This window comes from Agelaius tricolor, unplaced genomic scaffold (assembly GCF_023055355.1).
Source record: "Agelaius tricolor isolate 1412-34295 unplaced genomic scaffold, bAgeTri1.0.p SCAF_5, whole genome shotgun sequence".
NCBI lineage: Eukaryota > Metazoa > Chordata > Aves > Passeriformes > Icteridae > Agelaius > Agelaius tricolor.
The window spans coordinates 39908894-40053072 of record NW_027269265.1 but is presented as its reverse complement, the minus strand read 5'-3'; the positions used below and the strand labels follow the sequence as shown (position 1 = coordinate 40053072).

General features: G+C 36.3%; 1 protein-coding gene across 4 annotated transcripts; it reads right to left on the bottom strand.

Moving 5' to 3' along the window:
* Positions 1-41848: 41848 nt before the first annotated feature.
* FUT8 (fucosyltransferase 8) lies at positions 41849-142556 on the bottom strand. 4 transcript variants are annotated; one of them, XM_071427555.1, is made up of 13 exons: positions 142234-142556; positions 121095-121171; positions 100102-100196; positions 92342-92473; positions 90594-91014; positions 82135-82250; positions 81834-81999; positions 75355-75469; positions 69083-69320; positions 54307-54553; positions 52986-53162; positions 48972-49122; positions 41849-45214 (listed from the first exon to the last, which is right to left on the bottom strand). In XM_071427555.1, exons 5-13 carry the CDS (start codon positions 90794-90796, stop codon positions 44897-44899), a joined length of 1731 nt encoding a protein of 576 aa, XP_071283656.1. In that variant the 5' UTR covers positions 90797-91014; positions 92342-92473; positions 100102-100196; positions 121095-121171; positions 142234-142556; the 3' UTR covers positions 41849-44896. The 4 variants fall into 4 exon arrangements, with proteins under 4 accessions (XP_071283656.1, XP_071283654.1, XP_071283653.1 ...); XM_071427553.1 differs by having other exon boundaries at positions 81834-82002; positions 121091-121171; positions 142234-142553; XM_071427552.1 differs by having other exon boundaries at positions 81834-82002; positions 142234-142553.
* Positions 142557-144179: the final 1623 nt, after the last annotated feature.

Sequence of the window (144179 nt, the reverse complement as noted above, 5' to 3'; positions counted from 1 at the left end):
CTGCAGCATCACACAAGCCCAGCAGGACAAAGCGTTCTTGTGAAAAACTGATTTATTCTCTCATCTCTGACAATCTAAGATGGAAGGATTAAGTGATGATCCTCTGATCTTCCCTTTCCCTTGTCTCCATGCATACACTTTGCTCTTGCTAGCTTGCTGACCAGTCTTCAAATATATTGCTTGAATGGCCCCATTCCATTAGGGAGCTGACATCTCTCCCTTTAGAGTGTTATTAATATCAGTCCTTGAAAGCATTTAACCAATGACAATCTAACATTAGCTCACAATGGGATTTAAAGACATTACAGTTCATTAATTTATGGTTTAATGCTGCCTTCTTCCAATCTGTTGCCCTTTCTCATTACAAATGGCAAAAAAACCAAGCTATAAAGTCCACAGTATCCTGCATAAAATGCTGCATAAGGGCTTCATTTATTTGTTTACTGGTATGATTGAAACACACAAATCCTGTTCCTGTTTTAGAAGTCAATTGCAAAAGAATAACTGCTGGTTGTCTGGCAGATACTATTTTTGCTTCACTTTTCCTCTTCTGACCATTTTTCTTCCAGCACATATTATATTTTCCACTCCTATAAAATATGAGAATCATAACACATTCTAATCAAGCTGAATTCAATAAATAGAATAATATTGTTTAAAACTTTTGCTAGGATCTTCCTGGGAAAAAGGATAGATTAGTAGTTACAACTGATTTAAGACATGCAGACAGGATGATGTAGAGTTCTGTCATAACTTTAGTTCTCTGCAAAATTGGATCAATGTAATTGAGCTTTAATTGTTCAAAGAAAACATAAAGAACAAAAATATGTCAAAATATCTTTCTTGGGAATCAGAATAAAATATTCCATGTCTTCATTTCATGATCTGTACTTTGGAGATGCCTCCTGGCAAGCAGGAGAGCAGCTGTGCTGCCAAGGTCCTGGGAGCCTTGGTGGACACTGTTGAACAGCGTGTGCTGCCAGCAAGGAAAGCCAACAATTTCCTGGGCTGTGTCAGCAGCAGCAGCAGCACAGATCAAGGGAAGTGATGAACTGCCTCTGCTATGCACACGTTGGACCACAGCTACAGGGCTGTGTCCAGGTTTGCTCTGCCAGGAATGATGAGCGAGTTCAGCAGAGGGTCATCAGGATGGTTGGGGGCTGCTTGTCCCGGGAGGAGAAGCTGAGGAAGCTGTGCCTGTTCAGCTGGAGAAGCAGGGATTTCAGGAGACCCCTACAGCAGCAGCCTGTCTACACCCTTAGGAGGTGATGGGAAAGAGCCTGCCTCTTCACAGTGCTGCATGCTGGGGTGACAATGGGCACAAGCTGGAATAGAAGTTCAGAACAGATACAAGGAAAAACCTTTCTCCATGAGAGCAGTCAAACAGCCAAAGAGGCTGCCCAGAGAGGCTGTCTCGCCTCCATCCTCTGAGGTTTACAAGGCTCAGCTGAGTGTCCCAGTGCAACCCACAGCTGACCCTGACTGGAGAAGGAGGTGGAACTGGAGATCTCCTGTGCTTCTTTCCAGTCCAAATTGTCCTGTCATACTATAAACTTAACTGCCTTCTGCTCCCAAATCCTTTTATACACATTCTACTGATAAGACTTTGGGGAAGCAAGGCATGGCACTAAGACTAAATTTATCTGATAAAGCAGTAAGATACTACAGTGTTTCAAGATCAGAAAAAGGATGGATCTATCCTTGACTACAAAGTGTCCTTTTTCTCTTAATTTCTTCATTAAGTCTTGTGTATAATTGTTCTACTAAAGCTTTAGATAACAAAACTCACTTCTTTTTCCAATTCTGCAGTGTTTGAATTCTGGAGTTAATAACCTTGTATTATGAAAGTTAACAAGGAAAGCCAGTGATTATTTTATGATCTGACTGTAACCTCATGATATATGAGTATGTTAATATAAGCATTAGCAATGACAGTCATAGGATCAGAGACAGAACATGATCCCTGAATTAAGATGCTTACTTGAACATAGCCAAGAGTTTTTAGCCTGGTATTAAAGCATAAAAAAACCCTGATGAATCAACGTCACTTATATATATTTTTAAAACATATTTTGCATTTAAGTAAGCCCCTAATTGATATAAATCACTCCTGCCAAAACTAAATAAAGATAATATTTTGGCTGCAGGAATGAGTTTATTCAGCAAGATTTAGAAGTGAAAAAAATATGAGTCGTGACATGGAACATTTGTGTAACTCTGTCCCATTCATAAAGTGTCAACTCTGCTCAGTCCTCACGTTGCTCCACAAGGGATCAATGACATGCACTGCTTAATGGGAAGGGTTTTTTACCTAATAAAAATAAGCAGAATATGTGCGTGAGCAGCTTGGAGCAATCTCTTATGTCTTCCAGTACCTTAACAAGCATGGACTCTAACACAGCTTTCATTGCCCTTATTACTGTTTTTCTTGCTGTTTATTGTCTCCTCTTCTGATTGAAACACACAGGTGTAATGAATAATTTACGACATTACACATTTACTCTTACAGAAAATGCAGACCATCAACATGTCTACATCAGTGATAAAAATGGGTAATCAGATCCACTAAAAAGAGATAAGCAGAAAATGCTTACAGAGCTTCACCAAAATCATCAGCCATCCATCCTTCATAGCTCATCACAGACCACTAATGCTTTAAGAGCCAGAGATACTCAGATCCATCACTGTGGATGCTGTGACCAGGCCAATTTCCTTGGAAGTCTATGAATATATGTGAGACAGTAAAAGGGGAACTTTTAATATATTTATTTATTTAGTAAAGGCCTGTCTGTCCAGAAAAACCTGGGAAGACACTACAATTAGGGTGCTAAGTGTATCAGGCTGTCTTTGCTTGCCTCCTAACAGCTTTACAACATATGGATTTGTTTCTTCATGAATGACTCTGAAGGATATTTTCTATGAAAAAGAGATGGCTGCAGAAAAACAGGAATTAGAGAATTAGGTTTCTGTGCATATGCATCATCAGTATTTCTCAGTATTCATCTCCCATCAGACACTAGAAGACTAATGTGTTTTTTTATACAGAAGTATTTTTTTAACTTGAAACCAATTATGGATTAAACAGTAGATAGAAAAGTGGTCCAGTAAATTGATCATTTTTAATCAGATGCAGGCTAGAGAAGTATGGATTATTCAAGCTTAGTTGATGCTTCTATTGAAAATAAAATGCAAAGTTGGTTACATATCCAGAGTAGAAAAGGTTCACTGCTGAAAAAATAAAAGGTTTTTCCTTGCAGTATTGTTCAATAAATACTCAATCAATTTCTCCACATAAGAGTGAATCTAGAGTACTGGAAATAGGGAATTAAATCTTATTTTAAGTTGCTGACTCAGATCTGAGGAGTTTGGTACTGATTCAGCCATTGCTACCAATCTAATTTTGCACACATAATGCTACCACAAAAAAGAAGAATTACCTTTGTCATTAGTTTTTTAAAAAGTCAAAGAATTAATACTTTGTTTTGTTATAATAACTCCTTTTCAGAAAGAACTTAGTGTTGGCAAAGACAAGTATAATAAAGCTCATATTTTCTTTCAGAATTAGGTATCATGCAAGGAGAAATGCTAAAGAATACTCATGGGCTTGTTGAAGGTTATTTAAGGTGTCTGTAGCAGAGCAAGGAACAGCACTCACACATTCTGATTTCCCCACCCCGTGCTTTTCCTACTAGGTCATCCTGACGGAAATTTTGTTATCTCTGCTTCTGTGCAATCTGGAAAACATTCAATGCAGACATTCTCTGCTTCACAGAAAGGAGAAATTCTCTGCTTCACAGAGAAACAGACACTGGGATGCTCCAGTAAAAAAAGTCAACACAGTGCAGCCATCTGCCTCCATCCTCCCAGTGCTCCAAAAGCAGCAAGGACTACAATCCTTCTGCCACCTTCCCAGTTCAGAAGTTCAGACTGCCCCTGCTCTTCTTGCAGTGAAATTACTGACCATGGGTTCCCTACCATGGAAATGCCATACATTACATTAATGAATAATTAAATGAAAAAAAAATGTAGTTACTCATTTATTTAAATGACTAGTGAATTAAAAGTAAAATTTTATACATACATATATATATATATCTTTTCATCTGGGATTCCTACACAAGCCACATTGACTCAAATGCTCTTAGATGCATTAACAAATCTACATGCAAGATGCAACAGAGTTAAAGGTGATAATTATTTTCCAACCTTGGCCTCATGCTAATATCTTGCTATCAATACAGCATTGCATGATTTCTTCATCTCCCCTGAGAAGGAACATTAAGCTTGAAGTACCCAGTACCACTTTCAGGACTATTGCTCTTCTGAAGCATTTTTACAAGAGGAAATGTGAATAATCCAGGAAAACCAGGTACCATAGCAAAACCAGAACTTCATGGTCATGTGCAAATGAGAATCTTGAAGCAGATGCCTAGAAGAATACACACAAGAAAGTTAATTTTATATACAATGTTTACTGATTTTTATGCTGCATTTATGCATCTGGAGAAATGCATAATGTGATAGCAAAAATATTTACTACTATTAAAATTCTTCTTTAAAGGAAACTGCAAGATTTTAAGCACCTTTTGAGTCCCAAATAGAATATCTCAAAACTTTCTGCTAGAATGAATTACTAATCTGTAGAGCTCCCTAGACTTTTTGGTTTGAAATTAAGGTAAAGAAATTAGCATTTAGTTTCCCTTTCATGAGTTAGAATAACAATTATGAATCATCAGGTTCATTCAACTGTTATTATCAATGAGGATATCATTTTCATTACCATATAGGAAACATAACACTGCTTTCAAGAACAAATTACCAATATATAAGTATAAAATTAATTAAAATATGAGAGCATTAAAATTTTTTAAATATAAAAAAAAAATTTAATATTTCTAGAACTTTGGATGATGGTTTGCCTTTTTTTGTGATGTGGAAAGATTCTACCTATCAGACTGTCCCTTCTGATTGGTCATTTTTCCTCTAATGATTTTTGTATGAATTGTAAGTATGAAATTCCCATTCTATGTGCACGAACTCAGAGTGTTTTCTCAGCAGCATGGACATCAGGGGCTGCTGCAAAGGGCAGGGTGCACACAGAGGCAGAGCCACACAACAGGAGGGATGGGTGTGAAGGGGAAGCCACTCAAGACCAAAGAGGGGCATTGGGCTGTTACCTCCAGAGCTGTGGAAGTACAACCACCTCCTACCCCTGGGGCTTTACTGAGATCTCAGGACCTGAGCAACCTGAAATACCCATTGGCAACAGCAGCCCCTGTGCCCCCAGACACTTTGGAGGATGTGCAGGCAGCCTCAGAAGATTCAGGAATAGCCTAAAGAAGAGTATGTAGGCTCTTGCAGATGCTCACTAACATTTGAAAGTGCCTGATAGTGTGTTGTACTATTGATACAGCTTCTGAATGTGTAGTTCAAATTATTCACATTATGTATTTCACATAAATTGTCCTTTAAATGCATGTTACAAATAAATCAACAAACCACTTCCACTGGTTTAAATAATTTGAAATGACCTGTTCTCTCTATCAAACATATATACTGCCATGCCACTGCAACACTGTGTCCCTTCAAATCTCATTTTATCCTGAAGCAGATCTTTTACTAAATGTTTTCTTTCACTAGAATGTTTCTAATAATACCTTTTTTTATAATGTATGGAAAAAAAATCAGTGGGAAAGCTGAACCATGAACAGAAAACCTCATGACATAATGACTCGATTCAAAGGTAAATTAAAACAAAGACTTGATGACAATATTTTGGCATAAGTGTAATTCTTATCAACAAAACTCATCAAAGGGAGAAACATTTCAAAATTATTTCATGCACTAGTGTGCATTTGGCTTGAAATACCTCTTACTTTGCCTTCAGTGAATAAAATTTCAGTAACTTCGTTTGGCTACCGGTGGTTTTGTGCTTTGACTGAGGAGCACAAATTTAGTGTGATGGCTAAGAGGAGCTGGGTCTCCTCCACCCTCACTCATGCTCTCTCCCTCTTGCAAGCACTGATCACTCAATCCTTTGTTTGTAAAATAGTTATATTCTGAAGAGGAAATCTGAACTCTTTGATTTTTTTCCTAATGAGTTTAACTCCCTGAAGCAGCTCATTGTAGAATACTGAGAGACTCAGTAACGAGCTGAACAAGGCTGGTAGGAACTAATGAGGCTTGTAGGAACTAATCTAGTTCTATTTTCAATTCTTAATTCTCTTTACTTCTTAAAGTTTGGGAAACTTGCTCAGTCCATTCCTACCTCAAATGTAGCAGCTGAAACAATATTTTCCTCCCATCTACAAATATGGGCAGACTGCAGAAACTTGCTAAGTGATGATTTTGCTGAGGTTCAGATTAAACTTAATTGCAACTGTACGTATAAAAACTTTAGTGAATTGTCACAAAATGGATTAAAATGTGTTAGTATAATTAAAATGCTAAATTCCAAATTACAACAACTGGATTGGAATTTGGGAACATTTAAGAGAAAACGTATGACTTTTTCAATTAATGCTGCTTCCAATGGTAATTTCTAAATTAAACCTTTGACCCTGAGTTCTCATTTTGTTGCCCCTTCTTTCCATTTCAGATGGCAACATTATCCCATCCATGCATCTGACCCACTCTCTTTCCTAGTTCTACACTGGGCCATATTCCAAGTCTCTGTCCCTACCTGTGAGGTGCTCAGGGATCATGCTAACTTCACCAGAGAAAATCCAGCACCAGCAGCCCACACACACAAGAAGAGCTCACTTTATTGCTCCACTGCAGAAATGACAGGGGTTTTAGCAATCATCATAGGACAGTGCAATTACCACCCAAAGAATAGGAAACCTACTTATCACAGAACTACCATTTTCTGCTCAGACTGCCAGGCACAGATCTGCAGCCTTCTTTCCCCCAGGAAAATATATTGGAGGATGTACATTTAAAGAAACAAGCCAGATTTCCCCATGCATGCCCTGTGAGAACAGAAACAAATCACAGACATGATTTCTACCTCCCCCAGAAAGGATTAGAGAGAAGCATTTGTGCTGTTTCTCAGATTAACGTGAAGGAATATCAGCTCTGACTGGAGTGCTAACACCATGCATGGAGCAGAACAGGTTACCAACCCTGTGACTCTTAGCTCTGGCCAAGGAAACATGCAGGGAATGATTCACCATCCTTTCAGGAAGTCACTGTGCTGCAAAAAATTAAATTTCAACAGAATTAACTCAGTGTGTAAGTCTCATACTACCTGGACATATAGGGCTCAGTTTCACCCTCATTAATAGTTTTCCCTCCTTTGATTAAAGGGGTGTCTGGTGTTAGCTGCCCTTAAGCCACAATTAAAAATGATTTTACATTTAGTCGGTTATTTGATAACACAGAGAATTTTTCTCTGTTAAGGAACCCATTCATAAAAATCTAATACATAACAAAACCTGACCTAATTAGTCTTTATGGAAGGATACACCTTTAAATTCAACCTTTAATCAGAGGATATAAAATGTCTTACAAGAGTAGATGAGAATTATTATGCAGTATCAGAATTTGGAGTAGCTCAGGTGTGGGGTCTGTAATGATTTTTTCAGCATCATGTTTCAAGTGAGTGGAAAAGCAGAGATTAAATGAAGGTCTCCTGACACTCAGGATCTTTACATCAGCTATTGTATTAAACCACTTCTCTGTTCCCTGTCCATCAGAAACAAAGGCGACCCCCGTGGCAGGGAGAAATGATGCATCTGACTCCACGGATATCAGAAGGCTAATTAATTACTTTATTATACTATATAATTCTATATTATATTACACTGAATCTGCCTAGCACTCACCTGCACTCAACTGAACAGCACCTCGTGTCTGCCAGCCGACAGTCCCAACACACACACGTGGATTCCATTGGACAATGAATCAAAACACTCACACCAGAATCCAAACACCAATTCTCTTTCATAAACAATCTTCCACAATGCATTCCAATTGTGAACAACAAGAGGAGCAGCAATTGAATAAGAATTGTTTTTTCTTTCTCTGAGGTTCAGAGAATGTGAATCCCAGAAATATCCTTGGGAAACTGTGCCTTGCTTTTCTCTGTGAAGAGAAATGCAGCTACGCCTGTGTGGTCTGCAACTTGGAGCAGAAAAAGGAATAAGGCAGTCACCTTACTGGAGTTTGACAGCTTACCATGGCTCATCCAAAATACACTCTGTATTTACCCTTATCATCTGTATTCCCTCATATTCCCTCAATACAAGGGAATCTGATCCAGTTTAAGATTCCTTCAGTGCTGACTAAACCAAATCAAATTTACTTTATGATTGCCATGGGCTAAGAGCAAACTCATAAATAGTACTGAAATCTGGCAGTATGTATTAGCTTGGTAAACCACTTTCTTGGTAACTCAGCTACCTGATAAACCCTATCTTTTGATGAGGTATATCTCACTCTGCTCAAGACCTAAAAAGTCTTAACAAACTACTGACATCATTTATATTGAGTGATTACTGACTTATCTGTAAGTGGTCACTATTTTAATTAGTGATTTGATGTCTCTCCAAAATATAATATGCATTTATAATGTACATATTATAAGTATATAGTATACATAAAAATATGTCCTGTATCCATCATCACATCACAGAAATGGGCAGCCCCAGATTTTTCATACCCCTTCATCTTGCAGCCTTGCAGAGTGTAAAAATCAAGGAGGATATACAATAAAAATATTTGAATATTCAAAATATTTATGTAGCAGACAAGGCATGAAAGTAGATTTCCCCTCCTGCCTCTCTAATTCATTCAGTTTTGCCTTCTGGAACCTGTTTTATTTTCTGTACTAAAGAATATCAAGAGCTATTTTCTAACTGGTCCATTTCAATCTGCAATAGAAAATACCTATTACCCACAGAGTCAGAAGGTAAAGCACTCTCCAGGAAAAATCCTATTTCTTGAGCCACAGACTGGACAAGGAACTAGAGTACACATTACAGTGGCTAAAGCTGACAGACTGAACAGGATAAAGTTTATGACAGGATGAGTTGGACTATTTCAGCTACATGATACTCTCTATGAGCAAACACAAACACAAACAGATGCCACAAGAAAACACATTTCTGTTTGTGCAATAACAGCAGATGGAGGATTGTCATGGAGCCTGCAAGGTAGGGCATTCATTTAATATAGATTCATACTTGCTGATCATGCTCATGCTTACTTCATATCGCCTCACTCATCTGGTGTTTCTCTTATCCTAGTTTTTTCCTTGGAATCATAAGAGTGAATATTTTAATGTGCTAATCTTCTAGAGACAAGCACAGACAGAATAGTTTCCCATCACTTTAATTATTGGATAGCACACTGTCTGGAGTTCTCAACGGCCACAGTTTCTATTTATTGGAAAACCTTTAACTCTCTGTGAGGAGGATCATTATCTGATACTCTGCAAAGTGAAGTGTTTGATAAGAACATGATTAATCAGAGAGTATTCTGAGCAGCTCAGCTCTTGGTGACAGGCCCATAATCAAAGAGGCAATAAGAATGTGCACTAAAGCAATTTTGTGATTAACATATACATTATTCTGGCCACTGCTGTATGCAAAGCAAAGCATTGAGGACAAGTGGACAGAAAATGAACAAAATATCTTATTTCCATAATTTTTCAAATTAAACCTGAACTGAGCAGGAATAAAGCTGCAATAACCTTCTGCCTTCAGCCTATGAGAACAGTAAATGCAAAATCTAGTAAGTAACATTTCCTTTTCTTAATTCCAAAACTACTGGCACTTCTTATTTATTTTCCCATAGCCTAGAATATGCAGTCATGCAGTCAGATTTCAAAAGAAGCTTTATATTTAGCTGAGAGAAAAGCTGGGCCAGGCATGGCAAAAAGGCATTGATTTGTCTCAACCTGCCAAAAAGATTCTGCAAAGATCTTGCCAAATCACAACCCCCCCTCACCCCCATCTTCTGTGCTAGCCTGATAGTTTTTCTCTTAGCTGTTTTCTTTGTTCATTTTCATCAATTAATTAAGGTGGCATCTTGTCTTGCAGTCTTCTGGGCAGCCTAACCAAGAACATGACAGAGCAGTGATTCTATTCACTTGTTGGGGACAACTGAAAGACCTCCAGAAGGAAAATATTACTGAAGGAAAGAAGGAAAATAAGCTCACATCTGAATCCTTCCATATAAAAAGAAAGCAGGCAAAGGACCAAGACTCAAAGGTTTTAAATTGGTTTTTTTCATTGAATTCCTGTATTCCTTATCATATTTAAAATACTTGCTACAATATTGAAACAAAATTAAAAATATGTGATCACTAAGCTTATCAAAATAACCTGGAGATACAAAAGAGTTATTGCAAAGTTCAGCTGGGGTATTAATTTTTACACTGTCACAGTAAGTAAGAGATTTTAATCCTTCTGCACTGGCAGATAAACTACCTTAGGATCTAAGAATATGCACATAAGCAGCAAGCTGGGAAGTATTGTCCTGCAAGTTTGTACTTTGAGTAACATGACAGTAACTTTGCTCTGTGCCATGTTCTAAGAAGGGGAATTGTGGATATATGTGTTAGGGGTGCTTCCACTCCTGAATTAGTAGGTCTGTGCCTACAGGCAAAAGTGTCTCAAAAATTATTTGAGACAGATCCTCCATTGCTGCAATCTTGGTACCACCCTTCACACTGCAAGCAGTAGGTATAAAATATAACAGCACTTTTCAGCCACTTTGTCTTCATTTTGCACAGATGTAAATGATTGCAAAGGTGCAGAGTTATGGAGAATTTGGCACTTAATAAATATTAATTAGCAAAGAATTACACTGCCCCGTTGTGGTGCTAAGCATTATCATTCCTACTTAATAAATGGTGCTGCAGTCACAGAACAAGGTTAATTTACTAGTTCACAATAGCACCAGACAATGACAGAGCCAGGAATAGAACACAGGGGCCTCACAGCTATGTGTTAGTCCTGTGAGCCCCACAGCTGTACATTTTTTGTGATTGCCTTTCTTACTGTATCTGCTCCCCAAAACAGCTAAAATTTCATCATATTGCTGTCTCTTTACCTGGGAAAAATACGTGAAGATTCACTGCAGCAAAAAGCTGTCAATGTCACAACACAGCACAATCAGCCAGGGCTGGGCTCCCCTGGGACAAGAGGCATGACACCCAACAAGTTAAATGAGCAGCTCAGAGGGATTTTTTGTTGACAAAAGGTTAGTTTAAAAATAAGTAATATCATGTTAATTGTGGTATTTCCATTGACTGTGCAACATTAAAAGGCTTAAGAACACACCCTGTACTGTCCAGCGGTTGAGATATATTATAAACTCTAGACAAAATTCACAGGACTGAAAGTGTTGATCCTGCACCAAGAAACTTTGATATTTTGATGAATCTTGAATTTTTGTGACTTGCAATGCCAAGCAAACTCTTCTGTGCTCTGGCCAGAAATACTGAAGGTAAGGAAAACAAATAAAAGCAACTTCTCAGGAAAAAAAGTGTCAAGTACTCTCAGTATTTGACAATATCTGTCACATCAAGACAGAGATAAAAGGGAAACTGAAAATGAAAGGTTTAGGAGCAGAATAAAACTACACAACTATTCTTTAATCTCCTCCAAAGACCAAATAACATTCCTATTTTAGAGATGCCTTATGCCAATTTAAAAAATTTATTTTAGCAAACTGAAAATTACCTGACTAGAATTTCATCATCAGAAGTCTCTGTTAATTTGAAAAGCATAAGTACAGGACATTAGGGGTTTCAGATTTTGTTTGACAAAGTTTGTAGTCACACTTCCACATTACATGATAGCTGATGCAAAAACCTGAAAGTTCAGATGAAGAACACACAATCCACCAACAAACACAGGAGTTAGTCCAACACTTATGGAATTAGCAAGAAAACACTATTCTGAATGCAAATTATCAGTGAGGAGAACTGTTTTCTGACAACTGCTAAATGGGCAAAATTCAGTGGTTTGGGGACACCTCAAAGTATCCAGCTGTCCATACCTAGCATGAACTGCTAGGAAGCCACGAACAAAATGAGTAGCTGAAGCTTTCTCATCTCTAGAGGTGGTAATGCAAATATCAGCTTTGTGCTCTACAAGTACTTTCTCTATTCCTGTAGCAAACAGAAAAGGTAATTAAATTTAACACTATGCTGTAGTGAAACATTTAGGTGAAGGAAAAAAATCAAATATGAAACAACAGTATTTTATCTCCTACCAGCAGTTATCTAAAAGAAAAATCTGCCAGGATTTTGGACAAAATTATAGTGACAGATCTGAACATTCATTTGCATTACCAAACCACTACAATCTAAAATTAAAATATATTAAAACCAAACTGTTTCTATTGCTATATGATTGTTTCAGCTCCACTTAGATTTGAGTAACCAACTATCCTCAGTATGAAGAAAATCTGAAGAAAACTGAGGTGAAGCAGAACTGACATGGATTGAAAGCAGGCTGGGTGGCAGGGCCCATAGGGTGGTGATCAGTGGCATCAAGTTGAGTTTGAAACCAGTAACCAGTAGTGCACCAGTGGTCAATACTGGGGCAAAATAACTTGATATCTTCAAGCACCTTGACAGCATAGGGGGCAATGGGCACAAACAGGCGCAAGAAATTCTACCGGAACATATGAAACAGGTTTTTTCCTGTGAGACTGACTGTGCACTGGCACAGGTTACTCAGAGGCTGTGGAGTCACCATGTTCAGACACATTCAGAAGCCTCCTGTAATTGCCCCTCAGCAGCTGCTTCTAGGCAAATCTGCTTGAGTTGGGGGTTGGATCAGATGATTTCAGAGGTTGCTTCTGACATCACCATTCTGTGATTCTATGAAATATAAAAACTTAAGTCCCAATATTACTACTACTTCTACCAGAATTAGCATAGGCAATGAGTGAAAAGCTATCACTTGACTCCTTGAAGACATCAAGTAAGAATATGCAACAGAGGCTTAATTTTTCCAAAATCTGCATGTTTGTTCCGATATTTGAAAGGAATATAGTACACTGTAGAGGTGTTTCAAGTATTGGTGACTTGTAACAGTCTCTAACAGTGCTCCACTTCCTGGGGATAGCTGGGACTTGGCAGACAAACAAGAACCTGACTTTTGTACAAGGAGAACCCCCCTCTGTTCTACCTTCAGTTTGGAACAGCCCTTCTTTCCAGTCAGCCACGAAACTGGGGCATACTGAGCTTTAGTATTCTGTGCTGCATTCATCTCACACTGAATTTCTGTTGTCACAAAAGGCATACTGCAGCTTTGTCTGATACCACTGAAAAACCCTTCTCTTGACCTCAGCCTGCAATGAACAGGTAATACATTTATGAAAGTGACATCTGGAAATAATAAAAGTAGTCAGATTTGGGGGACCCTTGGCATGTTGTTTAAACTCCTCAGTTTTATCTGTCTAAACAAATAAGCAAACATACTACATTGAAGTATGGCTTTATTTATATGGGATTCCCAGACAAGTCATTAGAGGAAATATTTGGTTGTTGCATGACACTATGCAAAATCTAAATGTCAAGTGAAATATCAAAATTTCTTTGTTGATCACTTAGGCAGTTTTAGAACATGTTGAAAAAAAGCAAATAATCCCCAACATTGCTTTTACTTGTAAAATTCTTGTAATGAGTCAATAAACATTCATCTGAGAAGGAGTAGGGGACACATTAAGACTTCAACAAGACAGTTCTTTAAACAAGCAGAAACTGCAGTAGGAAAGATTAAGTTAAGATTGGGGGCGCAACCCACAGCACTCAAACAAAAACACACTTCCGCAGTTTTTGTCCCAGGCATTCAATGTTCTTTTCATTCAAGTGACTGGATACTGGATCTGCTATCCACCTTATTCAGCTCTCACCTCAAACAACCTCTGTGGTATATCTCCTGTGTCTCCATTTGCTTCTTGTATCCAACAGTGAAAAAATACAGCAATGTTATTCTGTGAAAGATCTTTCATGCAAAATGTATCTCAAACCAGCCCTCAAACTTAAATTAAATATTGTATTACAATATAGAAGAAAGATGTTATGCTGCCAATTTAATCTGAAAAGTGGTAAGAAAAACTGTATAAGGAACCTGCATGTTTACTGTGTCTCATTAGCTATACTAAAAGTGCTCAGTTTACCAATAAAAGTGCCCATTATTCCCTAACAATGCTGCTCTACTAAATGCCCTGAAAATTAGCTTGATCAATGCACTGGGTTGGTTCTTTACTCATCTTTCCAGCATTTCATTTTGCCAACTCCCTCTTAATATTCATTTTGAGAGCTTTTGGTCCTGGATTCAACCAAAGGTTAATGACACTTTAATGGAGACTGTGTGTTTCTCCAAGCTGATGACCGTCACTGACATTTTGACTCAGATTTTCTACTGCTCTGTATCTTTGTAATTAGTGCTCCTGCACAAATAAGATGCAACATTAAAAATAAAAATGGTTGTGTTTTAAACTCTGCAAGAAGAGTGCAAATGATCATATAGAGAAAAATATCTTAATATCAGAAAGCAGCATTATGTCTTGTATTGTAGAAGATAGTACATGAGTGCCAGGAATAAAATTTTGAGAGCAATACTTTCATGTGTAAAACCACATCAGCACACTCACAGAGTTGTAATACAGAAGAAGAGTCTGGGCTGCCACCTTTTCAAAATCTATAAACCCCCACTGTTGGTCTCAGGACTGCAGTCTGACAGCTTTTCCTGTGTAACTAATGCACAAAAAGCCTCTAGGATAATTATTCATTTGATGCCCCTCTTTCTCTTCCTTTACTAAAGATATTAAAACTCAAACATTGGCTGCAGACCATGTGGGGAAAAAAAAATAAATAAAAGACAGTCCTTGTCTCACCCAGAAGCAGAAAGAAGCAGATGGTGACCTCAGTATTAATGGCTCATAGCAGGCGAAATTCCCATTGGCACAGAGGGGTCCATGACATTGTAAAGAGCACATGGCACTTCACAAAGGCAGTACTGAGCAGCACAGCAGTGTCCTTCCCACCGTGCTCAGGGGAAATGCACCAGCATCAGCATTTCCCCAAAGCACATTTCCCCAAGGGAAATGCATCCAGACAGTGGTTTAGATATAAAACCCTTGTGTTTCCCAGTTCATGATCCCATTTCTCATTTGTTGCTTCAGTGTGTGAATGCAGAAACATGTCCTTTTCTTCCTGCAAATAACCAAACCTTAGAGCCTAAGCAACTGCTAGGCAGTGTGTTATGGCTCTGGCTGAATGATGCACTTTACATCAGCATTTGACCCAAAAGCAAACTGAGAACTGTGAATTCAACAGTACACTCTACCACTATGATCACATAGAGAAACATAGCAAACAACAGGAATAAATGCTACACAAACAATGTAGGTAACAATGCACTTTTGGAAATGTTGAGGAATACATTCAGTGCCAGTAGCAACATTGCTTCCCCTGAAAAATGGACTTGGCAATTCTACTTGCTGTTAATAAAAGTAGACAATTCTCAACAGAATATACATTTTTAATACTGAATTTCTAGTGACAGGGCCTCCTTACCTACCTACTCACATGTCAAGGAAAGGAACAATGATGCTGTCCTGCTTCTTCTTCACTCTTAAGTTCTGAATTACACATATTCAATATCAAAATATAATAAGCCTCTTCTCCTACCCCTTCTAAATGTTATAATATCACTAACACAATGTAAAATTGGTTATGTATTTCTGAATTTAACTGATGGCACTGGTGTTACACAAGTATTGTGACTAAACTTAGTGAGAGACCATAAAGGAAGAAAAGGGAATTTTATTTCAGTCAAAATTGATTTCACTCAGTCACTGTCCTTCTCACATGGTTTTAACTCATTCATTCTTTAACAAACATTCTTTCATATTCATATATTCACAAGCACTGAGTATCCTGGCCATGATGGACAAGGACAGTGGTTCTCAAAACCTCGTCATGTCTTCTAGGGCCTTCTTACACTGGAGATTATGGTCAAATGTTTGGATGTGCCTTAATACCTTTGACTTAAGGACTTTCAACATTAAGACTGATAATGACTGCAAAGCACTCTCTTTTCATATTATCCTACCCATCTCATGATTTACTTCCTATCTTTTAATCTCCTTATCTGAGTGTTTAATAACTGTAATTCCTTCTTCCTGCCACATTTTCTTTAGATGAGAATAGTCTAAGAATACTTAAAGATGGGGCAGAGACTTTTTTGAAAGGCCCTATGAAAGGACCCTTGCAGAGGGCAACAAATGCACACCAGCTAATTACACACTGCTACAGCTCAGGACTAGCACATGACTCGGAAGAAGTCAGGACTAGAAAGATCCTCCCACTGCACTTTCTGATTTGGCAGTAATTAGAAATGGCAGCCTTTATGCTGATGCAGTCCCCAAGCATTAGGGCCAGATGTACTGAACACTTGTAGCTCTGAGACCACCTGCCAGGGACAACGTAGAAGTATCATTTGCTGAACATGGCAAGGGCACCTGCTTGATAAGATGCACTTCCTGCATAACAAGTTCACTGTACCACGTTCCCTAAAGCATTAAATAACATCATGATCTTCAAATCTAGTATTAATTTTTCATGCAGATTGTCAAATTTGTGTGTGATCGTGCAAGTGTGTGAAAGCTATGAGTAAGTGTGAATAAAAACAGAGCTGAGCTGCAAGAACCGAAATGAACTGGGAATAAATCTGTCTTAGCCCTACATAACAATATAAATACTTTTCCAGACCCATATATGGTGAGAAGACTCGAGACGCCATTTCCTCTTGCAATCCGTGCACTCTAGCAGATTTTATGAAGCACAGGAAGAGCCCTGCTTGCCTACAATCTGTCACAGTCAACTGTTTTACTTAGGTCTCTTCCTACTTGCACCACAAAGAACTGCACATTTCAAACAAGCTGAGTCATCAAAAGCTCTACAGACCTAAGCACATATGCAGAAGAGTAGCTAAGAAAAATACAGAGGCCAGAAAAGAAAAATGTAGACATTTCTGTCAAAAACATTGAACCAGACAGTGTTGGTGCAGAAGGCAGCACTCAAATAGCAAAAGCTGCAAAGCAAAGGTTTCACCTGCAGGAAGTTATTGTCAACTCAATTATCACATCAAAACCAACAGAAAGCCACACCAAAGATCAGCTGATAGTGTCCTTTACAGACAGGAACTATAGAAATAGTGAATGCCCAGAAATTACTAATTTATAGAAAGGCAGCAATTGTGTGATCTGGATCTGCCTAGATCTCAGTCTATAGGAAGATAATGTAAGAAGGCAAAAGGCTTTCAAACTGAAGAAGGGATAAGTTATATGAAACAAGCTGAAATAACCCAGCTTTTAAGTTGCAAAAAATTCCAAGTGACCACATCTGACAGAACAAAAATAAAACAGTTTTCCAAACAAATCTCTCCTCTCCTCATTGTGACCTTGGAGAGAGATCCTTTCCCATAGGAATCACTTTGGAGAGCTGTGTGGCTTTCTGGACGGCACCAAACTCTTCCAGTCTCCTCTGATCCCAAGGAAGTTCACTTGCTTGTCTCTGGGTCCTGCTTGTGCTCCTCCGGGTGGTCTGTGTCACACTGAGCTGCAGCCTCCCAAGCTGCACTGACTGTCTTCCTGCCAGACCTGGAACCTTCTCCCAAAACAACACCCATCCCCTGCTGTCCTTTCCAATGCCTCTCCTTTTCCAGCTACTTCATGTAGGGACACAGCAAGGAACTGAGAACAAACACATCCCATCTGTCAAATTTGGGAATTTAATTTGTGTAGGCACTGACCTGAGACAAGCTCTGTAGGCAAGAACAGAACTGCGTGCAATCCCTCTGGCTGAGCTGAGAGGAACAGGCATAAATTTCCTTCCTCTAAGCCACTTCCTTCAAACCTTGCAGCAAAAACAACAACACATTTTCTTCAGATCTTCTATTCTACAATGGGGTGAATTATTTTTAGCACAAGTAAGTCCCATGGGCTTTGATGGAAGCAGTTGTGGCCAGATCTCCCCATCCCCTCTACTTAGGTGAAGTTATGCCACAATTGCACTAAATATATCAGTGCATTCCACAATGATCACATGATGGAGACTATGGTGGTTGATCCTGAGACAGGCAGACATCTACTGGTGCACTGAGAGGGCTCCTATGGCATGGCTTGACAACCAGTCTTCTCACACAGCCAAATCTGCACCCATCATCTGAACTGCAGCTTGTAGGATGGCTGTCTCATCACCCATCACCTGTGTGATGGGGCTGAGAGGAGCAGAGAGCAAGGTTGACTCTTGTCTTCTCAGGGGCCCCTGAGGAGGCTGGTGAGGAAGGCAGATGAATCGTTCTGGTGTGAGAAATCTGGTCTGCATCAGGGAAGCTTCTCACACTGCCCTGCAGGGAGAATGAATGTGCTCAAGTTCAGTTTTAATTCCCTGTATCTTATTCAGTTCCAACTGCTTCCCATCAAGTGATTAATTCAGTAGAAGTAGCAAAATGAGGGAAAAAAAAAAAGCCCAGCTGCACCAAATCACAGAAAATCCTGAAAAGAAAAAAAAATCCTCCAAATTCAGGAGTCAAAGTCGTAGCCCTGGGCAAAAAACCTGTTATGAGTATCCTGTGCCTAAGGATTGAATGATGCCAACTTTCCTGGAAAGTTTGGATAAGGAAGCCAGTTCTTTTTTGGAAAACTGTAGCTGGGATACACCTAAATACTTAAATCAGAAGACCAAACCTTTGGCACACTTCATTCTAGCCTGTGGGCCTACTTGAGTTTAACTTCTTTCAAATTCTAGTTGGCCAAATATTCAAATTCAATTCTATTCTATTCTCTATATCTAAGGTCGGATGAGTTTAAATCTTTGTAGACAGAATTCCCCCCTTTTGAATGGGGGCATACCGAGATTTCATAGCGTAGAACTGAAAAAAAGGGGAGCCAACTTCTATTATCTGTCTGATTTCTGCCTGGAACCTGTCTTTTGCAAACAATCTGGGTATCTTCACGTGAATCAAAGCTTTTTCAACAACTATGGGCATCTTCTCCTACTCTTTAAAAAAAAAGTTTGCAGTAGCAAAACAGCACAACTTTATTAACTATCTAAGAGCTCAGAAAATTAATAAGAGATACATCAGTTTTGATGGTGATATGTTATGTGTCAATTTTGTAAGTAACTGGAATTTTCTATAATAATCTTTCTGACTAAGCATCTGTGAATATGGAGCCACAATACTCTACAGCAAACCAAGTGCCTCCTCTTTAAAAAACACATAATTGCCATGTCAGGTGACAAATGTGGCAGCTATATTGATATTACAGCCAGAAGTGGTACAAATGCCCCTGCAGCCAAGACTGCTTTTCTCTTGTTACCCTTTATATTGATCAAGAACCCAAGGAAAGTCTAAGACACTGTACTTCTGGCAATGAAAAATTACGGACTCATTTAACAATTTCTTAAAACACCAGTGAATTTTCAGTACAAAAATCAGGCAGGTGGCTTGGCTATCCAGTTCTCATTAATCTGCCCTCTGGCACATGTCAGTGCTCTGAGAGAATTTTGTATTAATATGTTTCATATGCTTTATTAAAACCATTCAAGAAATATCAAATACATAAGTAATTTTTCACCGAAGGACATTCATGTGGCAGTCCCAAGATATGGGCTAATTTTTTTTTTTCTTGAATATTTTTAAAATAATATCTGGCTTCAATAATGAAAGAGAAATATTTTGTCATCACTGAGACTCAAGTTATTAGATCTGCTGGATCTTTAGAGGACACATACAACATAAACAACACATACAATCTTACTTATTCATTTAAATGAACCAACCCTTCTAAGTTATTATGCCTATGTTCATTCATCTGCAATTTCCAAACTATTAATGAACCAGAAACAGAGTTGAATTAGATACAAAAAGATAGCTCCCTTAATCTAAATTCTAAAGAATATAGTTAAGGTAATATTTTTTTATTTCCCTGCCACTTCTTTATTAAACAGTTATATCACTATCTCAAACCAGTAAAGTATCAGAGATAGAGGAGATAGGGAGAGGATTGTGTCCTCAGTACATCCATGTGGGTGTGCTTGCTATTTTTGTCCCAGATTTGGACTTTCACAAGTCTAATATAACAAGCTTTTTTTGGGTTTTTTTCCATATCCTTAATTGGGACCTGTTAGAAGAATTCTAATGATATTGTTTATAAATGTTCCACTCAAAGGAAGACTGGATCTTATAACTTCAAAGATTAATAAAGCCTCAGTATAAAATGTCACTGCTAATTTTCAAAATGAATTATATTTGATGTGGAGAAAGGAGAAATGTGAAGTCACAGAAAGTGTGCCAATTCAAGTGACTGCAGCACACACAAATGAAATGCCAGTTAAAAAGCCCTGAAAATTTTCAATGTTTCAGAAAGGTCATCTATTTTTTTTTCCACTAGTGCATGGGCAGTTTGCCTGACTTATGCAGTAGAGAAAAAGCAGGTTATATTTTACAGTGTGAGAACCATATGATGAAAGGAATAACCATTTAGCACATCTGCCAAGAAGAAAAGCCAGAAGGAAACATTTCCATGATCTATTTCATATACTTCTCTGCAATTATACTTTTTTTAACAGGTGTGCTGTAAGACAGAAACATTCTGTCAATTCACTGTAGATTAAAATCAATAAATCAAGCCCACCAGAAATTCTCTTCTGCTTGCTTTGTAGATTGTAAGGAACTATATAGATACATCTGAGTCTTTGCTGCCCCTCTCTCAAATATGTTTCGTTATTCTCCATAAATGAAAACTGTGAGTGTGTTTTGTGCTCACTCAACAGAAGCATGTCAGGGTAGACCAAGACTGTTAGAAAGTTTATTGTGCAGAACTCTGTAATTTTAACTTCACAACAGTTAAATGATACACTACATAGCCTACCCATCCTGATGGTCCTTCAGACCCTTGGCTGGAGATATCGTAGAAACCATCGCAATGGAACCCTCTTCTGCCTTTCCTCTCCATATCCTTTATGATTAAAACTTGGAAGCATTAGTTTCTAGACAATTTTATAGATCCCCCCAGTGGGCTGTGGGGAACACAAAATCAATGAACTATTATTATTATTATTTAATATATAATTTGAAAACTGAATCCAGTAAACATTTGTTTGTCCCACTTCCATTTCTCTATACAGTAAAAAGAAGTTCCAATAGGTATTTACTTCCCAGTTCCTATTTTCCCATTACTGGTACTAATCTCTCAATCCTATCCAGTCTTGTAAAGCAGACACTACTGGTTGATAGATCTAAGCAAGCAGCCCTTAAAAAAAACAGAACTGGAAGACTTCCAAAACCTGGAAGGGTTTGTTTGTCAAAGAGAGATTTGAACTAACATTCCATCAACCACACAGGAGAAATTTAGTTTGGAAGTAAAAAGAATTTAAAAAATCTTGCAGAAACAACAGTTATTCAGACAGTGCTCACTCTTGTAGCTTCACAAAGCACACACAATTTGACACAGATGGACCTACTCGAAGTTTGTCGTGCATTGTCTTGCTTTCTAGTGTTCAAATTCATTATCACCAACAGGTTTCTCCCCACCCACACCTCCAATTATGTCCAGCATGTCTGTCTCAGCTCCATCATGTTAGTTTTTCTCCTTGATACAGGGAATACTTTCCTTATCTGAACTTTCTTGAGAACCATGGCCAAGTGTTCTTTGATGTACAATCTGACAAGGTGCCCCAAAAACTCCATAGAGAAAGAGTTCTGAAAAATTTACACATTCACCTGCTTTCAGATGTGTCGAAAAAAATTCATGTACAAATCCTGTAATTAGTTGATTTGACATAAAAAGTTACATTTAGACTTTAGGTGTACATGTAACTTACAAATATTAATGTTCTCCTGCTCTCACATAGGGAGTACTAAAAGCCCCAGAAAATAACTCCTTTCAGTATGGCTCTGGGAAGCGTAGCCAGAAGATGTGCTTGATCTCTGATGGTCAACTGATGCTCTATTGGACATGTATTTATTATGCATCCCTGCGGACTACACAGAGATCTCAAAATTACAGGCATTGTAATTTTTGTAATTGTTGATGCAGGCATTGTTTGCAAACAAGGGGCTCTGCTGGACTTTGTTTATAAATGAGGTGCAGGTTGAGGCACACCGGTGTGTGAAGGGTGAGGGCTGCCTTACCTGCAGAGACCACGAGATGGTGGAGCTCAGGATCCTGAGAGAAGACTGGGAAGAAGTAAGACCACAGCCTTGGACTAAAAGGGAGTATACAGAAGGTGAAAACAGGCATAGGTAACCTGGCAGGCATAGAGAGACACTGGCCCAAGCATGCAGAGACAGTCAGAAAAACCAAAGTCCACTGCATGCTGAACCCAGTGAAATCTTTTACAAGTGTATAAGTGGCAATAAATGTAGCAAATAAGTTTGGGGTCCAAAACTGTTCAATGTTTCCACTAATGGTCTGGATGATGGGGTAGAGTGCACTCTCAGCAAATTTGCTGCTGGCACAAACTGGAAAAAGTGGCTGACAAGCCAGAGGATTGTGCTGCTATTCAGAGGGAAATGGCTGACAGGATTTGGATGGAGCCCAACAGAGGAAAGGGTCCAGTTCTGCACTGGAAGTGGAATAACCTCATGCACCAGTACAGGTTATGCAGCTGGAAAACAGCTTTGCAGAAAAGGATCTGACTTTCCTGGTGGACAGACAGTTAACATGAGACAGCAATGCCCCCTTGAAACTAAGAATGGCAGTATCTAGATCTAGATCTGCATTAGATCTAGTTTTTCCTACATTTTCAGATATATCTGTTATTTGCTTAACAAGAGCACAGCCCTGGTAGAATAACGTATTACTTACATTTTTAAGAAGAGAGGTAATAGAAAAAAAAGCAGTCAGAACAAAGAAAGGTAACCTGACATTACATAATTCTTCCTTTGTGTCATATCAAGGTTCTCTTTATTTTATTACATTGCACAATTTTTAACTTTTTAAACTGCATGACTCAGAAAAACATTTAAATTATGAACACTTCAAGGGAAAAGCTTTAGTAATAAAAACAGAATACCAGTGACTTTCAAAACAATTAACTTGAAAAGGTCAGAAATATTCTAGCACTACCCACTGTTGTAGGTATTTAACAGAGCCTTTGTCTGCAATCCAGGCTGTTGGAATCAACATTGCTACTTTCTGACCTTTCTTCAATTCACTCACTGAAAATTTCTAGGCTACTTCAGAAAAATACAATTTTGTAACAAGAACAGAGAAAATGCATCAGGTGTACGTAGGTAATGGCATTTATACTACTCCTGGTCTTTCTACACTTCAATAAATGTTCACCTTATGTTGTCTCAGATGGAAGAGAGTCAATTCATACATGGACAAAACAAACTGGCCTCTGTTTTGCAGTTACTACAGATGCTTCACATCATCCAAAATCTGAAAAGAAAGCTGTTGCAGTCTAAATAACATAGATGGAAGTGACCTTTGCTCAGGCTATTTATTATGTTATAAATGCAAAAATCGGGGGTTAAAAAGACAGATGATCATGATGATAATGCCCAATTTCAAAAATGGCACATTAAAAGGTGTCCAAGAAAAACTAAAATTAGAAGATTACCAAACCTTTCTTATCATATCACTCTGATACATGAAGAATTCCCATTCTTAAACTTAGGGGTGAAAAAGGGTCTGTCCACACAATTGAGAAAAAATGCTGGGACTGTCCTATACAGAGAAACTGAAAGAAAATCTGTATTTAATCATCATTTTAGCTCCCACTCAGACATAAGTTACCTAATCTTATGTATTACCTTTGATTACAAGATTCCTAGCATGGAAGAAGCAAAATATATTTCTTTTTACTTAGAGGTATTTATCTGGAAAGGTTTATCTTCATTTCACAACAGAAGCAACCTTGCAAGCTTTGCAAAATCTTTGACACTTTAAGTGGAATATGCATCAAAAAATCCCTATTAGTATCCCAAATAAAGCAGTTGAAAAGACATCCAAAAAAAGAACTTAAATGAAAACCTGGCTTCACCCAGAATATTCCTTTTGAATTAGTGAAGCTAGGTTTTCACCCATTCATACATCAGAAAATACAATATCTGCATACAACCATGCCCAGGAATATCTTGTTTGCTATAAGAGATAACAGGAAATTTTGTGTGCAGAATACAGGATCTTCATGTGTAAATTACAGGTTCTGCAGAATCTAACTAGGCTGCTTTCCTCTGACATTTATGGGTGTCTCTGATATCCTCAAGTGGAAGACACCAAGGAACACAGAGCAGAATTCTGCTACCACAGTGCACATATATTTGTTGATTATGTATGTATTGTGCAAAATATTGTTACAATATATGCTAATAAAAAAAAGAATTATTATATTTTAAACCAGTGAGGATGACCAACAAGTAGAATATTAAATGGCTTCTATTAAAAAAGTTCTTTCTTCAATTCCTATGTAAAATTTATTTCTTCCAGAGAAAGTAAATCTGGCCATTGCAACCATAACACCAGTACACTGCTGTTTAAATTACACTGACTCAATGCATTTGGACTATGAAAAAAGAAATTGTTTTAAACTGGGTTTAATTTAAAATATACACATCACTGCTGTATCACAAGCAGTTTATAAAACTGACATTGGGGATGCTACCTAACAGTTGTTTCTTTTTAAACAATCTCACATATTCAATTATTATATTCTCCAAGGCCAGAGCTCATGCCAAGCATTTTTACATAGAAATATAATCCATATCTTTGATTTAATTTAGAAAGTAAATATAGCCTGTTTAAAATTAGCAGGATTGATTTTCAGAGGGGTTTTTTTGTTGTTTATTTTGGTTGGTTGGTTTTGTTTGGGTTTGTTTTTTGACATGAACACTGTAAAAGGATTACTTTTCTGAAAAGAACAGACTTAGAAAATTTAATTACGTAACAGTGCTAGCTAGAATCAAGCACAATCAGAACCTATGGAACCTTTACAGCACATAAATACATTTTGAGCTACAAAGCTACTATAGTCCATGAGTTTATTCCTCTTGAACTTCAAATCACAGATCTGTGCAGCCCTAGTAATGCATATGCTTGTGTTCTGACTCAAATTTATAGATCATTTTCCCAGAGACTCTGAAAATGGACCTAGAGAATGACATACATATCCTACTTTCTTCATCTGACATCTATACACACAGCTTTACTCTATGTCACACTAATATCCAAGTAACAGGAATATTCCAGAATTTGTAAGTCAGTTGTAACAAATGACTTGATGATTCTCAGAGGCTGGCAAGTTAATCATCAACAGCCCTGTATTAATATCAGAGCATTAACAAACAAGAACAAATAAAACTCTGAAACAATTGGCCCTTGCTATTGTTGAGGATAAAAAAAAAATCTGATCTAAATTATATGCCTAAAATGCCACTTAAGGATCTCTGCAAATTCTTATGTCAGAGTTGGTTCAGTTGCACCTGACCAAGCTGTAGAGAGCAGAACAAACCCAGCTCAGGTAAGTGCAGCTGTGTGCAAGGCCTAATTGCATATCTCCTTGACTAACCAGACAACTTTCCTGCTTTAAATTACTAACTGCATCAGGAAGAGGGTTTCTTTCATCTATCTACTTGCAAATGTAATCATGTCAAGCCTTCTATACATTGCAGAATAAACACAGAAAACATACAGTCCCCAGAAATGGAGAAAAATCTGCATCATCGGCATTTCTGCAGCTCGTGATTTTGCTTCTCACCAAAGTGCATTCCAAATTATTACCCAATCAGTGTCAGCACAGTATGCATTTTTTCATAACTTGCTGTTATTTACATTATGCATTATGCATTATTAACAAAACTTAAAATACCCCCATATTTTTCCTCTCAAACATTGTCTATTTTTAGGGCTGTACTTCCTCCGAAGTTCACAATGGAGAGTGAAGGCTGAATAAGACAATGTTGTAATATATTTTTAGGTCATTGTCATAAATTTTTATCATTCACATTCTGAGCTGCATAACAGAAAGAATTTATGCATCAATTATTCAGCCTTCACAGCAACTGTGTCAAAATTAGAGGTAAATGTAAATTTGCCTTAATTAGTGCAGAGTATTACACCAAGCCTCTCCATATGTATGTTTTCTCTGCTTAGACTTCCTTGGGCGTTTCACCAGTGTCCTTCATTAACAGAGTGCCAAATATCATCCAGTTAGTAAATATGGGAATCCTATCTGGTTTTGCCCATTGCTTTCCCTGCATTTTCTATTCCATAGATGCTAATATGAACAGAATTGAAGACAAGAGTGCCAGACTCTAATCAGTAACAACACCTACGTTCTGAGAATTCCCCACCTTTAGCAGTCAGGGTTTCAGTCTTCTTTTTTTTGTAGCTGCGGGTTTACAGAAAAAATAATTGTCTTTTTTCATGTAAGGATCTCATTGAACACACTTTAGAATAAGAAGCATAAAATTATTACCATATATATAGCTGTGTTTACTTCTTTAAAAAATTTCAAAATACTGCACTTATTATTTACACTGACTAAATTTAAGATCCTGATTTTTTTAAATCTAATTACTTGCAGAAGTTTGTAATAATAGTTTATTATCACATCACAGCAGCAGCATGGACTTGCAGCCTTTATATTCAGTAACCTACAAAAACCTCTTTCTGAAATGCAAATTGAGTAAGAGAAGTAGTAATTTGTAACATTTTATAATTCAATGAGAATTTTGAAGTATTTACAAAAAACTGTCTCCTGCTGCAGGGCTTTGAGCCTGGAAAACTTTAAAGGTTGGTGAAAACAATAAGGTATTAAGTTTTGAGGAAAAAAACCTAACATACTACAAAAATCTAACATAATGGAAAATGCTAAGCAATTTAAAGAGATGGCTCCTTATCAGTGCTAATAATCCTAAGAATTATTCCACATTTCTTATTTTGTTTCTTTCATAACTAAATTGGTAGTTCACTGTTCATTTTTACTTTCTGCCTAATGAGGTCTATTCTTCCCTTGCAGCCAAAAAAATTGAAAGTCCTTTAGAGATCTTATAAAAATATGTACCTTTTCAACTTCTAGCATACATACACGTTTATGGTAGAGGTAAAAGAACTCAGGCTTTTCAATGCAGTGTAATAAATAAGCTTTTGGTCCTTATAACTGTCCAAAAATCTCTATTCTGAAACTGTTATTTTATACTTATTAAGTTTATTTGAGATTTCTTTGAATGAGCTACAATCTTTTAAAGCATTTATATATTTTAGCTGCATGTGCATACAGTTCCCAAAACCCTAACCCAAGCTTCTCGGTGTCCCTACAAGGGCAAAATAAACTTTTAAGAACTATACTCAGTGAGCTCTGAACAAACATGGATGTCACACAAAGCCTTCCCTTTTCCCTTCAGTAATCTCACAAAATGCCATTAAAACCAATTATTAATGTGTTGTTCCATTAGTTATCCATCAAAAATAGCAAGTGCTCTGACTCCTATTACAAGAAAACCAAGTACTCCAGAAAGTTTTAAAATTAAATTTCAAGTGGTAGTTTCAAGAAAATTCCTTAAACTCTGAAATGCATTCTAAAGAGCTCTGTGTTTCTTTTTACATGATTAGTTTAAGTTTTAGCTGAGAGCAGACAGGAAGAAGATAGTTAGTGCTGGAACATTTACTCTGACTCAAATAACGAGATGAGTGCGTATGTTAATACTGTTGAAAACGAAAAATTTGTGAAGTGGAAGGAAAGAAGCAGCTCCATGCGTCTAGGTAGACAGTAGCTTTAGATAATGATCCAAGAATTTAGCATTTCTGGCTCAGGGAAGCAAAAAAATATGCAACGAGGAATGTCAGAACTGTTTAAATCTCTTCTCTCAGATGCATTATGTTCAGAACACAAGGAAATTTAGGGCAATACCCCTGTGGTCAGGAGTATCAGTAAGCACAAAAAACACTGCACACCCCCAAGCATGTTCATCAGCTGCATCATTCAGCTAAACTCAGAAGCAACCTAATGTGGAAGTATCTCCAGTTAATGTGTGATCAAGCTACACAAATTGTAAAACCAATCTGGCTCCATACAATTTCTTTGGTTGGCTGATGCCTTTCCAAGACCACGGATACAGACCATAATTTTTACTACCGGACTACTTTTCAGGACTATACTGGGGACTGTGTTATGCAAGTCTTCATCAGTAACAATTTCTTCTAGGCTAGCTGCCATCAAAAAGAGCTTTAAAAGCAAGGTGGATCTCCTGAATGACCTTTTCTCTGAAACACAAGGGCTTACAACAAGCTGCTGTGCTTACAGAGCAGGAGAAGCCACCACTAACATTGTTCTCAACAAATGTGCTATGATGATTAAGCAACTCTTCCAGCCTATTTTTGAAAGACCTTTCAGATTGTTAAGGTCTTGCTTATACCTTCACAGGCGGGCCTCAGTGTGTGTCCTTTGTTAAGGAGGATACTCCTTTTGCTTTAAAATATCTGATAGGTTTCCTTCCTTCCAAGTCTTCCCCAGGATGAACAATCCCAGCTGATTCAGCATGGCAAATTTTTCAATCCCTTAATCTTCTTCATGGCCTTTCCTGGATTCATTCCAAGTCCACATTTTTCTTGTACTATTGAGCCTGGAACTGAGTACAGCATTTCAGATTTGCCCTCAACCTGTGCTGAGTAGAGGGGAATAATCACTTTTCCTGTGGGGAATAATTTCCTGATGCAGTCTAAGACAAATGCTAACATTGGTTGCTGATTCATTCATCTTATCATCCAGCAGAACCCCCAGGTCTTTTTTTTTGCCAAGCTCTTTTTCAGCCACTTGGTTTCCAGTGCTGCTCTAGAGCATGGGTTGTTTCTCCTCAGGTGCAGAACTTGGCACTTCCCTCTGTTGAACTCCACCAGATTCCTGGCAGCCCATTCTCTGGATTATCAGGGGGTAAAATTGAGGTGCACTCTGCCCCCATCATCCAAGTCTTCCATGAAGATGCTAAACAGTATTTGTTCTAGCAGTTCTGGGGTACACCACCAGTGACTGGACTCCAGCTGGACTTTGTGCTGCGGATGAAAAACCTTTGAGCCAGCAGCTCAGCTAATTTTCACTCCACCCCACTGTCCACTTCTCTCTAATCATAAATTACTTTGTAAGTTTGACTTGAGGATGCATTTCAGACTCTGTCAAAAGCTCAGATCAAGATAAACAACGTTCACAGCTCTCCTCTCATCAACTGAGCAAGAAAGTCCTTTTGTAATTGCATGCCAACTCCAAATCCCCTTCTGTCTTTAATATGTTTAGAAATTATCAGCCCCATGAATTCCCTTCCCTTGAAGCAAGGCTGGCCAGTTTGTAGCTCCCAAGATCCTCCAGGATAAGAATGACATTTGCCTTCTTCTAGCTCTTAAGAATGTCCCCCAAACACAATGACTGCCCAAGACCAATTAAGAGTGATCTCACAATGATATCAGCCAATTCCATCAGTGCTTGCTGTCAGGTCTGCTCATGGGCTTGTGAATGCCCAGTTTGTTTAAATCTTCCCCTAAACCAACTCTCTTTTACCATGGATAAGTCTTCCTTGCCCCAGACTTTCCCACTGGTCTGAGACCAGTGAGAGATCCCAGTCTCACTCAACATATTTCCATTTTAAATGCAAGGAGGTGTGGCTGTGTTGAACCTGTCAAAGATGACAGAAGATACCAGTACTCACAATAGATGCCTGAATTAACCTTGGATGGGGACTTTGCTAATGCTGCTTTCTGCCAGATCAACCTGAATGATGAATACAATGATCAGAAACTGCAACACAGCCCCAGTGAATCTCCTGGAACATATTCACTGCAATACCATTTGAGTGCATGAGACTAAGGGAGGAAAATTGATTAGCAGTTTCATTTCCTCTGGACTGAGGTTATGATCAGGAATTAAACCCTCAGTGTTTAACAGTGCAGAGAGAATTGTCATGCTCAAATTATGTTACCTCAGTGGGCTCCCCACTTATGCTATAGAAAGGAGTATCACTAAGAGAAGAATCTTGTCTTTTTCAGGAATGTAACATAGCAGTGCTTTGCAGAAGAGTTATATGACTTAAATAAAAATTAAATAAGTAATTAAAAACTTGGGGAAAATAAAGATCATGTCAGATCTCAGGAACCTGGCAAAGTGGAAAACAGATTTTGCCTAAGGGGAAAAAAAACCACACAAAATTATTCCTTCTATAGGTTTTCTGGTTTTCAGCAGAAATTTTTTCATGCCCTTGGAATAATTGTAACATTATTCAAATGGTGAGCATCCAAACAATTAGAAACAGGGATAATGAAGCATGCTGAAAAGTTTTGCTTTACAAGGATCCACCATCAAGGCATAACAGGTCATAAATGACAGGTAGCAAAAAAAAGAAAACTTTTTATCTATACTACCTTACCTTGGAAGAGTAACAGAAAAATTAAGTACAAACATAGAGAAAGATTCAATTCAATTTAAAATATAATGTTCATTAAATATCCTTGAGTTCTCCCTTAGAATTTATTTCCTAGAGAGACAGTTGTCACAAGTAAACAGACTTGAGAAACTCCATTTTTCAAAGAGCACATTGACTTCAGATCTCTTCACAGGACACAACACTACTGGTTAAGTTCATCTGCTAAGATGACATTTTTCATTCAAGGACAAACAAAGCAAACCATACCTCCCCCATGGCTATGATATGTTAATTAACCTATCATTTCTAGAATATAATAGCTTGTCAGAAGAAATTGTGAACTGACTTCAATAAGGTTCCCCATTCCAGATGATAAGTATCTTTAATCAGTATTTAAGCACTACTAGGTAGCCATATTTGGATGTTTCAAACTGCTTTTATTAGGCTTGATAGCCATAAGGAGTTTAAAATGAGCACCTTACATTAAACTTTGTCTTCAAGACATAGTCTCAAAAGAGCAACTAGAAAGTTCCTGCTGACCATCTTAACAGTAATTTTTTTCAAGTGCATCTACATGAGGACTTCAGTGTAGGTGTATTTAATCTAGAGTTACACTGAATCAGGAGATGTAATCAGGCAACGATGACTTTACTGTGGTTAGCTGCTGTTTCCCTCCCTGGTGTATTAAAACTATCTGAAGCATATCTGACTACAATCCACTGGAGTACTGGCAACAGACCACTGAGAAATGGATATACATGATGAACAGGACTTTTCCTACAGCTTCACCATCTTCCAGCAGTTATGGACTAAGGCACTATTACAGCAAAATTCAATTAATTTATAATTACACAGCAATAATGATTATGTTTTCTTTTTCTCTGAACATCTGTCAGAAAATGTTTTCATCCTCACTGAACATTAGTCAAACACCTGCTTCTCTGAGCTGTGATGCTGCAGGGAATCATTCTCCAACAGGGGTTTGATATGTGCTCAAAAGGGAATGAGTATCTTTGCCTTTAATTAACACAGAAAAATGTAATAATACCAAAATCCTCTAACACCTCTTGGAAGCTGAAACATAAACTTCTCTTTCAAACTGAGCTGAACCACTTGAAGACATTTCAAAATAAGTATCAACACCAATTATGAGGGGTTTTGTATCATTAATCTTCAGGGCTCAGAATTCCTCCTCCTCTTTGACACATTTCATTTCCTATAAAATCAGGACCCAAGCATATTAGAGTAGTTTAAGTGCTTGTGCTTTGACTTGGCACATGCAATTCAATCTATGTTTCCCATTCTCATTCCTCGTATATAAATTCTACCTTGTTTTTACAAGAAATTGTCAATTACATGGACTGAAAATAGATAAAATGTACATGACCACACTTAGAAAACAGTAATATTGTGTTTAACAAAATCTTATTAAATGATTACTGTTAATAAATGGTGACACAGTCTGAACTCAAACACGAGGTTCTTATGTTTCACATATTTTAAGGCTTGTATTACACACTGGTAGGCTAAAAGCTGAGTTAGTCCTGCCACTGGCCTAATCTAAATGATGTCAGGGCAGCTGCAAATAGAGATCACCACCTGGTGACATTTTCATGAGTAATGTTTAGGACCATTAGCATTTTTCAGAATATATGTGCTCAAATTAGGCACATTTCCCAGCCATTACAGCTTTATCAGTGCCAACTTCTGGAGGCCAACATGGCTCCTGAAAATAAAGAAATACAGAGGAAACCATAGTATGCATAAATGACAATGCAGTTGAATAAATGATAATGGAAAAGTAGTGAAACAACCATAATATGAGACATTGTTATAACTTTAGTAAAGAAATTAGCAAGCTGCAGCAGGTGGTCACAACCATACCTACAGGGAGAGTTCAGCTCCTGCTCCTTTATTCTCTTTCTGGAGTGAGACTTCTGAACACCAGGGTTTTACAGTAAGCCTCTCCATACACACAAAAAGCCAAGGCCCTCATTAAACAAACTGCTACATCTCAATTACCATTTCAGATACTATATTGTCTAAGTGCAGTCTCCATCAAGAAACAATTCTAGCATTACTTATGGACAGGCTATTGATATAACCATTTGGAAAACAAATTTCAGGGATTTCTTCTCTAACCACAAGAATACATGGAACAGTGCTGGATGTGAGGGTTTCATTGCACAACAAAGCAAACTGCTAGCTGAGTTATGTTTAGCACCTGTCTCCTAAACTTGCATGAAGATTAAACTAATTTTGGCCTGAAGCACTTAAATTCTGCAAGGGGTAACTGGGTTTTACTAAGTTGCATCTTTTAATTCTGCTGAGCCAGAGAAGGACTTTTGTAACTTTTCTCAGCTATACTACCACACTGCAATAATAGCAATGGATAGTGGGTGGCTGGTGCTGATGGAGACAAGGCTTTGCAGTAGTGCTAGAAACACTGCCATTATCCTGAGCTAAACTTTGTATCTAGTTGAAAATGTTGAGATCTCAGGTCTCCTTAGGGCCTCATGCTAGCATTATATAATTTAATGGCAAAGGAAAAGTCACACTGGTTTCAAGAAAATAATTAAGCAGGCTCCAGTTCTGGTAAGATCATAATATAAAACTATATGGATCTTGGAACCAAAAGAATTGGGGCTAGATGGTAAAAGCATTATTTATTCACACTGTTATCTACACATTTAGAGTGGTCACCATGATTTCTAAATACCTGGACAATAAGGAAAAAAAATCCTAACATGAGTGACTTAAATTTTCTCATAAAAGAACCCAGTCTGCCCTTCCAACATTCTCTCAAAATACAAAGTCTAAAAATAACACTGACAGAATGATATATACACACATTCTAGAACATGGATAAATAATCATTAATCTGTGATGGCTAAACCAGAAAACTGTCACTATGAATTTGGGAAAATTGTGTGGGGAAAAAGCATTGCTAATTATTTAATCTCTTAATAAGGCTGTAAGGGAAAGAACAAAGAACTGATCTGGGTTTCTTGCCCTAAACCCTCAGAAAGAGCTATTACAGACCAAGAGTGTAGTGGCTGATAACTAAAACATCCATGACACCTCATACCGACTAGCAGAATAAATATATAACTATCAAGAGAAGAGCAGATGCACAACTATCTCAATATTAAAACCCTAATTATTAAAAAATACATATCCATTAAGTATCTTATTTTTTCCTAAAGTCTTGCTATAATGTGCACTCCACTGGGGTTGGGCAGGCACCTAGATCAAGAAAACTGAGGCTCTTCAATTCCTAAGTACACTTCAGAACGACATAAAGGAAACACTCTATGCTTATTTCTTTTTCATTATGGAGTTCATGAGGTATAAAGAAATAGAAAGCAAGTGGAGAGCTGGGGAAACTCAAATACATTAGGGACAGCACACTACAAACATAACTCTGTTAAAGGCAATTAGCTTTTCTCTTTCTTGACCTGCTTATTCCTATTCAGTTGACATTTTATTCCAATCAATGAGTGCGGTAAGAAATCAGTCCTTTTCCAGAACTGATGGAAGGAATGACTAAATAAAAAACATACCCAGAAAAATAATTGTTAAACATATTTTGGAATAGGTCTCTAGAGAAATCTATGTTATTTTCTTGTACTGGCCAATGAGTTAAGCTGGTGAAAATTTTTGGACATGCTTGGATTACACTGAGCAGTCCTGTCCTTGATCATTCACAGCACTGCACTGCACTCATATCTAGTTTGAAATTTTCGGGTGCAAACTGTAAGACTTATAAGACTCTCAAAAGAGACAAAATATGAACAGCTTAATTCCAAACCAAGTCAAGATTACAGTCATTATGATACCTGAGCTGTGTACATTTATCAGTATTTTTAGGAGCTTTGGTTAGGATTCAATGAAGATTTTGTAATGATGAAACACAAACTATTTGCATGTGTCTAGGGCCTTCTGATACCAAAACTTTCAAAAGACTCTTCTAGCTACTGCAGTCTTAAAATATACATACATATCACAAAAAGACAAAGGCAACACATGCATGAAGAACACTACAAAGAAAAAAACTTAGAAATTTTAATGGAGTATAAGACAAGGGGTACTGCCTTTTAAGGGACAAAAGACTCTAATTGATGGCACAAGGTAAATCCTTGGAGTGATCCAAAACTTCCAAAGAAAACTATGACAAAAACTACACTCATTATCATCAGAAGCTGCAGTTAAACAAACAACTTTATTTCCATATCTATTTTTTTTGTAGATCTTTTTCCTGGTATTCAGATTAATCTTTACTTGAATGTAGCCTGTATAGATCAGAAATGCATACAAGAGCAATCTTCCTAGATGCTGTTGAAAAATGTTACAGCATGAAACAAATACTTTGTCATCAGTCAGAAAATCACTGTTTTCCCCACAAAGCTCTCAGATGATTTGAACTACCCTGTGGACTAAGCTTTTCTTGTCTATGAAGAAATTGCCAGAATAAAATGCTTCAGCTAAATTTCTGACATGTCTCAGTAGCAAAAGAATTTTAAGGAACGTTTCCATCAGCACACCTCCCTGGAATCCAAAATGCATCCTCAGGGAAACAAGTATTCCAACAGCCTCTGATAAAAGGCTTGTTGCCTTCCTTTGCAAACAGATACATCACTAAATGGTACTACCACTGAAAATAAGGATCACTCATCTAAGCAATTTTCAATTGTGATTCCTGGAAAAACATTTTCTCTAATTGCAAGCATGCTAGAGATACTTAACTTCACTATTGATATGATAATCTGATGATGCTCTCAGGCATTCATTCCAGAGCACTAACAATAATGTATACAGAAGGAAAAAGGATTCATGGAATTTGGAACACCCTTCTTTGCTTGTGTATATATTACTATATTGTCATACATAAACAGAAGCTTGATCTATGTGAGGAATTCTAAGAAAGGATTACATCAGCAACATAAAATTCCTCAGACTAGTAGTAATAGTAGAAATATATGGGTACAGTGCACTGTTCTGATATACACTTGGAAAACTGAATCCTCCCCAGACAGAATCTCAAAACTCCAGATCAGAGAGTTTTCACTGAAATCATTATGAGCATTTTTGTCCAATAACATGTTCTTAAGTGATTTGCAAGACTCAACTAGTCTTTGACTCTTGTTTCCAATAGTAAAATGTAGTTCACATTCTTGATTACTCAGTCACTGAATAATTGCCATCAAAAGCAAGTGGCAGACTTCAAACTAAAACTGCTGATCATAGATGCTGTCCTTTATAAAAACCATCCCAGTTGGAGTGGACAGTGATTTCACAAATCATTTGCTAGCCATACTGCTGTGCAGTAAACACTGATACACTCTGTACTTCCCATAACTTGAAAATGATTAATTAACATGACACATCAATGTATCGCCTTATGCATAAACAGCTGTTCCTACGCTTTCCAGATGGATATACTTACAGTTTTATCATTCATGTTATATGCCACTCACAAGTGGTGATCCAAAAACCTCAAGGTACAAAACTACTAAATACTCTAAGAGAACATCAAGGTAATCTTGTAGTAAGACCAAAAAAGTCTTGAGACTAAATTTCATAGAGCTGTCTGACAGGCAGCCTGCACACTAAAGAGTCTGTCCAGTTCCACAGATGCAAATTAATGCTGATTCCTTACAGATAAGCAGCAACTTACATGAGCTGTGAAACCAACAGGGGAAAACCAAATTATAATCTAGTGAATTTCCACTCTGGCACTCTCAGTACTCTTTCATGCAGTTCTACTCTTGGGAATTCAATAAGCTTTCTATTTTTCATTGTTTGTGCTAGGGCTAAATGATCTACTGTTTGTGGAAAACCTTTACTCCTCCTAGAAACCTTTTTGTCTATTGTTTTGGGATTAAGAAGTCTGAACAAAAAGGATTTTTTTTCCTTCTGAGAACCTAAATTTTAAACATGTGATATATATAGAATCTGATTAAAAAATATAATAATAATAATGATAATAATAATGATAATAATGATAATAATGATAATAATGATAATAATAATAATAATAATAATAATAATAATAATAATATCATATTCAGGCTTTTTGAGATATAAAGGCACAGAGTAGAAGACCACTCTGTGTATAAGCAGACACAGGGAGGCAATCAGTTGGAAACAAAAGAAGTTGGCAATAGCAGTAGAAAACTTGCTGGAGAAGTTATTGCATAAATGAAGAGAGTATTGGACATTGTTGTGCCTTATACTAGCAGCATGCTAAGAAAATTTATTTACAACTCCCTTTCAATCAGACAACACTATTTCCTTGTTTCTAAATTCTAAAATTAATTCAAGCTGGATAAAAGAGACTTAGACAAAACAGTGGCAATGTTGAGAGAAAAAATCATATCACATGGAATTAGCTCTATCTAGTTCTTTTGGACTCCATACATCTGCTGTCAGGAGGGGTTACCACTCTTTCTCAGACAGTAAAAAGAGACAGAAGTACTTTCAGAGACTTAAAGCTTACTTTCAGCACCAAATTTTTGGCAACAGCTAATAGTAGTAACTACTTGCTACAGGAGCAAAGTTAAAATCTACCTTGTGGATGTTTATGCCAGCAAGGCCAATCACAGCTACTTCAGAAATAAAATATCAGACTCTTATCAGTAAAGAATGATATTATTTTCTTTTTTTCCAACCACTGTGTGTGGCTTTACCAAAAGGAAACCTTTCAAGAGAAACTATCAAGAGGAAGTAGCATCAACAGTGCTCTGAGGAAACCCAGACTGTTTTACTAGGGAGGCAGTACAGCAGAGTTACCTGCATTAACATGATACATCTTATCAGAAAGGAGCAGGACATTCCTGTGTCCATCCAGCATGAAGTCACAAGAAAATAATGTCTGTTAAATCAATCCTCAAGGGGCAGCCCAGGAAGAAAAAACAACAAGACCTTCAGTTAATTACAAGACTGGCACATCTTTGTATCAAGCCAAACGTTACCTTGGTTGCATCCTGGTCTTCTCAAGGCTTCTTCAGATGCTTCAACAGATTTTATCCCTTCGTATAAGATACATAACTGTCTATGTGTGCAAGAATGAAATAGGGCATGAGCAAGCTCTAGGCATTTCACCAAAAGGTGAGAAAAGCCTGTTATTCCAATGGCTCATTCACTTATTCTACTCAATTTTAAAAGCACAGAAATTAAGAACATACATTCCTGCTTGCTGCCAAAATTATCATTGACTAATATATACCAGACCAATCAGCATGGAAATGAACCTGTTTCAATTCACAGTTAAGTAGATTTAGCATATACATGCTCACTTATTAACTTCCAAGAGGAGTGAGAGCACAAAAAGTACACAAGATAATTTCTTAAATCACTGCGCTGTTTTAGAACCATATATGTAAATATACTAGCAATGAAAAAGGTCATCAGCATGTAGGAGATATCTAAGATATATTCCTGAATCTGACTTCTAATACTTGGATTCCTTGAGGGTTGAGGGTTTTTTTTCATGCACACATAATGGCAAATAAGCAACATATATAAGTAAACAAAACAATAATGTTACATATATAAAAGCAAGCGCTACAAAATCCGATTGAATTTAGTATTACAGACATAAATGTTTAAGCCATTTTATGGCTACAATTATAATCCATATTACTGTACTGCCTGGGGATCCCACTGAATGAAGAATCCCACTGCGACAAAGAGGTGGAAATACAAAAAAGGGCAACTCCTGGATCATAAATCTTAATAGTCTAAACACTGGACAAAAGGAATGAGCAATACACTCAGAAATATACAAACAAGCTAATACGAATCAGTGTAATAAAAAGCGGTCATAGCACATCACCAGCCCTAAAGAAACACATTTTGAGCAGGGAGATACATTGAAACTATAACTTTTTAATATTAAAAAACCAAAATTCTATGGCTTATAAACAAAAGGAACAGTTAAGGGAACAAATCTACCAATCCTAAATTTATCACATAAAGATTCTCTAGCCCCTGTATAATCTCTACTGATGTACAGGTTAAAAAATGGCCAAGCCAGCCTACCAAGTTTTTTTCTGTCTTTGCTGAATAACTGAATCTTATTCATAAGCAACCATCATTTTAAGAAAAGCTAGCACACCATCTGAGGCAAGAATGAAACTGTCTAATTCCACAAGGCTGAACTTACTGTGTATATAAATTTTATTCTCAAGTGAAAACAAAATTTTATAGATGTTACAAACTGACCAGAGATTTAGAATTATAAACTCATCATCACAGGTCATTCTCCAGCAATAACCAGAAGTACTGAAGCAAACTACCTCCACCAACATAACACAGGCCCAATTCCTTCTTATTCACAAAGAAGTGAGTAGGATGTCCTGGTTTTTGGTCTCTTTCCATTCTTCCAGTTTGCTACTGCTTGGAAAGGTGTCAGCAAATATCCTTGGCTTCTTTAAGAGATGGATCTTCTGCAGACAGTCAAACTGGAGAGCAATCTATGCATTCAGTGGCTTCTCACAGCTGAGCTGCAATATCCTCACAGCTCTGCTTGCAGTGGACTACTTAACTGAGAACGGTGCAGCTGTATTATACAAACCTCCCCCATCGTGCCAGAGAGGAACACTAAACCTAAGTTAATAAAAAGGATTCCAAGGCTGAAGAGTAGCAAATTATTTGTATGGTCCTGTAAAAAGACTGCATCCACATTGTGTCTCTTGCAAATTAAGCTGCAGCCAAAAATAAATAGGGAATGCTATGAAAATACATCCTTCATCTGGTTAAGATACTTGTCATGGTATGAGTTGCAAACCTTATTATTAAAGACATTTCTATGCCTTGTAAGTCTCCTAAACACTTACCAGGCACAGCAGATTATAGTGTTTCGTCTTTGAATCCTTGACTATACTAATGAAGGACAACACAAAAACGCATTTCTAAAAAATAAAAACAAAAATGCAAATATGCCAGAAATACAATTTACATGTTATTATGAAATACCAAATACAGACTTGTCCCTTGGAATCCTGGTCAAGTAATGACCACCTGGTAGAGAAATCAAAATATGTGAAGCAGAAGGTTCATACAACCACAGCTGATCGAGATCAGATACAAGTAAGGGGTAGGGCTAACAGAAGAACAAAAAAAGTCAGAGTCTTCAGGAAACCTCAATCTATCTGCTTCTACTAAAATGGTGCAACTATAGTATGTCTTTAAGACAGTTAAGAGGTAATGGGATGAGGTCTGTTATATTTCTTGAAGAAAATGTAGCATATTTGGGACTTCATCTCACCATCCTCCAGAAAACGCTTCATAAATATACTAAACAAAATCTTGAGTCTGGATAAAGTGGAAAAATCATACAAAACTGAAAGTAAAACCATGTACATGTACTGCCAGCAGCTATAAAACACATAGAGTATAGTGCAGTGGAGATGGCTCCTTCCCTCAACAGCACCTCCCAAGGAGCCAGCCTGAGTGTGACATTAATCCCGAGCAATGGCAAAGACATTTTTGTGCAAACAACTGACATGCCTTTGCATTAATCCAAACTTGTCTGAATTGCAGTGGCAATAGGATTCTGCTGACAAGCTGAGTCAAAGGAAACAAGCCTAAAAAAATAAAGGGATTCCAGTGAATAGCAAATATCACCAGCAGTCTGTGCACAGTACTGAAAGGGCTAAAGACCAGCAAACATCAGTGGAAGGGATTCAGTAGTAATGCTGAAAGACCTAAACATTCCATAGTAATGCTGAAAGACCTCTGTCTCAAGTACCTGGATTTCTAAATAATCTTGTACACAGTGAATGCAACCAGTAATGCAAGCAAGCAGACAAGCAACTCTTCTCTGCAGACTTGGGAATCTTATACTAACCTCTTATTTGTATCATGCAATGCCACGTTTCATGCTTTTAAGAAATGAACAGGATACTATGAAGTCAAACACAACCAGTATGCATTTCATATTTATAAATTATTTTCTTTGCTTCAGTCTTGCTCCAGGTAAGCTTGCAGGTAGACAGGGAGAAGCTTGACAAAAGTCTGGAGACTATAATTACAATTCTAGGGGATGCCTTAGGGAAGTAGAATTTAAGTGAGCTTCAAATGTAATTTTAATTCCATACAATAAGAAAACCAAACAACCTGTTGAGCCCTTTGACAACCTGCTCCCACGCCACCAAAACAGGAATGAAACTGTAGTATAATAACAACCAATAATCAGAGTATGACCATGATGTTTATACACAACTCAGACTGGTATTAGGCAAAATCAAAAGGAGGGTTGCAAATTCTATGTATGATCTCACTAGCAGAGGTGCTTAACCCAGTACAGAAATGTTTATTTGTGGCTTTATAAGATGATGTAGCAACTCATATTAAAAGCACAATATCGTGTCTTATTACACTCTCTCTCCTTCCTATTTCCCAAACTAAGCAAATTATTCTTATCTGGGTTCCTCAGTCACATCAGAGATTACATTGTGAAGAAACTAATGATCTGGAAAAACCAAGTTCAATTCACTGTTATGAAAACGTTCTAAATGGTAGGTGCTATTCCACTGGCATGAAGAAAAATCTCCCTTCCTCAGTATCAAGAATTTATCATGAAAATTATCCACTTATTTTCTATTATGTCCCTAGCTCAGAAGACCCTTATTTTATAATTGCAAACCAAAGAAACATAAAACCCATTATGAAGGAAACATCTGCATTGAGAATATCTCTCTGTAAAAAAAGGTATCACCAGATCTCCTTTCAGAAAATTGGTAAAGGAGAAGAATCTGGTTTCCCTAAAGTTTTCTTAAAATTCAGCGATAGAAGGGTTAAACAAAAGACTTATCTGAAAGTAAACAAGGTAAACATTTAAAAATACGTAAAAACGTTGAAATAAAACATCATCCTTTTTGAACAAATCCATATTACTCAGCAGTTCACATGGGCAGGATATTGGCAGAGAAAGCCTGTAAATCTCACCCATCTAACCGTGGGCTGGCCTGAAAATCAGGAACTGAGGTCAGTGGTACAGCAATATCACAGAAGACCAGTTAACTGAATCACTCAAAATAAATTTCTTAGCTTCTAAGCAGCATGTAAAATATGAAGTTTCCAAAGACGACATTTACCTGGCAAGTAAGTATTTACCGAGAATGTGACAGTGATAACGTAAAATAGCGAAGAATGCCAGAGTGCTGCTCATATTGGGTTTTATGTATGCAACATGCATACACACACATGCACCAAAGTTTCTTAAAGACAAAAAATTAAATTAAACAGCAGTTGTTTAAGGGGGTATGAAGGCTTGTTGTTCCATGGGTATCAGAGAAGGTGGTTTGGTATGCGGCAAAAATTAAAGACTAGATTGCTGCAGGGCTACAAGGTAAACAGAAGAAACACAATGTATGCTTGCTTCCTCGCAAGCATTCTGGCTAGTAACTTAATGAGTTCATAGCCTTCAAAAGATTCAGCTTTCTCCCAGGTATTCAAAACAAAATTTTATTTCCTATTATTTCACTTTTCTGTGAGCTACAATAAAAATCTGGGGGGTCTCTTTTCCACATACCCATCGATCCTTCTGTATTACCTGGACCCCACTGTACAGCGAGAATAAAGTCTCCAATATTCATTTTGTTTAATATAAAACAAAATCAGTTTTAATGTACCAATGTCCCAGGATTCCAAAATATAACTAATTGGTAGTCTTAAAGGAAACAAATCTCTAGAAACATGCATCCAGCAAGCAGCGTATTGCTAGATTTCTTCCTCTGAGAAGTACAGCACTTTGAGCACTAGAGGATCATATGACCCTGGGGAATAAGATCATAGCATCTACATTAGTACATTTTTGAATTATTAACAGTAATGCTGTAATTTTGTACAACTTCATGATCATTTTCTCAAAGATGATGACCTAATAATTCATTAGGTACTTAGAATATGTAAGGAGGTATGTATACCTTGCCAATGTTTTGTCAGATACAGTCTGCTGAGAAATTGCCACATTATATAGGTACAGCTTCTACAACATCAGTGTTTTCAGTTCTCTCATTACCACACCTGCTTTTGCCTTTGGGCTGATCTTGGATATTCTGTTATTTATCTTATTTAATTGTATTTTTAACTGAGTTATCTAACTACAGGAAAACTTTAATGTTAATTTATTTATAAATACTATTTCTGAATCACACTCTAAGAAATGAGCTAGAAATGATGGGCTCTGAAGCTGTAAGTAAATAGCTTAAAAAATAAAACATTTTCAAAATCTATAAATCTATACCAATTAGCTAATGTAGTATTTGTGGAAAAACAATTAAACTAGTTTTTCAAAAAAAAAAAAAAAGCATTGACCTAATTGCTGAGGAAGAAATGTTCTAGAAATGGGTTTCTATTTTTTTCAAGTTGAAAAGGAAAGTAGCAGTAGCTTTATATGTACAACTCAAAAAAAGTAAAAAAAACCAATTATTTATCCTGCATTTGTACCTCTGAAATATGCATTTGCCTGAATAAGTGGAAAATTTAACAGTATCACTTAGACAGGAAACTTACATAAAGCTGTTTCCTTACCAGTTCCAAAATACAGAAACGCCAGTTGACTCTAGGCATCTTTTGTTGCAAAAATTCATCTTTAGCACTTTTGGCTGCTCTTACTAACTTTCCATTATCTTTCAATCAGTCTTTATATCTCATTTGGTATCTAAGCTCATTTTCACTGATATGTCTATTCAGCACTATGGTAAATGTGTATTTTTTTTCCCCCAGAGATTTCAACTTTGATTTTGTTGTTCTTTTTCAAGATGCAAAATAATTTTTCAGTTGAGGGACATATTACTGGAGGGGATCTACAGGATTGGTCCTGAAAGCAATGTCAGAAAGTACTACTTTGTAATTCCTTCACATACCAATCCAGTTCCATCTCAGCACTATTTCAATTGGAAGCCTGCTGCTGAACGGAACATTTCCAGAGATTTCCTTTTAGTTTTCAGCCTAAAATTTATTCATGGTCAAGTGCACCCATTCGCTATGTAAACACTGTCCTTGGTCTATTCATAAATATAATTAAGCATATTTTTGCTTTGCTAAGGTCAACTAGCCATGCTGTTTTAACCTTTACTCATATGGCATTTCCTCAGCCTTTAAACAGTAAACATTTTCTGCTCTCCAGTAATCCAAACTGGATTGCACTAGAAGCCATAAAATGCCATTAAATATTCTTTTTATTTGGAAACAATCTCTTGTCATCTTACATATTATGTGTATCTATATATACAACCATCAAATCTATGAATTTGTTGGTAAAATTATTTTATAAATTATCTCTTTTCTTAATGAGAGCTGACTGGCATGAGATTTCAAAATACTAAGAAGTACTAATAATCTTACGACATGCATAAAACTTCATCCTTGTATATTTTCTTGTAACCTACTATTTTTGGGTAAGCTGTTAGATTTTTTTTAAGTAGTCCAGACTGACAGGTTCTATAAATGGGATAACCTGAAGTATTTTACTTAAAAGTAATTATATTCAATGCCAAAATTCCAAGTGGCCATCCATAATACCCTAAACCCTGAATTATTTTCAGAAGACAAACAGAAAAGGTAAGAAAATAGTGTCAGAGGGTAAATGTAAGCAATTTAGCCACTGAAATATTCCTGCTGTTACTGACTGTCCACAAAGCTGAGCAGCGCTGTGCCCTACGCAACTGCTGTACTACACAAGTGTTTTAAAATTCAATGAAACTCCAGATACCTTTTCCTTCTTTTGTGTATTTTGTGTTGTTGGTTTTTTCAATCAAAGGCAATGTCCAGAAATTACCAGTACTAAAGAATCTGTTCATGGCATTGTTTACAAAAGCTCCTAAGAGACAGTGACTACTTGATTGTTGAATGTAACCTTTATTTTATTAATGATGAGAAGTAATCAATGGAATGCTAAAAAAAACCCCAAACTTGTAAAGAAATCTAGTCTGAAATCTGAATCTCTTGTTTGAAGCAAGTTCAGTGGTCACGGTAACACCAGATGAAAGTGGACTCTTGCCCATTGTGAAACAGGCATGGCTCTTCTAAAAAGGTCACAAACTTTTCAAATATAGGCACCATGTTTCAAATTTTGCACATACAAAATATGTTCATGTCACTCAAATTACACAATGTGGCAGTGTTATAAGTCTGAACATTATTGTCAATTAATGGCGGAGAAAAGAGCCCAAAGCTCACGTAAGACTAATGACCGGGACAACTCCTGAAAAGAGACAAGAAGTATAAAACAACAGTTTTCCTGCTGTACGTGGGTTTGTGTGTGCATGTGTGAGAGTGCATGTAACAAAAATGTTTAAGAGTAAGTTCAGACAATAGCCCATCCACTTGTTCTCAGCTTCTTGTCCAGTTTCATTGCAAAGGCTTTGATTTTAACCGCATGATAAAATGCAAATTCAAATCCCATAGAAACCGAAAGTTAGTGCGTTGTTGACTGGTTTGAACCAATCAAAACTGAGTTTTTTATAATAACTGCTGAATGTCTTCCTTTTAATCTACTTGTCAGCCTCTGGGTATGTAGGATACTTGACTGTCTCAATTTTCTCCTTAACTTTATAGGATGGGTACAGGCCTGTTCTTCCTAATTTTCTATTGATGCCTTTTGAATAACCATCCCAGTGGTTTCCAGCTACTCCAATTATATCTCCAGGTTCCATAGGAATTTCATCAGCAGTTCGTGGATGATGAGCATAAATAGCAATCTGGTTGTGAGCATTCTGTCCCCCAAAGTAGTAGATATCATCCAAAGAATGGAAATAGGCCGAAGCATCTGGATGCAATGTCTGCATAATTTCATAGGCAACTCGACAAACCTTAGAAATAAAAACAGAAGACATTAATATTGTGTGTGACTGAAATATATCACAGAAATCAACAACTAATGTATAGTAATATTTCCCAAGAATATCAGGGTCTGGAATGTCTGGGTTAAAAAAAAAAAACAACTAATCACCCAACCAACAAAAACAGCCCCCCAAAAATAAACAAGCGAAACCAAACCAAAAAAAAACTCCACAGAATCCCTGCATATTTGCTACTAAAAAGCACAAAATTTTGCAGAACCTTAATTAGGCCTCTGGTGATCAGATTTAGTAAGCAAACAAACAAATAAATAAATAAATAGATAGATAAATAATTAGTATCATCTACTCTTCAGTTTAAAATGAAAACATCTCTATGAACACTAGCAACTCTGCTTTTTAAAATTAATGATCTTTAGCCAATCAAATGTAAAAGCAATTTTTCTTTTTCTACTATAACCACTAAAAATCGCATTTTACTTCCCTTTGAACCTTTAGAATTTACATTTAAATTTATCCTGCAATAATGAAGCCTTGCATTTACTTTTCTAAAGGAAGTTCAAATTTTCACAACCAAACAGTTCCACAAGTCCAAGGCTTTAAAATGCTGTTTATATTAGAACAGTGATAGAATTGCTGGCAACTTAGAAAACAAATAAATGAAATTAATTCCATGAAGACAATTATTATGTCGGTGGGAAGATGCATTTTTACTTGTCATTGTACTCCATTTTATGAAGGGAATTTTCTTCAGATGGAACACATGTTCCCACATCAGAATTATATTGTATTTCTCAGAGTTCCCAGAAACACACAAGTATACCACTATATAAAAAAAGTTTTTCAACAGCTGGCTAGAAGGCTCTTCTCTGTCAGGTGTCTGACTTGGCTGCTGCGGGTTTTCTGGTTTCTGACCTCCATTACTGTATCCTTCTCTAATTCATGTAAGTTTGATAAAGGCTGATTAACAATACAGCAGATTTCTCCAATAAAAAGAAGCATTTCAGCTTTTTCATAATTTTCAGTCTATGTTAATATAGTAAAGCTTGATTTTACTTTTATTTTCTCCCTTTGAAGATACAGTGAATAGAACTTTGATCACTCATATGAGACATATTTGTACTTTCTTAGCTCCTTTGAGAGAGGCATTTTCTTTAAAAATGTAATAGATTTCCTTTTATCCCTCTGCATCTGAACTTTAAAAAAACTTTTCACAAGTACCTTTCAGAAGATCAGGCTGAAGTTAATTATTTCAAAGTACCTGTTACACACCACAATATAAAAACAAGTTTGATTACCCATATATTTGCAAAAGGCTATTTATTTTATAACTTCTGTGAGTGTATTTGTTTCATTCTCTGCATGTGTGTGTACCCCAGGAAGAGACATACATAATACACACTATAATGATTTTAAATCTTTTCAGTAGAAATGCTTTAAGCAAGTGTTTTGTGCATATCTGACACAAAACATTCAATGCCTTCACTCAGCAATTGTTTTCTTTGTAGCACCAAACCTGGGTGACTAAACTGTAAACTGTGAGGACAGCAGGCAAAACATCCACATGCAGAAATATAGCTGAAACCAGCCTCCCATTTTTCATTCCCAGATCCCATGTTCTGCAGCCTGTATACTTACCTGTACAATGAAAAAACAAAGACTAATAAATTCTGGAAGAAAATGAAGTTATATCAGTCAGAGGGAGCTATGACTTCATGAACACTAAATGAAGAATGAAGAGACAAAAAAAATCTTTGTTCTAATGTGTAATCTTAATTCTACTGTGTTATGATTTGTGTAACTCCCATGTGGTTTCCCTATAAAATTAAAATAATCTATTCAATTAATGTGACGTTGCTGAAATGTAGTGCCAAGGTAGGTTGTTTCCCTTGACTCTCCATTACATGATAGGACCAATTCTTTAACAACAGCATTTTAAAGAAATACCTATTCTTCAATTTCTACCAATGATCTTTTAGTTAATTAATTTTTGTTAATTAATTCCTAACTAATACAGGAGAATTCCTGATTCTATTCACATATAGCATAATTTTCTCTTAATACCTCTGTTAAGAAGTTTAGAGTCTTTTTGGAAAATTATAAAACAAAGTCAGCATAGAATTGATTAATGAGAAAGTCCAAAACCACAATAGAAATAAATAAGAATACATTTTTAACTTTATTTTTTCTTCACACTTATTGGACAAAAGATGGTCATTAACTGACTTATTTTGCTTACTTTCAATGCCAAAGTAAATATCAAATAGTTTATTTAATTGATGAAAGGACAGGGATAGCAATTCAAATGTTAGCGATAAGAGAATCAAATTTAAAACCCCTTAAAAGAAAACTTAATGAATAGTGGGAAAACCTTGCAACAGACCTTAGAAAAGCCCAATATATGAAGATTCTGTAGAGATCCACAATGTTGCATGCCCAGAAAAACTGTATTAAATTATTTTTGAGGAGTTTGAATTATTACAGCACAATAAATTGCCTAGAAGAAATTAATTACTGGACCAAATTCATAGTCCAGCTATTGACAGTAACACCCTAATATTGGATCTCCTATTCTTCAGTAGAATTTTCTACAACTCTAGAAAACCAAATATATTATCCAATAAACAAGTCTACTATCAAATGCATGGTGAAAGAGAATGAGAGCTGTGCTCAAAGGCTCCATGTACCTCAAAGGGGGTTTTGTCAGGTTCCCTCCAAAGTCTTGATCAACCTGTATCACCTTAAGTGTGTTCATGTATTTTAAACACATATTCTTTAACACTTAAAATTCAATTACAATATATTCTGGCCAAGCCATTTGCAGCTATATTTAAACTATGTTTACACCCAGAGTTTTATTTAAAGCAAACATTTATAACTTTTAACACAGCTATCTGAATGTAACAGTAGCAGAAACTGTTACAGATTTTTCACTAAGTCTTTATCCAAGACTACAAAATTCAAGACTACATAATTCTTCCTTCAGACCATGAACTGTCTCTACACCAATGCATGTGTGGCATTTAAGACATACAGCTGTAGGTTTTGTTTCTTTCTCTGTGATATGCATTCAGTGGATGTGCTTCAGCTAAATCAAACATTATTATTAAACTGGATGGCTCCTCACAGCTCTTCTTAGTGAGAATTTTTACTTTGGATTTTACTCAGGTCCTTGGTCTGAAACAGCCTGTATTAATAACCTTCTAAATATGCTATAAAATGTCATTCTCTCCTACAGCATGTGGTGAATGGTAAATAAAGCGTATGCACAAGCATGATTGAAGGATAAGAGGTTTTTCTATACTTTTTGTAGTTTTGCTGTCTTCTTGCTATAGCAATTGTATTAAAAATTGTGCCTGTCAAGGTCAATATATCACTGTATTGACCATATATTAATATGTGCTTGCTTCTATTTGTCATTACAGCGCAGCAGAAAATTTACATTTGAGGCTGTGGAAAACATTTAGTTTTTAAGTGAATTTTAACTTTTGAGTTAAAATTTAGCATCCACTTACATCTAACAGTACAATCATGTGTCATTCTGTCACCTAAGAGAATAACAACAACAGCAAGTAAAAAACATTCAATCTGATAGAAATCATGTCTTGCCATATGTGAATTAGGTGGATCAGCACATTAGCTACATTAGCTTGGTAACTTTTTGCTGTGCTTTTCATCTTAAAACAATTTTTTATAAAGAGAAGCATGAAGAAAACTAAGATTTAGAACTGGTACATATAATCAACACTGTGTCTGCATTGCACTTTACCTGGGATGAGAACGTACAGACCAGGAAGTCTGCCTGAGACAAGAAGTGAATATCCAGAATGACTCCTCTTAGGGAGTTTTCAGTGTATCGGTTATGGAGTCCAGCTGACCAGGATATGGAGTTATCACTGATAAATTCATAATTTGGATACCTGTGAAAAATACAATACACAGTTAATAGAATTGTTCTGTTTATTTTTTTTAAGAAGCATTACCTCTGCTGCAAGATAAGGTTGTTAATTCATCTTAGGTGAGTCTCTGCTTTACAGGAAATTAATTACAATTTTGCTGAACCCTCCAGAATGTCACTGCTGCCTCCAAGCATGCCCTCTCTTTATCAAGAAAAAATAATTAAATAAAAAGATCCTGTACATCTGTCAGATACATAACAAAGTAGAAGTGAAAGACACAGTAGGAAGTATATACCACATTCTGCAAATGATGCTGATTTTAGATGAAATATACTCAAGACCACTAAGTTTTCTCTACTGCCAAACAGGATATGGAATTCTGACTTTACTGGGCTACACTTACTACCATCTTATTAGATACTGATTGGGACACTGTGCAAAAAAAAACCACTCACCTGTGAAAGGGACATATCAAATAAATGCATGTAAACTAATGAAAAGAATAAAAAAGTCTTTCACAGTTCTTAAGGCCATGTGGAGAACAAATTTTGCAATTCACTGGTCATAAGGAAATAGATGTAAAATTCCACAGCAATACACTTTTCTTGACTTATTACAAAAAACATCAGTACTACTGTAAGTCAAAAAGTTTTTTTTTGAAATACGAAACCTTAGTTTATATCATATTAAAATAAAATATTTTCTCATGTAACAATGACTTAAAAATTTTTAAAAATCCTTTTTATTTTTTCCACTCTTATGGGAACAGGAAGACGAGAAATCAAAAGAAGGTGGGGAAGAGAGGGAGTTAAAAATCTTTCCTCCCTGCACTTTACAGCCTCAGAGAAGGGTACAAATCAAGCACAGTCATTGGACTGTCTCGAGTTTCCATTGGTTTCAGAAGCTGATCAACTCGTTGTGTAACTACAGCTTATCACTGCAGGTGCAAATCAAGGTGAGTCCCAGGCTCCTGTTCTCAACTGCTAGGCCTGTGGAGGTGTCCAGAACAGGCACTGAAAATTTTCTTCCCTCTGAAAGAATATTGTGAGTGTATGTGTAAGCAGATTGAGTAAGAAATAATGTGTTTTCTCAGGTCTTGCTCTAAAACAAGTTGGAAAATATATGAGCTGTTCATTAAGTTCTAGTACTTTGAAGCACTGCTGAATTCTGTATATCAGTCATACTATGACTTGGGGGGTGGGGAGGGTTAGCCAAACTGCACATAGTAGAAAGGGAGAAAAGATATTAACCTGCTATTGTGGAAGTAAATAAACAGTAAAAAAAGGAGAAAAAAGAAAATACAGATGATGTTTTACAGGAAAACATTCTGGAAGGAAGCATGCCATTTGTTGAATTTCTGTGCTCATGTACTAAAGAACAATACCTAAATAGGTTCATATACAAACCAGAAATATATTAAATATGGTCTATTTAAGAATTTATGTATATATAATCTGTATTATTTTGAATACCTTAAGGAGTGAAGATACTGTAAGAGTATTATGGACTAAAAATACATGTACTAGACATTCAAAAATTTGCATGTGAAAACGATTAAATCAGCCAAAGAAAAAGCAATTTACACCATCCCTAACACATCACTTATCCAAGATAAATACCATGACCTCTGCTTACCAGAAGCTGTCAAATGCTTTAATCCCCTGATCATTACAGTTGTTGAACTCTCAACCCTGCTACTCTCTACTAAAATTGTTCTACATGATCCTAATTCTGAAAATACATCACCTCTTTCCTTCTTTTGCAAATAGAACACAAACACTCTACAAACTGGTGGTAGTGACTGCACTATCTTTACTAATGTACTTGCAGTTGGTAGACATCTGTCTGCAAGGGAAGTTTCTGAAACTTAAGTCAAAACATTTCTGGTTTTATGACTATGATTAGTTTAAATACTTCTCTTGCTAGAAACAACATGCCTATTCATGTGAATGTTGGCTAAATTTTCTTTACTTAAATGCCAACGCTGTTTGACAGCCAGTCACTCTCTTGTAGAGAGATACAGTACCTAGGACTTACTGATATTATTGCACAAAATAATGAATGCAACATAAGCTACTGCAATGTGACAGCTGTTTCTATCAAAGCTTGGTAGTTCAATGTGACTAGAACATTTTTGTCAGAAGCGTAAACCAATTTATAGTTGATTTCACAAGAAGAGAAAGAAAAGCTTCTTTGCTGCCAAAACATGACCTTAACCTGCCTTCAGATGCTATTAAATGCCCAAACATCAAATTGCACCCTGCCTTCTGTGAAATCACACGAAGTTTCAAATGCCTTCTACTCAAGGCATCTGAAGCTGCAAGCAACAGTAGGGTGCAAGCAACGTAGGAAATTATGTTTTAGTGTAAGCTGTGACCTGAAAACCCAGCAGTAACACATAAAACATTCTTCAATACTTACAGATTCTATGCCTTTTATGAAAAAACCATAAAATTAATGCTATATGAATGAGCTGTATTATCCAAATTAAACAGTGATTTGAAATGGACTTGAGCTGTAATTCTTAATAAAATTCAGTATTGTTTTAATGAATAGGTTACAATTAGTTTTTGTTGCTATTTAAACCTTGAGATTATATGTTTACATAGGTAGAGCATCTCATTACTATTCACAAAGAATGCTAAGGTTTGAAAATTAAACAAAAATAAAGAAAAATGCATAACTAAGATTGTTACATCAATATTGAATTCTGTTATGTTACAAATAGTTCTTAAAGTTATTTAGGACAATATAATGAATTAAATATTATAACCTCAACTTCGTATTACCTGTCTTTTCATTGTTTAGATTAAATGCTATAATTGTTTCTACTATTATTCTTGCCTTTACACATACAAAAAAGGATTAGGTTGCCATCATCTGGAGTTGAGTATGTTCACTTAGTTTTCACAAAACACCATCATTTTAGACAGCAGCCTTTTATAAATATGAAAGAAACAGCACAGTTGAAATAGGTTTTCAATGCCGTAGAAAATTATTCTACTACAAAATAACATTTTCTGCTTGCCTTGCATATGCCAAAGAAAATCTATTATATAGTATGTTATCTTACATATTTTTCCAAGAATGTTACCAGGAACAGAACAGTTCAAAAATTTGCCACTACTGAGTTGCTTTGATTTTAGAAAGCATTAATCAATTAATTAGAAGTATTAATTTACAAGGAAATACAGGCCATCTAGGAGTAAATGAATGTTTACTGTGTATCCATGTTCTAGAGAGCTAGAAGAGGATAGAGGGACAAAAAAAAAAGGGGACAAATACCCTGCACTGTAAGAAGTTGAGAATCCCTATATTTAAGGACAAAATTATTCAACATGTAGATGCAAGTCTTCTATGTTATCACTACAGAAGTCCTTCTGAAAGAGGGAAGAGCTGCACCATTAGCTTTTCAACCCACTTAAAAAAATTCCTCTGGTAAATGCTCACATTTTTTGGACAGGTTTTATATACTTCTTGATATATTAACCAGGTTTTACAATATTTCTAATTAGTTTCTTTTTAATATGTATGTTCAGTAATAAATGCTGCTGTATGTTTATTATTTATATTTTCTATTGTTTATGTATATATTGTTTTTATTTAACTCCGTTCTACAGCATTGATTTGTTTTTACATAGTCACAGGTATCTTGTTCAACTCTTCCAGATTTTTAACATTAAGCTTTGAAAAGCATACTTGGGAGGAAAAAAACCCAAAAAAGCATATCTGAAAGAAAAATCAAAATCACTGGAAAATTAAATGCAGTCTTAACTGAATAGAGGACTAAAAAATATTATACTAAAACTTGTGGTGCACAATAGTCAGAAACTGTAAAGCTAACCAGAAGGAAGGAACTGTAATATAAACATAATTCATCTTACTTGGATTTTGCCTCTTGCAACAAGGAAGGGTCATCTGTAGCCAAATACACTCTTTTTTTATCCACGTGCATCCTGCGAGCAAGAAGCTCAAAGCGCTCTTCCACGTGCACCATGTACTCTTCAATGGGGTGAAACGCTGCCTCAGTCCCCACCTTGTCTGTCCTTCGGACATGGACACTGGAAAAAGGGAAAATCTAGGAATTACATTTATAAACACTATACATACTTCAGCAAATGAAATTTTAGATTGAATGAATACATTAAATAACGAGGGATTAAAAATCATCCATGTCCATCATGACACACTGACAACGTGAAGTCAGTCTGTTCTCAAAAGCAATATAATAATCTGACAAGGAAGGCAAAGGGTAACTGAAAGAAAGGAATGAAAGACATTGAATTATAGCATATAAAGTGGCATTCCTTTCGAGCACAAGGTTAAGTTATCTGCTGAAGATAGATAATGCCTGATCAATACACGTGAAAAGGAAAATAGGAGTATTTGCCTCGTATAATGCATAGTCTGAATTAAGGTAGTTACAAATGCATTTTTTTGACCTCCTTGAAATGTCTCCAGACACAGCAGCAGTGAGGTGCCCACTGGCTCAAGGTCAAAAGCCAGCTAACATTTGGATAACCTACTGTGTACTCCTAGATAAAGAAAGTTAAGGATTGAAGGAAATTCTGGCAAAGGAAGAAGACTCCAGCACAGCAGCAGCATTTTTCAGACTACATGATGGAAAAACCTTTCTCCCACAAGCTGCTTTTTACTGCTTTTCTTCCTTCTCCCCATATCTCCCCACGCAGGCCTTTCCAATTCATCATTATAGCTGGGAAACAACAACTGCAAAAACACCAGTAGGGAAGGGAATGGCACATAGCATGTTCATATGTAGTCAGTGATAAAATTAGTCGTGGCATGTAAATTATAGGCTTAGCCTTTTTTCTCTCAATGTAAAAGCTACAGGCACTGGAAAGAAGACATAGACAGTAAAGTGCCTGGAATACAAGCTGTAAGGCAGTTACACTAATGAAATTCTGTATTACCAGATGTGGAACGACATCTGTTAAAAAACCTTCTGTTGAGCTGCCTTTTACATATCTGTCCAACGGCAGGTAGACAAGTGTGCTGAAGAAGTACTTGTAATCAACTTGTATTATGCACCGTTAAAAAATAAGAGCTTCATCTAGAAATCACCTTCTCTACCCACAAAATACTTAGAGACTCTGATTATCATCATAAAACAATTTTTTCCTGAACAAGAATCACTACATACACATATTAAAGGACAGACAGTTAAAAAGAAAACTAAATACCCACCCGATCACTGGATGTTTGAAACCAAGTTTCCTTGTGGCTTCCTCTATTTCCTTTTCTAGCCAAGGCTGTGGACGAATCAAGTATTTCACAAACTGTGAGACCCACCACACTGCAGGATCCCCATGTACACGAATTAGTCTATCAGCCAAGTCTTCAGGGACAGCCAAGGGCAAATAGGGTGGCCGTGGGTGTAAGCTGTCAACAATGGGAAGTTCCACCACCTGAACATCCTTATCATTAGTCTCACCTGTTTTAAAATATATACTAGGATGAGTCAAGTACTTTACTTTATTCATAAGCTTTACCACTGGCAAATAATATCCCAAACATATCAATTCACCTGTATCTTCAATTTCAAAAGGACTACCTAAACCTTGCTCTACTTTTTCAAAAACAGCATGAACAAATCTAATAAAAATCATAATTTTAAACGAGATTTATATACAAGCCGGATCTAACAATGACCTCAAATAGAACAAAACTGAAAGTTCTTGAATTCTTAGCAGCTGGTAGTTAATAAAATATAAAATGTATTCCTGCTTATATATTGATACTTTCTTATATGCAACTATACCATTACTGTGTGCAAAGGCTTATCTGGTTATCTAAAATGTCTAAAATTCAGTTGCTTCTTTAAAAATTAAACATTTTAAGGCATAGGAAATAGTTAAAAAAATAAATACAGCTCTGCTGCTATTTTGACCCCCTTTTATTCAGTAAATATTTTTGTTCAGTGACTCCTCCCAGTAAATTTCAGATATCATTATAACCACTGAATTAGCTATTCTGTTGTTAGAAGAGGAGAAAGACAATTCCTGTCCTCAAGAACTTAAACTAAACTAGTAAATTAAATAGACCATGGAAAACACAAGCACTGTATAAGCATGTGATGTACCTACAGGTAAGAATTTGTTATGTTTAAAGTATTAACTACAGTAGAACATACAGATGGTTTAGATGGGATTTAAAAATTACACAAACACAACTGTCTACATAACTGGTAATTCAAAGCTACGTTCATATACTGAAAAAAATTATAATACATGGCAACATAAAAAAAAAAATTAAATTTTTAAAGCACTGAACATTTTAGCTAATATTTCTAGTATGCCCATTTCCTCCAAAATAATGTTTCCATTGTCTGTAGTATTTACTGGCAAAGATGGTTAGTTCTCCCTGTAGTGCTCACCAACCAGGAAAAAAAAAACTGCTTTAAATATAAGCAAGTCAAACTCATATAACTTTTGATGTTTGATGACCAAATAAATCTTAATGCTGAAAAAAATCAATTCAAGGAAGGAATAATGAGTTTAAGAACAATTAAAGATTCAAAAGGTTACAACACTTTTGCAAGACTAGTCAAAATTCTGCAGTAACTCTCTGAGATAGTTATTTAAATAAGGAATGTTTGTTATGCTCAGGTATATTTCCAATTCATTTTTACCACATTTGGAGATCTATCTTCTACGATGTCTCAATATGTAAGTATTTTACCACTGTATACCATCACTCTAAGGGATTCTTTAGAAGAATTTCCTATACTACAGGTATGGATGATTCTTTTTAATTCAAGAAGCCAGTTCATTTTTTTACCATCTATTAAATCACACTCACAGGAAAATATTTAATAAAAGTTCATAAATTCAGCAAAAATATTGAGCATTTAAAACTTCTTATAATATGATGGATAATACTTTTTTAGTATGTCTTCAGAAAGCTGCAATAAAGAAAAGGAGCATGAAGCCAGGGAAGTGCTAAATGGGGTGCAAATGTGAAGTATCAGGCAAAAGTCTAGACAATAAATGTTTAGCTTGGGAATGGTATGAAAGAGTGCTTGAGGTTCCATTACCTTTTTCCCCTCAGCTGAGAATGGGAGAAGAAACAGGATGGCAAATAAAACAATAGCAGTCTTAGCCAAGAGAAGAAAGAAAAGACTTCAATCTTAAGTTAGAGAAAGAAATTTGCTGCAAACCTTTTATGGGGAAAAAAGCAGGTAATGCAAATTTGCATATAAAAGGTAGATTTTTATTAAGTACAGCATCACTGACAAGCTTTAAAACTTTGTTCTGTGACTGAATAAATGTGTTGGTCTGTAAGCAGTCATTTGTAAAGTTTTGCTATTGATAAAGCTGATTGAGCAATCTGACCCACTATTTGACATTCCTACCCTGAAAAGCACTCAATACATTGTTCCATCCTATTTAAAGGATGAGCATGCTTCTAAAAATTTCCATAGGCTGTCTTAAGGTTTTGAAGAAAATTAGATTGGCCAGAAAGAACTAGGAAAACTCTCAGCATATATAGCAAACTATATTGAAGTATACCAAAATCACAAAATATCCAAAAAGATTGTGCAAAAGAATCAGATTTCAGCTTTCAACTCTACGTGATATGTTGTTTGAATAGTAATGAAGTTGTAAATGTATTTCATTAAGGAAAAACAATTTGATTGTTGTTGACACTACTAGGTTGAGTGTTGTCTTTAAAAAAATTTTACTCAAATCATAAATTTGGTCATGGCTATTTCAATTATGTTGTAGCATGTTAATTTCTTACATACAATCACCATCTGCTGATGTATATGTGTAGCTATGTGTACAATTCCAGAAAACCTTATGGCAACTCTCTAGGCTGTATTAGCTGTATCATCATATCTGAATGAAGGAAAAACTCAGTCTTCATTCACTTTTAAAAGTATGAGATAGTAGAAGCAGTGAAAGGAAAACTGACAGCAACTGTTTGTTTTTGCACTGAACAAAACCAGTGTAGAGTAACTTTAGTAACCCTGAAGGAGTAAACAGCCTTGCAACAGCCATACAGGCAAAAGACAGCATTCTTACCCTACTGATCACTTTTTTTTTTCAGTATTTGTGAAAAGATTCCTAATAGGCAATGAGCTTGTCCTATTTTCAACAGACATAGTTTAAAAAACCGTTATCCTTTTTTGGGCAGCAGGATATTGTTTCATTCTACTCAGAAATAAGCTGCAATCAAAATCAATGATTCAGGAGATAATCAAAACTCAGATTAACAGACAAGCAGATATATTAGAAAACTATAAGTCACATCACTGATTCATACGAATTTTCAACTGAAGATAATGAAACCAAGTTAAAAATACAGAATTAATTTTTAATCCACACTTCAGTTGTTAGCTACATTTTCTCTAATTTGTAAAATGTTTGAGTTTTTTCTACTTCACAGATGTATTTTGTTAAGTAACAGACAAGCCATAAAAGGTAATAATCCATACTAGTGTTTGCATATTTTTCTCATGTTGGAAATTTAAATCACAGCATCATCATGTCAATCAGGTCCAATTCCCTGCTCAGTAGTGGTAAAATTTTGATAGTAGATACAGAATCATAAAATTATTTAGGTAGTGAGATACCTCTAGAGTAGTTATACATAACTTACATGTCAGCAATACTTCAAGTAACTTCTGATGTGATTTATTTTACTTTTACAGTTGTCAAAATTTTTCACTATAATTCTATTTACAGCTTAACTTTCATATGACTCCAGGTGCTATTTTTCAGTTTGGAATAATCTAAATAATTGTCTTCCAGAGTTCTGCAACTTAATCCTGTTTTGGATTTTACTTCACTGAGCAACCAAAGATTGAGTGTTTTTGCAAGAGTCATAAAATACTGCAATATTGAAAACACACACTCTTACCATAACAACAAACTCAGGAGGAAGGTTCTGGACTGAAAATTATTTTAATTCAGATGACCGATGCCAGTTGTACCATCTAGTTCTTATTTATTAGCAGTTTTTGGATATGTTCATCACTAATACATCAGTAACACAGTTTCAATTTTCACAAAACACACTGAATACTTTTTAAGCACTGCAATGAGCTCTGTGTGTTATAAAAGCATAACTTTGCTTCATTGCAGTATCCCAATGTGCCTTAATCACTTTATACCCCTCAGGACTTATATAATTTTTGTGATTTGGCATAACCTTACCATCTGTCCACTTCTCAAACTTACTTTAATTTAAAGCCTATTTAAAAAAATTTGCTGTTTGTATCTTTCTTATCAACTTCTTTTGGAAGCCTGAAATATGTTGATTTGACTCAAAAAGATCTTTGGAATTTTGTCATTTTAGGTAAGCTTACTTTCTGCCATCTGAACATTGGCTCATACCTGCACTTGGATGGGCATTTTCATTGGGTGTTTATTAATTTCTTACCTGAAAGGAAGATGACATTTTACCACGCAATCACTACTATTAGTTAATGTTAACTGAAAACCTGTTTGATCATTCACTTTCCTGATATTTCAAAATTCATCAGCTAATTTTAATTTTTTCAAGAAGTCCTTAGAAGTATGCCAAAGAATGCCATGCTAAGGACATTCCTGTCTTGTAACTGAGAATTTCAATTTAATTTCAGTTTGTCTTGCTAGCAACACAACTGAATAAACTGATGTAAAAATGGAATAGCTTCCCTGCTTTTCTGTTTCTATAATATACTTAATTAAGCTGATATTAACTTGCATAGACTTATCACAGATCTACTTAACTAAGCTCTACAGCACAAAGACTGACTGCCAATTTGGAACCTTACCCAAGTGAACAACTCTAAATTCAACTGCAGGAGATGTCAGAGTGCTGGGAAAGCTGTTTGACTAGCACAGGGCACGGTGAGAGGACTGTGCTGAACTCTCTCAAGGCTCCTCAATGTCCTGCTGGTTCCTGTTATGTATTGCAAAAGACAGCAGGTTCAGGGCTTATGCTGATACTTCAGTGCTCTTCTTTTCAGACATAGTAAAAAATGAAAACTATGCAAAGTTATGTCATGTTATGCTCTTCATGAATACAAAGTTACCTCACAATAGCTTTATGCCATAGTTGAACTATAAAATGTAATCGCCATGTGTGACGGTGTTCACAGGGGTTTTCAGGTGAGGAAGAGACAAAAATGTTGACTCCATTTTCAGAAGGCTTGATTTCTTATTTTATGATATATATTACATTAAGACTATACTAAAAAGAATAGAAGGAAAAGTTTCATCTCAGAAGGCTAGCTAAGCTAAGAATAGAATGGAATGAATAATAAAGGTTTGTGTCTCAGACCGAGAGTCCAAGCTAGCTGGGCTGGGATTGGCCATTAATTATAAACATCCAAGATGGGCCAATCACAGATGCACCTGTTGCATTCCACAGCAGCAGATAACCATTGTTTACATTTTGTTCCTGAATCCTCTCAGCTTCTCAGGAAGAAAAAATCCCAAGAAAAGGATTTTCATAAAAAGATGTCTGCGACAGCCATGAGGTAAAAATCATATTTTTCTTTTAAATTAGTCAATGTAAAATACAACTCATATATCTAAATGTTTTTTTTTTCTCTAAGCTTTTGCTTTGTACAATTTTAATACAGAATTTTTGAACTTGGTTTTCTGAACTATTTCTCACTAGTGTTCCACTTACTAAGTTTTTAATCATCCTTTATGTAATCAAGCCATTTAAGGCAGACAGGTGTTGAATAAATTTGGTGCAATTCTGATTTAAAGAAACTGAATATAGTACTTTTTTTCCCAGGTTTCACATGCCATATGGATAGTGTTGTCCCATTTGTCATCCCAAGGGGCTGAATCTTGATACCTTCAGGAGTGAATAAACCCAAATGTTTTCAAACATGCCAACATGCCTTCTATTACTTTTCTCAATCCAGCACTCCCAAGGCTTTTTTCCTGCATTCTTTCCTCTCCTCTCCTGCACAACTCTTGCAACTACCCTCACTTGCTCTCACATCTCTTACCTCTCTGGGTACCGTTTGCGTGTTGAAAAGTGGCATCTGTGATCAGTCACTGCCTCTCACTTCCTCACAGGCCTGAATGTTGACTTCAGTTGCTCTTTACACACACACAATCTACCTATTTTGAGGACTTTTAACAAGACCTATTTATTTTAGTCAAATTTGGCCAAAATTCATCCAACATTCAGGACTTAAATGAAGTTAGGTTTAAGAAGAGCAGATAGAAAGGTAAAGCATGAGGATAAGACTTTTGCTCTCACAAGAAACTTGTCTAAAATAAATCTGTAAAGATATTATTTTATCATCTCCCTCCTGAAAAGTAGAACTTTAATGATAGTCTTTTCTGCTCCTGCAAAAACTGTAACTCCCAGAGCTACTGAACTACCAACATATCTTTGTAACACAAGTGACAGTATTGCAATAACGTTTATTTTCCCATGTTATTCCGGTTCTTTGATAATCCTACCCATAATCAAAACCACAGCACAAAGATTAACAGTGCTCTTACTGTCCTAACAAGTGATGAGATTCCAGTGAATGCTTTCCCTTTTGACCTGATGGAGGCCTCAACTGAGCACAACAATTTCTGCATTTGCAATAGCTCTCTCTTAAAAAACAAAAGCAGTGGGGCCTTTAGAGCCTCTTGTTCCCTCTCTAGCAGTTCGGGTGAGCTGCCTTATAAAGACCTATATTTCTGTTTCACTCTACTGAAAACTTCTCATCGCTTACCAGAAGCTTTATGTTGGCAACTGTCACATCACTTTGAGAGAGCATTAAAAAGTAAAGATTTTTCCCATCCTCAATTATTTAGATACCCAGCATGTCAGCTGGAAAGAAATCTGGAAACAGATTAAGAGATTGCACAAATGGACTTCACAGAGCAGTCAGAAGACCATCAAACTAGGTAGAAATCAAGAAGCTTACTAGCAATTTATTTTTCCTTTTATCTTTATATATTCAAACTGCTTTTGAACAATGCCCCATTTCATCTAAAGATCTGATATGAAAGGGGTACCTGCTAAAGAGGAGCTCCAATTCCCTGGCTGCCAGAAAATATCATGAAATGTATTTGCAAAGGCAAATACACTTCTATAAATGCAAAGGGGTTTTTCCATGTTACCCAAGTCTAGTAATTCAAGTAAACAGAATTGATGTTTTAAAAGTAAGATCATATTTACATTAGGATAGTTGAAATAACTCAGGAACACATAAAAAAGACCATTACAACTATATTGATGAAAAAACAGTATCGCGTTTGATTTCAAACAATTGCACTGAAGCTTATTCTCTATTTCAGTGTAATGTTAATTATTATATATTTGAAAATAGTTCCATATATTTGCTTTGAATATTAGGTTATCTTTTCTGGAATAGAAAATAGCTTATTTTTACAATAATCCTTCAACAGCTTCAGGGACTTATCTCTTGCCTGCATATGCTGACTGGACATACACTCAAGCCTGTAACAGGCATGCATAAGCATGTAAAAAACAAGACAACATTCAGATAGTATTTCATATTTCATGCCCTAGAAGCTTCCAACAGGTCATGACAATGGAGCTTAATATTTGTAGCTGCCTGTCCAGGCATCTAGTGGAGAAGCACTCCCAGTTTAGACAAGACATTTACTGTCTCTTTGAGATACTGGTTTATAACTCCTTATCTTGTATTGTTCTAATTTGAACACTTGGAGGACTCCTCTTTCAATGAATTAGTAGAAGTACCTCCATATGCAAGCCCAGATGGAACACAGCTCTCAAGGTATTTGTAGACAAAAGGACATTTTAGTTACCCATAAATAAAACAGGAGAGAATAAACCTTCCATGTTGTTTGAGATTCATAGCAGTGAAGCACACGTCACCTTAACAATGCATCTGAAAGAAACAAGGATGCATTCTACTTCCTATGGTGTACCAACACGAAAGGAGAAAATTAAGGGTGTAAGCCTGCAATAATGGAAAAGGAATTTTTTTGATCTTCAGTCATAGGGGAAAATGTAAGGGAAGCATTAAGAAAAAATCAAGAAAAATCACACAGAAATAGAGATGCTTGCTCCATAATTATTACAGTAACAAACTATTGTTAATTTTCACATTATAAGAAACTTAAAAGCACTAGTTTAGTTAAGGCTACTTGCAAACAAAAAACACCTGTTTTGTTCAGGTTTGTATTCAGGATTTATGTAATACCAGCTAAAGGGAAACATCTTCCAAAGATTTCTCTACAATTAGCACAATCACATTCATGGGCATGCAGTGCCAAAAATGTGGTACTAAAGTAAGTATTATTGTTTCATTTGAAATGCTAAATTAAATCAAATGTTAAAATTAATGTGGGTCTTCAAAAATGGCTAGATCAGTGCAATAAAAGGCAGCTTTTAAAATTTCTTATCTGTTCACAACACTAGAAATAAATCAGTTGGCTGAAGGCCCAAAGATTGAGAAATAAACATAATAAATGCAAGAAAGTATTTCTGCCTTAAAAGTCTTAGTTTAACTTTCAGTTGTTTCACATGGTGGAAAAACTTTATTCAGAGCCATTTGCCTATAAGCAGCTTTTCAATATGACATTCTAAATCTAGACAAGAGATATATCTTGAGAATTAGCTGACATTTTAAGGTTCTCTTTTAATTCATTACTCAAATGTAAAAAGACAAAAACCTTTTAGGACTTGGTGAAGTTACACTGAAACGAATGAAATGCCCAGCCTTGTGCTACTGTAAAGAACTAAGAGTAGCTGCATGAAGAGGAAAAATGGCCACCAAAATAACTGATATATTCCCAAGTACCAGAGCCATAACCCATAGCATTGGCAGTGCTCTGGGATGTCTCCCACCTGGAAAAGAAAGTAGTCATTTTCAAGACGTAGGAGGGGTTTGGATGACTTGAATTCAACTCCACACCTGCCAGCTCAGGTTACCCTTGTTTAAAGATTACTTTAAAATAGGTAATATTACTTAACTAGAACGTTGTAATGACCAGTGTAATACATTAAAAAGTTGTTCAAAACTTCAATGCAGGTTCTAATTCCCCAAAAACCTAACAATGCTTCAGTTTGGATTGAAATTTTTGCAGCCAAACAAAGAACTCAGATTCACATTTCAAACTTTGCAGTTCGTTTGAGACCTAACATACTTCGTTTACCTCATGCCATCTCTTCATATATTAAAAAAAAACTGGTATTTTTCATTTGAGTACAAAACACACTATTCTTCCCTACTGTGCATGCTGGAGTACAACTTTTCAAGTAAAAAATTTTTGAAAAAAACTTTTCAAAATAAAAATCAAATAAACTCTAATATTAAGCCAATTTGTAGATCTTTTGCTTATTAAACAATCCTTAGAAGGGTGACAATTAAGCAAAAACATTTTTTCCAGTTTGTAATGGACATTTTGTTTACCAATCTGTAATTTTTCGTCCATGATTTAATGCTCATGAGGAAAGTTTGCAATTAACCACTAACCTCCAGGTACTAGTTTGGCTACTACATTGTGGGGGGGCAACATCAACCTCTTAGGAAAAAGGGAAAGTCATGCTTCAAAGTGTAGTATTTCATGCAAACAGCATAAGATCTGTGATCAAATACATGATCGATTATTCCACTGAACAGAACAAAGCCAAGAGTCCTTTTCCCCACCTCCATGCACTCTTTGGACTTCTAAGTCTTCAGCTTCCCCTTATCAAGAAATGTAGGGAAAGAAGCCCCTGCTTTTTGGAAAGTAATTTTCTTCAGTCAGGGCACATTTAGGTTACCTTCCTTCATTTCAATGCAGTTAAAGAATTCTCATGGAACATGTTTCCTAATCTGTTTATAGTCCTGCCCATGCAAGGAACTATTATCAAACACTCAACTGCATTTTATGCAGACATCAAATCTCCACCTAAATTAGCAACAACAAAGACAACTCACTGTATACAAGCCCAATGTTTTTACTTCTTGAACATTTTTTGACAGATAGCATGATTATATATATCAACCTTTAAAGAAATACAGACATTCTTACTTCTGCTGTCAGAAAATTTACTGGACAATAGCTGTATTTAAATTAAATTATTTCCCATTTATCTCCCATCCTGTTGAAAGATGCCACTGACATGCAAAACAACTTCCAAGAACACCATTCTTTTACCAAGAATAGATTAGATCTGATGTAATTCCTCATATAATTAGATGAGAATCAGTGGTACGTTTAGGCCACGTAAATGGCTTAATTTATTATAGCGTGAAAGAACACACAGATGTATTTTATTACAACCTCCTTAAAATACAAAGTAATTTAGTTTAGTATGGCAGATTTGGGACTGCACAAGTGAACTTCATGACACAAGTTTTAAGACAATACTAAAAGTATCACTACAAAACAAACAAATTAAAAAAAACCCATACCCACTCCAAAACACAAAAAGGCAAATATTCTTCTGGTTGAAAATCCCCAAAAGAAATAAAGCTAGTTACAAGAAAAGACTTCATCTCCTGTAATTCCAATGTCAGATCATGCTTTTTTTTTTTTTGCTTTTCTGTTTCTGGACCCGTCGCCATAATAGGGGTCAACAGCAGCAGCGAGTCATTGTTAAAAGCAGACCTCATCTCTAATCAAAATAATCCAGCCACATCTTTGTCTAAAAGTAGAAATATTTCGCATATAGAAACACCTATAAAATGTGGCAGGACCAGCTTTTAAAACTTGCTTTATTTTAGAACTGGTTTTTAATCTCCAACTGTAAAGCAGATTTTTTTTGTCCTTGAATCACTGTAGGTCTTTCTCAGAATCCTTTCATATTTATCAATATTCATTTTGAAGGCCAGATAACAGAAGTAGACAGTGTCCTGCAGCCTGTCTTTGCTCTGCACAGTGAAAATAGCTTCTTGCTATTATTCCATAACCCTCCACTTGGACATGAACGAGGATCACACTTAGCTCTTTTAGGCTACTGCATTGCTGTGAAAACTCAAACCTACTTCATTAGAATTCCAAGGTCCTTTTAAAAGTTACCACTTCCTAAATATATTCTGTGTTTACTCAGACAAATGTCTTTACACAGAGTATCTTACAAGGCACCTTGAAGACAAAAAATCTACACAGCATCAGTAGTTTGATTTCAAGATTAACACAATTGAAAAAAGGGAAAATTCAGAGAGGTTGCTGTTCCACTCTGTTCTCTCAAATCACCATTCTCCAGCTTGCTTCATAGAAATGGAACTTGTTTGAATTAAAATGTAATTAATGAAAGCCACTGTATAAACACAATGTTAAGAATTAGAACTAGAAATTAATCCATTCTTTCAGCAAATGTTTATAAATAAGAGTGAGATGTGGGGGCAAAACATAATTCATACAATTGTGTGCAAGTTAAAGTGGGGTTTTTTAGGCCAATACTAAATATTCAGCTGATTTCCATTAAAAACTACTGTCCAGGAATATCTAGTTCATGGAGTGAAACTTCTTAATTTATTGCAATTAATTCTGTACAACTTTTTATGGTTTGATTTTGCAATTTTTATTTAGTCCTTTTGATTGCTGTTGCCAGATAGACTTTAATAAATTAAACATACATTTTGTGTACCCACAGTATCCTCATTCTTGAATTATACATATAAACATATTAGTTAATTTATATTTTAAGATTGTAGTTTAATTAATACTTAAAAGCTGGCACTACCAACAAATGAAGAGCTCTGCCATTTTCTCCCCTCTGGGTATCCCTTCCTCAAAAGCATTAATTCATCAAACCATAGTTAGAGGCAGCAAAATCAATATTCAAGGATAACTGCAGGAAACTTTGTTTCAGGTTTCCTTTTTCAAGTTATCTTTGATCTTTCTGGTTTTTAGGCCTTATGGGAAGGAGCACATACTGTTATTTAAAGCAAGTAGATGGCTTCTTTACCTCTACATCCCTTCATTCTCCAGCTTGACATGGAAATATGACTTCTAACAGTACATTAATCTGTCCTTCCTATTAATCCGTTTTCTTTTTCATTTATGATTTTTTGGTCTAGTTATTTTGTAGACCTCTTTCAATTTATTTTTGGGGAATGCCATCATAACATCATAAATCAGCAAGGAAAAAATGGTAAGAAGAGGCTCCGTTTTAGCACACAGCAATGATAATAACATTATGACCTGGCTAACTAATTAATTTAAAGAAAATCAATCAAAAATTTCATGATAAATATGTCTTCAGAAGTTCTCTACATTTTGGCTCTTATTACTAGTAAATCATTCACGCTTCTTATAAAAATTCCTCCTTAAATTATTTATAAACAGTTTGACCATAGCTTTCAAAGGAAAAACAAATTACAGGCAAGGTGCAATTACAAGCAAGATAACAATTTTAGAACTAAGACAACCATCTCTCAAGATTTTTTTCTCTAGAATGACAGTATGAGTGAAACAAAGGACAAGGAAAACTTATGCCACCGTGTTGCATTTACAGAAATCTGCAATAGAATTCTCAATCATTTAATATGTTTAAGCCAGAAAAGCTGAACTTGATTCCAGAATTACCACGTCAAACACAAAGAACAACTCCTCCAAGATGTGACATGGGCTGAGCTGACCCTTAATTCTTCAGCGATGAGAATACGTCTTACTAATCTTCTGCTATCGGGCAAATATCAGCTTGCTCGTTAAAAGTCACTCTACTTCCCAAATCCCAAAACCAAGCTTAGCTTTTATACCCAGTTAGGAGAGGACTGGACAAAGAAAATTCCAGAACTATATGCATTCTCAGCTTATATAAGCTTCTTAATTCTTGGAGAAGGTATTACATTCTAAATTGTTTCACTGAAGATAAAGCTCAGAAACTGCAAAACTTTGTGTTGCGAATAAAACTAAAAAATGTCAATCAGGAGGAATTAATAGATAAACAAATTTAAACAATTTTGTCATGAAGCACATTTTACTATATTATTATCTATTCAAGTCTACAAATTACATGAAAGCATATGTCTTAGAGGGTATATTTTTCTGACTTGTTGGCCTATTTCCATAATTTACATTGAACACTTGCTAAAATCATTCATTAGTATGAATATTTTTGAAAAATAATTTTAAAAAATTTAAAAATCCCTACACTACATAGGAGAAATGTTTTGTTTATGAAAAATGAGAATTTATAAGCGTCAATGCATTTTAATACATTTATTTTGAAATTATAGAAAATCCCACGCTGATTTCAGAATTTGTAGAGAAAAAAAATTAAACGCATGGTTTTGCAAACCAACTGCTCCTAACTAGAGTTAAGAATTTCAGACTTATTTGTCCCTGAAAAAACAGGGAATAAATAAACAGATAGACAAGTAAATAAAAATCTATATAGATTTAGGGAGACATAAAAAGCTCACAGAAATCTTCAGCAAGATACACTGTCTCTAAAATTAATTTAGCAGTAATAATGACTCCCACTGAAGCCAGGCTGAGGCTAGTAAAGAGATCCCTTGTCAGAATCATCCATCCTGACTGACCAAGCCACTGCACAACATCAGAATTTAACACAGTTTATAGCATGTGTGGCTGGCCAACACACCAACTACAGAAAGATTGTCTTTCATAACCCTCTAGCTCTAGAATACCAAAACTTAAATTAGTGGCATTCATTATTTAAAAAATAATTGATTGCATCAGGGTATTTCATGTGCTCAGCCTTCAAATTATTCATTCAGATCTAGAAACTAATTGAAAAGTAAAAAAAAAAAAAAAAAAAAAAAGGAAAGTACCCAAACTATAGGAACCTAAAATAAAGCATTATTTGTATTTTCATCAGCAAAAGCTTATATTGCAGGAAACCATCATCTATTTAAATATATTTTCATTAAAATATATGACCTTTTGAAGCCATGTGTGCATGAGTGAACTGTTTTCCAGCTTACTGGGCTCTGAAGTTGTTCACAAAACTGCCTGCATCTAAATTCTGGAGTCACATATAGGAGTCCACTGAGAACCATGTCCAGACTGTAGTCTCACTTACTAACTTATCCAAACACAAATAAAACTTAATCTGGAGTTCTCAATATCTGTTGTCCATTTATAGTTGTTTTTATAAAACATCCAACCATTCCTAAGAAACATATTTTGCAAAAAAAAAATCTCATTCACAAAAACTAACCAGAATTCTCAAAGCTAATTTTGTAGCATCTTGAAGCTCTGAAGAACAGATGCTATTTCAATGTGCAAATGCTGTTTCAATGAGTAAACACACAAGTTTACATGCAACCTGTAAACCGGATTTTGTAAATCTGATAAGGTTAATTTCAGACCTGTAAAATTTAAATAGTTACTTTAAGATTCCATATGCACTGGGTATGCAGTGTCCTAGTGAAAAGACTGAAGATGTTGATATGTTTTGACTACCAATCGCATGAAGAAATACGTAATTTAAAACAAACACTGTTTACTTGGACACAAACAAAGCTACCTGATCCTCCAAACATCAGTGTCCATCTACTAACTCTAGGCAAATTGTTCAGCATGATATAAGAAAGGAACGACTTGCTGATATACAAATAAAAATTCATATTTAACATTGCCATTGTTTTTATAGCACGAATTTTGGATCTGTTCAGCTTGCATTAGGAGTTATTTCAACTATTTGTTTATTTAGTTGGGGTGTGACTATTGGACACCATTTCTTTTATATTTCAATTGCTTAATATTGGAAACATTCCTTATTTCTTAAAAAGTTTATTAACAACACCCTCTATTTAATACTCTCCTCCCATGAAAATTAGAATATCTAGCAGAGAACACAGTAGCACCCTGGTGAAAAATTGTAATTTAAGTCTCAAATACTAAACTTCTGTATTATAAAGACTCTACCAATGCAGAGCTATCTTATGAAGGAATTTGTTTTTAAATACAGTGGGCAAATAAGATGCAGAAGGTGCTTACATACGCAGCAGCAGGCACAGTTATCATGCTCCACACAACACGAAGGAGACAACAGATTAATTCTATGGGAACGGAGGTGCACAGAAGCAGGAGAAGCGCCGTGGGTGGCCCAGCCTTACCTGACCAGTGGCCCGTGGTGGCACCCGCCCTGTCGGTGCAGGTCTCGCTGACGGGCCGGAACACGGTCTCCCAGCCGCCCGTGGCGTAGCGCCAGTTCTGCGACTCCAGGATCAGCGTGCGCTGCGTGCCATACGCGATCATGAAGCAATACACCACGTGGTGAAGCTGGCAGCCATAGCCACAGCCTTTGTTGATGTTACACACGAGTTTCTTAGCTTTGCTGCAATCCTTCGGGTTCTGTAAGGATGGGTGAAAAAGTGGAGCTGAAGAGAAGCTACACCAAAGGCTTGCATTTTTCTGAAAAACTGGCAAATGTCATAAATCACAGAAGCCGCCCTGCTATAACACATCTCTGACTGGAGACTAAGCTTGGATGGATGACTAAGCTTCAGCTCCATGAAAATTTTATGTGAATTCTTTACTGCGAGCATGAACAGTTATTGAACATACTTCACTATCCTAATATAAAATAGAATACATTCAAGATTTTAAATTACTTTCTCATTTGTAAATCTGTCAGAAAAAGTCAACATTTGGACTCCGAGTTCACATTTCATCAACATGATTCTCAGTGTTAGAATGCTTTTTCCTTTGGCGTTTTTTCAAGTTTGTTAGTTCTCTTTCAATAAGCATGCATGTCACCCAATAAAAGAAAATTTCCACCTGTCTACAACATACAGAATAAAAACAAATGGTACAGAATAAAACAAATGCTTATTAAGGGACTACTTCCCAGGCTAGCTGACCACATAGCAAATAGAGAATGTAAAACACATTCCCAAGCAGAATGATGAAGGACAGAATTTTAATCTGCATACACTTTCCATAAAATAACGTATTTCACTTCCACAAACCAAAAAAGCGTAAGATAGCAGGCAAATGCCTACATTATTTGAATGCTACGTTTAAAGGTACAAACTAATAAATATTTTCAGGCATGTGGAATTTTTAGGTATATGGACAACACAACATCATAATCAACAGAAGTTTTTCTTTACATAAAAGATAGTACTTCTTTTGTATTCATACTTGCATGGCTCTAGACATAGCTCTAAATTCCAGAAAGGTCTTCCACAAAATCTCAAGGATTAACATTTCATATAAGGTACGAGAATACTGATATTTGAGCATCAATATAAATTCTGTTTCTTTCACATCTAAACTTAAAATTTTCTGTAAATTAGCAACAGTCAAATCCAATCTTCAAAAAACAGTGATCCATGTCCGGAGAACTGAAATCCCTCCTTCAAGTGATCTAAAAGATAATCTGAATATTCTGAGTCCTAAAAAAATTTAAAATAAAAATTTGTGCATTCAGTTATGTAAAGGAGGGGATGACAATTCAGATAGGGAGGGGTGGAGGTACCAAAACAAATTCAAAACTCTAAAACATGTGCTATACCATCAGCATTTTATTTTTTTCTTTTTAAATACACCCAATTCAAAGCCTAAGTCGGTATGAAAACAATAAATAAAATAAAATTTTTGTTCAAGATTTTTATTCCTGAGACCAGGACTTTTGTCATCACAAATTTAATGGAAAACTTGAGACTAAATCCAACAGGTATCTTTTGAAATTATAACAAATGCATTTCCCACAGTCTTCCAGAAGAGAAAGAGGGCCTTTCTAGTATTCTGTAGAATTCCAAATAGAAAGAACTCCATGAAAAAATACCTTCTCATATCATGATTATCAGCAGTATTATATTTTTATTATTACTATTGTCATTAATATTATCATATTTTGCTTGGTTTCAGTTATTAAACTGTTCTTATCTCAATACACAATGGGGTTTTTTTGAGGGTGTTTTTTTTTTGTTTGTTTGGGTTTTTTTCCCCATTGATTCTCCTCCCTGTCCTACCAGGAAGGAGGAGGGAGTGTCTGGGGGGTATTTGTTACCAGCTTGGGTAAAGCTACAACATTATTCTTTTTGAAAGGAATAATGTCTGCGAATTTTTAGAAAATGACCTTAGATAAGCTTTCTACACTTGTCATTACCTCCAAATGCTTGTGTCCTCTAAAATGAAAGCATTTAATCAATGGCATATTTGAAATATTGTCAAGGTATGCCCTTCTGACTTTCTTTCATGTAAAGGCAAGCTTCATATAATAGCTTATGAACAATATTATGGAAATCAAGTAGTAATCACAAAATGGAATGTAATTTGACTGCTTATCAATGTTAACATAATGCACTTACTTGGGATTTATCATTGTTTGTAGCCTTAACTAAAAACTATATATATTAGTATCAGTTTGTGACTTAAGGAAGCTATTTAACTAATTTCTTTATGACTGTGCTGTTTTTTCGAATTGCTATATTCAAGTAGCAAAAAGACAAAGCACTATCTGAGCTTCAATTGTCTATTGAGAATTTTAAAAGAAAAGGAGAGTAGAGATACTTGGATATAGTGCAGTTTCAACTGGTTTCCAGAAAAAGGTGAAAATAATACCCGTTGATAAGGAAGAAAAGTTACATTTCAAGCATCAGAATAGTTTGGGTGTTCATAACCACAACTGCCAACCAAAGCAACCAGTATTGAGCTGATAAAGAATAACAATTTCAAAACCAATGAAGACTGACAAAAGATTTTTCCTCCTGCCACAAAGTCACAGAAAAGGATTATAAATCCCTGATTTGAGTGGGTAGTACATTCTGTTCTCAACCATAGTGACACTGCTGATCACACTCCTATCTCCAATTTAATGATCTATATAATCAAAAGAGGGATGAAAGGGACCTCCATGAATGTCAAGTCCTGTAAGGTAACAGCCATAAAACTGCAGTAAAAAGAAATACAAAAAAAAATCCAAACAAAAATTAAACAAACCCACATAAAATCCCAAACAAAAAACCTACACCTGACCAATTACACAAAACATACTTCAATATATAGAAGATTAGATCATCAAGCCATTCCAGAGTTTACACTTTTTATCTTCCTCAGAATAACTTCTATGAACAATGCAACTGAAAAAATTAACAAATTTTCAGAATAGCAAAATGGTTAGAATTACCTATATCTATGAAAAAGAATACCATCTAAAATAAAAGTAGATTTTTCAAATGGCAAGATGGATTTAATGGTCTTCCATCACAAAGAACATGGGCATATACCGTTGCTCTCACAAAATTCAGGGTTTCCACTGTACTCCTCTTCCAGGGCTCTTGGTTGGCCTATTCACAGAAAGCAGGCTCAGGTGGGAATAATGTCCCAAGTGCTGCCTCAATGCCTCACCATCCTCCAGTGCTTTCAAGTGTGTAGTCAGCCATCAAAACACATGACAAACTGGCAAAAGTAAACCCTGCTCCTTAACATACATTTTACTGTATGAGAAACCACTGTGTTGTTAATGAATTTACAGTTCAGAGAACTGAACACAGTTCAGAGAAATGTACTTAATCCAATGAATCACAACAGATTAGAGTGGAGTGGGAAAGCATTTTGCTACCATTTACTGGGTAACCTCATAAACACAGTAGGATGCTCATTAACAAAGTTGTTCTTTTTTTATATTTTCAACAGATGTTTTATTCTGATGCTACACAGTCTGCTGGAGAAGAGAGTCCCACTCAAAATCTTTGGAAAATCCCATTTTTTAGAGAAATGTCAAAAATTGGTGTTTCTCATCCTAGTTATCACAAATATAATTAATACCATCTTCTATTCCCCTTATTTTGTGATGTCATTTGTAATCCTTCCTTCTCATACCAGCTCCCCTCAAGAATTTGGAGGCAGAAAAATTCCACGCAAAGAAACAAAAAGTCCAAACAAACCACCAGAAGTTTCTTTCAGCTGCGGGAAGAAAACATTCTTCTCTCCCTAGTCAGAAATAGTAGGTATTTGATTTGAGAGCCAGAGATCTCAAACCTTCCTCTAATATAAATTCCTCTAGTTTGCACCTACCCTTCTGTGACACAGAAGTTTCAGCTTGAGTGAAACATCCCAGCATGCACATGGACTTTAACACACTGTGTTCCTCAATCCTAGAGAAAACCTCACACAGATATCAGCAGTAACCACACTTCCTTAGGTGGTTATTATACTAAAAACATACAATATACTTATGATTTGATTGATTACAGTTCTATGGGGTGCATCCCCTTGCATGTATGCAAAGTGCCCAAAACATTTTTTATTGCTTTTGTCATTTTAGTATGAGGACTTTTATTAAAAATATGAATCAGTAATTTTAATGTGAAGGAGAGGATTTAATACACTTTAAGACAGAAAAATCTAAGTGACGCATTGAACCACAAAAATACTGCAAAGTCCAGAAAGCTCAGAAAAAAGTCTTGTGACCAACTTTCTGCTCTTTGCATACATACAAAGCCCCAACTAAATAGTATAGCAGAATATGCCTTGAATATGGCAAACTATGACTAATAGAATTGATGTATTGTTGAGTACTTAGTAACCTTTCTCACCTGATTGCATTTTTAACCTTCAAAGCTGAACAAAAAGTTTTGGATTCTTTTTAAATCAGAGGCAAAAATATTCTGCTATTGTGAGACTGCATGCTGAATCACAAACTTCCTAAAATAAACAGAACAAAAATAGGCACAAAAGAGAAGGGACAGAAAACTTCTGCCTTCATAATTATTTATTCACTTGATTACAGCACCACAGGTGCTCTTATCTGACTTCTCTTGCACATTTTCTACACCTGTTTGATAAAAAACATCTCTGAAAATAAGGCCTTTTCCTTAAATATAAAGTCCTAGCTTTTAAAATGTTGATCCAACTATAGGAGACTAGTTACATGTAGCCTCATTAAATCAAATTTATGGTAATGTCATCCAAATGAAGTGGCAGTCATCACTACTCACAATCATTCAGCTAAATGACTTCCCAGGGAGATGTCCCAAAATAATGCAGCTGTCAATGTTCAACATGTACCAGAAAAAAGCTATGCAGTACTTTCATATTTAACTAAAAAACAATTACAGATATGGCCCATATAATTTTTTTTTTTTTGCATCGACTTGAGGAACAAGGGTTGTTAAATTTTTTCATTTTATTTTATTTTTAATACAGCTTTATTATTAATAAAGCTATATAAATGTGTGTAATTTCAAACCATTTGACTGCTTTACGTTGGTGCATATTTGTTAAACAAATAATTTTGTGCTCTTTTTGATGACTAGCACAGTTATATTACTAAACAGGACAACAAATGCAAAGCGAAAGACAAGGAAAAGGTAGAGAAAGGCTACATTTATCTGCATGAAAAGTAGTTATGGTATACTACTGCCAAATAGTGGTATCAAAATGAAAAAATAAGGAACAGTTCTCAGAGAGGAGTTGAAGAAGGACAATAAAAGTGATGACTCCTGCACAATTCAGAGATGTTTTTTTCCTCAGAAGGGTGTCTTTTTTTATTTAATAAGCAACAAATACATAGCTTGGTCGCAGAAGAGAAGGTTCTAACAGCTGAACTGTGAAATAATGAAAATCTGAGAAACAAATTCAGCTATTTACACAAGAGAAAAGATTGGGCATTAGGAGTGACCATACAAAACAGCTCCACACATGCCATAAAAAATAAACCAAGTACGAATAAAACAGACTAAATTAAATATCTTTTTGATCACTACATAAATAGCTGCGTGCATTCAGTCATGAAAAAAAGTCCCAACACCTTCAGATCACGTTTTATTTAGATTTTATTCACACACACACAAGCACATATATTAAGAAGTCCTTATCAACTCAAAAAAATGAGCATCTAGAGAAGTCTCAAACATCTGTTGAAACAATCTAGGACTAGACAATACACTATAGAAGCACTTCAATTTTGCTTCCCTATGTTTTTAAAAATGCACTGCTAGTTCAGAAGTTTTATACAAGGACTTTTAAATTTTTAAAACTATGCAAACAAATTAATGTGTTTTGATACTCTAAAGAATAAAATAAAAAAAAAATAAACCAGACAATTATTTTTTACAATAAAGTGAAGAATTCAAATAGGTAAGTACAGCCCAGTAAAACCCGTGGATCCAAAAAAAACACCCACAAAGAAATAAATAAACCAAAATAACCAACAACAAAAATACAAACCCCAATGATTTCCTTAGAATATTACCTGCCCTATACATATAAAATAATGTTTGAAACAAATGTAATAATTTATTTTCCACATAATTCGTTCACATACCAACATTCATTTTTAAACTGTGATGTAATTATACTACAAGGTTTTAGCTAAGCAGTACATTTGTAAGAAGAAAAAAATGTTTTCCTTGATTCAAAAGCTCTATACTCTTACCTGTAAATAAGTTATTCTTCTCTGTACCAAATCTGTTAGATCTTTGGCCTCTTTTTCTCGCCAATCTCCAGCTCCATCTGTTTGACTGAGGTAGTACAAGTCGGTCATTATTGACCTATAAACAACAGCAGAAAAGAATCTTAACATTAATAATTTGGAGCATTAAATGAAATCAAAGACAAATTAAAGAGGTATTTCAATTGCAGCTTCAAAATCAGTTTCTTCATGCCACCTCCTTCTGCACAATTCAAACAGCAGCCAAGACAGACTGACTGCATCCTTCATCTAACAAATGTTCCACACCGATCAGCAATTAAAAATTAGAAACTCTAAACACACTCATGGCCATGCAAGTCCATACTACAAAACATGAATTTTGAAGAATTATGAAATACTAAATTGAGATTATCTAATACATTAGAGATTCTCTTCTTAGGGCTATAACATTTCATTGGCCAAATAAGAGAATAAAGAACTCATCATCACAAAAATAAAAATTATATACAGCATTTGTTAAAATTTGCAGGTAAGTCAAAATTACTGATTTTGTCCAAACAGTACCACCCTGGGGGAAAAAAAAAATAATCTCTGTGGCTTTTGGGAAGAAATAGAAAACTAGAGACAAACTATTCAAAGTGTTTCTAGAAATATTAATGGTTATTCCAAAAGTAAAAGATGGCCCAACTCAGAAGCATTAATTTCAGAGCTGGTTTCATAGATTGAGAATATTTAATATTGCTAAACACTTCTCCATAACAATGATAAAGTTATAAGTTTGAACCACTTTTCTTATTACTTTCATCTGAACTTCAGATGCTGCTTTTATTGCCTGAAATTCTTGATAAACCAAAAGTTTGAGCACTAGAAAGAGAAGCAACAGAACAAAGGCAGAGAAATTTGGGAGGTGACCAAAAAACAGTGTGAAGGTAAGAAAAATACATTTCCTAACAACATTTGAAGTGGTCTTGTCAGGCTGTTGGCAGCACTTGTTAGCACTGGAAGCACAAATCCAATTAGCCAAGGCTACCCCGTGTCCATAATTGAGAGGCTGCATATCCCTACTAGGAAACTACTTCAATGACCCAATATTGAGGCAGTAAACATTGAGATAAAGCTAGAGCTGCCCTAATTTGATTTATCAGCAGAGTTATCAGACAAACTTTTCTTGCTAATTTAATAACTGGATTTATGGATCTGTAATTTTACTCTCAAACATTCATTCCTGTCTTTATCCTCATGCTTCTACACAAGGTAACAGAGACACTGACTATAGCATCTACTATTATTGTATTAAACATTTTACCCAAATTATTCAGCAGCCGTAATCCTCACCTTCTGTCAATCAACTGGAGGAACCTTATCTACATTGTAATCTGAAACTATATAAAGTCGATTTTCTTTTACAAGGTAATTGAGCTTGAAACACCCCATTGTGGCTTTGCATAAAAATGAATTTAAAGCATCACCAGGTAACTAGTTTTAAATCAGTAACTATTAAAGACACATAATGCAGTAGCATGCACACACAGTTCAAAGAGAATTAGAACAGAACTACAATGGATTAGCTCTAATACATTGCATTATATACAGATAACTGGACACATAAAGGGTTTGCTCTTAAGACAGTTTCCCTATTTACAGAAAAGACATAGGCTAGTAAGCATACTAGAAACGGAAACCAGTGCATTTTCTCAGGAGTTTAAATATGTTTTTCCTCCCAATCAGAAGGTAACCAAGTTGGGTGTTTAAAGAAAAAATACAAAGTCAAGGTTTCAAGGTTCAAACATTATTTTTATTTTAAATCCTCTTTCATTAAAAGCAGCCATGCAACCACATAGCCACATTTTAAACCTTTTTCAAATGCTCTTTCATTAGCCTTAAACAAGTCATTTCACTACCTGTGATGCAAGTAATCAGTGTACTCTCCCTATATTTTATAGAAATATATTTCCATTAAATATTGGAAAAATAACCGAAAATACAAAGTTTACCAATTAAAAAACAACAATAAAAATTCTGTCAGCTCTTAAGTAATTTTTCCTATTTCAACAGAAAAAAGTGTTGCCCAAACTTTATTTTTTTATATTACTGGCTATGGTGACCACGACAAAGAAAAGGCAGTAGCTTAGTTTTAATAATCAGCCTTATGGATGAATTATAATTACTTTGATAATTTTTGAGGTAAGAGAAATGGGTGAGAGTGTCCTTACACAGCCTCAGTGACTCACCACATTAAGTAAAGGCAGCTTTGCTCAGTAGAAACCATAAAAAGTATCAAATGATTTGCAGGAAATGTTACAAATTCATGAAAGAGTTTTCAGACAGTATCCATCATCTTCTTTAAAAAAATTATAAAACCCTGAAGTAAACCAGGAAGTGAAAAATTCACAGGTGTTATCACAGAGAAATGATTAGAAAGTAGTGCTATTTTAAGACACAGTCACAGAGTGCTTTTTTCTTTGATTGTTACTGCTCAGAAATGTGCATTTTCTAGCTACATCTGCTAGGGTTTTTTGAGTGTGACAGATCACCGTGATAACTTATTAATACAGACTTAGAAGAGACGCAAATACCAAAGAACCGGGTCATGCTCCGTGCCGAGAGTTAAAAGCACAGGGAGAGGTGATCCATGAGCCCAAGATAGCTCACTGCAGACAAAGGATGAGCCTGCACAGGGTTATTAGAGGCTACTGCAGGTGCTGAAATGGCAGCAAACCTCACACAGTGGCACTGCAGATATCTACTGCATCAAACTTGCTCTGGGCTACTAACCAACAATATCAACTTGGTGCTGTTGTTGCTTCATATCATAAAATAATTCTTGGAGCTGCACTTACAAGTATTTTTTTCCTGGAAAGCAGAATGGAGGAAAAAATCTGTCTGTGTTTCATCTGTATTTGACTGCCAAAATAAAGGGGGAAGGGTGGGCGTTTTTAGCAATCAGTCTAGACATTTATTCCAGTCATATGAAAAAAATTAAATCTCCTAAAATTTTACATCAACAAATAAAAACTCAAAGGAAAATATGTAACTCAAAGGAAATAATGTGAAAATTTCTCCGAATACTGTGCATCAAATGTTGGTCAGTTACCACAAAATCCCTGATGACAGCTACTCCCTGGGAGAAGGAATAAAACTAACTCAGGAACAGCCACCTTGCAAACAACATTTGTCAACACAGGAAACAACCATGACAACTAGAGGATTAATTTGCTCTGTTTTAATAACTCAATATCAAATAGTCTTTCCAATGTTTAGATGAATTTACTCTCAACAGCCCTCTTTCCTATAGCAACTATGAGAATACAATTATGTAATTCTCAAGGAAAATCTTGTGTTGGGCAACACTGTTTCTCAAACAGAATCAGTACTGAAATACTTGACAAATACTTAGGCGAGACCAGCACTGCCTTGGAGAAAATCCACACAGCTCCTAGGGCATAGCCAACAGTGATTAAAGCATCCAACAAGAAGCACTATCATGAGAGTAGTAAACAATTTGCTTAACATCACCAAAATTAACAAAGAACTCTAATACTTGTCCAGAACCAGAGAAACTAAAGCTTATGATCTCTTAAAAAGCAAGTCTTAATCTATGACCCAGAAGGCTTTCCTCACCAACAAAACAAAATAAGCATGAGCCTCTCTCCTTACATAGGTACCTCATCATTTGATACCCACCTCTTTGTTTTCCCACATAAGGACAGCATGAAAAACTCCTTTAAGAACTTATAATAAACACTAATCTTTCTAATCCAAACAGTAGATTATAATATATATTAAAATTTCTGAGATATCTTTATGTATATTTATGTGCATGTATATGTATAAAAGTAATACCAGCTGCACTTGCAGTGTTCCATTTATCTAAAATGTAACTTTTTTAAGACAGCACTGTAAACAAAAAAGCATTTGATGACAGGTTGAATTCCTTTAAAAAAATTCAAGAAGTGCACATGTACTTAAAAGACCAAACCAAACCAACAAACAAAACAGACAAGTAAAAAACAAAAGTGAAGAGAGAAAGGAGAGGATTTTATCGTAGAGTTTTAATCCAGAGTTCTATTCCAGGGTGGTAGACCTCTCAATCTGGTAACAGCTCCTAATAGAATCCCGACCGCATGGTCCCATCTCCTTTTAAGCCCCGGGGACAGGGGGAGGGGAAGGGACAGGTGAGGGCCAACCAGGTGTGAGGAGGGGAAGGCTCAAGGGATACAGACACTTGGACAGGCCAATGAGCCCAGACCTGAGGGGCATCTTTTGAACTTCTGCCAACCACACCACGACCCTGCTGGAATGTTAAGATTGATGGACAGCTCTTAGCAGGAGGGCAAAAGGGGGAGGGGAGAGATTGGCACACCTGGGGGGTTGGGATAGGTGAAACAGGAAATGGCATCACACTGCAACACAAAAGAACAAAAAAACCAAACAAACAAAACCCCAAAACAGACCAAAAAAAAAAAACCAAAGCGAAAACCCGTGCTTCTCAAAGTGAATGACAAACATCTGATTTGCTCATTCCGAACTTATGCTCTGTTCCTTACAGAGAAGCAAGCAGATGGACAGTGTGGAGGGAAGATGAGACTGCTCCTTCCCTGGGGAGGTACTGTGCATTGTAAGGGCAAAGAAGACCCCAGAGGCAGCAGTGCATCACATGCCAAAGGATGTGCACACAAAACAGGAATCTTCCTGCAATTCACACAAGACTGAAAGATTAAAGGGAAAGAAGGAGACAGCTCGACCACAAAGGTGCAGGAAAAAACTTCCTCAGGACTAAAGGCAACCAAATTGTGCATTCTGCAACACAAGATAATTCTACTGCTTGAAGGCAACACTGCAAATGCACCAGGAACACAGGCTGAATATGTAGAAACATTTTTTTATCTGTTTTTTTCTAATGCAATTCCTTTGAATTTCTACACTGCAAACAGATTATCTAGATTCAGTTTAATAAAGACTAGTTTATGGCTGTTTGATTTTAGCTTAAATTACTTAAGTCTTCTTTGAGGACCTCACCAGATAGGAAGATCTACACAGATCTATTACAAAGACTAAACAGCCTTCAGATTATTCTATATTTAATAACCACCCGGACAACTGAAAGAATACTTGTACTCAATACAAAAATTCTCAGAGGAAAAAAAAAAGATCAGTTGTGATTGCTTGCATGATATACAAACTTCTTTCAGTACCACAGTGAGATTCATCTCAACTTCCAGAGGTCTACAGGGCAGTTTTATAACTCCATGCGAAGGAGTTTATGCACCTCTCAAACGAGTTTCACCTCATCCTGAAGTACAGTGACATGTGAATTGTAAGGGTGTCAGAAATGGAGAAACTGGAAAATTAAGATTTAATGAATTAATAAGCATTGGTGTACAATGGAAAGGACTAAGGGAAAGAACTCATCCCGGAAGGCAGCAACATAAGAACCTTCTGGCACCAAGCACACACATCATTATTCAAAGTTTCACTGTGGTGACTGTCTCATCCTGGCTTTATAAACAGAGCAATAACATGCACATAAGTGATTCTGTTACCATGACAAATGTCAGAAAGTCTGGTATTAAGACTACTTGCTCCAGTTTTTAGCAGAGATAGTTTAAAAGGTACATAAGAATCCATGACCTAAAGTTCAAGAAGCCCAGATGGAAATAGTTCTGTGGAAAAAAAATATTTCTGAGAGGAGATAACTATTGAAACTGCCCAGGGAAGTGACACTTCTCTGCCAATTCACTGTTCAAGTGAAGACCTCAAGTCTTTTGGAAAATTCCACTTCAGCCAAGCACTACTTTTATTTCAGTCAAATATATAAAACTGCACTTGGCAGAGGACTAATTGGATGAAATTTAATCATGTCTTCTATATAAATAATAACTCTCAATAATTGAATAGTCCCTTCTCACTTTCAACTCAATCAATCTGTGACAAAATGGATTTTGGAATTGTGGAATATTAAATTACAAAATTTAATGGACTATACTATTTGCCCATATTAATAACCAAATTCACATTGTCTTTATGTTTTAAATAGTGTTTGCATTATTTCTAAGGAATTGAAAATTCTTATGATTTTTTCCCTTTACTATGTTACTATTTTCAAAGGCTCTTGCTTTATTACAGATGTTCATACATAGAGATCACAGCTTTTTTCAGGGCAATGATTTAAGGTAGTGTATTTAGTTAATTCAGCTATTTTTGTATAACTGTTTACTGATGAGACACAAACTGTCATTGCAATCCTGTTGGGAACAGTTATAATATGCTTAAAGACAGATGTCACTGAATTTTTAACAGTTCTTGGATTAATTTTGTTCAGCACAAACAAAACTCGTACAGAATATTTTAATAAAATACAAAAGGTACTCCAACAATAAGGAGGCCTGATGATTGACAACAATGAAAAATATAATTGTCACACATCTTTGAACAATATAATGACAGTTAAATTAAAGGTCAGAACCAACTAATGAAAGTACCTTTCCTGATGACCCAAATCAGACAGAAATTCATCAATGCGTGTTTGCAGTTCACTTCCTTCTAGATTTTTTAACTTCTTCAGTTCACTCTGGAGGAAAAACCAAAGTTCCTTAGCCCCATTTTCAATCCTCCTTCTCAGTATTTCATGGTCCTTTCCAAGGCCGCCTACTTTAAAAAAAAATGCATAAAAGCATCAGTAATTGTAGCTGAATTATTTGTTAAGAACCCAATACATCTGTGATATGAAATAGCAAAACATCAAAACTTGTTTTAGAATTAAAAGAAAAATTATCTACCAACCATCTCCTGTCCGCTTCTTATAGTTTTCTATCTGTTCTTTGGCCTTTAGAAGTTGCTCCTCTAAAGCATGTACCTTTCCTGCAGCTGGTCCCTGATCAATGGGACCATCTGGTATCCTAGGATACAGAAAATAAAGAAATTGCGTGATTTATAAATATACTTATTTGATAAATTATTTGCATTAACAATTCAGCTCTCCACTCATTTTTTATTTCATACTGTTTTACTGACAAACCTTCATCAGATTTCCTTAAAACCAGAAGAAATTAAACATATTAACATAAAGATTTTAGAAGTCCAATCCCATAGGAGAAAAACAGTGCACAACACAGCTGCAAGGTCCTGATCCTAAATTGTGTTGTTTACAAGACTTCCACTCACCAACAAGAACAATCCAAGGCTCTGCTTGTGAAAATAATATCTGTGGCAGTTTAACTGTTAACCTGACTGGCACACAACAAATCCATTCTGCTCTTGAGCCTGGCCATATCTTCTAGGAGAACCAGGGCTCCAGCACTTGATCTCCAGTTAAGTCTTCCTACACATCCACACAGGATGATTTCCATGTATTGCCTGGACTCAGAAAAAGATCCAACTATCTTAAATGTACCACTACCATGATTTTTTTATGACAACTCTAGTATTCTGAAGTGTAGATCACCTAAAAACCCATCAGCAATTGCAACATTCATTTGTTAAATTTCTGATATGTGAGCACAGGAGAAGTATGGAAACACATATCCTGAAATCTACGAGCCATAAATCAGCCCTGAGGCGCTTACTAAAGTTTGTTCATCATCTCAACTTGAATCCACATATTAATAAAGCAAAATTATTAACATTTAAAAATAGGATGCTAACTTCTTCTTGCCTCAAATTTAATGCAGGGAAATTAAAAACCCTTTTCATTTCAAGAGAAATTACCCTTCTGGTTAAAAATCATTCCACATTTTATAATGTAAGAGCTGACCCCAGAAAGAAAAAGATACGCAATGAGAAGTCTTTAGAACTGCAAAGAATACAGAATTCTTGCAAAATATGAAGATGATTCTTCTTTCATAAAGGAATATGAGCATAAAAAGAAACAGATATTCTCTCCACACACAAACACACAGAGTTTCACAGCACCGTACACAGGAAGAGTCCTTGACAGACAAAAGATGCCTCTGGCATAGAGAAAACAGTGGTTTGAGGGGGCACCTTCCCTGTAAAAAAGAAATTCAAGCATTCTAAATATCCTACTGAGATGTTATTTCTTTAATGTCTCTCAGGTCTGGATAACTAAATTCCAATAAAATTTCAGGGACTGATGAAAAGTTCATTTTCCCTGGAACAGGTGAAGAGAATACCTAATGTGAGCATCAGAAAAGTGCATCACATGAAGCACAGCATTCAAGCATGTTTTTTCAGAAGGGAGTCGGAGAGATGGAGGAAGAAGCAGCTACATAGCCTGACAGAAATTCAGTAAAAAACTCTGCAGTCTTAAAGCTTCCCACTAAAGCTATCCTATCCCTATCCTACTAGGGATAATTAAATTACTGAAAAAAAAATTTGTGTTCTAAAACTACCATGGTAAACAAAAAGGAATTATCATTAACTGCTTGTACATCTGCTTTTTCATGCAATGATGGAACAAGCATGTCAGAACTGTGCAAAATATCCTAATCTTAAGCATGTGCACTCCCTAAATATAATCTGTTTCAACAATCAATTTGTAAATTTGTTTCTACAACAAATGCATGGTGTTATATCCTACTGAGATCGAGTATTGGATTGCCATGTACAAGACGATACAAACAAGCCTTTAAAAAGTATATTGAAAAACATTTACATTCTTACACTAATTTAAAACCACCAGATGGAAATGTGTTTGTGATCTGCCAGCTTGGTACCACAATTTGAGTTGTGAAAGAACAACTAACCACAAAATTATGAGACAAAAATGGAACAGTTTATCCCGTACAAGTCACATACCCTAAAGGTAGAGTCTGTGAGGAACAATAGGGTGAAAGGATAGAAAATCATTACCATAAGAAGTCTTGAGACAGTGCACACATCCTCTTAGCATAAGGAAAGTCTGTAAAGTAGCAATTAGAGAATCCTACAGAAGGATGGTTGTGGATGATATGAAAGAAGCACAGTAATGTTGAGCATTTGATATAATTAAGATCTTAAAAAGAAAAGTACCATTTTGCCATTTAACATTCATCCTGCTTTGGCACACTGCAGTAAATTTTTTTATTATACTTAGACTGTTAGATAAAAGAGGTGGGAGGGGGGGATATTCTCTAAGCTAGTTGCTTAGACTTCCAAAAATCACATCTTTTAAGGATTAAATGAAGATAGCTTATTCTTTTTTCAGTTGTGTCTCTACATCTGTTACCTCATCAGACTGGGAATTGCTGTCTTCCTCACTTTCATCCAGTCTCAAAATTAGGGAAAAGATTCTTCTCTGCAACCAGCACAGCTTGGCAGTTATTACCCTCTACAAGTACTTCAGCTGAGCTGGATATAACATTTGAGGGAAAAGTGTTTGAATTAAATTCCTTGTCTAGTCTCATGGCATCCATGCAGGTAACTTCTAGTGCAGAATATCCTAGTAATTATGCATACTCATGAATAAGAATGCCTGTTGAAAAACAGGAATTCTTAAGGGAAAAAGAATTCTTACTGAAGTCCTGACAACTATTTTACTCCTTAAAATATGAGAAGTGAGTTTAAAGTTCATCTAAACTAGGACGATTCTAAGCAGTAATTAAAAAAAACACATCAGTAAGCATCTAGTACAGAGTATCCTTCACTTATTACTATGGTAAAACTGTCATTAAGTTATGAATCCAAAATAAATATCATTATAAGCCACTTAAATGGTCAATCAAGCTAATAAACAAAGCTTATTTCAATTCTCTATAGTTATAAGGTGTGATGTTTGCATGCTACTTCCTACCATCTGATAGCAAATATAAATTATCTTTCCCATAATCAATTAATCAAATAAAGATATTACTGGATAATTTTAAACATCAAAAAGATTATGTTGTAGAGATAAACTGTTTCTGCTTTGTCCTTTGCTAACAATCCAGATTTTAAAAAAATAATTCTGTGTACATAATCCATATGACTGAGGCCACTTTCTCATCACCTTCAGGTGCAATGACAAAACAATGGATCTCTAGTCTGGATCTCTGAAGGCAAAAAGAACCCCTTAAAAATTAATCATAGTGACATTCAATTTAGCCAGAAGAACTGCCATACTGTGTAAAATAATTGTAAAAATAGTTTTTAAAAATCCATAAATTATAAAAACCATTCTAACCTTTTCCTATTTCCAAGATATCTAAAAGGTTACACTAATTTATCAGCAAAAGGAAAAATGTAAGATTTCACTAGTTCATACTCAAATACTTTCTCATTCTTTCATTTATATCCAAGTTCTTTGTAAGGAACTAGGATTGTAACTACCTAAAGCCACATTATGATTGCCTTTTCCCCTCTCGCTTTTTTCTCTTCCCAAGAAGAAAATCATGTTCAATAATTAATGACCACTAGCACACACAAACAAAAAGAGCACAGGCTGTCACTTCATCCTCCTTAGATAAAACCTCCTCAGTAAATAAGACTGAAAGAAAGAGTCAATGTTATCTGCAAATAAAGAGCAACATCCCTTATCAATTTAGATCAGCATAGACCTGATCAGCACTGATTTATATCCACTGCACGCCTTGCTTCCCTTAACTCAGAATTGCACAAAAAAAAAGTAAAAAGAGCAGAGGTGGCCACCATTTAGTTCAATTACCATCATTCTTCCCACACTGTGCAATATCCTCAGCTTCAAACTTGAGATATTTTAAATACATGTAGTAGGAAACTGTACTTTAGTATTTAAATTTTTATCAACCCAAAACCATTCTTCTATCCCAGCCCGTTTAATGTTTTCTACAGGTTTAAAGGACCTAAAAAATTGCCCAGAGTAATTGACAGAACTACTTTAATACAGTTGTTTAGGATTAATTGATCGTGAGTTTGGATTCTCTACCAGCCTCAGCACCAGCTACATTAAAGCAACTCTAGTGCTCTTTCAAAATTAAATCGGATCTCTTCTTTCTGAAGCTACACTAAGAAATGTAAGAATAATATGTAAATATGTAGGTGTTTGGTTTTATGTGTTTGATGACATTTTGACCCTTTTCCACCTCTGTTCTGCTTTATAACACACACTCCTAATTCAGAGTAAGAAACAGGCTATCATATTTATTAAAATAATTTCAGGTTCTACAGAAGCAATATTTAAAAGAGTCTAGGAAGCAAATATAGTCCAAATGTGATATATTCATAACATGAACACAGTATGAATCCATTTAACAAGATTTTCTATTCCCCTGAGGAGAACTCCAAAATTACTGGTTCCTAAACTGCCAGGTTTATCTTCCATCAAAATACCCTAAAATATAAAAATTTGACTACCACCCAGTAATACATAAAGAAGCACATGAATATTATGAAGCATTCATGTATTGCAAAAATAAAGCAAGCCTAGGACAAGGATGAAGGCATACGCAGCTTCACAGTTTCCATCCAAGAAAATGGGACATTACTAAAGTTGTAATTTTAAGCTCTCCTATTCCTAAAAACCTTGTATCATCCATATGCAACAGGGACAGTCTTTGGAAGTCATATCATAATCCTAATAGAAAGCAAAACTTTTAGGTAAAACTACTGGTTTTAGGAAACAACATTATGTAATACTTTGATTTGATTATTACTCCCTCTCAAGTTTCCTTTAAACAACTACAAAAATTGTAGTAAAGATTTCCAGTTTTGCAGTCACACCTACTACATCTGTAATAAGTGTCCTTGAAAGGGCTCTTCCAGGTCTACTGGATACAGAATAGTGAAAAAACAACCTATAAAAAACTCAGATTTATTACTATTTTACACCAATGAAATCTAGAACGCTTCTAAAATCAACTCAGATCTGCTCACACAATATTGTTTATAATCACATACAGACTATGGTAACTCTCCAAACTCACCATGCCACAATATGCATGCACATAATTTTTAAAACTCAGACACTACAAAATACCTTTAATTCCATTTATCTTCTGCAACATTAACATACATCTGTGCTTCTTTCTAGCCCACAAGCAAGGTTTTTACAAAGCATCATATTGGCAAAAGAAAAAGTACAGTAACTTCTCACCTAAGGCTTTTTGAATACAACATAAAAACTATGTGGTACCTGATGCAATTTCAAGTAATCAGAATTGCACCACAAAAGTGTACTCAGTTCCTAAAGGAATATTTTTTATTTCAGGCCATTTACAAAAAGATGTGACTTTCCAACTTGCATTTTTGCAAAGGTACATCTTAGAAAATAAGTATTAAAAAATATGGTCACCAAAATTCCTTGCAAAAATATGAACTCCTCTTAACCAATATGGGTAATAAATAAGAAGTATTTTTAAAATCATAAATTCATAAGAACGTATTTTTTGAAATCAAACATACAAACAGTTGCAGCGGATAGGAACCAGAATAACCCAAACAAGTACCTACTCCTGCCCTAAAACTCTAATTCTATTCCTTACACATCTTGTGTGAAAAGAAGCAATCAGGAGAAAATTGCAAAATCAGATATTATTTAAGTATCACAGAGGAGAAAAGGATTAAGCATGATTTTATAAAGCCTTTTCACAGATATGATCTTTGTCAAGTTTTGAATGGTTGGCTGTGCATGCACATAAGGTGTGTTTCATAGGGTAGACTTTTGGTTTTCTTTTTTGTTGTCATCTTTGGGGATGAGGGGCTGCCACATAAATCAGCAGCAAAGGAAGATTCAAATCTCAGGGTGGAAAGATCACTTCTTGTCATTGCATGGTTGGCATTCATAAAGAGATGCAAACAAGCACAGTCCAGCTCCTGTTTTCAACCATCTGAGAAGATTTTTTTCAGGTGATAAGGAAGTCTGAGGAGTCTCAGGAACCCATTATAATGGGAAAGTCCAGGCAATTGAAATGTACTGAAATGCATTTTACCATTTTAATTAACAATTAAAGATGAAATATCAATTTTCTCTAACTTCGAAATGGAAATTAAAAAACAACTTACACTTTTACTAAACTACTGATTCTTGTAACCACACCTGCCTTCTGCCCCTTCCTGCCTGCCCTAAATAGCTATTATTAATAGCACAACTGTTCATTAGGATAATTTTCTAACATTTACAAAACTTCTTTGCCCACTAAGGTAAATTCTGTTAACTTGGAACTTTTTGCCAGGCAAACATTTTATCTAATAGTGCCAAAATACTTTCACTAGTATAGTTAACTAGTATTGTAAATCAGATGTTTATCCATTGTTCCAATTTTACAGGTAGGCACTCTCATTTTGTATAAACTCCTCCACAAGTAACTTTAGGTTCTGATTTGGAATATTCCTAATTTCAGGAATGATCTTAGCCCTGTTGCATACTATAATATATTCTCTGTTTTAACCACACAAAATTTTTTATGTGCTGTTTTGTTCTCTAGATACAAAATCTTAGTGGAAAAGGGCAGCAAAATCAAGCAAAATCAAGTTTTTACCTCATGCCTGTTATGAGCTCTATTGATGTAGAGAGTGTAGTCTTACCACTCAGATTTAACTGACACTATAAGTAATTAAAGTTTTCAGTACAACACAAAATATTCTAGCAAATAAATTATATTAAATCATATTCAAATCATAGTTCCAGTCTTTCTGTCTTTGATCAATAAAGCCTAAAATAAATTACGTCTTTACTTTAAGATGTAAACTGGAGCAAAAGTAATCTTTTCTGTCTAATTGGATTTTTGAAGTTAAGAGGTGTTTTCTTCCTATAATGTATGCTCACAGCAGCAGTGATCTCTTCCAGGACACAGACACTCAATCCATGGACTGCTGGTTAATGCCTTGTTTTAAACAGACACAGTACTACAAAACCATAAATGGGACAGTTTTAAAGCTAACAGCTACTTTCAACACAGCTTATTCTGTCTGGCAAACAAAGAAATGAAATACTGAAATTCTGTACCACATAATATTATAATACTTTAATAACACAGGTTGACCAGGATATTTCTAAAACCTATTTGTGATGTTTCTACGTAAACAGTACCAAGGATTTGGCACAGCAAAAATAATGGAAAGGCCCTATATTGTAATGCATCATTTCCCTCAAAGTCCAGTACTTCAGCAAACTCACATTACTTCCAGAAAAAAACTATGCCTGAAGGTCTTCCCATCTCAAGCTGGCTCACTCCTGGAGAGCACTGACAACTGAACCTGGACATGAGTCGCTGTTCTACTGGTATTTAAAGTCATTTAGGCTTTCTCATGCCAGAATTTCAGATCCTCCTGTGGTTATGATATAGAAACACTCTGAGGAAATGTCTCAGAAATATTGCTAAAGAACATATTTCCAAAAAAGCTGAACGGAGTCCAGTCAACACAGCTTTGCATCTAATTCCAGCATCCTGACACCATTAATGGAATCATAGAGAAGGAATGTGGAAATACTGTAGCATGTTTAAAGTAGGTATAAACTGAGGCTTTTCTTTTTATAAAGAATGGGAAATTATCAACAGCATAAGCTATCACTTAAACCTTGCCCGCCAAAAATGTAATATTTATCTGAATATAGATATTTCACTAAAGGTTAGTAAAATATTGAAAGGTATTTAGAAAAATCATGACTGCCTAAAATATAGTTTAGCCTCTACTTAGCATGTCCTGCCTCTACTGCCTCCTTCTTGAGCAGCAAACAGTACCCTGCCACCAGTAAAATCATTTACTGTCTTCTAGCCACTGTGTAATTTGAATGGGTTATATTTCAATGACTCTTATATTTTCAATATTTTCAATATTTCAGGGTAATTGTAAAAAAGGAGATGATCCTACTTTTTTACAAGTGTTTCTACAAGTTTAGCAGCAATGCAAGGAAGAAAACTTAGATAAAAGGATTTGTATAATGCAGCAATCTATTGCAGATCATCTTCAGCAAGTCAGCATTTATCTTCAACAAGCTGTACAAATGTTTTCAGCAATTTTAAAATGAGCTCTTCCAATTACTGCATGCAGAAGTATAAAGAACTAGATGTTCTAATTTGTATGAATGTCATAATAATTGCACTTATTTGAAGTTGGCATTGAGGGCTGAATCACCTACAGAACTCTGTTATTGTGACAGTAACACTTCCACACCATTAAATGACTCTTAAGTAATGATAACATTAGACCAGAACTAAATGTACCTTATTTATTTAGAAGTTTTGCAATATATTTTATCTACTTAGAGCACAGATTAAAACATTAATATATACTTTTAAACGTGAAATACAATCTTGCAAAAATTCCCACAAACAACCCTTACAATTCAAATTCTGCTATTTTGTATTTCAAACATTTTCTGAGCAGTTTTATTTACTTTGAGATCCTACCTGAGAGATTCTGCCATGCGCCTTAAGTCTTCATTTTGCTGCTTTAACCGTTCCAGCTTAGCGAGGATCTTGGACAGCTCCCGGCTGGAGTGATCTGGGTGCTCGCTATCTCGTACCAGGTGCCCTCCAATATAGAACAGCAAAGTTCCCCAAGCAAAGAGGATGAGCATAATCCAACGCCAGGAACCAGTCCATGGCCGCATTTTCAGAAGTTCAATTCACTCCAGAGCTGCTTCCACTCACAAAATAGCAAACATTTTCTTAGCTTGTACAAAGGTGGACAATTCCAGCTCCTCTGCTTCAACACATTGTACCAGAGAAAAACTATTTTCAGTGTTTGTCTTACTGCAACACCTTAAAGAAGATTCTTATAAGGCTGTACATAGAAAGCATTAATATTGCATCATTCTTCATTTATATTCTGCAGGAAAAAATGAAAATAAATCTGAAATTATAATTCTGATATGTAAAAATACGGTGGACTGCAATTGAGCTAAATGTATTTTCATTAACATTCATGAATGACAATTGACAATGCTAGTACTTTCTGTCACAGAGACAAAGAAAAAAGCTTTTAACTTTCCAGAGAACATTATGCTGAATTCACGAATGAAAGACTGTGCAATTAATCCTGGCTTTGAAACAGCCAGAAGAAATGCTGCTTTTTATAACAGAAATATTTACCATTTCACGTGTCATTTCAGACATTAAAATTGCTTAGAAGTCACTCTGGTAAACTTAAAATTTTCCTTTACTATCAACAAATAGATTTTATTTAATTACAAATACATCTTCATTTTTTTCACTTTTATTAACTGTCTTCTCTATTTTTATCATGACTGCCACTCTAACAAATGAGTTAGAGCCATTTTAACAGTATATTTTGTTATTTGCAAGTATTTAAAAATCAGGCATGACTTTAGAAACACTTCTCTGCTGTTTCAAAACTATCAAACATATTTTGACAAGTTGTTATTATTAAAACTATAAAAAAAGCAAAAAATGCTTCAAAGGTAATACCTTCTCTCACGAAAAAAAACCCCATGCCATTTAAAAGAATGAAAAATCACCTCAACTCATTTTCTACTTGGCAAAATATTCTACTAGGGAACAAATTTCTTCATCTATCTAGATCGAATTTTAACTGACAGCATGTCCAGAGTCTTCTTTAAGTACTTCTCCCCTTTCCTCCTCTTTCTCAGCAATGTAACATTCCTACCTTTTTTAAGGGCACATATATGCCATTCTGACTCAATTTTCAAAGTAACCCATTTTTTGAATTCTCAAATCTCTAAATCCACAGTATTTCCTCTGAGATACCATCCACATCTACCTTCTCCCAAGTTATTCTTTTCTGTTTGATCCTTCTTTCACCTTAACTTCTTTTTAATTTCATTTAGTTATTTTATTCTGTTCTCACTTATTTAAAGTCTAGAGCAAAATCTTCCTAAATTGCAATAACTTCCAAACTCATCCAGTTATGGAAATATGCCTGGAGCACACATTTCCAGATACAGTAACTCTAACCTTGAAAATGCTCAGTGTTTTCAACAGCACTGAAAACGCTGAAAAATTTCTCAAGTTATCTTGAGAAGAGGGGTAGTTTGTATATGTTTAAAAGAGGCAAAAAAACCATCCAGTAATGACTGGTAAGATGGGACAGAATTGTTTACAGAGCACTTTGCAAGCAAAATATTGACTTTTTTTCCAGTCTGGTTTTTATAAAATATAAGTTTAAGCAGACTCACAAATCAGATATCTTCTTTACCAGAGGCAGCATTGGTCTGTCTCAAACAACAGTGTTAGCAGATCAGACAATCAAAAATCCACAAAATTCATATAACAAGTCATCAGGAACAGACGGTATTCTTCCAACAGTTCTAAAGAAGTTAAAGAATGCAATAGTTTAATTATTAACAGAGGTGTGCAACCTCTTACTCATAATGACTTTGTAGCAAAGGAATGGAAAATTTAAAAACTAAACTGAATTATTTCCAAGGTCTACAGCATGGAGCCCTGTAATTACAGACCAGGAAAATAATATATTTGTGTCAGCCAAACTGGCAGAAATAATAAGATGAAATAAATCTGCAGACATAAGGATGAAAGTAATCGAAGTATAAAAGTACTAACATTACTTTTAGAAAGACAAATTGTGCCCCATAAATTTATTAAAGTTCCTTTGAAGATGTAAATAAACACACAGGCAAGACAGAACTACTTCTAATTGTTACATAATTTATTTGGTCAATGTGAATTTTCAAATGGCATTCAACAAGACTCCCAAATTGTTCCAAAAAACCTAAGCTGAATGGAAGAAGAAAGATCCTCATGTGAGTGCCCACCCTATTAGAAGAGAAGAAATGTACAGTAAGACCAGACAATCAGTTTAAGTGGAAAGATCAATCAGGAACCTCTCTGCACCCACAGCAGACTCCATACAGCTAGACATATTCATAAATGTTTGGAAAACAAGGTGAAACATGAGGTGAAAAAATCTGATAGCAATGATCTGGAGGTCATCAAGATGTTTAATGAGGAAAAAAAAAATGGGGAAAAAATCAGTTCATCAGTGATCAGTGTGCAGAGTTGTGTATAAATGACCTTTGAGGACGGTTATGAATGGGCTTTAGCTGTGATTGGTAATTCTATGAAATATCAGTTCAGCATTGGGCTAATTGCAACAAAGTCCTCACAAATTTTATCAGATTTCTCTCAATCTCTGAAGATTTCACTGTTCTTTTCATAAGTTAGGTCACAGTAGAGTTAAATATAAAGTACAGATGCTAAACTAGCTGAATGAATAGGAAATACATTCTGAAAAAAACATTAAAAAGCCTATATCTCAAATGTGGTGTATCTAATTATACATGAGTTCCAACAGCACCTAACTATCAACTTTGTACTGTAACATGGCTTTCACACAAATTCTTTTATTTCACACTGTTCTGGAAATGCAAAATGTCAACGTATTTGACATTCCAGGGAGGAGATATCCAGTATCCCTGGATGTGCCCTCTCTAGAAGAGTTCAAAGCCAGGCTGGATGGAACTTTGAGCAACCTGACCTAGTGGCATCCCTGCTCATGGCAGGGCAGTTGGAACTAGATGATCTTTAAGGTTCCTTCCAACCAAACCATTCTGTCATTCTGTGATTCATTATTTCAAAGTTCACACAAGATCTGTATATAAATCAAAACAAAGGAGGAATCATCACATTTTTAAAACTGTTCATTTTTTATAGCTTGTCTCAGGTTTCTGAGACATGCAGACGTATGCCACAGCTATCTGCCTGACAGAAAGTCAAGAGGTAATGTCAATATTTATACTTGTTTAATTTTCTACAGCTGTTTATGAGGTTTCATACTGTAAATTAAGTTCAAGACTGCCAAGACTAAAAGTACGAGCCTTGAGTTAGAAAAAAACCCCACAGCAGCAGCCCACAAATGCAGAAATTCAAACCTGTCATGGATCATAACATGGTTATCAACACCATCTGACACTGAACATCTAAATAAGAGTCCATCACACCTAAAAGGTGGGGCAGAGCAGTAGCAAAAAATGTATTTTATTAAGGAGGAGACAGAAAAATACCTAAACAGCAATTATCAGTGTTATAAATTTATGTTAGAATTATATAGTGAAGGTCCGTTATCTAAGCATATTATGTTCATTTTATTTTACCAGAAAAAGCCATGAATTTTAATTTAGTAGTTAGTTATCCCCTGAGATTTAGCATGATTTCTTGTTTTACATTTGATTAGAGTTACCCATAAACTTACATTTTCCAGGGCATAAATACATTACATAGTATATTGGTAATTAGTTAATTTTTTCCTTCTATTTTAGATTAGTTCTTGTTTCCTTTCTAGGGTATCCTGAGAACAGTCAACTACATTCTTACAATGTTACTCTCTAAAATAATGTAAAAAAAAAATATCTCTTTCAAAAGGCTTACCCTGGATATATGGAATGAAAAAGAATGTGTTCCTCTATTTTTCCCAGCAGCTCTAGAGCAATCTTTCAAGCTAATTTTCTTAACAAATTTCATCACTACACACAGTTAAGAGGGTTTTTCAACCTGATCCCTCAGGTAAATCATGTCCCATTTATAAGAGCCCAGCTAGCAACCACGGAAATCCCAGTCACAGGTGCTAGGCAAGGCAAAGCTCAGGACGAGCAGCAGCTTCCATCAGTACAGTAAATCAAAGCAGCTTTAACGCCAGTATCAGTGTGGGACTGCAGATGCCGCAGTGAACTTGGTAACCTTCAGTCATTCCTCAATGCATGCTTGTAAAGACACAACTTTTAGCTGCCATGAAATAAAGCAATTTGGTATGACATTAACAGTGCAAAGTCTTCCATATACAAATTTAAAAGGTCTCCTGGTTCCCTGAGAGAGAAGATGAAAAGACTACAGATATCTATAAAATTTTCTCAACATAATGAGAAATAAACAGCACAGTGATGTTGATTAAAATTAATGCTTTTTGGTTTTAAATGTAGAAGTTCTCTATCACTCCTTATAAATTGATTTGTTACTTCAGCTACTAAAGACATCAATCCAATATCAGGAAAAAGTTTTGTAGAATAAAAATGAAATAACATTAAAAGCAAATGCTGAGTTGAAAGCATCACGTACAGTAAGCTATTTTTCAGGTTTAATTTAATCTTGTAGGTTTATTATAAAAAGTCACTACAAAATTTGCAGCATTAGCTATGAAATAAAATAGGTCTGGTAAGTAGTGGCTACCATAAATCATTGGGAATACATAATGTTCAATGCATCAATTGAATGTAAAATAACATTGTGAGAAAGGAATTCAAGTCAAAATTTATTTATTGTAAGTGCATAGCACAGAAAATGTGGTTAGTGTCACAAACTTATTTAGACTCCATGAAGAAGAGACAGAATATTTACCTAAAATAAGGGTCTGCTTCAAGCCTTAATTGGGAAATCAAATTGTGCACATGTAAGCCACAGTTGATTGTAAGAATGTGAAAAAGTATTGTTGCCAAATTAACAGCAAAAATTTGGTTAAAAAACATTGCGACAATGGGATGCACTGAATGACTAAGTGAAAACAACTAAATGAAACACTAAAGAGACTTGATTTAAATGATAACTAAAAAAGTGACTGAAGCATAGCACCAATAAGCATAGCACCAATATCTTAATGAGAAATAATGTGTATCCATGTCAAAGTTATTTTGCCATAGCAAAAATATTTTGCTATAGCAAAAATGATTAATCAAAAAAAAAGAATAATCAAAAATAAAAAAATACTATCTTTCTTCATCTTGCTCCCACAAAGCCTTCAAGTTATTTTAAAGCTTTAAAAGGTACTTAAGAATTAAAAAATTTAATAGCTCAATACTATATAATTTCAAATTCTTCTATAGCTTAAATAAGGCTCTTTTTAATGCACTATTCCAAACATGCTTTCAATAGTAAATTCAGTGATGCAGTGTGTATTTTCTCCTTGTGCATTTCTGCTTCCTACAGAATTACAGTCCTAGAATAGCATTATGATTTTTCTTGGCAATGTACAGTTTCAAGTAATTTTAGATTAAATTCAAAGCAAACTAAGCAAGTCTACTTTTGGCTCAACCACCTACTGGCCTAGGAAAAAAGTGTACCTTATGTAAGCTGAAAGGGAGAAAATTACTCAAAAAGTAAAACACACACATCACTTTAGCTAACATATACGGGACTATATTTAAGGCATGTACATCATCTAAAATTGTACAATGTACAAAACATGAAATTCATTCCACTCTAGAGCCATCACAATGACTTACCATTAACTGTGAGACACTTAAAAAGCATGTTACAGCAGACTTACAACTTACACTGAATCCTCAGAACAATGTTAGTTTCTCTTAAAAGTAAACTTAAAAGATATTAAGATTTCATATTTTTAAGATTTCACTAACTAAAACTACCTTCTTATGAAAGTATTCTACTCTAAGTAATGTTAGCCTGTTGTACTCTCATAAAAATGAAAATTAAAACCAACTTTCTGATTCCAGTTCCTATTTAAGAATAATGTGATGGCACAGCCTCTGACAAAGGATTAGAGCCTAAGGATATAATCCTTTTAGGATATTAAAATAAAACTAAGGATCAAAGGACAAAAGTAACAAGTAAATCCTGCTGTAGTGTTTGATAAAAATAAGCAAACCTTACAAATATTAATCACAATGTATGCAATGCATTCTTTATGAAGACTTACACAGTAATTGAATCAAAATTCTGCATGTAACATAAGGCATTGCTGGTGTCTCATATGAACCAAATACTTGCTTTTCTCTCTTGGACCTGCCTCGTGTGATGCATCCCAAAACAGGATTTCTCTTTTCATGGCTGCTTTGCTCTGGCAGTCAGCAACCATTTTACAAGGACATAATACATTCAAACCTTTTTGCATCTCTCTCTCTTCAAAGTTATAAGCTCCTATTTTAGATAGAGAAATTGTTATTTTTCATCCTTTTTATGTTATTACACTTTATCCCATTCTACCACTGCAGTATACCACATAAAAAACGCTTGTACATTTTTCTGACCCCATCAGAACCCTCCTCTATTTTGTGACCTATATTTCACTATAAACTATTATATTTTTTGTGACATTGTCACTACTGAAAATATCCAAGATGAATAACACATATAATCAATTGCATTAACAGGGTTTCTCCTCCAGGTTGATACTCTTCCTTGCAGCACAAGTCCCTGTCACTTCATCCCTTCAGCTACTTCCTTTTCCAACAAATGATTCTATTTTCATCCACAATTTCTCTCACTCAATATAGAACTTTCTATGTGCCAAGAAATGCTGAAAGGGATACATACACATTATCTCCCCAATTGTGTTTCATTGCGAAATTGACCCCATTGAAACAGTAAGTAAAACCGAAATAATACAGATCAAAAAATATTTGATAACAATTGTATGCAGCATTTATCTAATTTCCCATTTATATCTACCTCTACTTTGTTAACCATCATTTCTTTGAAATTTTTCTCCATGCTTTGCACACTACTGTGATCAAGCCAGGACTGGTAATTATTTCTAATTCTAGCATTCATATATATCAATCCCAAGAGACCTTTTCCCATTTAGTCGCAAACATTTTTAGAATCGTGACTGGAAACAATTTGGAAAGCATTTCATTCATCTATAACTTTTTAATTACCTTTATTAACATACAAATTATATCTATTGTTTTCTTCAACCAGAGAACAGAAACCCATTGACAGAGCATGTATTAATGCTTGTGTTCTAGAAGTATCCAAAATGAAGTTCATTTAGTTTCCTTGTCAAGCTCACTGTTTAGTTATAATTTTCTCCCCATAAAAACTATCCACTTCCTCTTTTTCTGGAACAAGGATATAAAATTCATAGTATTCCATATACATTCTTAATTATTGTAGAAATTTACTTCTTTTTTCTTAACTTCTATTCACATACATCATAGGCCATTAGTAGACAGACTCGCTCACTATTTACTCATACATGCACAACTCTCTCTTTACTAGAGTTTCTCTCTGTAAAAGTCTAATTTTATATCTGTACAGATTGCCCTGAGCCATTTGCATAATATTCTCTTCATATAGTCCCTTACATTTGTACATGAATAAATACATCTATGCATCTGATATAATCTGCAGACTATTCTCAAATTAAACATTTGAGAAGAAAGAGATGGTACTGAGGGACTTCCTTAACCGTGTCAAAGCTGCAGGGCCGCTCATTTGGTTAGAAAACAAAATCTTAACCAATCAGAACAAGCTTTGGAGAAAGACACAATGTGATTTATCCTTCCTGAAATTTCACTGAAGAGGTTCTGTCACGGAATATAGAAGCTTGATGATTTTTCAGACTTACAGAGACTAAGAAGAAGCTAAATTAATAGGACCTGAGGAATTAAAACCTCAAGTCTAAAAGCAAGATTATCAACTTGAGATGAGTCATCTGAAAATTCATTTAGAAGCTTTAACACAATACATATTATAATACAGACAAAACATTCAAAGCAGGGGAATGTAGGGGAAGATTCTGGTATTATTTTGGAGCTTATAGTGTGTATTTGATGCAAAATGCTCAGATGAGCAGCACAGAAACTATTTTCAATTTAACAGGTATTTTATACCTGTTAACAGCTTTGCAAAAATTTGAAATGAAAACACCTTCAGAATGGAAGGCAAAGAAATAAATAGACAAATATTCAGAGCAACCAATTAGTAATCTTGTGACATTTATTCTTCTTTTAGGAAGTCAATATTTACTGATGCAACCAAAATAAATCAACAGGATGAGCACATGTAGAATACAAAGTAAGAGATCGTCAACAGTTCAAGAGTTGCTTCATTTGCAACCAGAGCAGCATTAATAAATTTCCTAAAAAGACGAAACAGAGATCACCACACCAAGGTGGCTACAGCTTTTTTCTAGTTCTTAAGGTAGTGTGTAGCAGAAAAACTGAAGCTGAGAGAATAATAAGTGCAATTTCCCTCACAAGTCTAAGCTCAATCAGAATCATGTAGGAAAGTAATTAAGGGATGCATGCAATTATTTCCTATAAGCCTCCTCCTCCTCCATCAGTGATCCCTAACTACTACAAATATCTGAGTTGTTATCAAGAATAATAATCTTTGAAGCACTGAAAAAGGCCTTGGTCTTAGGTCTTTCAACCCAAAATAATTTCCAATATTACTTTCTATTTTATTATATTCCTTTACCTTACCTTCTTGCTGTTCAAAATGGTACAAATTACTCTGGTAATTTCTGGATTTTTATCCTTTGCAAGTCTAAATATTCACCATTAAAAAAAAAAAACAGAAACAAAACCAAAACAAAATGAAGCCAAAACAAACAAAAAAAAGCCCACAAAACCAAAACCCACATACTTAGGAAGCTTCACATCAATAAATCAATCAGATGTTAATGGAAATTATTCCTCAAAAAAAAAAAAAAGGTAGCTATGATAAATACAAATGTTTGATGCAAATTTTTTGAAAAAGTAGAAAAGATTGATTCAAAATATCTAGAAAAATAAATCTGCAGGACAATTTCTAGTTATTCATTTCTCATGACCAAAAAACCAGTTCATTATTAAAAGTTCCCATGATAGCTTATTCTATACAACATGTCACATTGGATTAAATTCTTTGTATTTAGAACATCGAATGGTCACACTGGTGAAAATGCAGCAAAAAGTGTCAGTGAAGTCTCCATCCTGGGAGGCTAGGCAAAGACCCAGGCAATGAACTCCATTCAACCCTACCTTGATCACTGGAGTTGGGCTAGAAGATCCCCAAAGAAACTTCCTAAAGCCAGCTATGATGTGATTCCATGAAATAAAATAACTTTTACAGATGTTGGTGTGTAAAAAATATTATTCTAAAAGGCATAACATGCAAATATACAATGTATTTTATCAGTCACATAAACAGCAGTACATTTTAAGAAATCCTAACTTTGTGACACATATGAAGAATGGCTTACCCTGTCCACAACAGAAGGAAGGAAACACAACTGCATCATGGAGGTTGGAGGTTAACATGTAATTCCACTATTCCAGCAGTCAGTGAGATTAGTAACTGTTTGAAAGAAAAAAAGAAGTCCCTTCAATTTCACATTCTGTAAGAACAACTTCCTTTTGACTTACTCTTTATCATAAGAGTGAGAAAGAATCTAATGCTTTCTTTTAAAATACCACATTTTCTGCTTGTTATTTAGCTAATCACAAAGATCCACAAAGATCAATCCACAATTGATCCACAAAGATCAATCACTCAATCAGAACATTTTTAACCACCATCTTTCATTATATCTAGATTAAGATACAATGTGATCTAGTAACCAAAGAATTAAATCAAAGAATATTTTAGGCTCTGTATTGATTTTATGAGTACATTTTACAAGTCAGTCTCACCAGGCCCCAATTTCCCTTGTCAATATTTGCAAACTTCAAAATTATGTTTGAAGTTGATTCATTAATATTTACAGATACCATCAAATTTGGAGCTGAAAGATGTTGTACATGTTGAATGAGAGATATAAATCTGCATAATCAATTAAAGCAGTTCAGCCACTTAGCAGTTTTGTCAAATAATTGTTTACCCCTCTCTAAGCATTACTCCCTGTTCAAAATATCAGGCAAAACTTTGAAATGGAAAAAAATAAAAAATAAAATCCAAGATAGAATATTTAACCTTAATTTTAATAAAATTAATAGAAGAATATTAATATATTTTTTCATATCTTTTATCATTTATGTATTTTTATCATTTATAAAAATTATGAATATGTTAAGGAAACCTTGGAAAGAATTTTCTTTCAATCAAAATTTTAAAATTCACTAGAATAATCACAGATCTGGAAATTTGGAGAAAACAAAATACAAATAAGTTGAACAGCTCTTTAAAAGTATTCCATAGCAAAAGAATACAACTTCCAAAATTTCAAGGAAATTCCTGCTATCTTCCAAAGAAACATAAGCTTTCTTCATGCAGTTCAAGGCTTAAAGACACTGAATTAACTGTGAGCAAGTAGAAGCAACAGTACACTCACAATGATAATGTGGGCAGAAAAAACCTAGTAAACATTTTTTTCCCTTTTTTTCTTTCTTCCCTATTCACTGAGTTTGCAAAACTTAAAGTGTTAATTATCCTAACTGTTACTCTAATAAAACTGAGCACTTTTTCAATTAAAAAACATTTGGTTTCCTTTGAAGAGCTAATTACATGGAGAACGCCTAAGGTGAACCACATAAAAATTATGGCAAATTCAGGGTCCTATGCCCCTGTAGTTACTAAATTTATTTCTACTGGAAGAAAAAAACTCCAAAGCACACACACACCATAACAAAAAACACAATGGAGTTAAGTACTAATCCTACTTCAACTACATAGCTTCTGGTTAGAGATAAAAAGCAAACTATCAAACCACCAATTTAGGTACTTTTAGTATCAGAGACCAAATATTCCTCAACATTATGCTACATGAACACCTAAAGGTTCAGTTATCACAACAGCAGTGGCTTGGAGGAGTCCATTCCCACAGCCCTAGGGGGCTTTTAACCTAAAGCTATACATAGAGCATTGACCTTGAAAGAGTTTATCAGGGGTTAAGAATCTAATCAGAAGTAATTACTTTTCTAAACTAGATAAAAGAATCAACAGTACATCAGTAGTAACAAATTACAGTTTGAAAATAATAAGCACTCCTTCATATTAGATACAGTAATAAATATAAGTGCTCATATTTCTTGTAGCATATTACATTTGAAAGCTTAAAAAAGATACAGTAATTTCTCTTCTTTTTTTTAAATCAATGTTATTTGGAACAAAAGAGGGAATTGTACCTTGAAAGAAAAAGAGCAGAGTACTTGACAAATATATACAAGATGTTCTGTCAAGCAGACAAAAACTTATTGGTGATTCTTCTTTTAGAATGATAAAAGAGTCAATTACAGAAACAATGCACTCCTCCAAGGAAATTACATATATGGATTCATTTTAATAAGCAATGGATAAAACAGTTTTCACTTTTACAGTCCTTTTTAACTACTAGGATAATACATTAACCAGAAACACAGTGAAGTTAGAAGTTACCTTCGTTTAATCTGAACTAATGAAATGTCTTTGTAAAATAAAAATTACCTCAGAAAATGAACAGGACAATCAGTAAAGGTTTATTTTCTCTTGTTTACTTACTATGTTGACTCCATAGAACCCTATTCTAATAAAAGCCATTGATGAATAATAAAATTTCAAACCTCTAACATCAAGCATGATCTTCCTCCACAGTAATAAATTAATAATCTACTGATAATCCTTGCAGAAGCCTCATTCCAAAAAAAAAAAAAAAAACCAGGAAGAGAATCTTCGGAAGCAATGAAGTAAAAGATCAGACTATGGAACTTAGAAGGACATAGTTTATGTGTTATAAAAAGAAAGATTTTGTGACATTGAATTGTTTTTCACACTTGTGAATAAACACATAACAAACTCTGGGAATCAGGAGTTCCACCTGGATAAATTTGGCTCATGAGGTAGGAGAAAGTAGTTCCTAAACAAATAAGTGCAAAACAGATACAGGAAACAGCCACTGAAATACATGATTTCATTAAGTAAAGGACTCCCAATTGCTTATTCCCTTTTAATTAAAGCACCAAAAATGCATTCAAAAATGTACAGTAGTTGAATCAAGAAGCTGAACAGAATCAGGCTTTCTGCCCTGCATTAGTCATTTGAGAGTTAACAAACAGAAATGGTGCATCCCTTTCTTAACAGACTTAATAGAATATTTGCCTCCCGCTTCAGTGCTCATCTGGGACCAAAGCACAGCCGCCTCTTCTTGGGGAAAGTGCAGTGCCCTATCAGTAGAATCATCTGGATGTCTTGGGAAAGGAACAGAGAGGGAGAAAAGAAACAACCTTAAGGTAATATTTGACTTTTCCATTCTTGTTTCTGCTGCAGCGCTCCACTAAACTTTCCTTTCTTTTCCACTTGCTTCCCCGTGTCATTCCTTAATGGCTGCAGACATCAGAAGCAAGATCAGAGGTAAGATCTTTTCTCTTTTGGCTGCCATCAAAGCAACATGCAAAAATCTAATAACCAGGAAACTTAACATCAGTCTGTTCACAACTCAGCTGGATGTTTATAAATCAAGATGAAAAACAGGTAGATGAGAGAGCTGCTGAGTTTGTAATAGTTATGCAAAAATGCATGACACTTGGCAGCCATAAGAAAACTGAAGTGATATTTGCAACCAGGAAGTTTTGCAAAATCAAAGCATAGTGAAGGCTATATGGCATTCAGATGCTGGGGAGAAAAAAAAAAAAAAACAGTCACAGAACTGAGCTAAAAGACTTTCTTCTTATACATGGCAGGCTTGGGGTCTGGGTGATTTGATAGAAATGCTGGAATACAGTTTTGAGCGGGCCACATCAGGGAAAGAATGTCAAATGGGATCATTAACTAAATAATTAGACTTGCTTTTTTATTACCATTTTCTAGTTCAAATTGAACCATGTTTTATGCAGTATTTTTATTAGAGCAAGACAAATTTTACTGGGGATTGCAAATAGTAATATTGCCATATGATAAAAAAGTATCTGCCTTAACTTCAATTCCACTGCGCCAAAATATACGAATCTTAGCCTGCAAAAATTTCCCTTGGCACTCCAGTTTCCTTTTACTTGGGATACAGAACTTTACACACAAAAAAGCCCCAAAAAAGACACCTAACAAGCTAATTCAAGTAGCCATTTACTTGTATTAGCATATAGGTTCATGCTGTCTGATTTACACTGGTTTACAGCTTTTGTAGTGCTCCATGCCACCAAAATTTAATTGCTTTCTGCGTGTGATCCTCACCATCCCCATAGCTCAAGTGTACCACTGATCTAAGATCTATTCATTTATTTAAAAGTGAAAGAAGTGAAAAACTCAAAGCACTTTGTACAATAGTAAGGCTAAGAATAAAATAGAACTATGAAGCTGCAAGTCCAAACCTCACATAATGCTGCCAATGCCTTTTCCTCTCAAAATTGGCGTGACATATTATTAAGGAAAAATGACAGATGAGTCTAAAACTTGCTGAGTTTAAAACACCTTTGAAAGTATTAGCTTCTTGCTTAGCTCCTTTTATGTCCTTTTAAACTTAATACTTTAGGTTTACACTGTTAATCAGAATTCCCATTTTTATTTACAACAACTATCCCTAATGCATAAATTTCCTGTCAAACCAGGGCAAGTGTTTAGCAACTATCAGCTTTAATGAGTGAGCTATTTTCTTTTCTTTTTAAGATGGGATTTTTGTGTCTCTGTGCCCAGATATATATAACTTTTTCTACAGCAATTAAAGCAAGCTTGAAGTATTTTACCAAAGAATACTTTAATAAGGTAAACATTCTAAAAATAAGATTTTAAATTAATTTTCCATATAAAGTCTGTAATTATTAAAGCAATTTTAATACTTTACAGTAACAAAAGACTTAAAAGTTAAATTTGCATATCTTCTCAAAGGAATTCTAGTGAAATCCCATTCAAGTATTTAAGACTAATAATGACTAACAAAATGCAGGATTTTAAATCACCATTTGAATCAATCTGGAAGTCAAGCACTTGTAGGAAAAACCTAAAATTGTGTTATTCTTACTGTTTCCTACACAGCCACACAAAAAGGCATTTCCTTCATAGAATAATTGTGCATAAACTCATTATTTGTGAGAAAAGCAGTATTTTCCTTTGTGGTGAACACATTATAATAAGGATGTGACTATCATAGCCAGCAGCTCCTGTGTTTAGCAGCTTTACAGCAGTATCTCACAATTCCTTAACTTGCAAGTTAGGCTTTTTCCACCTACTCTTTTATAGCAGGTATTACGGTCTTGTTCCTACTCTCAGTGCAGGCTTTTTCTAGCCCTTCAGCTTCCTTCACTCCTGAATAGCTCAGGCTAATTTTAGCAACAATAACAAGAAAAAATCAAGGATGTCCATTATCCTCCATACTGGAATTTAAAAGAGCTCTCCATGGTTCTGAGCTACCTCCTGCCAGAGTCTCACACACTCACACACACACTCTTTTGTACTCGAGTCTGTCTAAGGCCCAAATACAGATAGTAGGCTTTTGGTTTATAAATCTTTGTATTCTTTTTAAAGCAAGCAACCCTGCCTTAGCAAATTGAGTTTCAGGATGGAATTTCCTAGGATTTTAAAGGAGAGTCCGGATGGCATTTAGAGTTCTGTTCCACAAGGAATGGGGGCATAAAGGATCTACATCTCTAGCCCTTAGTTACTCACAAAATCAAAAAGCAACAAGGAAACAAGAAAATCAATCTGCTCCCCCACTTGAAAATTGCAAATGAAGATTATAACAAACGGCAGCAGTAGATTAGAAGGCAGGGGCTACCCCATTATGCTGCATTATACACATGATTATCTACATAGAGGTAGATAAATGAGGAACTTAAGTGAAACACTGGCTTTTGAAGTTAGTTTTGCTAAAATCAGAATATTCTAGACAGACAAGTAGACTCATACAATCATAAAAGTTTTTAGGTTGGAAAAGACCTCTTAGATCATGCAGTCCAACCATTAACCCAGCATTGCCAAGGCCACCATCAAACAATGTCCTAAAGTGCTGCGTCTACACATAAGTACAACAAACAAATTTTTTAATACTTTGAGCACTCTGGGGTCCCAAGACAAGGGGGCCTCAAGAAAACTTTGACAAAATAAATGGTCCCATAAATAGATGATCCTGACATCCTTCTTATGTGGAAACTAGCAGGGATTCTAAAGGACAGAAGGCAGGTTACACAATAAGGTAGAAAATATCACCTGTATAAGATAACAAGCTGTTTAACACTACTGAATGCTCTGTGGTGAAGTGACTGCTGAGAATAAAGACAGAATTCTATAAGAAAACTAGATGGTCTTTTAGAAAATGGTGGGAAGGAGCTGGTGACTTCAAGTCCACAACCATTAGAAGCAGCAGAAAAGAAGTCTTCGGAGTACAATTTAAGCTGCTTTGTAAAATATCAATGAACAAGTTTTTGCTTCCTATGACACACATAACCAAGCAGAGAGGTCATGATGAAGCTTAATTAGAAGATACTAAATTGACAGCCTACAGAAGTTTTGGGAAGCCAATTCTTACATGCATAAAAACTATATCAAATATTTTTAAAGCACAGTGGAACTGAAAGACTTGACACAGATGCCATAAGTGCAAATTATGCTTGAGATGAATATTACAGCACATTAAATACAGGACCACAGCAGGAAAAGTTAAATGAAATAAATGCATTTGCAGTTACTAGAAGGAACTTAAATTGATGACTACATTGAAATCTTTATTCACAAAGAAGATGACAGAAGAATTCTTGCAGCTAGGAAACTACAATACTCATCAGAAACAATAGGCACATCAATTAACACCAGATACTGGGAAATAAAGAACATTGTTTTTCTGAGGGATGTCATGCCTCAGAAGGTGACTAAGTTTTATAAACTAAATTATCATGGAATTAGGGAGACCTGGTTGATGTAAAACATTAGGATTTTAAAAAGGCACTACTAGATTGTGAAAGTCACCGTAATTAAAATATTTTGAGTTTAAAGAATTTGATATATTAAAGAAAGAAGACTTAGATATTCTTTCTACAAAAATCCACGCATGGATACTATACTGCATCTGTCTTAGAACAACCCAAGTCCTGGAAGCTCAGAAAACAAGCTAGAAGGGTCATGGCTGCTTGCTTCCACTTCTACAGATAACTGCTATTGACATTTGAGTAGGACAGGGAGCCTTCGCAGACAAAAGCTCAAATCACATTCTAATATCTTGAACTTGATCTGCTGAAGCACCAGAGTTAGGGAGAATATTTTTACTGACAGAATTTCAAAAGCAATTATTTGGGAGTTGGCTGAAATGGTACAGGGCATGTGTAAGCATTTGGAAGTAGGTAGCAAGAGCTGCATTCTGCAGATATACAACAAACTCATACTGCTGGAGTATTTAGGGAAAACTTTTTCAAAACTAAACCTTACCAAGGTCAATGTTAATATAGATTAAATATATTACAGAGAAAATAAATTTTACTTTTAATATTGCTTTCTCTCATACTCTTCTTTTTATGAAAAGCAGCAGTAAAACATAGAAAGAAAGAAGTCACAATGTGACTGGTCACAATATGACCAGTCATGTGAAAATGAAGAAAGATGATTCAGCACAAGCATTTCTACAAAAAGAAAACAGTTATGAAAGATACTTGGATGGTAAACTAAAACATGAAACATAACATTTTACCTGTAGTTTAAAAAACGATCAGTATTGCAGCTTAGAAGAAACAAACTTATTACATTCTGTCTGTAACTTTGTTCTAATCAGAGAGCTTTCCGTCCCCCATAACAAATTTATTAAAAAATCCCAGTAATAAGTTTTGTAAATGCAGTGATTTCTATGTTCTCCTACAAACTAACAAAGCATTATTAGGACGAACACAGTTAAAGGCTCCAAAAAGCAGTCTATTAGAAAAAGAAGATTGAAGAAATCTTGTAATTGTATGTGACTTTTATATCCTAATGAAATCCGTGCATGTGAACATTTTGTGTTCATGTTTAAATTTAGGAACCTCACCTCACTTAAAACACAGGTAGACTGCACTTTTCAGAACTGTGTAATAAACAAAAGTGCTCACAGGGTGGCACGTGCTGCTGCTGGTATAATTAAGTCCTTCTGTATTCAAAGGACTTACTGTTCCTGCTTTGCACCCCTAACTTAGATCCTGATCCTGCAACCAGCATTCATAGAAGCATCCATACACATCCAAAGTGTCAGCTGCAATCAATGTAGGAGAATTCTCAGAAACAAAACACAAACCCATACTACCTATGTGATTTCAAACGTTTTCATTTTCTGAAAACTGGTCTGAATTATTGCTAATCTTTTCAGATCCAATCATCAGTTCAGAGGGAAGCTATTCATTTTTCCTTTTTCTATTTACATGCATTTCTGTAACTGATGTCAAATAAATTAACTATTTACTAAATACACTCATCGGAGGGGGGAAAGCCCATGAACACCAACACTGCATTCTCAGCACAATAGTGCCTCACCCATTTTCTAACCACATTAAACAGAGGAAAAGAATTAGATTGCCAAAACATCAAAACCCAGAGACTTCATTTAATATATACGTAATCATAAAGCATTACATTTCACGTCAGAGCAGGGGAAAAAGTACATTTAGATGATAGTAAAATTTGTTGTCAAAGTTCAGGGAACTATAGGTTTTAAATTCTAAAAATTCTTTATGTTTGCTATTTAGATACCCCAGAAGTGTAGTATATAGGGAAACATGAACTGAAAATTGGACAAATAACGCTGATAAAGTGGTAACTGATTTTCTCCCTGCATTCCATCCATCACTACACAATACTACCAACATAACTGGCACTTGGAATTCCTACTTCAGAACAGACTCCTTATGCTTGATTGACCTTTTCAGATATACCAGCCCTCCTGCTGCATATACATGTTCTTTCACAGAGACCGAATCAAACGGCCACCAAAATTCTGACTGCACTTTACAATCTGTAAACAATTGTACATTTTAAATCTGTAAAATTCAATCTGTATTTTACAGATTTAAAATCTGCAATACAACCTTTATTTTACAATTTTCTTTTTCTCAACCCTCTATAACTTGCAAACCGACTTATTTGCAAAGACATGAGAATCAAAATATCATTACAGTATCTCAGATGCAATTCTAATTCTGTCTCCTCTGCTCACAGTTAATTCAAATTTGATATAAACCTAAATGATCTTGGACCACATACATGTGGCTGTTTTCAGATTTTTCATAAAGGCACCAACTTGAAACGTAATACTAATATGGTTCCTCTGAAAATAAATTTTATGGTCTGTTCAGCCACCTTTTCAGGTGTTGATTAATTCCCCATAAATGACTTCAAGACTGTTAGTAGCTGCCACTACATTTATTTGGAGTAAAACCTTAGTCTTTTCCTTGATGAAGTTAAACAGCTTCTATGGCTGAAGGAATGTTCACATTGAAGTTCTTTCAGAAGAGGTGCAAAAATTTTGGGATAACATTTCTCCTTTTTAACTTCAGAACAAAACAAGGTGATAAATTCCTTCAATAAAATATATAACCAAGGTTAAACAAGAATGCTGTGCTTTTTATTTTCACCTAGAGCAGCACCACTAATTACTACTGGCATTGCTATCTTGCCTTTTACTACCAAAGTGTTTGTTCAACACAAGTGAATGATAAGTCTTTTGCTGTGGTCAGTAGAATTCTTCAGCAGTTTAAAATATTTACAGCTCTGGTTGCAAGATATTCTGCTTCACAACATAACCATCACTTTTCTGAAGCCCAGTGGTGATGGACATCAGTTTCCTTATATCGGGAGGTTAAAACTGATGTAAGCTTTCTCAAATAAATGAAACTTTAAAAAACAGCTACCAGAATATGACAGTGAGATGAATTTTGCTATCTACTTACTAAATATATTTCAAATCAATATTAAAGACAACAATATTGAGGGAAAGACAGTCAAGAGTAACCAGACATTTATTAAAAAATTTCACATCCTATTACTGCACTAGCCCAGGATGTGTTTATTAGCCTAAATTAGCTAATTTTCAAATACCAGATATGTAGCAAAATATTCTTGTTTTCTTTTGAAAAACAACAGAGTGGAAAGCATGTAATTTATGGTTGTAAATATTTACTCATTATTTCCCAGAAACATGTAACATTACAGAAAGGCTCCCTAATGACATATAAAAAGAAGCACTACTTCCTACTTCTATACAACATCACTTATAAATAGTCTAAATATTTATTAATTAATTTCATAAGACTTCCCTAGGAAAAACTCTCTATGCAACAACTGATGGAAGAGTAATATCATACACTGTGTTTATTTCACTGTGATTTTCACAGCTGGTTTCAGAGATAAATAAATAATTTGGATCCAGAGTGAGCTTAAAAATCTTTATTCATTTCAGCCATACAAAAGAAGTTAAGCTTTTTTAAAACAGCATGCAATGCAATATGTATTTTAAATATACTAGCAGTATACCTTGTCTTTTACAGCAATGATGGTAGATGAAAGTCTAAGACTTTCAAAAGGTGATCAAGAATTCAACACTGGTATTTAAAAAAAAAACCAGACAACCCTGATTTGCTTTAAATGGATCCATTACTAGACATACTGTACCATGTACATATCAAATATCTTCATGGAATGCTACATGCACAGGTTCATTTAGTAACATTAAGAATTTTTTATTCATTACCTGACCACAGGAAGAGCTCTTCCCAAATCTCAATATGTACTCACTTCCAGCTTCTTTCACCCCCTATCTATATTAGAGAAACACACACACAAAAATAATTAAAATGAAAACATTGTGCCAAGATTTGGTCATAAATATAATGCTTAAGTTTCCTATGTAGGTTCTATCCAGAAAAGCTCAAGAGATTCTATTTTTCAGACAATTTATTCTTATGATGAAGTACACATGACCCAGCACAGGCCCTGGAGCAGGATAAGATGAAACCTTGCATTACACTGTTACCATTATGAAAAATAACCATATATTCTGGGGGTTTTTTCTATTCCATTATGGGGCTACAAATTCACAAAAAACCCTGTTTCTCTTTTCTCCCCAAAATTTCATTTTTCTAAAAGCAATTGTTGAAGAGCCTTGCCAAAACAGGCAATTTAATTACAGTTTATTGATCAGGTCACCTCTGCATTGGCTCTTCTTCAACATACCATACTTGAACACACATCCAATAACCCTCTTCATGGTTGTGTTTAATAGCAGTTAAACTCAGAGGTCTTTTAACTCAAAGACCATCTTCGGAATTCTTGTATAATGAGGTTCCATTAAGTACAGCACGTTCCAGTTTCCTGGTATTGAGACCAACATAAGCAACAGTTACACAAGGAAGTCAGTTCTACAGATGCAATTGAAAGGACCTGATCCCAGTACAGAAGTACAGCCAACTAAGATAAAGGTGTAACCTATGAAGGAGTCACATTTACAGGGAGTAATATGGGCCATTTTGCAGTGCTGTTGAGAAAGGTTTCTCACATGCAATAAAGACTTTTGGAACAGTTTGGTTAAGGTTTCTTTTCGGTGTTTGGTGGTTTTTTTGTTTTTTGTCTTTTTTGTTTGATTGTTCATTGGTTTGGAGCATTTTAATGTTTTAAGTGCTGAGCTGACTCTTCTCTTCTGCCCCATCCTCTCAGATTTTCTCTGCTCGACCAAAAAGATTATAGATCAAACACACGGAATGTTAGGATACCAATAAAAAGAATGGAAATGGATATATCGTTATAATCACACACCACCTCAACATTCTTAACTTACAGTTCTGAGCTTTCTAGAAATGAGAGTCATTATTTTAAAATGTTTGTGGAGACTTATCAACAAGAAAATGGGGGAATGGGAATCAATTCTGACAATAAACAAAGAAAAACATTATGTCCCCACAAACACTTTTCAACCAGCTCATCCAAATCATTCCAAAAACAATATATTTGATATTAAAAAAAACCCACAACATTTTATTAATTGTCTGGTTATTAGCTTGTTATGAAATAATTTGTCTTCCTTGTTTGCTTAGGAAAAATGCATTTTATACTTCATTCCTTAATCTTGTATAATTAAATGACAGGTGGAGAAAGATAAAAACTTGCTCACATGGCAAAAAAGTCTAGAATCCTCCTCACAATTTGACTGCATAGACTGGGCCAGAGGAACAGAGGAAAAAAAAGGTAAAATCCTTCTTGCCTTGAAGAACACTGAACACTCTGAGAAACAGAACTGAGAAATTTAGCAGCTGAAGAAAGATAATCAATTCATAAACACAACAATCTTACTAGATGAAAGAAACACTTGATTACTCATCATAACAGGCCAGGAATTAGACCAAAAAAAGTTACATCCTTAAGCAGAGTACAGAATAAATTACATTTTAGAAGAAGTACTCTAGATATGAACAAAACAGAAAACAGGAAAAAAAATTCTTCATACTATGACTTCTAAAAAGATTAAAAAAATTTAAAAAAATATTTTTTGTGCGCATATGGATATATGCTCCTAACATGTCTAAAGAAATGGCAGAGTTTAAAATACTGTTGAAATACAAGACAGCAACAGAAGTAGCTGGCCATGATTTAGTGAGCAACCACATGGAAAGAGCACATACATGCACAGGAGTACTGAATTGCATCAAAGTTCTGATTACTTTCTGTATCAAGCTATCAATTAATTTTTCTGATGCTTCTTTACAAAAGAGATTTGAGTCTCAGTGCACAGAGGTCTTGAGAAAATCCATATATTTTTAGGAAAGCACATAAAACCTACTCATTATATTTGGCACGCACTAGGAAAAGATCCCATTCTCTCTGCAACCCACTCCATGTCTAGATGACATGTTTACAACAGTTAGAGTTACTCAATTATGAAAAAGTTGATGCAAAGGAATAAATGAAAAGCAGGCAATAAGCAATAGAAGACAAATGGAAAAACCCTCAAGTTCTACCGAATTTAAGGGATTTGCAGAGTTCAAGAGAGAAAGATCAGAGCTCCAAAAAGGCATGTGGAAGAAAAAAAGCTGAACAAGAGGTGGAAAGCTTATGTTAAAATACCCTCTGAAGCCTTTAGAATGCATGAACTACATGCCACTGATTTTCTGAACAGAGTTCAAGTTATCCATTTTCTTGACCTTGCTTCAAGCTATCCTCCCTGTTCTAGTGAGACACCAAAACATTAAGCCCACTCAAATATATGCTGCTGTAAAATCCTCACAAACTCTGAGATTATTTTTCACTGGGCACATCCTAACAACACTCTCTGGAATATTCCTATTGGACTAAAGAGCCAAAACTAACAAACTGCTAGCTGAAAAATCAAGGGATCAGTGAAACACTTCTGATTTAGTGACTTTTGACTTCAAGTGTATGCTTTAGAACAGTTTTCAGAAATATACCATTTCAAATAAACAATGTAGCACTGATCTAGAATGAATGTTCAATTTTCAGGTTTTGCAAAATAACTTCCAAAAATATCTGCATTAATTTTTCCCACCCAATGGAGCTTTGTAACTCAGATTCATCATACAGATCATTTTACATCAGAACACATTTTAAGAAATACATGTTAGTTAACAGCAACAATTATTAATTTAAAAACAGAGATTCCAGGTATATGTTAATTAGTTTCCTGGAATATCTGGTACACTAGGATAAAACCTTATAAAATAATAAGAAAACATGTAGATCAGCAAACTGAAAACAACTAGATAAATTGTTTGAATGGAACCACTGGGACAAAATTAGTGCAAGCATTTTTAATCTGAACATTCATTTAAAATAGAAATGGTTAAGTAACAGAAAAATACAAAGATCATAAAATATTTTTTCAGTAAAAATAACTTAACAACCCATTCTAATAGTACTGCTACACTAGAAAAAGTTTTATTCCATTTATTCTTTATTCCAGAAAGTATACTGGAATAGACTTTCATACTGCTGCTAAGAGTGGCCCATCACAGCACACATATACTTGTTTTTGTAAATATTCTGGCCCCTGTTCACAAGATCTTGTAACCACAGAAAGGTGCACAATACAGCTGACATTCCAGAGCCTTCTTTGTCACTGACTATGATTAATGAACTGTTTTACAATGCTCTGTGGGATGCTAATCACAGCATTCAGAAAATTATGAGGACTCAAGAGTCCACTTCCCACAACTTCATTAGTGGCTTTTTAGTGTCCCCTTTATGAAATACATGTGGCTCATCACACCAGTTTTCATTCAGCCACTCTCCAGAAGATACATGATTCTTCTCAGAGGAATGTTATGAACATGTAACAATAGCCTACATAATTTTTCCTTTTTTTTTTTTGACTTCAGCAACTACCAAAACACATTGAAATGAAGATAATCAAGAAGAAAGGATGCATGACACAGATGGTACACAAAACCATCAAATGCTGCACGTGTTCACTGACCACCTGCGCAGTGCTGAGTGGTGCTTTCAGGCCTGTGAGAAAAGCACCGAGTTGTAAGTTCACTCACTCTTACAGTTACAGGACAATCAGCAATCTCCTTGCACCCTTCAGACTAGGTTCATGCCAAACACAACTGCACATAATGCTGATGACATAAAGTCATTTGACAACAGCACAAAATGGAAATATTGCCCTCCATGAGCCTGCAGTTCCAGATGACTATCTGCTTGAAGGGAAATATAAAGTAAATAGCTATTCTCATACATTTAGAGACACTAAAAACATGACCTTTGCCCAGCACTGCAACTGTACACATGCAGGGAAAAGCACATTTTAACACAAAGGAATTTCTACACTGTGATGAATCAAGAGAAGAGAGATACACAGTAGTTCTGCCTTCCTAAGCCCATGTTAAGTGTAGGGGGGAAAGGAGTACTTGTCCATGGTTAAAAAAAAAAAAGAATACCACTAATATTAATATGGTTGGGAAGGAAGGTGCAAAAAGCAGTCCTTTAAAAAAAGAACTTTGTGAAAACATTGGCATATTTCCTGGAAAGTGGAAAGCATGTTCAGTGGAAGAGTTGCAAAGCCAACATTCACTCAGAAGGATTCTACCATTAGCTCAACAGGTGAAAAATCTATACACCATTTAGAAAGAAGAAAGGAGTAATACAACTACTGCATAAGAAGATGCAATACAATGCCTGAAAATGCATTTGGCTGGCAGAAAAGGAGCTGGTAATGCCTTGAGACAAGGATGGATTTCACAGATTTGTATTCCTGTTACTGTGATACATTGTGTTTTACATAGTATTTGTGACAAAAGTGTTACCAGTAACATGCTGACCTGGGTGAGGTTATATTAATAGCCTGCCCCCAGAGGGGAATGCAGCACTGGGAATTGGACTGGGATTGCTCTGTGACAGTCTGTAATACCTTAGTTTCCTGAGCCACAACATGAGGTCTCAGCTCCATCTGCAAGCTCAATGGCAATCCTTGCTTTCTTTACATCTAATGTAGATATTCTGCTGTACTGTCTTGCTGCACTCGAATACATCATGACTACCATCTTTGCTTTGTGATCCAATGATCACACACTTTCTCCTCCTATTTCTTGCATCAGGACCACACATGTTCTCCAAGAAAAGGCACATGTTTCTACTAAAACCATCCATGAGGTTCAACCACATTAAAAGTGAAAATGAGAACAAATGATTCCCAGATAAATTGCTCAACTACTTAGTTACCAAATGTCTGTTTTCAGCTCTCACCAATGCCTTTTCATTTGGGCTTAAAGTTCAAATCTTCAAAACTGCTCGAGTAACACTTTAACAGAACAAGCTTCTTAAATCTCTAAAATGAGATATACTTTCCCAGAACCTGCATTTTTACATCTCTCTTCTAAACCTCTTAAGACTATTTCTGACTAATCTTAGGAACCCCAAACTAGCCATTACACACTCACCACAGCCCATTATATTGTATACAGCAGTTAATATCACCTCCCCTACACCCCTTCTACTGCTTATGTTATTCAAAACCATTGTCTCTAATCCGTAAGTGCAATCTACAATATTGGTCTCTAGACCTGAGATCACACATTTGGCTCTATCCAAATACTTTCCAGTTCAACTTGCCAAGCAATTTAACAGTTAGTGATCTCTTTCTATCAAATTTAGACATTTATTAGGAGCAATGTATTCTTCCCAAGAGCTAAAGCCAACGACCAAGAACCTCCTGCCATGTAGCAATGAGGGAGCCTTCCTTAGAGTTTGAAAGTTCCCTCCTTACTGACAGGTTTTTGGATTCATTAACCAATTTTAATACAGTTAACATGAGTTACGACAAATATACTTAGGCAAAATCAATCTGATTAAGGCAGTATCATTAGGATCGGTTTCAAGTGAATCACCCTACAATTAACCTCTGTCTTGATTAGATTTTTTTCCACATACTGGCAAACATCTAATTTTTCTCATTCCCCTTAGACTTGGCTAATTTCAACATTTGTTTAAGAACAAAAGAAGTAACAAAAAAAACCCCACCAAGACTGAAGTGCAAAAACAATTAAATGAAGATTTTCTTATGCTAACAGGATCTGCCAATTTCAGATGTGTTTATTAGGCACCATTTAATATAATCCAAACTATAAAGAAGTGCTGAATTATCAGTGTAGCATAATTACATAATTTTAAAAGAGCAAAGCCAAAAGAACAGCAGAATATTTCTATACTGTAGGTGTCACCTTGACACTTACCCACATCTTGTTTTTCTCCCCCTGGCAAGTACAATTTCTTTCACTCACCAGCAAAAAGTGTGGCAAGACTATCACCCCCTCTTACCATTTCATCTAAAAATTATAATACTAAATAAAAATTCATAACTCACAGATACCTTTATCCCACATACTCTATCTCTCTGTATTTCATACTATAAACATAATTTTAAAAACCCTGTGATGTACATCCTCACCTATTTAACTGAAAGAACTTGTGAAGCAGGAAACTTCTTGTCTGGCTAGTTCCTCTGATCTTGTCCCCTTAATGAATTTGTCATTACAAAAGTTTAGTTTCAAATAACAGACTAATCCTAGACATTTTAAAAGGTACAGACTACCAGTGGTATTTGAAATTTGGCTTTTCAGGCACTGTAAAATAGTACTAATTAGAGCCAAATAATATCCACCAGGTTATCATGTCTAGTTTTTTTCAAATATTCAGTTAATGTTTTAGATTTGGACTATTTAAGTTTAAACTCAGATGCATTCAAGATAAAATGTTACTTGGTCCATTGAAAGAAGTATTTAAGCAAAAAAAAAAACAAAATAAGAAACACTGCAATATGCAGAAAGAGATCCTATACTCCTTCTCAGCATCCTTTGCAAAAAGCTGTTCTCCCTATGCTTCATTCACAAAAAGAGATGGATAATAAGGGGGGAAAAAATTTTGCTCCTTAATCAGCTTCTTATTATTTCAACCTCTCCTCACAGGTCTTGGATGAAACATTATACTTTCAATACTATTTTCTTCTGGATTCTCCAATTCAGCAAGATAATTCTGATTTCTTGGCATGCATTAAGTGCATGGTTCCAAACTGGACACAATGACCTAGCTGACTCCATTTCTACTCTAGGTTGTGCAGAGAGATCCACATCAGTTTTACAGTGCTGAATGACAGCATTTTTATTTTTTTATTTTACATTTATTCATCCTGGTGTGATGTTACATTCTTAGAACTATTTTTTGTGCACAATACTCTTGATTTAAGGTAGCTCTTAACCCTCAATTTCTTTCTTCAGAACTCTCAGCCATTCCTTATCCTCCCTGTGGACTCCCCTGTGTTGCAGCTTGAATTGCTGCTAGTAAAGTCCAGGGTAAAGAAGCCAAAAAAGGCTTTTACATAATATCCATAGATGTTCAATTCAGCCGTGCTGTGAGATGTTCTCTCCGACACCCACTCCCCCCCAAGGTCCCGCTCTCTCCCCCCGGGGCCTCCCGGCTGACCTTGGTCTCCAGGCAGCATCAAGGTAAGCCCCACTCAGGAAAAAGGAGGGAGAGCCTCAGGAGCACCTATGTTCAGGCATAGGAACAGGGGAAGGAGCTAATGGGGTGTAACTTAGGAGAAGCCCCTCCAGGGCCTCCACACCCCTGTTTTCTTTTTCTTTAATCTAAAATCAGGATTTTAAATTTGCCCTTAATGGCTTGAATCCCATTTTTCTCTGCTCATTCTAAGTTCTTGCTTCATGTTAAATTCTCCTCCAATCTTCCAACCTCTCTGCAGTGTCTCAGCCTGGTATCATATTTTTCACTGCAGCAAACATGTGTGTCAATGGATCCATTAGCATCCTCTTTTCTTGAAAAGAAAAACGTAAAAGATTGTTGTTTGTGCCTCTGCATCAGAAATTACTTATCTAGAACACACTTTTAATAAAGAATATAGTTCAAAGAGGCAGAGGAGCAGGAAGCAATTTTTCAAAGAATCCAAGCTAAAAGACTACCAGAATAGAAGAGTACACTGAAGGCAAACGTTAGAATAAGAAACAGACTTTGCTGATCCTCAGGCAAGAGGGAAAGTAGCAAGTAAGATCAGAGATACTTCAGAACCACAGAAGGACAGTTCTAATAAAATGGCAGGGTTAAATCAGCAACATACCCTCCTGAAAAGGTATTTTCCATCAGGAACGATACACTGATCTATTTAGATATGTAGAAACAGAGAATATGTATCTGAGATTTTAGGTGCCCTTACAATAAATAAAGCTCAAGGTATACAGGCCTTTTCCAGAGATTAGTTTGTCTTGAAAGGCCTATCACAGATTAATCTAACTTACAGAATATCCAAGAACAGATAAGAAAGTGTTTTAGAATGCAATAAAAAATGTTGATTTTATCTTTATTTCTCAACAAACTACAAAACAGCAATTCATAGATGGAATGGATTAGACTAAGTGTGAAATATGATTTGGGGAAAAAAAAGGAAAGGCTACCATGGAAACATTTTTATATCTGAAAAGCATCAGGAAAAAATATCAAATAAGTATATGGATGATAATACAGTTTCCTCAAGCCATACTGTGATAGCAGAACATAATTCCAAATGCAGCTTATTAAAAAATCTGACTGGAAGCAGGAATCCAACACGATCCATGGATTGGATAACCAACTATGCAATCCAAGTAGGGGAAGATATCACCTCACTGTAGTGCTCAATTACTTGTCTCAACCACCATCACTCCCTAGATCTCACCTAGACACTGAGCCCAAATCAGCTTTCCTCCACTGCTCAAGCTTCCTCAGCAGTTGAGCAATGCATATACCAAACCACTGGCTTAACTATAGCTCCAGGCACTGCAGTTTATAGAACTGCTCAAATCCTTTTAATTACCCTCCCACACAAACTAAACAGAAAAGGCAAGAAGAGGTTTCACGCAGTTCTCAAGCACTGTGCCTCTTTCTTGCTAAAGAAAGGAACGCATCTCTGCTAAAGACAGTCAAACCATCACCACAGCTTCCAGACAAAGCAAGTTAGTGTGAACACAGAACAACAGGAAGTACAAAAGTAATTACAGATGCATGCATGCATGCCTGCAAGCAGGCTCTCACAAGGAAATAGATTTTAATTTACAAAACTTCAAATCAAGATACAAATTGTTCTATTACATAACATCATGTACAAGGGACCAGCCAATTCTGACTACAAGTGAGGTTTTGAGAAGTCATGAAAGTTCTACCTTTCATTTATTTTCAGAGCCTGGAGCACACAGATACTACACATGGGGTTGGAGAGTTGGAGGGTGAGGTGGGGGAAAGACTGTACAGATTTCCTAGTTCCCTGCTAAGATTTTTTTCCATCTGAATCATTGTTTCTACTCCATATCAATAAACCACTCTGCAATGGCTGGGAGGGATCTGGCAAGATCAGCCACTTCTAGTCTGAAACATCCACAGAAGCCTGTTTCCTCCAAAGTCAAACCATGCATTCCCAGCCTAACAACTCCAAGAGAGCATTACCACAAACTGCTGGGCAAATCCATGGACTGGCAGCTGCCTGAAGGGCGAGGTTACACTGCTACATGGCCACAATTTGCTCCTGCCTGCAGAGTCTCTCTGCTTCTTCTGCACCATTTGGAACTTCTTTGAACAATCATCTGAGCTGATCTATCCCAAAAGACAAGAAACAAAACCTTTCCTCTGGATTTGTGAGATAAATCAGGTAACTCGTTTCAGTAGGAGTCAGACAGAGAAGAAAGCTGGGTTCAGGAAATGGAAACAAGTCCTCTCACCAACAGGAAGCAGTCACAACAGCTAACCCTGGACACACCACCTGGACACTTGGAAAGCTATCACCATATTCTTTCTTCTGGCCTGTTCAGAAGGTCCCTAGAACATTACTTGAAATCCCACTTTTTTTTTTTTTTTTTTTTTAATAAACTATCCATTAAACTCCTACAATACCACAATACTTCTAATGTTAAAAGTGCACAAAATAAATCAAAATAATTGAGAGCACTTTAGATGTCGCCAGCTTGACAAGCACTAGTGAAGTTGAGTGAACTGTAAAAGCATCAAATCTGCTACGAATTTGCTCGAACTCTTAGTCTTATTTGCTCAATTGTGGAAGTTTAAGAAATTTTCACAACTTTCTTATCATAGTTAAGAATACTGATCATAACAGTCTTTTCTACAGTTACATCAAAGAACGAATAATGTCATAATATTCTTGGTTTCCAAGTTCACACCTGGATTCATGTTTCAGTGAAGGTCACTTCATTCTTTAAGCATTCTTCTCAAAATGAAGAGAGTTACCTTAACTTATAGTTACCTCTTCATAGTTACCTATGAAGAGGTAAATATAAGTTACCTACGCCAACTTATATTTCAATAAAAATAATGTGTCCTCAAACATGACTATTATGGTACTTGCCCACACCTTCAAAACCATAAGAATCTGAAGCATTGGATCTGAGATATCCCAGAGCACACAATACTTTCCACCCACAACAGCTTAGTTGCTTATAACTCTTGAAAAACTTCATGGAGTAGGGCCTGTGCGCAGCTTCTGCAGAAGACCAGCTTACCTCTGAAAAACACACGTAATATCTGCAATACAGATGGAAAGGGCCCAGAAATACTGCCAGAGAAATACAGGATTTAGTACATAAGACAGAGGATACATAATGAACCTACCAAAGAATTTCTCTTTTTAGAGATGAGAGGCAAAGAGGAGAAGGGAGAGAAATAGGTGTATGGAGAAACAAAAGGTGAAACAGGTATCTGATTGACCCATTCTGTCAGTGATCACTGAAAAGTAAAGGACCTGACGTCTCTTTTGCTGTTTCCTCTTCTCAGCTGACAAACACTTATCAACAGAGCAGTTTTCAATTGTGAAGGCAACATCACAAAGAATGAGAAGTACTTACTTACAAGCAATAATTATTGCTCAAATTAATACTTTCAGGGATTCTTCTTCCTCACTTTCATTTTGAAGCATAGGCAAGTCTCTGAAAGTAGAAGAGGAAAAGCTCATCAGTTTTTATCACAGAATCATTTAGTTTAGAAAAGACCTTGAAGATCATCAAGTCCAGCCATAAACCTACCACTACCAAGTCTACCACTAAACCATGTCCTTAAGAGCCACATCTACATATCTTTTAAACTCACCCAGGGATGGAGGTCAACAACTTCCCTGGGCAGCCTGTTACAGCGCTTGACAACTCCTTCAGTGAAGAAAAAACTATTTTAAACAGCAAGAAGTTGGTTGTTGAAAAAGCTTATTTGTGAACCTGACTTCAAGGCAAGGAATGAAAGGAAAAAAAAAAAAAAAGAAACAGGAAACCAATTAAAGCAACAATAGTACCAGGAACAGGAACAAAGGCAAAAAAAAAAATTAAATGCTTCAGATAACTGACTTTTACTACAATTACAATTCTGCCAAATTACTCTTATTTTTGAATGAAAATTAAGTGATTTCTATTTCAAAGAGAAGCTTCAGCAGCTGTACTGTTAAAGGTGAATTGGCAACTCTAAAGCTCTCAAAAGCAGCAACAGTGATAAAAAACAAATCTGGATTCTGTGTTTTCCTATTCATGTAATAAATTATTTAAAGTAATCAGCACCTACAAAGTCAGAGCCCATGAACTTCCAAAAATGGAAAGCCTGAGGGAAACAGGAAGATAGCCTACTTTCACTTCTATTTGAGGTTGATAGGGTATACTTGGCTAAGGCACTCAATGAAAAGATTATGGCTTTTGATGTGATAAAGTATCTCAGAAACCAAAAAATACAACCCAGTTGCTCCATGTATAAAAAGAAAAATCAGAAAAAAAAAATTCATTCTTGTATTGTAGCACCCATCAAATCAGCTACACTGTCTGCTTCACAAAAATTGAGAGGTGAAACTTTCAGCTGAAGGTGACTTAAGAAGCCAAGCAGAAGAAAATTCAGAGTCCACATGCTGCAAGAGGTAGCCCTACATGGAACACAGTAGAGCATAGTCTAGAATGATGCTTATTCTTACTTTTGTATGAAGCATTATGATGTATTTTCTTACAAGTTCATATTTCCAGCCTCATTAACAAGGAGAAGGTAGTACATTATGTGAGCCATACATATGGAAAAATAGATTTAGACAGATTGGCTCATGGTAAACATGAAGTGGAAACATTTACATTTCATGTAACGAAAAGAACTATTATTAAATTTACAAGTTGATTTATTTGTAAGCAGCAGAATTGCAAGCAGTACCAAAAGGCCTTCCAGTCTTACCAGGCTGGACAAATCCCCATGCCCTACATTACTAATAGGACAGAAATAAAGCTCTTTGGGTTTTTTCCCACAGTTCCATAAAAAGAATGCAGTCACTTTACATAAATTGTGATTATCTTAAAACAGCCTGTCTACTCTGAAACATTCAAAACTACCAAAAAGTTTACAATTTTACAGCCCAGTATTGCTAATAAATCCCTGAGATTTGAATTCTGTTCATAATGTAAAAACTGAAAAGTATTTTAAAAAATCTTTGCATTTCTGTTTCAACCACCTCAAGAGTATTTACAAACATCACTAATTAGACAGTTGTTCCTTCCAGATAAATTTGCTCTCTTACACAGATCTTTTTGGATATAAAGGCCAGGAAGTGAACTTACAGACAGAAAGTTTTAGTTATATGCCCAGTTCTGACTTTGAATTGCTGGATGTACAAAGACTAGTCATTACCTTTTTTCTCTTTTTTTTTTTTTTTTTAATTCATGTATTTATTAAAATATATATATATTTCCTTATAAAGAATTCAATAACATCTGCAGTGTTCAATCCAGTCTCCTGCATTGCAACCAAAACCAAGTCCAAAACATTTCATCAACACTTTTCATGTAATTTAAGTTGCATTTCAAAAAGACACAAGATTTGAAAGAACAAGAGCAAAGTCGTAGAGTTTAAGGATGCCATGCTTTAGTGACTACAGAAGTGTAACATGAAAATACCTATATCACCTTAGGAATACAGAAGGTTGCAGCAAGGAGGAAGAAAAAAGGAAACACTTTTCCCATCCTTTCTCCATTTGACTGGGGCAAACTGATTTAATTCTGAACACAGACCCTGGACCCATATGCCAGGCCAGGACTACTTTCCCAATGCCACAGGATGAACCAGACATGTCACTCAAAATCCCACCTTTAGAGAATGCAAATTGTCTCTGCTTCAGAAGAAGATAAACTATGCACTAAGAATAGAAAAAAAATAAAAACAATAAACATTCCCTTCGGATATGGACAGGATACCAGTGGAAGATCTGAGGAACAGAATTTGAACTGAAAACTGAAAATTTTATGACAAATAACAATCATACACTTCCTTATCTGCTCTACTCTCTGAGTCCAGGATCAACTTCATCATCTTACACAGTATTCTTAGATATATAAAAGATCATCTTGAGCCACTGAGTTTCTTTCTCCCCATTTCTGGGACTAAACCTCATCCTCTGATTTTCAAACAAGATTTGCTCATAAAGTTATGCCTCAGATATATTTATTTTCAGATGTTTCTCTCCCATATATGCTCTCACACGCAATAAAGACTATTGTTATCTCTTCCCAGGTCCTACTTGCCAAATGCTTTCTTTCTCTTTAAGAAGGCAAGTTCAGCCTAACCAGTTCTTATCCAAATGACTTGCTCTTCTCTGAATGTGACTGTGATCAGAGCTAATGCCAATGTAAATGTAAATCAACGAATGCTTTATTGGCTGGTCCTAACAATCTGTTTTTCAAAGCTAGAAAGCAGCTGGTGTGGTTTAGAACCATGTTACTCTCACCAAGCCACATCATCTGAGAAGAAGGTAGATCAGGAGCTGGGTCATACAACAGCAATCTGCCTCTGGGTGACCAGTCTGGGTCTATCCAGAGTTCTCACCAGTGCTCAAGTACGTGAATTTGCAACCTATATTTTATTTATTCAACATTTTCTATTACTCCAAACACACAAAGCTACTCCTAAGCATGATAATCCTACCTTCTCTAGTACAAGCAATCTCTGAAGCACACAGACCAGCATTTTAGTAAAGTCACCCACATTTTCCACTGCCAGCTCTAGAGTTTCAAGTTTCAAGAGAAGAGCCTGAACCTATGGTAGGGAGAACATTGCATGAAAAGAATCTATTTTAAACAACTTAAAACATTGAAACACCACAAAACCACTTCCAACAAACAAACTAAATCCGTAAACTGGTAAAGAAAAAGAAATGGAAAATTATTCCTTCTGTAAGCCCAAGTGAGGCTCAGAACATGATTCTTCCAGTTTTAAGAGATAATGTATGTTTCTAATGAAGAAGTCAAATTTCCTTAAACAAATATGGAAAGAAAAACATCCCATGGAGACAGAAGGAAAGCTATTCTTTTTAATGTATATATTTAAAAAATCATATAGGGTTTTCTATATACATTACATAATAGTTTGAGGTTTGGTTTTGTTGCTTTTTTTTCCTTCAGATTCCTTACTGCTAAGAGTGAAAAAAGCTGGCATATGCAAGGTACAAAGTCAAATCATCAAACTTCTACTGCCAGAGAAGCAGCTCCCAGGAATTATCTGTTTTGCAGAGAAGTGCACAGGATTCTTTCTGCAGTTCAATTTGGTATAGGAGGTTCCCCTTCAAACAAGCTTTGATTACCACTGGTTTGAGAAGGACATAGAAATTGGTCAATGAAATTCCACTTTCAATCAAGCCAGATCTGGGAGCATTATTCCTCAATATTCATCAAAATAAGTATAAAAGACAAAGATCTCCCCACACTTGTTTTTCTTTGTAACACAGTACTTTGCCACTTTGACCTTGTTCTAAGAGTACACCATTTTTAACAGCATAAATAACAATTAGGAACAAAACTTAGTATCATTAAGTGCTTATCCTTTAGAGAAGAAAATAAAAAATAACTGCTTTAAGGTACAAAGGTTCTTCGTGATATTGAAATTTTGACACATAATGGCTTCTCAAGGCACAAACTCAGACCACTCTACAAAACTGATGCAGTACACAAAACAGTGCACAATCCCCGACTTTTTTCATGGACATATTAAAGGGCCAAATGAAGAATTGAATTACAAAATAACATCTCAAATATAAACACATTTTTAACCTATCCACTTGCCAGGAGGCAGGTGACTCAGAAGGTAATAAACCGATTATTGCACAGTTCTCAAGTTCTTTCCTGCTCCTCTCCTTCAAGACACAATGGCCCAACCACTTGACTCATTTCTCCCTTTTATTTACATGGCCCTAGCTGACACATCCCATTACACCTAGAAGACACATCACTGTTGCTCAGTGTCTGCAGGCCTACATTTTTCACTTTACAGAATTTCCTGTATGCTAGAGTAACATTGCTAATGCATTACACTATTGCACATATGATGCAAATTTGGGGAAAATTTGGAAAAACATTTCAAGCACTGGACCTCTTTTAGTTCTCTCAAATCCAGGAAAACATATGCTTCTTTTCCCCAGAGTTCCACTTTTTCTCAGCCATGTGAAGTGCCATCTGTGCTTCCCAGCCTGGCAGGCTAAAACTCTGCTGTCATTCAAATCACCAGTGAGCAAATTAAAGGCAAAGACTGTCCTCTTTAATAAAATAACCAGACTTACAAATGGCAACCTAGATCATAGCTCCAAAGGAATGAGTGGCAAGCGTGGGTAGCTAAAGGGTCACAGGGAGGAGAAGGTGGCAAACAGTAGAATATCTCCAGAGCTTCTTTGTAAACTTCTGCTTCTAGCAAGCTAACACAAGAACTATGGGAATTAAAAAAAGGGTAGCTGGAAATCTCGGAAAGTAAACAAAAATATAACTCAACTGACACAAGACATCTCGTGAGATACTCCATCCTGTCAGAAGGCATACTTGGCTCAGGGAGGACAGATATATAGGGTGGGGAAGGAAGTCTTCTCTTGAATATCTTCAGATTAGTCTGCTCTGAAATACAGAATGCAAAAGAAGCCAAACACTCCGCATAACATCAGAATGGGGAAGTTACAATGAGCAGGAAAATGTAGACCTCCTACAAATTACAAAACCAGAAAATTTAAGTGGATGAGGGAGTTGGATAGACTGTTGAGATTGTTTATTTCCTTTTTTTTTGGTTGTTGGATATAGTTTGGTTTTTTTTCTAGACAGCTAGCAGAATCATTCAAAGCATCAGATTTAATATTAATGATTCACAGAGTAGGCCTCTTAGGAAGCAGATCATAGATAAAACTGAGTTAACCTATAGTTAGTAACTGGCTTAACAATTGCATTTACAAAAGTTAACCTGAAAGGTTACATCAATATATTAATGACTAAAATTTTCCCAGACACTGAAATGCAAATCATCAGGTCAGAACAAGTCCTGAAATACTTTTGATAAAGGCCAACTGCACTCTCCCAACCTCTGGGAACAATCTGAGGGTTATCACATGGCTGGGAAAACTTCCAACAGCACTGCGCACACAGCTACCTGTTTTAAGGCTGAAAGATTAACAGAAAGGACAAATCTCAATCTGTGCCAGCTGTCCTCAGTAACAGACAATGGTCCACTTTATTAGTGATGATGCAGTCAAAAGGGATTTGAAATTAAACCAGCTTAAGGAAACTAAAATTAAGTGCAGATAAAGTCTGGAAAAGTACATTAAAAAAAAGAGGAGGAAGTAGTAACTATCTTTAGAAATTAAACCAAAAGAACGAGAAAATTTAAAGGAAAGAAAATCACATAGAAAGAACACTCTGTAGACACTGGCTAATGAATGAAAATACTGGAAAAAAAGATGTCAGGAAAACCCAATTAAGAATGCTGTTAAGTGAGAATACAGTCAACATATAGTAGAAATAACAGTCTACAAGCTGAAATGTTGGCAAAACCCATTCATTTAAAATCGGGTCAAGAAACAAATATTTTTTTTTAAAGGCTTTGAATTTGAGGGAGGAAATTTGTTCATTCAGTACAGCCTCATGTTTATTTGTTACCAGTTGCAGTAATTAGTTCAAAAGACAAAGTTCATCCCACTAAAAGACAATGTTTGACAGTCACAGGAAAAAAAAAAATCAGCAAGCTTCACAGAATAAAGACAGTACCATACTACATTTCACTGAAAAACAACTGTGATATTGAAAACACAACACAAAGGAACATGGCTGTAAGCCAATTAAAAAAAAAGGTCTTATTTGTTTCTAGTTCCTATTTACATAAAAAAGCTAGAGAATCTTGCTATTAATTTGGCAGGATCATTTTAAACTGTGGAATTTAATTCACACTATCAAAGCTCTGACATAAAGCAGGTAAAGTTTTTTAAAAATTAAAAAAGTGTACACCTTACACTGCAAATACCAGCTACCCCTACAAATACCATTACTCAAGTCTTTTAATGTCAGAGATAATTTATATTGAAAGAGATGTGATCACACAAGAGAAATACCAACAGAATTATTAAAAATCCTCTACATATGAATTGAAACAATTCATTTAGTAAATTAAAAGAAAGAAACCACATTTTCTATTGTGCCTTAGATGCCTCACCTTTTTCGAAGGTAGAAAAAAATGAAGAAAGAAAAGGGTAAGTTCTTCAAACCTACCCACAGTGAGCACATGGTTTGATTTTGCTATGGAAATTTTACTAAGAATTCATACGTAATTTCATCTTTCCTTTAAAGCTTTTCAAACAAGAACCAAATAAAAATCATAGCACTTTATTTCAAAGTCTATCATCGATCAGCTTGAGTGATTCTGCTTTTATTAACTGACTGGTCAAGTAGCAGTGCATTAACAAGATTGTGGTCAACCTCACTGCTGTGACTCAGACCCATACCAGCAGCTGTGCAGATTTCAAAGATAGTATCAATTCTGTACTGCTGCCACTGCTCCTCCGTGGGAAGGCTAAGAACAGATGCAAGCAGCATTCAGCAACCAGGAAGCTGAGAAAAAAAGGAACAAACAACACTGCTTCCCTTGAGAGCAGTGCAGCTTCATGTTTATCAGACATGGTAAATGTTCATGTTTGTCAGACAGGTTAATCAAAGGTAGATCTTCAAACAAATCTTCAAACCAAGTCAAGAAAACTATCAAATTTAAGATCCTTGGAATTAAGATCAAAGAAGTGGTCAGGGATTTTCAATAATAAAATCTGAAAGACCTTTCTGCAATGTCTGTTAGGTGCCTGATAATGAAGAAAGCTGAAAATCTGTATTAAATATAATTCCATAGTATTAATATTATACAGAAAACCCATGTAATTTATATCATTCAGTGCAGCAGAAAATGCCTTTGAATATATTCCTTGATACTACACACCAAGTTTTACAGAACTTAAATGTTAGGGGGAAAAAACGTACTAATACTAGAGTACATTTCATTTCACAGAGATTTCAGGTCTTTTAAGCTGCTGGTATTTGAAAAATTTTTGACATCTTTTCCTTGAGCAGGCTTCACCACAAACAGAGTAAAGCAGTGTGATATTAAGAGCCTATTCCTTCAAACATACACTTCAATGTTCCTCCTGAAGTGGTTGTTATTTCCCTATCTCCCACTTTTACTATCAACTAGCCAATCTTGTATAACTTTCTCACTCCTCTCATGCTTAATTTATGAAGAAAATATTTAGCAAATTATACATATGTCCTTCCTACTTAGGGATAAAAAGCAAAAAAGTTACATGTTGATTTTCAACCAAGTTGAATTTCATCTTTTTTTCTCTTTCAGTTTATAAGGTATGAAGGAGAGCAGACAGACACAGCAACAAATTTACTGTGGGTTAAAGGCTCCACAAAAAAGTGCTTCATTCATACCCAAAGCAAGAATACATTGGTAGTAAGTTAGGTTTCCTTACAATACCCAATGCCTGTGGTAAAAGCCACCCTATCTAACCAGCATAATCTGGTATAATTATGTATTTTTGTATATACCTCCATCTATATGCATATAATATGGATAAGTTTAATCTACACTACACATATAACCCAGTTTTCAAACAGCAAAGAACTTTATAAATTGTACCAAGCATCACTTCTGTTTCCCTTTGAACAGCTGCTTCATTTAACCATAGATCACCCTTTCCCATCAGTCAAGGGATGCTGGCAGACATCAAGCCAAGAAAACAAGGCAATACTCAAACACCAAGAGATACAGAATTATGAAAATGGGGTTTCTGCTAAATCCTGATCCCAGTAACAGGACAGTAGGAAAAGAAAAGGGAGTATATGTATGAACTCTGGGGAACATGAAATAAAATACATTGAGACAACATTACAAAAACCTATATGTAATCTTAAGCCTGATATCCAAGCAAAATTTGTAGCAGCTTTCACTGTACATTTAGTTTTACAGAGACACAGTTTGACATCAGTGCTGTCCATCAGTGAACTCATTAGAGAGCCTGCTGGATAAAGAAGGACAAACTTGTCACTACATTTCATACATTTCCATCAGGAAATAGTCTAAAGCTGAGAAAGTACAAGATAAAAGACAGATGAGAGACAAAATTGTTGAAGCTCAAAATGCACCCTCAAGTACTGACTCTGCCTTCTAAATAACTTTACTAACACATACTATATGTGCTGTCACCAATTACACATATGTAATTAGTGCAATTAAGAGGAAACAGATACCTGTAATAGTACAAGTGTCATTAGAAATCAGTTCAAATGATAATATTCCATTTTGGTTTACCATTGTTTATTCTTATATACTGTCACACTCAATTTTTTTATGTTAGTACATACTAACTGCACATCTGGGACTATCTACCTTCAAAATAACAGTAAGTCTTCACACAGCATATCCAAGCACAGCTGAAGAATTCTCAGATGGGAATCCACAGTTCACAGCATTTTTTTACCTACAATCACATTTGACCTAACATAAGAATAAAAAAAAGCCATAATAAACACCATATTAATAAAATATTTTCAAGCAAAAAACAAGAAAATTATTGTCCAAAGGAGCACTCCAAATGCTTCCATTTCCCAGTACTAATGATTTCAAAAAGAACAGTTAAAACTATAACCTTTTTTGATAAGGTATGCTTAAACCAGATAAATAATCAATTTCATTGTGGTTGCTTCTGCCAGGGACAGTAAGAAGTTAAGTACTACTGTAGAAGACTTCAAGAGAAAAACCACTAACAAAGGTTAGCAATCTAAAGATTTCCTATTTGCTTATGACTTCAAGGTCTTGCATAACAAATGGCACAGAGAACATTAGGTACACAAGCAGGTTTTTACTGTCTTAGAAGTCAGATTACAGTAAACCCCTTTAAGAAACAAAAACCTGGCTAAATATATTTGACTTATAGTTGCCAGTGAGTTTTACCCACTATTTACAAACTTCTCTGCAAGAAACAATTTTCAGGAACACCGAAGTTGCACCTTTGCTGTCTAACACAGTATGACCATATTGTAGCATTTCACATCAGTGTCACAAAGAAATATACTTAAATGAAAATTTAGGAACTGTAAAAAACAGTTTCTGTATTTATACTTGCTATATGAACATGAAGAAATTCAAAAGGCCTGACTCAGCGTGAAAGCCATTCAGAATCTGCATGCACCTTCAAAATAGCACTGTGAAATAAGTAAGATACAATTCTGCTTACTATTTTTCCACTTATTTCTAAATATAACCATGTAATTGATACCCTGGTTAACATTTCTGATGGGACACTAAAATATTACCTCCATTTACTAGCTCAGATTTTTGAAAGCATAAAAAGTTAGTAATATAAGTCTATAAAATCTAAAGCCCAAGATTAGCCATTTCATTTTCTAAACAATCTATAGCAAAACACCTCTCCTATGAGGAAAGACTGACAGAATTGTGATTGTTCAGCCTGAAAAAGAGAAGGCTTCAGGGTAACCTAAATGCTGCCTTCCAGTACCTGAAGGGAGTCTAGTGAAAGGTATCCCTGCCCATGGCAGGGGGGTGGAGCTGAATGATCTTTAAGGTCTGTTCCTACACAAACCATTCTATGACTCCATGACATTCAGGCTATCATACCAATGCCTTAATCAGCATGGCATGACTTGAAAACACCTGAAAATCTGTACCACAGTCAATTTTATGCTCCTCTTCCAAATCTCTCCTCTAAGAAAAGGGCTCTCCACTGGAGAAAGCAGGATGTTAGGCAAGCAAGAGAAAACCTGGAATCAGACAGGCCAAGGTACTACAAAAGACATCCCCAAAGTTAACAAATATAAAAGGACCACTCAAAGATCAGGCGGGGGGGAGGAATCAATGTCACATCAGCAAAAACTGCAGCTCAAAAGGACTTAGATTTAATCTTTTTCTAATGATGTCCACTTGACATTAAAAGTTGGATAAAAGGGGATTTTAACCACAGGTGAAACCTGTAACTGTGAACAAACCAACACTGGAGACATGCATGCAGTTAACCAATCCACTCAGCCAGCATACAAACATGTCAGTTCCCCTTCCATTCTTCTGAAGAATGAGCAAGCCCACCCCAAATAGCCACAGCACCTAAACTGCAAGCCTGAGACCAATACAGTTGAAATAGTAAATGTACTCACAATCTACATAAGAACATGTGCCACAAAAGGCACAGTCTTGGAAGTCTGAACTGAAAATAAGTTGGTAACAAAACTGTGACTGTCTCTTCAAAGCCAGGACAGCAGGATCTTATCTGCTGCAGGACTTCAAGACACAGTGGATTTGGAAGAAAAAATCAATGCTCTGTAAAACAGTATTTCAAACTCATTCTTCAGAAAGTGTAGCATCAAAACATCTCTGGTGAAGAGATGCCAGCATACCCTGTTACATCTCAACACATGGTTTTATGACCCTGTGCCAGATTTCAGTCCTTGGGATATTTCCTATTCTTGTTCCAACAGCTTGAAGCACCTAGATGTGTTCAGCCTAAGGATAAACTGTGAGTGACTTTGTGCGCACATACAGAAGGGTCTTAAGAGCAAGCAACTGAGCACAGACCATGTTCTCTCAGCTCTTCTGTAGACACAGAATCTGCAGAATTATTAACATTACCTATGCATGATTCTGCAGTATGTTGTACGGGAAAATCAAACAAGCATTTTAAATTATGCTGATCTCTCCGTATCTCATATGTATGCCTGGCTCCTTGAGAGACAAACATTTCCGTGCTCTACTTATATTGAATTCCTCATCTGTAAGAGCACTATCTGTTGTAATTAAGTGAAGAAGGATAAAAGGGCTTTCTCACATGCATTACAAGGATCCTGCTGCCACTGAAAAAATAGTTACATCAGAAAAAAAACATTAACAACCTGCTAGGGGACATTCCCTGCTCCCTAGGAAGTACACAAAGCATATATCTGCAGAATTTGAAAAAATTGTCATAGGGTGTAATGTAAGCTGCCATATTACCAAAATTGCCATCCATCTTTACAGCCTGGCAGAGCAAACTTCAGAGTATTGATACCTAGTCCAGCACCAACTCATTGATGTTAAAAGCTAAAAACCATTGCAAAGAGAATGTCTAGCAGTTCAATCCAAAATCCAAACTGCTGAGTAGGCATCAGCAATGAAGAATAACTCAAAGAGAACATCTTTCAATGCCACTGAATGCCTCCAGTGGGCCACGTGAGGAAGAAGGTGTAATTCATGCTGTCCTAGCTGCTATAACTTAAAAACAGCCCAAGCAATAGACACATCAAAAAGTCAGGTGCTGTACTGTTAAAAAACAAATCCCAAGATAACTGTGAAACAGATTTAGTTATTGAAGAGAAATGTGAAGACATGCATTGAGAAGACTGTAAACTGTGAACAAGTCATTCTAAACCCCAGACTACAGAAAAGGGAAGGGCAGAGGCTATCTAACCTTCAAAAAAATACTGAGACATGGCACAATACCACAAAGGTGTCCCAGTGAAACTCTCAAAAGTAAGGAAAACATTTCTGTTTGATTTAAGTTTTTCTCCTGTATATTCAAATCTTGCCCTAAATAAGAAAGAAATGCTTGCCTAGGCAGCTGAGAGAAACCAAAGACATAGGTGCCCTGCCACGAATGGTTTTATACAACTAGGGCTGGGAGAAAATCAAAAAGCGGGTGGGGGAAGAGAGTATTCATCAACACATTACAGCCACATTAGATCACTGTATCCTTGAGGGGGAACAGTTTTTGCTATTGCTGTGTGAGCACTGATTGTCAAATAAACAAAGTTGTTTAGCAAGCACCCAAAAGGAGAAAAAAATATCAGCTAAGTACAGCATATCAGGTATACTACGCATTTTATCATCATAAATAGAGGCACAGAGCTAAAGGTTCCAGGCAGTCTGAAAGCTCACATTCTGAACTTGGTCAACAGGATTTTTCCTTGGAGGCAAAGGGTTTTAAGAAGAAATTTTTGTAATTGAATACATTAATAATTTAAACAAATATTTTTATGATATGGTTTAGAAACTCTTCAATAAACAGCATATTGGATAAATACTTACTTTAATATTTTTTACATCAATTAAAAAAACCTTCAAAAAAATAAATTCCAAAAAGCTTAACAAATATATCAGTACCCATACAAACTTTGAAAAGTTACTGTGTGACTGTGCAAACAAACTATGGTGAAGAACAACAAAAGTAATATAACAAACTAAGGATGAACATTGGGAGGTTATTGGAAGAGAATTCCTACTGCTCTTTTACAAAACCTTTTGTAAGAGCAATGCTTTGAAGAAAGAGTTTAATTCACAGCAAGTCAAAATTGATGTCCATAAGATATTCACAGCAATGTTCCACAAGCTTCTAAAGAGTCTGTAGCATGCAGAATTAATAATGTCATGGTGATATTTATTGCTATTAACTGCCTCACAAAAGAAATTCTCTAACATTACAGAAAATTATTCATCATACTGTAAGATTATGAAGCAAACATATAATGAAAGCACTCTCCTAAAAAGCATTTACATTCAGAGTATTGCTACCACAAAGCAATTTTAAAAGCACAAACTTCATCAAGCTTTAGAATGACCAACAGATGAAGTATTTATTTTTACAAAGTGATATATTCTGAAAATAAATTATGCACATTATGCTTATAAATATCTAATATTTGAAGGAACTAAATACAATCATTGATTCATGGAAACTACGCTTTGCTACAGAAATCACCATTTGTTTTAGGGAAGATATGTAAAGAGGACAGGTTAGCAAATACCAATGAAGAGGCAAAAACCTCAGAAAAAGATCATTCCTCATATAACATCTCATACTTAGATAACAAAAAAGAAAAATAAATTTTAACTATACACGTACACCCAGCCTGTTATTTCATAGTAATTCTCTGCAACAGGCAAGTCTTCTGATTTGCAGACTTTTAGCCAAAAGTCTTCCAAAACAGTTACTGGGCTCTTTGCATCTTAGGACTACTTCTCTTCCTTTATTTATTCCTCACCCTGAAAATGTGGCAAGGGAGGGAGAAAAGAGCAGGAGAAAAAATAATCATCTGAGGGATCTAGTATACAATATTTGGAGGGGCGGGGGAAGGGGGGTGGAAATCAGAATTGATTGCATCTGATTTAACAGGCTGTCAGAAAATCATCACCTTGAAATGATGCATTATGAGCTACATAATATGAATATACATACATATCATGACAAACGACCAAGAGAGATCACCAATTTTTAAGGCTGACAGATACTTCCTTATAAAAGAATAATTTTTTAGTTTAAGTTGCCAAAAGCTTTTCAAGATGACCCATTCTGTTCCAGGTGTCCATGCCTAAGCTGATTCAAAGTTTACATGGTATGCAAAACATATTTTTCCTCCTTCCAAGGAAAGCTACATAAAAATACACTTTTGCCTCATTACAAAAGGTTTTCTTCAAAAGGTTTGATCACTCATATGCTTTAAGCTCTACATGCATCTTTCTAAGAGTCAGTGAAATGCTTTCCCTGACATACAAGTGATGCTTTTGTCAAGCTCACTGTAATGTTACTGTTACTGATTTTGTTTTGATATGTTGCAGCTGAGCCACCTACATATTCTGTCTGTACTTATTCCATTCCTGTAACACTTCTGGGAACTAAAGATCCACAGGATAACATAGCTTAGAAGGGACCTTCACATGTCCCTCAGTCCAATCTCCTACTCGAAGTCAGATATAAGAATGGGTTGCTCAGCTTTCCTATTTGGGTCCTGAAAACCTCTAAGACAGAAGCTACACAGCTTCTCAGGGCAACCTCCTACACAGCTTCAATATTCCCCATGGAAAGAGTTTTTCTTTATATCAAGCCTGAACCTTCTGTGTTTCAATTGATGAACACCATCTCGTCCTCTCCCCACAAATCTCAGTAAAAGAGCCTGACTCCATCTTCTTGGTGATGTCCTCAAAAAAAACCCAGTATGTTGTTTTTTGATCCCACTGAGATCATCTGTTTCTCCAGCTGAAAAAACCCATCTCTCTCAGCCTCTCCTCACAGGATGAGTGTTCCAGTTCCCTAATCATCTTGGTAGTCCTCCACCAATTTCACTTCTACTTATCAATGTCTTTCCTGTATTGAGAGTCCCAAAACAGGGCACAGCACTCTAGATGCAGTCTCATGAGCACCAAGTAGAGAGCAATAACCACTTCCCTCCATCTGCTGGCTATATTCCTTCTCATAGAATCCAGGATGTTGCTGCCCTTCATTTTTTTAGGCTGAGAGAGCCAGGCTTGTGGAGAATGAGAGGAAAAGGGAGAGGAAAAGGAGAGAAAGCTCCTGTGAAACCTTAGAGCACTTTCCAGTACCTAAAGGGGGTCTACATGACAGCTGGAGAGACACTTCTGACAAGGGCATGCAGTGATAGGGCAAGGCGGAATCGCCTTCAGCTGAAAGAAGGAAAGTTTAGATAAGACACTAGGAAGACATTTTTTACTGTGAAAATGGTGGAACTCTGGACCAGATTGCCCAGCAAGGTTGTGGATACCCCATCCCTGGAAGTGTACAAGGCCAGGCTGGATGGGGCTCTGTGCAGCCTGGTCTAGTGAAAGGTGTCCCTGCCCGTGGTGGGGGGTTGGAATTGGACGATCTTTTATGTCCTTTTGTATAGGGTGTGACTGAGATAGAGTTCTTTTTTTTTTTTTCCTTTTCCATAGTAGCCCTCAGTGCTTTACATTGGTAGCTGGGAACCCCTCCATGATTCTGCAGGGCATGCTGCTGCTGATCCATGGGAAGAGTGCTGTCTGCCAAGACCCCAGGTTTCTCCAACAGAGCTGCTTTCCAGCCTGTCAGTCCCCAGCCTGTATCACTGCAAGGTGCTCCTGTTTCACCAGTGTAGGACTTTGCAGCTGTTCTTGAATAAAGCTCCAGATGGGCCTTGTGCTCACAGCGACAAAGTCCCCCTGAATGGCAGCCCCATCATCAAGAACAACTATCTCACCCCAGTTTGGTGTCATCTGCAAGCACAAGAGCACACTTTGTCACTATTCAGCACAAACCCCTGCAGTACCCCTCTTGTTACCAACCTCCCTATATGACACACTAAGCACTTCTTTCTGAATCCATCCATCCAGTCTTTTTTGTATCTCCTAGTTCTCCAGCAATCTGTTCTGTCCAAATCTGGATACAAGAATATCAGTGGAGATTGAGTTGAAAATCTTGCTGAAGTCCAGGAAAATTAAATCCACTGTTCTTACCTCTTCCAAATATTCAGTCAGCTTACCATAGAAGGCAATCTGCCTTGTCATGCATGATTTACCTTTGTCAAATCCATGTTTATTGCTCCCATTCACTTCCTTCTTGTGACCAGAAATGTGTTCCAAGAAAACCCATGTCCCTATTTTCCCAGGGACAAAAAGGAAGCTACTCAGTTTGTAGCTCTTTGGGCTGTATTTTGGCCTTTTCTGGAGGGTGCAACATATGCATTTGTTCAGCCATTGAGAGGGTCGCCTGGTATCCAAGATGCTAGGGAAGGACCTTGCTGTGACACTGGCCAGCTCTATCAACCTTCACTGGCACAGTCCTTTAGGCCCCATGCACTAGTAGGATTTGAGTCATCTCAATAATCCCCAGCTGAATCCTCAGCCACTGCTGGCAGCTGCTCTCCTGATAAGCACAAGGCCTGGGAGACCTTGCTGGTGATGCTCACTAAGGAACAGAAGGATCAGGGTACCCCAGCCTTATCTGGATCCACTGTCACTGTGACACATCACATTCCAAAAGAAGCTTGTATTTTACTTGTCCAGCTTTTCACTACTCAAGTACTAAAATGTTGTGTTAAGTTGGACTGTTCCGTTCCCCCGAAACTCTTCTTGCTGCCCTTGATCTCCCTCCTAAGCATCATCTCTAGGTGAGCATTGGCTCTCTTGATGTCCATCCCTACATACCAAGACAATTTTTCTAAATTTTTCCTTTGTAGCCTGTCCCAGCTGCCCCTGTTGGTATATCCCATTTTTGTACTGTAGCTCAGACATGAGTTCCCCACAAAGTCTTGATAGGCCTGCTTGCTTTCCTGACTATCAGGATGGATCACTGGCATCTAAATTTATTCTCAGTGATACCCCTGCTGGATCCAACAAGTATGAAAACATAAACTATCCATGTAAACAAAAGGAAAAGAGAGGAACCAATAAAATTTGACTAAAGAAAGAACTGCAATGTGGGAAAAAGCTGATACAGTTGACACAATGAACACAATCTTGAGTTTGAGATACAGACCAAGTCTGAGACGGCTGGGAAGACCGGCATGAAAAGAAAAAAACAAATTCAGATGAGGGAAGCCAGGAAGAATGAAGCAAAAAATTGAAGGGGGAAAACTACAGAATACAGAACTACAGGAGCCAGTGGAAATGCACAACACAGAGAGGAGAGATCCTTTTTATGACAGAAGACTGGATGTGAAACTGAGGATAGTGGACAGAAACCTGAGACAGCAGATAGGACTGTGAAAGGATTCAAACAGTGAAAGAAACTCGTATAAATAACTTATTAGTTAGAACCTCTATGCACACTGGATAGTACTGGATGCCAGATAAGAAGCCCTTTAGCAAGAAACAAACTGTTTACATGGGGAAAATAGAATTGTGATAAAAATTTCAGGATAGGGCAAAGAAGATTGGGACAGGGATATCACACAAGGAATACGCAGAAAAATCAGCATCCAACAGAATATATTCACTCCCAGAGCCTGGAATAGAGCCCAAGATTCCAGAGTTTCATCTCTACTTTCAAACACTTCAAAATCTCAGAAAACCATACATAGACAACATCATTTGGAGTACAGCTGAATAACAAATTACTAGTATCACATTCTCAGCTAGCTCAAGTGGCACAAGTTGCATGGCAAAATAGACAAATTTCAGCATTTTTAGAGACTTACATGCTACAGGCGTATTAGTCATATGTGCAATCCCACAGGACGGAGGGTTTCCTCCTGTCCATCAGGTTTGCTTTTTTTTTTTTAATCTAGAATGTTGAACATTTTGGTTATGTGCAAAGAATTTCATGGAGTTTTAAACAGCTGACTATCAAAAACCTACCCATCGGTTAAAAAAATATATATAGTCACATCACAAAAATTAAAGGTTATTTGATCTTGTTCTCTGTGCCCTTGTGCTCAAGGTACTCCTGCTGTGTTACTGAACAACGTGTTAGAAAAACAATAAATAACAAGATTATATTATATAAGGACCTTGCCATATGCACTGCAAATGTTGGCAAGTGTGTTGTTAATAAGACAGGTATTGTAGAAAAAGTGAGGGAATTAATACTGTCCTGGATTTTTTTTTTTTCTTCTTTCTTGCACACAAATCATCTTTAAAAGAAAAAAATATATCAAAACCCCCCGACAAACTTTTAATGAGCAATCCACTCTTCATCAAAATAATGGACTTAGTACCTTGGGGTTAACACTGCAACAGAGCTAAGTATTTATCCCTGCAGTCTAAATCAACACATGCCATACTACAAATCAAGCAATGAGGTCTTTCCTAGATGTGCATTCATGGATCCCTGTTGAGGGGTTTATTAAAAACAACTAAAAAAAAGCCAGATTATTGTTAGTAAATTAGACCTTTATGGGAAAACATCTTAGAATACATAAATCATTAAAACACTGATAGATTATTTTGAAAAATCATATCATAAAGTTCCTAAATTGGATATTCAACACAAAGGAATACATAATATATCTCAGGAGACTTATGTGAAAATATTACTAGTGAAACATGAAGGCGCTAGAGACTGAAGGTAATGAAACAGCAAAAGAGGAAATTAAGAAAGTACAATATGAACAGCACATAAAAAAATATTGAGGCCACACATTATTTGATACCAAGAAAAAGGATTCAGTATGGCACACTGAACACCATCTATGCCATTCTACGCATATGAACTGAAAGCAACATTGTAGGGAAAAACGTAAAATTTAACCCTACATTTATAGGCCACATTACATTTCTTACAACAATCTCTGATTCTGCCATTTCTTGATGTGTAAGAGCTTAATCTTGCAACTTCAAAATTCTTTGGATACAGTTTTTGTTGCACAACAGCAAAATACATACTCTATTTCCCAGAAAAAAATCACACATCACTTCACTTTCAGATTATTTTCATCATACAAGAGATGCATATTAATGCAATCATACATAGCATGCATCATCTATATTTGTTTTCCTTAATGTATTAGAAGCATATTGTATGACCAGACAACAAGATTTAATTCAGTTTTGCTTTGACACTAGCTCCCCCTCCAGACCAGTCTAAGATTATAGTCATGACTTTTTACTTTAATTCTGACTGCAACAAGATATAAATACTCAAATCCAAACCGTCTTCTTCTTTATCCATTGAAATGTCAATGAACAGACTGATTTGATAAACTATAAATAAAATTATCATTTATTATTTTTAACTGCATACATTCCAAGCCTGGGAAAATAATTTGGTTTAGAAAAGATCTGACAGATAAAGCACCTATTCCATACAGCCACACAAAGACAGAAATGGATCAAAAAAACAATTTCTACAATATGAATGGTGTGCAATATTTGTAATATATAAGCATTCAATTATACAATCAAGTCTCTATTTCAAGTTGCAATAAAGTGATCATAAACCACAGATGTCAAACCAAAGGGATGCCCCTATGTGGTTTAGTGCAGCCTTTACCAATTCACTTAAGGTGAAGTGGCTCTATTTCTACTCCAGCATGTATAGCTAACATATTTTTTTCTTGTATTTCCTAGAACTACTGTACTTTCAGTTGTTCAGCTAATTAAACCACCAAAATTTTAAACAAATGAAGACAATGGGCTAAAAGGAAAAGAAAGCTACAACTCCCAACTGACCTTCTTGTTGTCAAATGTCCTGGCAGCTACATCACTGAAAGAGTGAATTTGCCTGATTAAACACTCCAAGTTGATTCCTGCCCTTCTCTCATTGTTGAACTTTTTGCTCAGAAAATATGGGTAATTAATTGTACTCCCAACTTTGAAAAAGGCTGTCTTATTACATGTAGTTGGGAAAATATGCAAACTTTGCAATATGCTAGTGTGCCTGCTTAAGGTAAATATTCATATAAAACCCTAACAAGCATCACTAAAAATCTGGCAGTAAGCATACCTGCAATAACCGGAGAAACAGATGCTACTGGAAATACATCAAAGCAGAGTCACCAACTCCCCATAACCAGTTTTCTTTAATAATGAAAGGAATTGTAACAGTCATCTGTAAAAGCACCCCAAGCACCAGCAGCACAGGCAAGTTGGCCACTTATTTGCTTTTGCAGTTCAGACTTCTCTGAAGTTTTTGATGACTTGCAGGGGAAAATTACTTGGAAAAATAAATAAGATTAATACTACAAAATCAAGAAACCTTTTCACGCTCACTCTTTCTGAAGTATTTACACCAGTAACTTTCAGGCCTAGACATTAAGATCCTGTACTTGGGGACAGAAAGAGTATGTGTGTGTGCATGTACACACGTATACTGAAACATACAATTTTCAGCTGATGTGTATGTTTCAGTGTACAAACACACACACAGAGAACAAGAGGTGCCAAGTGCTAATAGAAGATCGCAGATAAAGTACACGACTGTTCTGAGCACAGGGCTGTTCGCCACATCCGTGTACACACAGCATGTGCATCATGTGTGCGTTGAGGGCGCAAGGACAGCAGGTACTGCCCCGAGGAAGTTACAGTCTTCAACAAGCAATTTTACAGCTCATGCCTTTGCCCTTAGGCTTCTTGGTACACTCCGCACCACAGCACTATAGTTTCTGCCTCTTGTACCCTCAACCAGGAGCTTCTGAAAGCAGAGGGTCACAGCCTGGTCTTTGCAGTGCACCAAGAACACACTGCTAGCACTACTTGCACACACGTGTGAAAGACCTGAGCATAATCAAGCACTAACTCGCCTAAGGCTAAATCGCCAGAGCCTTACTAGTAACAGGATCCACGACCAAAACCAATTGTGCCGAAATACAGGAAAGGTCGCCGTGGGAAAAGCCCCAGGCAACAACCGAAGGCTCTGTACCCGTGTCAGGCAAGCACTTCCTCGAGGAACCAGGCGGCCCCAAAGCGTGAGGTCCGTCCTCACAGCCCACGCTCACCGTGTATTCCTCCCTGCCAAAAGCAGGCGTCCCCTCGGGCGGCCGCAGTTCCCGGGACAAGGAAAGTTGGAGGCCGCCCCCCGCGCCCTGCGGCCGCGGCGCACGGGACGGCGGCAGCCGCGCTCCGCGCTGCGGGAACCCCGCTGTCCGCGCCGCGCCCGGGGCTCGCACGCATCTCCCTCCCGGGCCCGGCCCGGCCCCGCCGCTCACGGTGATGCCCCGGCCGCTCGCCGAGCCCCGGCCTCCCCTTCCTCCGCCGCGCTCTCCGGCGGCCTCAGGCCCCAGCAGCGACCCTCAGGTGAGGGAGCCCACGGGGACCCCGGCACACGGCAGGGACCGGCCCCCTCCCCGCCATCACCACCCCGGCGGCGGCGGCAGTGGTTGCTGAGCAGCGCCCGAGTCGCAAAAGCGGCGGCGCCAGGCCCGGGGGAGAGATGGGGAGCGCTCGCCGGAGCAGCCCGGTCTCGCCTCGGTACCCGCTTCCCCGCCGCCGCGGCTGCCGCTCAGCCCCCGCATCCCCTTACCGGAGTGCCGGCGCCGCCGGCGGAGCCCGCGCTGCCGCTGCCACGGGTGCCGGGCGGGGGGGCGGCGGAGCTGGCGGGCGGGGAGCGGCGGGAGCAGACGGAAGCAGGAACCCGTCGGCGGCGGAGCGGAGCTGGCAGGGACGGGGCGCGGGCGCGGGCAGGGCGCGCGCCGAGGGCGGGGAGCGGCGCGCGGGCAGCCGTGACAGCGGCGCACGGCCCGGGCAGCGCGCGCCCCCGCGAGCGCGGTAGGAAGAGCCGCGCCGCGGGCGCGCGCCTGCCGGGGGAAGCAGCCTATGGGAGCGCGAGCCGGGCCCCGGTGCCGCGGGAGCGCCCCCGTCACGGAGCGACGGAGCGCGCATGCGCGCCCCGGACCTTCCAGCGCCGCCGCTGCCCCCGCCCCGCCGCCTCCTCCCGCGCGCCCCCGCCCCGGGAGCGGCCGGGACGGGCTCGGCAGCATCCCCGCATCGCTGCGCGGGGTTATCCCCGCCGCGCGGGGGACCGCGGGGCGACGGCGAGAGCCCGCGGGAGCGGCCGCCTTTACCCCGGCGATGGGCGTGAGCGCGGAGCAGCAGCGCCTGCTGAGCGCCGCCGCGGCGCTCCTGCCTCCCGCGAGGGAGCGCGGCGGAGACCGGGCGCGGGGGCGGTGTTCCAGGGCACCCCTGAAGTGCCGCTTGATCCCTCCGGGAAGGCGTCCCTGCCCCGCGCGGCTCTGTCCCCGGCAGCGATGCCGACCCGCGGGCAGGGCCGCCCGCAGCCCCAGCTGCTGCCCGCAACAGGCTGGTCCCGCCCGCAGCGCCAGCGCATCCTGCCCGGGAACAGACTTTGTGGTTTTAATGCAAAGATCCCTAGAAAAGACAGAAATCTCACGAAATTTTCTATTATGAGAGAAAAAGGAGCGCTCTGTGTCTGTTAGGTGACAGCAGGACTAGAGAGAGGCCCGCTCTCGTCCAAGCATCCTTGACTGTTCCGCCTTTGTGGCTTAACAGAACCCTTCCCAAAAGTGCACTTAAACGAGTGAACTCGGATGGATGTGGAATTTCAGGCATTTGACGTAGCTATAGTATCCTAAAGATTCATCTGGGGAAGCTATGTACATATTATAAGTTTGCAATGTGCACCGATAATGTTTCAGTGTGCTTGGGAGACGAAATGGCGGAGATGGGAAGGGAGCATGTGAAGTAGAAATTGTAGTAGGAGTATGTTCGAAGATACTGTGATTTCGGTTAAAGCCAGAGCTGGTAAGGATGGATACTTTGTAACTATCACATCCTTTTTGCACCGCTCCCAGAGCTTAGAAGAGCTGTCCTGCATATTGGTGTTCTGTCCTATATTCCTTCACACTTGTCTTCCCTGGTTTATTTCACTAGCCCTCTTGTTGGTTTTTGTTTTGTTGGGTTTTTTTTTCCCCAGAAGTCATAAACATTCTCAAATGAGCTTGTAAGGTGTGAGACATTCTGCCAGTGTCTGTTGTTTTTTTTCTTTCTTGACTTCATACGTTCTGGATCAGCTGCGTGCTAACATGGCGCTTGGGGCACAACCACCATCAGCATTGTCTGGGGGATGCCAAGAAGAGTTACAATATTCTGTGCCCATAGCAACCTTCCAGAGCAATCTGGAAATGCAGAAATAATTAATATATCTTTTTTCCCTAAGGTTTTGATTCCTAACTGACAATAATAGAGATTAGTTGAGAAATTGAGACGATAAGCAGATTGCTGATGGTTGTCAAGTGCTGAGTGCAGTTGCTAGCTCCTGTGACTGCAACAGTTGTTATATCTACTAACAATTATATTGCCTACAAATTTAGTCAAGGATTTATATTCCAAAATCCAGTTCCATAAATCAAAAACATTTTAAAAGTCTAGGTATATGCAAATGGGCCAAAAGTGTGTGCAGTGCAGGGAAGGGAAGGAAGCCCCCATGCCTGGAAATATGCAATATGTCAG

What these genes read in the sequence shown, in the direction of transcription:
- FUT8 (XM_071427553.1), bottom strand. Translation starts at nt 90,796, where the DNA reads ATGCGGCCATGGACTGGTTCCTGGCGTTGGATTATGCTCATCCTCTTT. An exon ending in TTGCAAGAGGCAAAATCCAA is followed by an intron (nt 49,123 to 52,985) that starts GTAAGATGAATT and finishes TATTTTTCACAG; the next exon opens with GTATCCAAATTATGAATTTA. An exon ending in TCTGTACGTTCTCATCCCAG is followed by an intron (nt 45,215 to 48,971) that starts GTAAAGTGCAAT and finishes TTTATTTCTAAG; the next exon opens with GTTTGTCGAGTTGCCTATGA.